Raw genomic sequence first — 144179 nt, 5'->3', positions numbered from 1 at the left:
TAGTATAGTTATGGAGTTATGCAGGGGCATAGCTAATGTCTCCTGGACCCTGGTGCAAGAGGTCAACTTGGCCACCCCCCTTTCACGACCAAGTAATGCTATTGGTATATATATATATACACTGTATATATAAATACATATACACACACACACACCAAGACAGATATTACCAATAACACCAGCATATAGGGAGACTATTACTGTTACTGACAAAATCCTGTACACTGAGACCAATATTACCAGTATATAGGAAGGAAATATTACCGCTACCTACAGAAAGGGGAAATGACCCAAGGAGTGTGTGTGTACTGTGTTGGTGCTTGGCGAGGAATGACAGAGTCTCTTTACCATAAATAAAATCTGTTTTACTCCAAGAATACTTATATGCAGCAGATCATACAGATTTGTATTGACATAAGACTTCATTTGATCAAACACGTGATAGCTTAGGATCCAGATCTGTAGTGAGAGTATAGAGAGTGGTACAGTTGTGCTGACTGAGTTGCGTGCTGGGAGGTATACAGAAGAAACAGAAGAGTAGAGTGGAGGCTGTCGTGAGAGTCCCAACCCAAGTAGCACTGTGCTCTGCAGGGATGTTGGAGGAAGAAATAGAAGAATACTTGAGAAGAGAGAGAGAATACTTGTGCCTGTGCTTTGACTCTTTGGTTTTCGCACTACCTATTGCCCTATCAGTGCCGGGGGACCCATCCTAGTGGGTGACACAAGCCCCAGACCTTGTTACCTGGGAAGAGCGGAATGCTGAGGGTTCACTGCTTACACCCACGCTGCGAGTTCATAGGCTTCTATGAACTTTGCTCTATCTGGATCAGTTCCTTTACTTTTCTTTATCGATATTGTCCTGCACTGTGTCTCTCCTTGTCCACTGCATGGGTTGAGATCATCTCTGACTTGTCCTTTCTAGTTAAAGGTTTAACACTGCATAGTGCTGAGTGGAGTTACTTAAGAAGAATCTGTGCCTGGGTCTGCTTCTAGACTGCACACTGAGACTGGGACCTGGCAGAGGGCCAGGGCCTGAATGGACCGCTGTAGAGAGCGTTCTGACTTGTGTCCTTCCTTTACAAAGTCTAATGACAAAAGACACTACACTTCCTCTACCCATGTGACTTCCTATCTACAGCCCCTGTAAGGTGTGCTGTGAATGGGTGAAGAGTGCATAAGTGAGAAGTAAAGAGAGAAATGATAGGATAGAAGAAGAAAGCACTCCCATTGGTCTACAGATCCATGTGACACGCAAACAAACAAGAACCCTTTCAATACTACAGCTGTGCAACAACTAAGTACATATACTTACAAAAGCGACACATTGTGGTGAAACTTTAACACTACTACATCACCACTTACACACAAAAAGTAAAGGCTTTTGCGAAGGGTGTAACTAATAGCAACATGTGGGACACCACATATGGGGTATATGGGGTTAGATATGTACACCCAGGTATATGGGATTAGACATGTACATTCAGGTATATGGGGGTTAGATATGGACACCCAGGTATATGGGATTAGATATGTACACCCAGGTATATAGGATTAGATATGTACACCCAGGTATATGGGGTTAGATATGGACACCCAGATATATGGGGTTAGATATGAACACCCAGGTATATGGGGTTAGATATGGACACCCAGGTATATGGGGTTAGATATGGACACCCAGGTATATAGGATTAGATATGTACACCCAGGTATATGGGGTTAGATATGTACACCCAGGTATATGGGGTTAGATATGGACACCCAGATATATGGGGTTAGATATGGACTCCCAGGTATATGAGGTTAGATATGGACACCCAGGTATATGTGATTAGATATGTACACCCAGGTATATAGGATTAGATATGTACACCCAGGTATATGGGGTTAAATATGGACACCCAGGTATATAGGATTAGATATGTACACCCAGGCATATGGGGTTAGATATGTACACCCAGGTATATAGGGTTAGATGTGGACACACAGGTATATGGGGTTATATATGTACACCCAGGTATGTAGGATTAGATATGTACACCCAGGTATATGGGGTTAGATATGTACACCCAGGTATATGGGGTTAGATATGGACACCCAGGTATATGGGGTTATATATGTACACCCAGGTATATAGGATTAGATATGTACACCCAGGCATATGGGGTTAGATATGGACACCCAGGTATATGGGGTTAGATATGGACACCCAGGTATATGGGGTTAGATATGGACACCCAGGTATATAGGATTAGATATGTACACCCAGGTATATAGGATTAGATATGTACACCCAGGTATATAGGATTAGATATGTACACCCAGGCATATGGGGTTAGATATGAACACCCAGGTATATGGGGTTAGATATGGACACCCAGATATATGGGGTTAGATATGAACACCCAGGTATATGGGGTTAGATATAGACACCCAGATATATGGGGTTAGATATGGACACCCAGGTATATGGGGTTAGATATGGACACCCAGGTATATGAGGTTAGATATGGACACCCAGGTATATGGGGTTAGATATGGACACCCAGGTATATAGGGTTAGATATGGACACACAGGTATATGGGGTTATATATGAATGACTGGGTATTTGAGATTAGGTATGGGGTTAGATATGGACAGCCATGTACAGTATATGAAATTAGATATGGGGTTAGATATGGACAGCCAGGTATATGGGATTAGATATGGGGTTAGATATGGACGACCAGGTATAGTATATGGCAATAGATATGGGTTTACACATGGACAGCCAGGTATATGGGATTGCATATGGGGTTAGATATGGACGGGCAGGTATATGGGGGTAGATATGGATGTCTGGGTATATGGGGTTAGGTATGGCCACCCAGGTATATATGGATGTCTGGGTATATTGGATTAGGTATAGGGTTAATAGTGAATGCATTTTCTTTCTAGTGAAATACATAATGAGAAGGAGATGGAACAATTCCTCCTTTGGGATCAGCATCTCCCCCGCCCCCCCGGGGCCGCTGAGCTCCATGTGTGGGTCGGGGTGCTGGCATTTCGCTGGGGGCTCACTCTCTCTTCCTTCCATCAATGGCCGGGCTTTGTTCTGGTGGCGATGGGAAGCGATGAGTATGTGCGCGGCGCTGTGGGAGAGGCTGGCAGGAGTCACCACCGAGGCTGCCAACTCACAGGCCTCAACTATTTCCTAAATGTACATTAATGGGGAACACACATTAACCCTTCAAATACTGGAGTCTGGGCTGGAGCTGGGCCAATCATAACCCTCATCATCTTCATTCACCAAGTGATAGCCCCAACTTACATGTATAATAGAGACAACAAAATCACAGGCTTATTGTATATCATGGATCCATGCTATCATTTATAATATATCTTATATACGCCATACTGGGGGGGTTATCACTCAGCATCTGTCACCCTGCAGGAAGCCCACTGAGTGGACTATGAGGCGCTGCAGTGTCTGATCCTGACATCAGCTGGTCCGGCTCTTTCTCCAGGAATATGGGAGGATGCGCTTATCTGGATGGATTCCTGTTGTCCTGCAGAGAGGTTCCTGAAAACTGGCGCTTATCTCTGGTAATAACACCCGGCTGGCGCCTCCATCCTGCTACTGGGTGATAAAGCGCAAATCTGTGTGTGTTCAGCAACGCCCGCACCAGAGACCCTGCACCAGGCACGGCCATACACCAGAGACCCTGCACCAGAGACGGCCATACACCAGAGACCCTGCACCAGAGACCCTGCACCAGACACGGCCATACACCAGAGACCCTGCACCAGAGACGGCCATACACCAGAGACCCTGCACCAGAGACCCTGCACCAGACACGGCCATACACCAGAGACCCTGCACCAGACACGGCCATACACCAGAGACCCTGCACCAGGCACAGCCATACACCAGAGACCCTGCACCAGACACGGCCACACACCAGAGACCCTGCACCAGGCACAGCCACACACCAGAGACCCTGCACCAGGCACGGCCACACACCAGAGACCCTGCACCAGACACGGCCATACACCAGAGACCCTGCACCAGACACGGCCATACACCAGAGACCCTGCACCAGGCACAGCCATATACCAGAGACCCTGCACCAGACACGGCCATACACCAGAGACCCTGCACCAGGCACGGCCATACACCAGAGACCCTGCACCAGGCACAGCCATACACCAGAGACCCTGCACCAGGCACAGCCATACACCAGAGACCCTGCACCAGACACGGCCATACACCAGAGACCCTGCACTAGGCACGGCCATACACCAGAGACCCCGCACCAGACACTGCCATACACCAGAGACCCCGCACCAGACACTGCCATACACCAGAGACCCTGCACCAGGCACGGCCATACACCAGAGACCCTGCACCAGGCACGGCCATACACCAGAGACCCTGCACCAGGCACAGTCATACACCAGAGACCCTGCACCAGGCACAGCCATACACCAGAGACCCTGCACCAGGCACAGCCATACACCTGAGACCCTGCACCAGAGACCCTGCACCAGGCACAGCCATATGCCAGAGACCCTGCACCAGGCACAGCCATACACCTGATACCCTGCACCAGACACTGCCATAACCCAGAGATCCTGCACCAGGCACAGCCATACACCAGAGACCCTGCACCTGGCACGGCCATACACCAGAGACCCTGCACCAGGCAAAGCCATACACCAGAGACCCTGCACCAGGCACAGCCATACACCAGAGACCCTGCACCAGACACTGCCATAACCCAGAGATCCTGCACCAGGCACAGCCATACACCAAAGACCCTGCACCAGGAAAGGCCATTCACCAGAGACCCTGCACCAGGCACAGCAATAACCCAGAGATCCTGCACCAGAGACCCTGCACCAGACACAGCCATACACCAGAGACCCCGCACCAGACACTGCCATACACCAGAGACCCCGCACCAGGAACGGCCATACACCAGAGACCCCGCACCAGACACTGTCATACACCAGAGAACCTGCACCTGCAGTTCTAGTGGTGATATCACATGCAGCCCTAGTGGTGACATCACATGCAGTCCTAGCGGTGCTATTATGGAGAATTGTGTGACTAGACATAATGGGCTCTGTATATTTGCCCACCTCTCGCTATTGTCCAGACTCATGCGTCGCTTCTGGTATTGCGTCCTCCATCCAAACATAACATTACAAGAAACGAGGTTTTCCTGTCTGGAAGAAGCAGCTTCCTGCGATAAGTCAGGGAAGGGGGGGGGGGGGGGGGTCGGTGATTTACTATCAGTACTATGACATCATGTGCTCCCTCCGAGGTCTTCATCTGCCAGCACTGAGCTCCAGCACCCAACTAAATTACTGTTATATCCTACCGTATACTGCACTCTGCTCCATAATGTCCTCCTGTATTTTAGTTGAGTCTGAGTTTAAGAATCAATGTTGAATTAAGCCAGAGTCATAGTAACATCTCATCTGCCCACAGAAGCCCACCTGGGGCCGCTTGGGATCATCTCGGTTCCTAAGGACCACTTGAGTCTTGAGTTCTTTAACATTTCCCTCCTTCAAGCTGGAGAACCAGGGTCAGAGTTAGTATGTGAGGGTAAGTTGTACAAGGACCTCACAGCTTTGGTGGTACCTGCACAAGCTTCAGGCCAGGCCTGGGCATTGTGGGTCACATGTCATGTTCTTCAAGAACTGCACACCGCGGTGTGAACTGCAGCATCAGTGAATGACGACCAGAGATGACTGTATACAATGTTTGTACCTCCATGTTATAAATGAAGTTTGATTGTTTAGTTTACATTCAACTCCTCGACTCCTGGTGTCTTTGCTTCTTCTGAACTCATATTATCAAGGCCACCCCCCTGTCATCAGTCATATACTGCACCAGGGTGGTCCTGGGGGAACCTCATCATCACTGTCCGTGCAGCCCCCTTTTATTGCCCTTTGTACCATTGGTTACCGCAACAAAGCTGTGCTACCCCACAAAGCTCATTGTGTAGCAGTCGCAGTCCCCCCAGCTCTTACCCACCAGCTTCCCATATATATAACCAGGTGTACTGCGCTTTTAGGAGTTTTATAGTGGCCATGTAGTGTTTTGTACCAAGGGTAACCTGTAACAACCAAGTGTATAGCGCCACCTACTGTGTAACCATGAAGTGTTATTTGCCGCTTTACATGACTGCAACCATCAAGATTCTGTACCAATGTTCATGAAAGACGATTGGGTAAAGTCGTCAGTTTAGTCATCTGGTCTTCAATTCATCCTCCGAGGAGATCCCGGCTACCACCTCTTAGGCGTGACATCTTGCTGTATACTCTGACACTGCTCTCTATGTATCTATCCACACGACAGCATCAAAGGAAATGAGTAAAAGGAGATTTATGATCTAATAAACAGCAAAATAAGTAATTCTGAACTGAGACGTATGAAATGATTGGATGGACTTCCAGCTGCACACAGGATTACTGCTCCGGGGGTATAATGGCAGCCATATTAGCTTTCCTGGGAACGGACAGAATGAAGAATAATAGTAACATATAAGAACCTGTCAGAAGACGACTCCAGCACTGAGGACATGTTCTATGTGTTATATGTGATGTCTCTATTAGCCTAGTCATGTGGAGCAGCGCTGCCTCCTGGTGGTCAGTCATAGATCATGTTGAATATTGTTGGGAAATCTACTTTATTCTGAGGATCAGTTCACTATAAACTTTGTTCACTGGCCACGGCCTGTGATTGGCCGAGCGGCCTGACAGTTCAGAGACCGCAACACAGAGGGCAACACAGAAGAGGTTTCTAATACTGTATACACTCCCCCCTCTGCAGGTAGCCCCCATACTGTATACACCCCCCCCCCCTGCAGGTACTCCTATACTGTATACACACCCTCCCTGCAGGTAGCCCCCATACTGTATACACCCCCCCCCCTGCAGGTACTCCTATACTGTATACACTCCCTCCCTGCAGGTAGCCCCCATACTGTATACCCCCCCCCCCCTGCAGGTACTCCTATACTGTATACACTCCCTCCCTGCAGGTAGCCCCCATACTGTATACACCCCCCCTGCAGGTACTACTATACTGTATACACTCCCCCCTCTGCAGGTAGCCCCCATACAGTATACACCCCCCCCTGCAGGTAGCCCCCATATTGTATACACTCCCCCCGCAGGTAGCCCCCATACTGTATACACTCCCTCCCTGCAGGTAGCCCCCATATTGTATACACTCCCCCCGCAGGTAGCCCCCATACTGTATACACCCCCACCCCTGCGGGTAGCCCCCATACTCTATACACTCCCCCCAATTGCAGGTAGCCCCCATACTCTATACACCCGCCACTTGCAGGTAGCCCCCATACTCTATACACCCCCCTGCAGGTAGTGCCTATACTGTATACACTACACCCCTGCAGGTAGCCCCCATACTCTATACACTCCCCCCCTTTTTGCAAGTTGCCCCCATACTGTATATACTCCACCCACACAGGTTGCCCCCATACTGTATACACTCCCCCCCTGCAGGTAGCCCCCATACAGTATACACTGCCCCCCTTCAGGTAGCCCCCATGCAGTACAGACTCCCCTCTGCATGTAGCCCCTATGCTGTATACACTTCACCCTTCAGGTAGCCCCCATGCCATGCTGTATAACCTGCCCCCCCAGGTAGCCCCATGCTGTATACATTCCCTAAAATCCCGTTACTGTATACATTCCCCAACACCGACCACCTGGCAGGTAAGCCCCTTACTGTATACACTGTATATACACTGTACACTGTTACTGTAGTTATTTCTGTGGATGGTTGTGAGGCAGCTGCCCTAGCAACCAGTCAGATTCCAGCTCCCTGTGAAAATGAAAGCAGTAATCCTGTTGGTTGCTAAGGCTTCCAACTGCCGTTTCTGCTGGGGAGTTGCAGCACTAATTATGTCACCTGTGTGTGCTGTGTGGAGATTATCCCATTCATTTCTATGGGGCGCTCTTCCCCCTCCCCTCCTGTACATCTGGCAGAGGACAGACGGACAGACAGAAAGACAGACAGACTTTGATTTTTATGATATATATATATATATATATATATATAGTGGGGTGGGACTTATGGGTGCAGTTCTAGTCTGCTGTTCAGTCTATACACAGCCTATGAGAGAGAGTATTGTCACAGAGTCTGCTGACCGTGTGCCTACAGGCCCTGGCCTTCTGCCAGGAGCCTTGTGCGGAACTTCAGAATTTTTTTCTGACTCCTCGATCTTAGTCATATCCGACTAGAGCACCGCTAGAGGATGGACTAACCTCTTCATGCTGTGGGACTATCTTCTCTACTTCTGCTACCTCTGAAGGAGTCTACAAGAGCAACTGAGGTACCAAGAGTCAGTAGTTTAGCAAAGTGCAAAGGCCAAGTCTCTTCTGCAACTTGCTAGCGTGTCCCTAGAGGGTCTCCCAGACAACTACCTCTTCCACTAAGTGGACCTGTAATCCCTATTAGCGTGTCACTTCATGCCCTCGTAGTAGCTCAGCGGATGTCCTTTCCCATGGATTTAGGACTTGTCTCTAACAGCCCTAGCTGAGCCACTGTGCCAATAGGCTCCCACTTCCAGTAATCCACAGTATCCTAACTTACCACTAGGCCTGACACCCCTTACACCTTGGTCACCAGGTCCTAGATAGAATCCATGCTAATATTCGTAGAGAAAAAATATGGTGAGATATTCTGTTATGACTGCAGATCAGGGTTGGGACAAATAATGAACCTTGAACTAGTCCCTGCCTACTGTCTCTGCCTACATGCCACAAACAGTCCTAAGTGACTGTGGGCAACCATAGAGATGGTCCCTCACCTGCGACAATGTGAAACATGGAACAAGACCAGACATGAGCAAACACAAGGATAGTCAAACAGGGCGAAGTCAAAACCAAATGGGTAGCAAGAACACAGGATCCAATAGAATAGTCAAATAACAGAGCCAGAGTCAGAAAACCAGAAATAGCCGTCAGAGAGCAGAACAATATACTGTAGCACGCTTTACAAAGAAAGACTAATATCTGGCAAGGGGTTAACAGACTAAGGCCATGTTCCCACTGAACGGAATGGCCGGCATCGGAAAAGATCATCCCGGCCAGTACTGGAGCACCGGCTGGATGATCGTTACCGCTGCTGAATTCGGATGCAGGTGTATCCGTGTGCGCCCGCATTCCGAATTCCCCACTGCACACAATGGAGCTTGCTTCCGGAGCCGCACCCTCCATTGTGTGAACTGACAGGGTTTTCTGCGGCCGCTATTCATTGAATAGCGGCCTTAGTTTGTCAGTTTCTTGCTGCCTGCTAGGGATACCGGCCGGAGTGTATACTTAGGGAGGGATTTACGAAGCATAGGCCAGAAGTACGCCAGGGAGAAGGTGCAGATTCACCCCTTCTCCTTGGCGTACGCCTCCTGTACGCACCACTCGCTCGATGGGCAGGCTGGCGGAGCTTGCAGGGGCGTGATAAGGCAGAGAGGAGGTGTGGCCTCCTCCCGCGCCTCAGTTATCATGATTTACGCCTGCTTGCAGGCGTAAGTCATGATCAAAATCTACAACTGCTGGAAGCAGGTGTAGATTTCGTACTCCGGGCGCAGATTTGGGCGCCCGGACGGCCGGATTCACTGAGAGGTATGTGCCTCTTAGTGTATCCTGCCGGGGAAAAGGGGCCGGGGCCTAATATAAGTACAAGTACGCCGGTCTTCGTAAATTCCCCCCTATATGTATAGACTCCGGCCAGGATTCCTTAGAAGGCAGCACTACGTAACTTCCGCAGTAATCACGGCCGTTGTTACAACAGCCGTGATTATTACGAAACTTACCAAGTGGAAACATGGCCTAAAGAAAGTATATATGTGGTCAGGGGTCCAGTCCAGCATGTGATTGGACTAGAGGTCCAAAACCCAGCAAGAGTAAAAGCACCATTACTTGGCCGATTACCGACTGTTCCGGCCAGCCATGAAAATTTTTGGCTCCCTAACCTCAGCCTTGGATGCAGTTCATTGGGGTCATCACACATCAGATATCTCCAGAGCGACATATCTCCCTGGCACCACACTACTCACCATTGGCCAACCTGATGGTGGACTCTCAACCTTTTCCCATCAACAAAATAATCCTGCCCATGTCTCTAATAAATAGGTCCAGGAACAGTGGTCTCATCTGGAGAAGATAACGTCCTCCAAACTCAAAGAGTCATCGGACTGCCACAGTTCCATCCTCATTGTCAGCATGTTCTAGTCCAGTGGGACAATGTGACCACTGTATTCTATGTAATCAAGCAGGCGGGTACCAGGAGCAGAGCCTGTAGGGAAGGATGTAACATTATCATGTGATGGTCAGAGACAAATCTGAAGAGCTTGTCCACAGTCAACATTATGGTTATCTTAGTATCTGCGTGGATTTCCCCATTTGCCTATCAATATTGGAAAAAAAACACCAAATGAATAAAGTTCTGCCCTCTCTGGAATGAAGATTACCCTCTGGCTGTAGATCTGTATGTGCGTTCTTTCCTTCCAGCACTTTCCATTGCAAAAACTATGGAGAATCTGAAACAGGGGAAGACCTAGGCTTCTGTAACCCTACTCTTCTGGCCCCACCTTGTCTCCTCTGACGCTAGCTCCTTCGAGGAACAGATTTTGGAAGACATTAGAATCTCTTGTTCCAGAAGGGAATGTGGCACCCGGACCTTCAAAGACGTCAGCTAACAGCATGGCAGATAAACTAACTCCCTAACTAATGCTCTCGATTTAGCCAGAAATATTCTAGACTTGTTCTAGAATTTGGTAAATCTTCAGGTCCTCTCCGCCATATTCTATGGGACCCTCCTTAGCATCTGTTTTGCGGTTTGGCCAGAAAAAACAAGTTCTTACTTCTCAGCACCAAACTTATTTTTGGATGGAAAGTTTTCCAGACATTCCAGATCAGAAGGTGTTTTAGAGTGGTGAGGAATAGAGATGAGCGAACCCGACCATTCGGCATAGCGGGGGCTGCTGAAGTTGGATAAAGCTCTTAAGCTGTCTGGAAAACATTAATACATGGATATGTTTTCTACATAGCCTTAGGGCTTTATCCAACTTCAGCAGCCCCCGCTATGCCGAATGCTCGGGTTCAGATAGACTCGAGCATGCTCGAGGTTCGCTCATCTCTAGTGAGGAACATCAGGCCTAACTATCAGCAACTGCTTCCATCTTGGGATGTGCAGATAGCCCTCACTTATCTGTCCAAACCAGTGTTGGAACCTCTGGGTGACCTGGATATTAAATATCTCTTGCTATTTCTAGTGGCCATTTACTCAGCTTGTAGTGACCTCCATACACTTTATGCTGGTAACATGCTTGGCCCTCAGTATAAGGTAGATGGTGGCCTCACTATTATATGTGTAAGGTCCCCATATATTTTATACTGATGTTGGCCAAACCTGTAAGACAGATGATGGAGATGGGATCAGACATGATGGATTTTAACTGCCCAATCTTTTTCCCAAGCCAGCGCCAGAGTTGACTGGTGGCGGTTTACCCTTCCCATTGGAAATACATATACAGCCAGCCGTACCAAATGGCCATGTTTATGGGGTCAGCAAGAGAGAATGATCTTTCGACCAACAATTATTGAAAGTGTATAGGTATCTCTAGGTAGCCTCCTCTATCAATGTAGAAGGTCTTCAAGCAAGCAAGGCTAGGTTCTCAAGGTGCCTTAAAGAAGCTATGTTGTTTACATATAAGCAAGTAGGTCCATACCACCTGCTCTATGGTGGCCTCATGGGTCCTGGATAATTCAGCAGTACGTCTACCTGCTCTACCTCTATTAAAAGTTGGACATGTGTGAGAGGGCAGGAATAAGCTGGAAATGTTAATTTCCTGGAGTCCATAGGCTGCACAAATATAATAATAAACAAAATATTTTTGCTGCAAACATCCCAGGGAGTCTTTCACATGTTCCTTCTATAAGGTCTTTTAATCAGTCTGTTAGATTATTGCTAATTACTGTCTCTTTAACGCGTGCTGCCTATGGCCTCCAGGAAATAAAGATTTTACAGTGTACTATAGTAGAAGATTCCTTAGCTCTCGCCTTTCACTTGACCACTGATAAATGTGATTTATGTGATATATAATTATTCTTATAACAGTAGAAGTTTATACTACTTATATAATAGTATCATTTTTGGTCATTGTGGCACGTAAAGTAGATAAGAGGCTTCAAAATTTTCTGTCACTTATCCCAGTGTCCTGTGGCTGATAACAGGGAGCAATAGAAGATGTTCAGCAGATATTGCAGAAAACAGCAAGATGCGTCCCTGGCAAAGTTGCCGTGTACGACCACCAGATGTCAGCAGACAACTGGAGCAAAACCAGCCAGTCAGCAGGAGGATCTATCTGTCTCTTATATAGCTCTGCTCAACCAACTCCGATACACCTTGTCCCGGGATATTATGTTATCATAAAACCTGAAGCCGCAGATACATAACACGCCAAATATTTTGTCCTGTCCCATAAACATTAATGTAGATATAATGTAGTTTGTAAGCCCCCCCTATGTGACTGTTATGACTGGTATTATTATGTGGACACTGATATAACTGGTATTATTATATGGACACTGATATGATTGGTATTATTATATGGACACTGATATGACTGGTAATATGATGTGGACACTGTTATGACTGGTATTATGATGTGGACACTGTTATGACTGGTATTATGATGTGGACACTGATATGACTGGTATTATTATGTGGACACTGATATGACTGGTATTATTATATGGACACTGATATGATTGGTATTATTATATTGACACTGATATGACTGGTATTATTATATGCACACTTATATGACTGGTATTATTATATGGACACTGATATGATTGGTATTATTATATGGACACTGATATGACTGGTAATATGATGTGGACACTGTTATGACTGGTATTATGATGTGGACACTGTTATGACTGGTATTATGATGTGGACACTGATATGACTGGTATTATTATGTGGACACTGATATGACTGGTATTATTATATGGGCACTGATATGACTGATATTATTATATGGACACTGATATGATTGGTATTATTATATTGACACTGATATGACTGGTATTATTATATGTACACATATATGACTGGTATTATTATATGGACACTGTTATGATTGGTATTATTATATGGACACTGATATGACTAATATTATTATATGGACACTGATATGACTGGTAATATGATGTGGACACTGTTATGACTGGCATTATGATGTGGACACTGTTATGACTGGTATTATGATGTGGACACTGATATGACTGGTATTATTATGTGGACACTGATATGACTGGTATTATTATATAGACACTGATATGATTGGTATTATTATGTGGACACTGATATAACTGGTATTATATGGACACTGATATGATTGGTATTATGATGTGGACACTGATATGACTGGTATTATTATATGGACACTGATATGACTGGTATTATTATATGGACACTGATATGACTGATATTATTATATGGACACTGATATGATTGGTATTATTATATTGAAACTGATATGACTGGTATTATTATATGCACACTTATATGACTGGTATTATTATATGGACACTGTTATGATTGGTATTATTATATGGACACTGATATGACTAGTATTATTATATGGACACTGATATGACTGGTAATATGATGTGGACACTGTTATGACTGGTATTATGATGTGGATACTGTTATGACTGGTATTATGATGTGGACACTGATATGACTGGTATTATTATGTGGACACTGATATGACTGGTATTATTATATGGACACTGATATGACTGGTATTATTATATGGACACTGATATGACTGGTATTATGATGTGGACACTGATATTACTGATATTATTATATTGACACTGATATGACTGGTATTATTATATGGACACTGATATGACTGGTTTTATTATGTGGACACTGATATGACTGGCATTATTATATGGACACTGATATGACTGGTATTATTATATGGACACTGATATGACTGGTATTATGATGTGGACACTGATATGACTGGTTTTATTATGTGGACACTGATATGACTGGTATTATATGGACACTGATATGACTGGTTTTATTATGTGGACACTGATATGACTGGTTTTATTATGTGGACACTGATATGACTGGTATTATTATATGGACACTGATATGACTGGTATTATTATATGGACACTGATATGACTGGTATTATTATATGGACACTGATATGACTGGTATTATTATATGGACACTGATATGACTGGCATTATTATATGGACACTGATATGACTGGTATTATTATATGGACACTGATATGACTGGTATTATGATGTGGACACTGATATGACTGGTTTTATTATGTGGACACTGATATGACTGGTATTATATGGACACTGATATGACTGGTTTTATTATGTGGACACTGATATGACTGGTTTTATTATGTGGACACTGATATGACTGGTATTATTATATGGACACTGATATGACTGGTATTATTATATGGACACTGATATGACTGGTTTTATTATGTGGACACTGATATGACTGGTATTATATGGACACTGATATGACTGGTTTTATTATGTGGACACTGATATGACTGGTATTATTATATGGACACTGATATGACTGGTATTATTATATGGACACTGGTTGATCGATCACTATTTTTTGTACTCTGAACCGTTCACATTTACTTAAGAAGCCACTTGATATCTCTTGCCCATGGACATCGGGGGGGGGGGGGGGGGGGGGGGGGGGGGGGGGGGGGGGGGGGGGGGGGTTGGTTGGGGGGGGGGTTGTGACATGGTTGTACCTTAACTTAATAACCTAGCTGTGGCACCTGAGTGAACCAGTTTTACGGGGGCTGATATGGATGATACTGTTATATGGACATTGATACAGATGATACTGTTATATAAGGACTGATATATATGAAACTGTTATATGGGGGCTAATATGAGTGACACTGTTATATGGGGCTGATATGGATGATACTGTTTTATGAGGGCTGATATGGATGATACTATTAAATGGACATTGATACGGATGATACTGTTATACCTGGGCTGATATGGATGACACTGTTATATGGGGGCTGATGTAGATTATACTGTTATATGAGGGCTGATATGGATGATACTGTTATATGGATGATATTTTACTGTTATATGAGGACTGATATGGATGATACTGTTATATGAGGGCTGATATGGATGATACTGTTGTATGGATGATATTTTACTGTTATATGAGGACTGATATGGATGATACTGTTATATGAGGACTGATATGGATGATGCTGTTGTATGAGGACTGATATGGATGATACTGTTATATGAGGACTGATATGGATGATGCTGTTATATGGGGGCTGATATAGATGACACTGTTATAGATACATTGACTGATATGGATGATACTGTTATATGGGGTCTGATATTGATGATACTGTTATACGGACATTAATATAATGAGTGCGGCTGTCTGTGAGAGTCATGATGGCGGCCATACTGTTTTTTCCCCAGCTCCCAGGCTGAGATGTAACTGAGTAATATCTGATACTATCTGGAGGGGGTAACTGTATCTGGCAGTGCCGGACCTCTTACGTGCCAGCTGCTTGTTTACTGTAGAGAGTGTTTGTGTGAGGTAATGGCACGGGCATCAGCAGATCACGTTCATGAGGGAGGAGGCCGCGGGGCTGATAGGAAGCTTCATGACGTGATCCCTGCAAAATGCAGCCACTTTACAAGTAGGATTAGTCAGAGAAAGGGAGAGAGTGCGGGGCCCGGGGCCAGGCCCCACTGCCAGGCAGAGGTCATGCTTATTGCCAGCATTCTGGGGGCCACAGGGGCTGAGACCCTGCAGGGCTTGGGATGGGGGGGGTCACATGTCCTATAGAGGTTAGCTGGATAATGGTCAGAGCTTAGAGGAGATGCTCATCATCATCATCACCGCACTTACCAGGCCCCCCCCCCCCAATCCCGAGCGATCACCCCCAACACCACAGACAAGGACCCCCAACAAAGATCATTCCACATCCGATCATCATCATCACCGTGCTTACCAGGGACCCCCCCCAATCCTTAGCGATCACCCCCAACACCACAGACACTGACCCCTAATAAAGATTATTCCACATCCGATCATCATCATCACTACGCTTACCAGGGGACCCCCCCCAATCCTGAGCGATCACCCCCAACACCACAGACAAGGACCCCTAATAAAGATTATTCCACATCCGATCATCATCATCACCACACTTACCAGGGACCCCCCCGAATCCTGAGCGATCACCCCAACACCACAGACACTGACCCCTAATAAAGATTATTCCACATCCGATCATCATCATCACTGCGCTTACCAGGAACCCCCCCAATCCTGAGCGATCACCCCCAACACCACAGACATGGACCCCCAACAAAGATCATTCCACATCCGATCATCATCATCACCACACTTACCAGGGACCCCCCCGTATCCTGAGCGATCACCCCAACACCACAGACAAGGACCGCTAATAAAGATTATTCCACATCCGATCATCATCATCACTGCGCTTACCAGGAACCCCCCCAATCCTGAGCAATCACCCCAACACCAACAACAAGGACCCCCAACAAAGATCATTGCAAATCCGATCATCATCATCATCACCACACTTACCAGGGACCCCCCCCAATCCCGAGTGATCACCCCCAACACCACAGACAAGGACCCCTAATAAAGATCATTCCACATCCGATCATCATCATCACCGCGCTTACCAGGGACCCCCCCAATCCTGAGCGATCACCCCAACACCAACGACAAGGACCCCCAACAAAGATTATTCCACATCCGATCATCATCATCGTGCTTACCAGGACCCCCCAATCCTGAGCGATCACCCCCAACACCAACGACAAGGACCCCCAACAAAGATTATTCCACATCCGATCATCATCATCACCGCGCTTACCAGGGACCCCCCCCCAATCCCGAGCGATCACCCCAACACCACAGACAAGGACCCCTAATAAAGATTATTCCACATCTGATCATCATCATCACCGCGCTTACCAGGGACCCCCCCCCAATCCCGAGCGATCACCCCCAACACCCCAGACAAGGACCCTCAATAAAGATCATCCCACATCCCATCATGAATTATTGTGGTGCATTAAAAATTAGGTGCAGGAGGAGGCCACGCCCCCTCTATACCACCTGACACAGGGGTGACAATTGTATATTGTATATTATTGTCTTGTGTATATGGGACGTATTGTGACGTGGTATGAACATTGTGTATATTATGTAATGTGTTGTGTATATTGTGTATTTTATGGTGTGTGTGTATATTGGGTGTATTGTGGTGTGTTGTGTATATTGGGTGTATTGTATAAATTGTGTATTTATGGTGTGTGTATATATGTATGTTGGTAGTATTGTGGTGTGTTGTGTATATTGTGTATTTTATGATGTGTTGTGTATATAGTGGTGTGTTGTTTCTATTTTCTGTTGTGTATATTGTGTGTATATTGTGTATTTTGGTGTGTTGTGTATATTGGGTGTATGTGTGTGTGTGTGTACTGGGTGTATTTATTGTGTGTTGTATATATTGAGCTGTATTTTGTGTATTTTATGGTGTGTGTGTGTGTATTGGGTGTATTTATGGTGTGTTGTGTATATTGTGTATATTATGGTGTGTGTGTGTATATTGTGTATTTTATGGTGTGTGTGTGTGTATATTGGGTGTATTATGGTGTGTGTGTGTATATTGTGTATTTTATGGTGTGTGTGTGTGTATATTGGGTGTATTATGGTGTGTGTGTGTATATTGTGTATTTTATGGTGTAAAAGAAAAGAAAATGGCTACAACCATATACATGCCTGTAATGTAGGTCTGAACCTTCTCCTAGATGTAAGCGCGGTGTAGGAGGCGTCGCTAGTGCCCTGGAACTCACAGGGCTGGTCAAAATGCAATGTCCAGAAAGTATTCCAGCAAGACAGCAATCCTTAATAAAATCCAGTGATTAAGACGTACCAACGTCGAAACGCGTCGCACTATCCATGTGTTGGATGTTTTATTTTATTTTTGTCCAAGCTAAATAAAAGTGGATTTTATTAAGGATTGCTGTCTCGCTGGAATACTTTCTGGACATTGCATTTTATGGTGTGTGTGTGTGTATTGTGTATCTTATGGTGTGTGTGTATATATATTGGGTGTATTTATGGTGTGTGTGTGTATTGTGTATCTTATGGTGTGTGTGTATATATATTGGGTGTATTTATGGTGTGTTGTGTGTATTGCGGTGTGTTGTGTGTATTGGGTGTATTGTGTGCCATCACTCGCTGAGTTCTTGTCCCTTCATCCGCACAAGACAAAAGGATTTGTATGTGAATGTGCTCCAGGATTTGTTTACTCACATTCTGTCCCCGATCAGCCGGCTGCTGCGTATCACTCAAGAGAGTCACACACTGCGCATAGTGGAAAATTACCAGCTCCAGCTGGCAGCAACCCAGAGCGAGCGGACTTCAGCCTCCACCCCCACTGCCAGCCCTGCAGCCCACAATGCCAGCTCTGCGCCTTCACCCCTCCTGCCATCCCTGTACCCCTACTGCCAGCTCTACACCCTCTGCTACCATCCCTACACCCCCTGCTACCATCCCTACACCCTCTGCTACCATCCCTACACCCCCTGCTACCATCCCTACACCCCCTGCTAGTGCTACCAACCCTACACCCTCTGCTACCATCCCTACACCCCCTGCTACCAACCCTACACCCTCTGCTACCATCCCTACACCCCCTGCTACCAACCCTACACCCCCTGCTACCATCCCTACACCCCCTGCTACCATCCCTACACCCCCTGCTACCAACCCTACACCCCCTGCTACCAACCCTACACCCCCTGCTACCATCCCTACACCCCCTCCTGCCATCCCTACACCCCCTGCTACCATCCCTACACCCCCTGCTACCAACCCTACACCCCCTGCTACCAACCCTACACCCCCTGCTACCATCCCTACACCCCCTCCTGCCATCCCTACACCCCCTGCTACCATCCCTACACCCCCTCCTGCCATCCCTACACCCCCTGCTACCAACCCTACACCCCCTGCTACCATCCCTACACCCCCTCCTGCCATCCCTACACCCCCTGCTACCAACCCTACACCCTCTGCTACCATCCCTACACCCCCTGCTACCAACCCTACACCCCCTGCTACCAACCCTACACCCCTGCTACCATCCCTACACCGCCTGCTACAATCCCTGCTATTCCTAGTGCCATCCCTGCACCTAACACTTCTATCCCTCTACTCCTGCTACCATCCCTGCACCACCTAGTGCTATCCTTGCACCATCTTGCCATCTCTATACCTCTGCTACTATCTCTGCAACCCCCAGTGCCATCCCTCCACCTTCTACCACTTACCCTCCAGCTCCTGATCCCCCTTGTGCCATCCACCCTATCCCTGTACCCTCACACCTCATTATCTCTGCAACTCTTCGACCATCCTTGCACTCCCTTTGCCATTCCTGTATCTCCATACCTTACCAGCCCTGCACCTCTTCTAGCATCCCTGCATTGCCTCTGTTATTCCTGGTGCTATCCCTGCACCTTCACACCCTACATTACTTCTGCTATCCCTGGTTCTATCCCTGCACCCTCACACCCTACATCCATGCACTTCCTACTGCTAACTCTGCCCCTCAGACCTTACATCCCTGCACTCTCTGCTGCTATCCCTATCCCCCTCACACCCTACATCCCTGAACTCCCTACTGCTATCTCTGCACCTTCACCCCTTACATCTCTGCACTCCCTGCTTCTATCCCTGCACCTTCACCCCTTACATCTCTGCACTACTGATGCTATCTCTGCACCTTCACCCCTTACATCTCTGCACTCCCTGCTACTATCCCTGCACCCTCACACCTTACATCTCTGCACTCCCCGCTTCTATCCCTGCACCCTCACACCCTACATCCCTGCACTCCCTGCTGCTATCCTTGCACCCTCACACCCTACATCCCTGCACTCCCTGCTACTATCCCTGCATCATTACACCCTACATCCCTGCACTCCCTGCTTCTATCCCTGCACCCTCACACCCTACATCCCTGCACTCCCTGCTGCTATCCCTGCACCCTCAGACCTTACATCCCTGCACTCTCTGCTGCTATCCCTATCCCCCTCACACCCTACATCCCTGAACTCCCTACTGCTATCTCTGCACCTTCACCCCTTACATCTCTGCACTCCCTGCTTCTATCCCTGCACCTTCACCCCTTACATCTCTGCACTACTGATGCTCTCTGCACCTTCACCCCTTACATCTCTGCACTCCCTGCTTCTATCCCTGCACCCTCACACCTTACATCTCTGCACTCCCCGCTTCTATCCCTGCACCCTCACACCCTACATCCCTGCACTCCCTGCTGCTATCCTTGCACCCTCACACCCTACATCCCTTCACTCCCTGCTACTATCCCTGCATCATTACACCCTACATCCCTGCACTCCCTGCTTCTATCCCTGCACCCTCACACCCTACATCCCTGCACTCCCTGCTACTATCCCTGCATCATTACACCCTACATCCCTGCACTCCCTGCTTCTATCCCTGCACCCTCACACCCTACATCCCTGCACTCCCTGCTGCTATCCCTGCACCCTCACACCCTACATCCCTGCACTCCCTGCTACTATCCCTGCATCATTACACCCTACATCCCTGCACTCCCTGCTTCTATCCCTGCACCCTCATACCCCACATCCCTGCACTTCCTGCTGCTATCCTTGCACCCTCACACCCTACATCCCTGTACTCCCTGCTGCTATCCCTGCCCCTCACACCCTACATACCTGCACTCCCTGGTGCTATCCCTGCACCCCCACATTCTTCATCCCTGTGCTCCCTGCTGCTATCCCTGCTTCCTTACACCCTACATCCCTGCTTCTATCCCTGCACTTTCACACCCTACATTACTTCTGCTATCCCTAGTTCTGTCCCAGCACCTCAAACCCTACATTACTTCTGCTATCCCTAGTTCTGTCCCTGCACCCCAAACCCTACATTACTTCTGCAATCCTTGGTTCTATCCCTGCACCCTCACACCCAACATCTCTGCTGCTATTTCTGCCCTCTCACACCTTACATCCCTTCACACCTTGCTGCTATCCCTGCATCCCTTACACCCTATATCCCTGCACTGCTGCTGTATGGGGACTGATACAGATGACACTGTTATATGTACATTGATGTACTGTAGGTGATACTGTTATATGGAGGCTGATATGAATGACACTGTTATATGTACATTGATATAGATCAGAGCTTCTCAAACTTTTCTACTGGAGCCTGAGCCTCACTATCTGGAGTGAAAGTCCATTTAAAAGCTGAGAATGATGCTAGGGCCTTTCACCCATCCCCCAAGCTCTATAGGCTAATAATTTAAATACAAAATAAATTATTAATGTTGTTAAAATGGAGATTTCTGCAAACAGCAAAAGGACTGTGCAGAACATAGTTACTTTGTGAAAACTGCCTCTCCAGCTGGGCCTCACCAACAGCTAGGGGGCGCCTCACTGTTTGAGAAGCACTGATATAGATGATATTGTTATATGGGGGCTGATATGGAAGATACTGGTATGTGTACATTGAAATTGATGACACTGTTATATGGGGGCTGATATGGATGATATATATACATTGTTAGATATACATTAATATATATACATTGATATGGATGATACTGTTATATAAAGACTGATATAGATTACACTATTAGGCCATACTATCCCTGCCCCTCACACCCTGCATCCCTGCACTCCCTGCTTCTATCCCTGCTCCCTCACACAGTACATCCCTGCACTCCCTGCTGCTATCCCTGCTCCCTCACACAGTACATCCCTGCACTCCCTGCTGCTATCCCTGCACCTCACACCCCACATCCCTGCACTCCCTGCTGCTATCCCTGCTCCCTCACACATTACATCCCTGCACTCCCTGCTGCTATCCCTGCTCCCTCACACAGTACATCCCTGCACTCCCTGCTTCTATCCCTGCTCCCTCACACAGTACATCCCTGCACTCCCTGCTGCTATCCCTGCTCCCTCACACAGTACATCCCTGCACTCCCTGCTGCTATCCCTGCTCCCTCACACAGTACATCCCTGCACTCCCTGCTGCTATCCCTGCACCTCACACCCCACATCCCTGCACTCCCTGCTGCTATCCCTGCTCCCTCACACAGTACACCCCTGCACTCCCTGCTGCTATCCCTGCACCCTCACCCCCTACATCCCTGCTGCTATCCCTGCTCCCTTACACCCTACATCCCTGCACTCCCTGCTGCTATCCCTGCTTCCTCACACAGTACACCCCTGCACTCCCTGCTGTTATCCCTGCTCCCTCACACAGTACATCCCTGCACTCCCTGCTGCTATCCCTGCACCTCACACCCCACATCCCTGCACTCCCTGCTGCTATCCCTGCTCCCTCACTCAGTACATCTCTGCACTCCCTGCTGCTATCCCTACTCCCTCACACAGTACATCCCTGCACTCCCTGCTGCTATCCCTGCACCCTCACCCCCTACATCCCTGCACTCCCTGCTGCTATCCCTGCTCCCTCACACAGTACAACCTGCACTCCCTGCTGCTATCCCTGCACCCTCACCCCCTACATCCCTGCACTCCCTGCTGCTATCCCTGCTCCCTCACACAGTACATTCCTGCACTTCCTGCTTCTATCCCTGCTCCCTCACACAGTACATCCCTGCACTCCCTGCTTCTATCCCTGCTCCCTCACACAGTACATTCCTGCACTCCCTGCTGCTATCCCGGCTCCCTCACACAGTACATCCCTGCACTCCCTGCTTCTATCCCTGCTCCCTCACACAGTACATCCCTGCACTCCCTGCTGCTATCCCGGCTCCCTCACACAGTACATCCCTGCACTCCCTGCTGCTATCCCTGCTCCCTCACACAGTACATCCCTGCACTTCCTGCTTCTATCCCGGCTCCCTCACACCCTACATCCCTGCACTCCCTGCTCCCTCACACAGTACATCCCTGCACTCCCTGCTGCTATCCCGGCTCCCTCACACAGTACATCCCTGCACTCCCTGCTGCTATCCCGGCTCCCTCACACCCTACATCCCTGCACTTCCTGTAATGTGAAGAATGTATATTCCAGCACATTCTGGAAGGTTTATTCTAGTGGGGCGGGGCTAGCTGGGAGGTGTGGCCAAGTCTATATAGGAACCTGCAGCTCAGGAGAGGAGGGAGTCACTGCAGACAGAGCTGAGCTCAGGAGGGTGGAGAGACGGTGATCGGCAGACAGGCCCTGGTGACGCACTTTCCTGTGAGGCTACAGACGTGGTGTACCATGTAAATAGAGCTGCTGTGAGCTAGACAGACCCCAGAGAGACAGAGTAAGAAAGAGACCGCACCCCAGAGAAAGAGACATCACCCCAGGGAGAAAGAGACAGCACCCCAGTGAGCTATCCGGCCTAAGTCTGCAGGTCACCAGCAAGACTGGTTAGTTTACACCTGTTGCCGTGGAAACCATCCACCACGGCTGACTGTTACTGCTGTGCAAGCCGTGTGCCTCCGGAGACAGACGTAACCATCAGGCATCTGTGCCAGTAAAGTTGTTAACCTCTTAACTCCCTGTCTCTTGGAATTTGTTTCACGTTGGGGCTACCTACATTCGTCACCTGCCAGGAGACAGTCCAGCCGGTGAGTCCCTTCTACATATGTCATGTGGTTTGTGGACAGTAACCACTGTAAAGAGCATCCCACCTGATCCCGAGCATGGCGCTTTACCATCCCCGTACCCCCTACTGCTATGCTGCACCCTCACACATTACCATCCCTGCCCCCCATTGCCATCCTGCACCCTCACACGTCACCAATCTCCACACCCCCTACTGCCATCCTGCACCCTCACACGTCACCAATCTCCACACCCCCTACTGCCATCCTGCACCCTCACACGTCACCAATCTCCACACCCCCTACTGCCATCCTGCACCCTCACACGTCACCAATCTCCACACCCCCTACTGCCATCCTGCACCCTCACACGTCACCAATCTCCACACCCCCTACTTCCATCCTGCACCCTCACACGTCACCAATCTCCACACCCCCTACTGCCATCCTGCACCCTCACACGTCACCAATCTCCACACCCCCTACTGCCATCCTGCACCCTCACACGTCACCAATCTCCACACCCCCTACTGCCATCCTGCACCCTCACACGTCACCAATCTCCACACCCCCTACTGCCATCCTGCACTCTCACATGTCACCATCCCTGCCCCTACTGCAATGCTGCACCCTCACACATTACCATCCCTGCCCCCACTGCTATCCTGCACCCTCACACATCACCATCCCTGCCCCCCACTGACATCCTACAACCTCACACGTCACCAATCTCCATACCCCCTACTGCCATCCTGCACCCTCACACATCACCATCCCTGCCCCCACTGCCATCTTGCACTCTTACATGTCACCATCCCTGCCCCTACTGCCATCCTGCACCCTCACACATCACCATCCCTGCCCCTACTGCCATCCTGCACCCTCACGTCACCATCCCTGCCCCTACTGCCATGCTGCACCCTCACACATTACCATCCCTGCCCCCAATGGCCATCCTGCACCCTCACACATCACCAATCTCCACACCCCCTACTGCCATCCTGCACCCTCACACATCACCACCCCTGCCCCCACTGACATCCTACAACCTCACACGTCACCATCTCCACACCTCCTACTGCCATCCTGCACCCTTACACATTACCATCCCTGCCCCTGCCGCCACTGCCATCCTGCACCCCCTAATCCCATCCCTGATGCCAGCTATAGACCCTCATCATCACCCATCCCTGATTCAATCCCTGGTATAACTTTATCATTACTCTTCTACAATCCCAACTATCTTCCCTTTCATCACCCAACTCTCAATTCCAACTTTAGGCCTTCATCATCATCCATCACCCCATCCCAGCTGTAGACCCCCATCATCATCAATTATCACCCCATCCCAGCTGTAGACCCCGATCATCCTCCATCACCCCATCCCAGCTGTAGACCCCCATCATCATCCATCACCCCATCCCAGCTATAGACCCCATCGTCATCCATCACCTCATCCCAGCTGTAGACCCCAATCATCATCCATCACCCTATCCCAGCTATAGACCCCCATCATTATCCATCACCCCATCCCAGCTATAGACCCCCATCATCATCCATCACACCCCCCACCTATAGACCCCCATCATCATCCATCACCCCATCCCAGCTAAAGTCCCCCATTATTATCCATCACCCCATCCCAGCTGTAGACCCCCATCATCATCCATCACCCCATCCCAGCCATAGACCCCCATTATCCTCCATCACCCCATCCCAGCTATAGACCCCATCATCATGTATCACCCCATCCCAGCTATAGACCCCATCATTATCCATCACCCCATCCCAGCTATAGACCCCATCATTATCCATCACCCCATCCCAGCTATTGACCCCCATCATCATCCATCACCCCATCCCAGCCATAGACCCCCATTATCCTCCATCACCTCATCCCAGCTATTGACAACCATCATTATTTATCATCCCATCCCAGCTGTAGACCCCCATTATCCTCCATCACCCCATCCCAGCTGTAGACCCCAATCATCATCCATTACCCAATCCCAGCTATAGACCCCATCATCATCCATCACCCCATCCCAGCTGTAGACCCCCATCATCATCCATCACCCCATCCCAGCTGTAGACCCCATCATCATCATTACCCAATCCCAGCTATAGACCCCATCATCATCCATCACCCCATCCCAGCTGTAGACCCCCATTATCCTCCATCACCCCATCCCAGCTGTAGACCCCAATCATCATCCATTACCCAATCCCAGCTATAGACCCCATCATCATCCATCACCCCATCCCAGCTGTAGACCCCCATCATCATCCATCACCCCATCCCAGCTGTAGACCCCATCATCATCCATCACCCCATCTCAGCTGTAGACCCCCATTATCCTCCATCACTCCATCCCAGCTGTAGACCCCCATTATCCTCCATCACCCCATCCCAGCTGTAGACCCCCATCATCATCCATCACCCCATCCCAGCTGTAGACCCCATCATCATCCATCACCCCATCCCAGCTGTAGACCCCATTATCATGTATCACCCCATCCCAGCTATAGACCCCATCATCATCCATCACCCCATCCCAGCTGTAGACCCCCATCATCATCCATCACCCCATCCCAGCTGTAGACCCCATCATCATCCATCACCCCATCTCAGCTGTAGACCCCCATTATCCTCCATCACTCCATCCCAGCTGTAGACCCCCATCATCATCCATCACCCCATCCCAGCTGTAGACCCCATCATCATCCATCACCCCATCCCAGCTGTAGACCCCAATCATTATCCATCACCCCATCCCACCTGTAGACCCCCATTATCCTCCATCACCCCATCTCAGCTGTAGACCCCCATTATCCTCCATCACCCCATCCCAGCTGTAGACCCCAATCATCATCCATTACCCAATCCCAGCTATAGACCCCATCGTCATCCATCACCCAATTAAAGACCTGCATGAACACCCAAATCCAGATATAAATTCCTCCTCATCATCCATCTTTCTATTGTCATCTATAGACCTTCATCATCCATCTGTCCTTTATCTTCTCCTCTCATCACACATGCCGGTCATACCATGGGCGATGTACATGGCAGGTTGTGTATAATAATCACTGAGCATTTCTAATGTGGCGTCCACTGCTGGGGGTCATGGACACTATAGTGGCGATTATTACGTAGGATCTTCTAGTCGGCTGATCCTCCTCATCATCATCACTCATCCCGCCGTTCCCTTCAGCCATTCATCATCTGCTGCCATCACCGGCCACATCTCACCTACATCTTATGGTGCAATAACCTAGTGAATGTGCAGCGCTTGGCACTTATCTGTGCGGAGTTCTGTCCCATGACCTCTGAAGATGAAGTGGAAAGTTATCCAGGTCATAACAAAAAGTAAGTGCCCCCCCCCCCCCGCTACAAACAAGAACCTATAATCAATAATTACACAATACTCACAGATCTGAAAGTTTGTGCCCCCTGGTGTGACCTCCTGTGGAATCAGGTGCTTCCTCCTATATGGGAATAGTTATGTGAGTTGTTTTTGGGATGCAGCGCTTGGCGTGATTTTCAGGACTGTGACAAACCTGAAACATTTCTATAAAGACCCCGGTAAGTTTGTGGCTATAAACCGTCGAATGATGTAATTTACGGTGAGTTTTTACGCAACGCTACTAAACGTACTACGGTTGGGTCATTTACGTAGGGCAGGAGCGGCAACTGTGCAGATGCCATGTGTAGTGAGTGGCGGCTTTAATATTAGCCAGGCTCCTGCTATAAAGGATGAGATCAGAGTTAGCTCAGATCCCGGCCATTCAAGAAGGAGAGGGTCAGCACTCACAACGGGTGGGGAGGATCAGCACACACAACAGAGGAAAAGATTGGTACACACAACAGGAAGAGAGGATCAGTACACACAACAGGAAGAGAGGATCAGTACACACAACAGGAAGAGAGGATCAGTACACACAACAGGAAGAGAGGATCAGCACACACAACTGAGGAGGAAGGGACCCATACACATAAGAGAGGAAGAGGGGATTGCACACAACAGAGGAGGAGAGGATCAGCACACACAACAGAGGAGGAGAAGATAGGTACACACAATGGGAACAGAGGAGGAGAGGATTAGCACTCACAACAGGAGGAGAGGATCAGCACACACAACAGAGGAGGAGGGGATAGGCACACATAATAAAGAAGGAAAGGGTCGCACACAACTGTGAAGGAGAGGATCAAGCACACAACAGAGGAGGAAATCAGCACACAACAGAGGAGGCGACAACAGAGGAGGCGAGGATCAGCACACAACGGGGGAGGAGAGGCACAAGAGAGAGAGAACAGAGGAAGAACAGAGCAGCACATCACAGAGGAATAGCAGATGGGCGCACAGCAGAACAGAGGCAGAGGGGCACAAAGATGAGGAGTAGCAGAGCGGCACATAAAGGGATGGGGGCAAAGCAGCACATAATGTAGAAACATGTGGGCACACAGCAGGAGAGTAACAGATCAGCTGAACAGTCAGGTAACAGAAGGAGCAGAGGGATACAACAGAGAGGGAGCTGAGGGACAGTATCTGAGGCACAGAACAACAGAAGAGAAGCAAAGCAGCACATAGAAGAGGAGCAGCATGTAATTGGAAGAGCAGAGCAGCACTCAACCAAGGAAGAGAGGGGTACACAGAAGGGGAGCAACATACAGCAGGGGAGGGGTACACAGCAGGAGAGGAGTACACAGCAGTAGAGGGGTACACAGCAGGAGAGGAGTACACAGAAGGGGAGCAGCATATAGCAGGGGAGGGGTACACAGCAGCAGATGGTAACAGCAGCAGAGGAGTACACAGCAGGAGAGGGGAACACAGGAGGAGTACACAGCAGCAGATGGTAACACAGCAAGAGAGAGATACACAGCAGGAGAAGAGTACACAGCAGCAAAGGGGTACACAACAGCAGAGGGGTACACAGCAGGAGAGGAGTACACAGAAGGGGAACAGCATACAGCAGAGGAGGAGTACACAGCAGCAGATGGTAACACAGCAAGAGAGAGATACACAGCAGGAGAGGAGTACACAGCAGCAAAGGGGTACACAAGAGCAGAGGGGTACACAGCAGGAGAGGAGTACACAGAAGGGGAACAGCATACAGCAAAGGAGGGGTACACAGCAGCAGGTGGTAACATAGCAGTAGTGGGGTACACATCAGGAGAGGAGTACACAGAAGGGGAGCAGCATACAGCAGGGGAGGAGTACACAGCAGCAGATGGTAACAGCAGCAGAGGGGTACACAGCAGCAGAGGAGTACACAGAAGCAAAGGGGTACACAACAGCAGAGGGGTACACAGCAGGAGAGGAGTACACAGAAGGGGAACAGCATACAGCAGAGGAGGGGTACACAGCAGCAGATGGTAACATAGCAGTAGTGGGGTACACATCAGGAGAGGAGTACACAGAAGGGGAGCAGCATACAGCAGGGGAGGGGTACACAGCAGCAGATGGTAACATAGCAGCAGAGGGGTACACAGCAGCAAAGGAGTACACAGCAGCAAAGGGGTACACAACAGCAGAGGGGTACACAGCAGGAGAGGAGTACACAGAAGGGGAGCAGCATACAGCAGGGGAGGGGTACACAGCAGCAGATGGTAACATAGCAGCAGAGGGGTACACAGCAGCAAAGGGGTACACAACAGCAGAGGGGTACACAGCAGGAGAGGAGTACACAGAAGGGGAACAGCATACAGCAGAGGAGGGGTACACAGCAGCAGATGGTAACATAGAAGTAGTAGGGTACACAGCAGTAGAGGAGTACACAGCAGGAGTGGAGTACACAGCAGCAGAGGGGTACACAACAGAGGAGTACCCAGCAGGAGAGGAGTACCCAGCAGGAGAGGAGTACCCAGCAGGAGAGGAGTACACAGCAGCACAAAAATAAGGACGAGCAGATCGGAACAAATAGCAAAGGAGAGGTAGAGTGACACATACAGATTAGCAGAACAGAGTACAAGAGTGTTGTCACACATCAGACAGAGCAGCACACAATAGAGAAGTACCACACAAGGAGGAGGAGCAGAAAGTAGTCCATAAAATAAAAGAAGCAGATCACAACATAAGAGGAGGAGAGAAACATGCACAAGAAAAGCAGAACAGCAATACCAGGGGATGAACAGAGTCGAGAGTCCTATAAGAGAAAGGGAGAGGAGCATCATGTAATAGAAGGAGAAGAGAAGCATATAGAGGAGGAAGAGAGGAACAGCTGCACATAGCAAAGGAGGAGTGGATCAGCACATAGCAGAGGAAGAAAGGAATACCACATGATAAAGAGAGGAACATTAGATAACAGAGGAGGAGAAGAGCAGCACATTACAGAGGAGGAGGAGAGGAAACTTGCATGACTGAGGAACATCACAGAACAAGAGAAGCTCATAACAGGAGGAGAGAAAGGTTACATAGCAGAGAGGAACAGCATATAAGAGAGGAGGATCAGAGGGACACAACAGGAGGAGGAGGAGGAGAACAGCAGCACATAGCAGAGGAGAAGAAGAGGAACATCACATAAAACAAGAGAAGCTCATAACAGGAGGAGAGAAAAGTTACATAGCAGAGAGGAGCCGCATATAAGAGAGGAGGAGCAGAGGGACACAACAGGAGGAAGAGGAGGAGGAGGAGAACAGCAGCACATAGCAGAGGAGGAGAAGAGGAACATCACATAAAACAAGAGAAGCTCATAACAGGAGGAGAGAAAGGTTACATAGCAGAGAGGAGCCGCATATAAGAGAGGAGGAGCAGAGGGACACAACAGGAGGAAGAGGAGGAGGAGAACACCACAAAGCAGGCAGGAAAGGAACAGCAGCACATAACAAAGGAGGAGCAGAGACACAAGAAGAAGAAAAGAAGCAACACAGCAAAGGAGGAGACGAACAATAGCACATAGCAGGGAGAAACAGGAGATAATAGAGGAGGAGCACAGCAGCACATTACAGAGGAGGAGGAGAGGAACAATAGCACATAGCAGGGAGAAACAGGAGATAATAGAGGAGGAGCACAGCAGCACATTACAGAGGAGGAGGAGAGGAACAATAGCACATAGCAGGGAGAAACAGGAGATAATAGAGGAGGAGCACAGCAGCACATTACAGAGAAGATAAACATTGCATAGCAAGGAGGAGCAGCAGCACATAGCAGGGGGGATCAGAGGATACAAAACAGAGGAGGAGGAGAAGAATGGCAGCACATAGCAGAGGAGGAGCAGAGAGGCACATAACAGGAGGAGGAGAAGAACAGCAGCACATAGCAGAGGAGGAGAGGAACAGCAGCAGAGAAACTGTGCATAACAAAAGGAGGGGCATCACATAGCAGGGAGGAGCAGAGGGACACAAAACAGAGGAGGAGAAGCTCAGCAGAACATAGCAGGGGAGGAGGAGAAGCTCAGCAGAACATAGCAGGGGAGGAGGAGAAGCTCAGCAGAACATATCAGAGGAAGAGAGCAAGAGCAGCACATAACAGAGAAGGAGAGGAACATCACATAGCAGGGAGGAGCCTCATATAACAGAGGAGGAGCAGAAACACATCACAGTAGGAGGAGAACAGCAGCACATAGCAGGGAGGAGAGGAACAGCAGCACATAAAAGAGGAGGAGAAGAATAGCAGCAGCACATACCAGAGGAGGAGAAGAATAGCAGCAGCATCACATACCAGAGGAGGAGAAGAATAGCAGCAGCATCACATACCAGAGGAGGAGAAGAATAGCAGCAGCAGCATCACATACCAGAGGAGGAGAAGAATAGCAGCAGCAGCACATACCAGAGGAGGAAAAAGATATTACACAATAAAGGGGAGAACAGGAGATAAAAGAGGAGGAGCAGTACAGCACATTACAGAGGAGAGAAACATTACATAACAGAAGGAGGGGCATCACATAGCAGGGGGGACACAAAACAGAAGAGGAGGAGAAGAACAGCAGCACCTTGCAGAGGAGGAGCAGAGAGGCACATAACAGAGGAGAGGAACATCACTTAACTGGACAGGGACATAACAGGAGCAGAGCAGCACATAGGAGAGGAGGAGTAAGAAGGCATATAGCAGCAGAGGGGCAGAACAGCACACAACTCAGACACCAGATCCATCAGCAGAGCCCAGGTAGGTGTCTGTACTCTGCAATATCTGCTATGGTCTGTATAGTAATTGTGTATATGGGGATATGTAAGAGAATGTTTATATGTAATTATATACATGGGATTATATAGGGGATTGTATCTATGACACGCTATATAGAATTATACTTATGGGATTATACTAATGACAGCCTATATGTCACTGGGGATTATAACTGTGATGGTGGATATGGGATTAAATAGGGGACTTTATCTATGAATATAGTGTATATGGGTTTATATATATGACAGGGTATACAGAGTTAGATATACAGGATTATTTCTATGACAGTTTATATGGGATTATATGGGGAATTGTATCTATGTAGAATTAGATATATGGCACTATAGCTATGAGACAGAGGATTTTATCTATGACAGTCTATATGGGATTCTATAGAAGGGTTAATAGAAGAACATCCATCTACATTCGCGGACCCCGGGGCAGCAATAGGCAGACACCTGAATGAGAATACTGGAATCAATAGGAATGTGAGAATACTTCCCCCTTTCTGCCAAGTGGAGGAACTGCATATAGTTTACTCCATAGACAATTCCTCCTACGCGGACAGCAATGCGAGATGTCGATGAGGAAGAGAAACACGTCGGGCAGGTGTATTATAAGACTAATGTGTATGCCAATCTTCCCCGGAGATAATTTACCCCGTTTTCTGTAGTCCCTGCCCTTCCTGCCTAGTCCTGGCCACTTTCTGGAAAAGCTACTACTGAGTGGTGAATAAATCCCCCCATAGTCTATCGGATTTCATCCCATAAGTGTGAAGTACCCTCCGCCATCTTGCATAGAGCGTCCTTCCTATAGGCGGCACCGTATGGGTTAACCATGTTTTACGTCTGCCAGAATCAGAGGACCGGGCGGCTGCTGATCTTGGTGGAATATGAGTCATCTCCGCCTGAGAATTCATTGTGAAACCCACAGAATAAGCTGAAAGTGGTAACAGAGATTAACACCCAAGAAGAGAATGACTTCCCCAGAACCTTCTAGAAACCTTCGTGTGTGGATGAGGAGCAGCGCCATGTGTGGCCATTGTATAGCTTTGTACAGCAGCTACCGTGATGTTTTCATATACCACATACAAAGAAGAAGGGCTCAACTGTACCTCTATAGCACACCCCCAGCAGCAGCAGCAGCAGCAGCAGCGTGGAGAACATTATAGAGCAGTACTAAGCAGTATAAGCTGCAAGTCCAGCAATAGGTGACATAATGCTTATTAGAATATTAAGCAGCTTCCCTGTCTATCCCTGTCTCTGTCTGCAGCTCCCTTATGCTCTCCTCTCTATAGATTTCTGTTGTCAGCATGAATGACATTATAGGACAGTATGGAGCAGTGTAAGCTGCAAATCCAGCATCGGGGTGACATATAACACTAGTGCTTTCAGCTTTTTTGTGGGATAGCGGGTGGTGTATACCCCTGCAGGATGGTGGTGGTGATGGAGTGTACCCCTGCAGGATAGTGGTGTATATATATTCCTATGGGATGGGAAGTGGTGTATACCTCTGCAGGATAGTGGTGTATATACCTGTGGGATTTGGACTTTTTACATAGTTAACCCGCCACCCTATTCTAGGCTGTGCCCCCTGAACTCCCCTCCACAGGTAATAGAAGAAGGTCGCAGGGTGGCGTCCCGGCCCCCAGGATCATGGGGCTGTAGATTCCGTCTTAGTTAAACATCGACAGAACAACCCATGACCTTCAGAGCAGGAATCATGTCACTGTCGTCTCCACTGATGTGGGAATGTCCCGGTCTTTGCTGTATCTGCTGCTGGGAAAGCTGGGTGACAACCATTGTGACCGCCATAATAGTCAGACTCCTATGTGATGCAGCATATTGCACCATTCCAGGGAGGACTCAGGAGTTGGGGAAAGTTGGGTGACCCAGATATGAGTGAGGTGTGGCTGAGCTTTAATCCCTTGGCGTCTACTATTTCCCAGGATATTAGGACCAGAGTGGGAGGCTTATATAATGTCCCAGGTTATTAGCCCTGGCTGCTCTGCCTGTATTATTAAAGGGACAGTACACTAATCCTGACCCATGCTCGGTGTCGCCTTTCCCTTTCAGCCCTTTGTGTGGTGGTGAGCGGCGCAGCAGTAACGTGAGACCCGGCGATATCCCCGCAGCGCTCACAATAAAGCTCATTTATAAAGAGATCAGGTGCTGAGGGGATGTGACATCACACGTGTCCTGAGCCCAGAGTGACATCATCCGACCGCGGGGGGCACAACGGGAATAAAGGGTGAGCTGGGGGGCACTGCGCTCTGCTATCAGCCAGGCTGGGGAGGGCTGACTGTACAAGACTGGAATCTATTGCTCCCTGGTATCAGCCAGGCTAGGGAGAGGTGACTGTACAAGACTGGAATCTATTGCTCCCTGGTATCAGCCAGGCTAGGGAGAGGTGACTGTACAAGACTGGAATCTATTGCTCCCTGGTATCAGCCAGGCTAGGGAGAGGTGACTGTACAAGACTGGAATCTATTGCTCCCTGGTATCAGCCAGGCTAGGGAGAGGTGACTGTACAAGACTGGAATCTATTGCTCCCTGGTATCAGCCAGGCTAGGGAGAGGTGACTGTACAAGACTGGAATCTATTGCTCCCTGGTATCAGCCAGGCTAGGGAGAGGTGACTGTACAAGACTGGAATCTATTGCTCCCTGGTATCAGCCAGGCTGTGGAGGGCTGACTGTACAAGACTGGAATCTATTGCTCCCTGGTATCAGCCAGGCTGGGGAGGGCTGACTGTACAAGACTGGAATCTATTGCTCCCTGGTATCAGCCAGGCTGAGGAGGGCTGACTGTAAAATACTGGAATCTATTGCTCTCTGCTATCAGCCAGGCTGGGGAAGGCTGACTGTACAAGACTGGAATCTATTGCACCCTGGTATCAGCCAGGCTGGGGAGGGCTGACTGTACAAGACTGGGATCTACTGCTCCCTGGTATCAGCCATTCCTACAGGAAGTTATAGCGGAGTTTCCTCTTGTGTTTCCAGGTCTAAAAACCCCAGAGAGACATTCCGGGTGACCTCAGGATGCTGATGCAAGTACCGCCATACGGTAAGTGCCCCCAACCATCCTGACCTATCATTGGACCTGCAGTCCTATGTAACACCACAGATAACACAGTAATATCTCTGAGTATAGATAATGTAGTAGATGTCACCTGCAGTCCTATGTAACACCACAGATAACACAGTGATATCTCTCTGAGTACAGATAATGTAGTAATGTCACCTGCAGTCCTATGTAACACCACAGATAACACAGTAATATCTCTGAGTACAGATAATGTAGTAGATGTCACCTGCAGTCCTATGTAACACCACAGATAACACAGTGATATCTGAGTACAGATAATGTAGTAGATGTCACCCAGCAGTCCTATGTAACAACACAGATAACACAGTGATATCTCTCAGAGTACAGATAATGTAGTAGATGTCACCCAGCAGTCCTATGTAACACCACAGATAACACAGTGATATCTCTCTGAGTACAGATAATGTAATAGATGTCACCTGCAGTCCTATGTAACACCACAGATAACACAGTGATATCTGAGTACAGATAATGTAGTAGTTGTCACCTGCAGTCCTATGTAACACCACAGATAATACAGTGATATCTCTCAGAGTACAGATAATGTAGTAGTCACCTGCAGTCCTATGTAACACCACAGATAACACAGTGATATCTCTCTGAGTACAGATAATGTAGTAGTCACCTGCAGTCCTATGTAACACCACAGATAATACAGTGATATCTCTCTGAGTAAAGATAATGTAGTAGATGTCACCTGCAGTCCTATGTAATCTGTCTTTGGTTGTGATGGGGGGGGGGGGGGGCTGATTGATCTCTATTGTGACGACACTGATTGTTCCCCTCATTGTTCTCCAGGATTTGGGGATCTCACCAGGAAGATTTTTCAGCGTGAATCTTCCTCTCACTATGAGACTATGGAGTTTGTTCGGAAGAATGCAGCGAATTTCCTCTCCCTGGCAAACTTAGTCATGGGTCTGTCGTCCGTCCTCTGCACCCTGAATGGGTAAGTGGGGAGAGGCTGCAGGGTGGGGGTGATGATGGGGGGATGGGGATGTGATAGAGATGATGAGAGTGATGATACAGATGATGGAGGGGAGGATGAGGCTGATCGTAGGAATGATTGCCATGGTGATGATGGGGATGGTTCTGTAGAGGAGATGATGATGATGATGATGATGATAGGAGAGGTGATGGTGGAAGTGATGACGGGGAGATGATGATGATGGTGACTGTGATGGTGGAAGTGATGATGATGATGACGACAGAGGAGTCTGAGGTGATAATGTTACAGAGGATTGCAGTGTTGATGATGATGACAGGAGAGGTGTTGATGAAGGTGATGGTGGAAGTGCTGACAATGAGTGGAGATGATGATGATGATGATGACAATGAAGGTGATGCTGGAAGTGATGACAGTGATGATGATGATGATGATGATGAAAGGAGATGATGGTGGTAACGATGACTGTGATGCTGGAAGTGATGACAGTGATGATGATGACCGAGGAGTCTGAGGTGATGATGTTGCAGAAGATGGTTGTGATGATGAAGGTGATGGTGGAAATGATGATTGTGATGAAAATAAGAGGAGATGAGGATTTGAGGATGATGAGGGCGATGGGAGGAGTGATGATGGTGATTATTGATGACAGTGGAGATGATGCTGGTGATGGTGGAAGTGATGACAGGCATGATGATGATGATGATGATGATAAAGATGGTGGTGGGGACTATATTGGACTGAGTGGTGATAGGGATGATGAGGGAGATTTATCAGGCCATGTGCAGGGGAGCACTGGAGCAGTTGCCATTAGCAACCAATCAGGTCCCAGTTAGCTGGAATCTTGTTGCTATGGGCAACTGCTCCGCTGCTCCTCTGCACATGGCCTGATAAATCTCCCTGATGTTGTAGAGGATGGTGGTGGTGATGAGGATGATAGGAGTCATGATGGTGGTGATGATAAGGAAGATAGAGATGATGGGAGTCATGATGGTGGTGATGATAAGGAAGATAGAGATGATGGGAGTCATGATGGTGGTGATGATAAGGAAGATAGAGATGATGGGAGTCATGATGGTGGTGATGATAAGGAAGATAGAGATGATGGGAGTCATGATGGTGGTGATGATGATGAGGATGATAGAGATGATGGGAGTCATGATGGTGGTGATGATAAGAAAGATAGAGATGATGGGAGTCATGATGGTGGTGATGATGAGGATGATAGAGATGATGGGAGTCATAATGGTGGTGATGATGAGGATGATAGAGATGATAGGAGTCATGATGGTGGTGGTGATGATGAGGATGATAGAGATGATGGGAGCCATGATGGTGGTGATGATGAGGATGATAGAGATGATGGGAGTCATGATGGTGGTGATGATGAGGATGATAGAGATGATGGGAGCCATGATGGTGGTGATGATGAGGATGATAGAGATGATGGGAGTCATGACGGTGGTGATGATGAGGATGATAGAGATGATGGGAGTCATGATGGTGGTGATGATGAGGATGATAGAGATGATGAGAGTCATAATGGTGGTGATGATGAGGATGATAGAGATGATGGGAGTCATGATGGTGGTGGTGGTGATAGAGATGATGGGAGTCACGATGGTGGTGGTGATGATGAGGATGATAGAGATAGTGGGAGTCATGATGGTGGTGATGATGAGGATGATAGAGATGATGGGAGTCATGATGGTGGTGATGATGAGGATGATAGAGATGATGGGAGTCATGATGGTGGTGATGATGAGGATGATAGAGATGATGGGAGTCATGATGATGAGGATGATAGAGATGATGGGAGTCATGATGGTGGTGATGATGAGGATGATAGAGATGATGGGAGTCATGATGGTGGTGGTGATGAGGATGATAGAGATGATGGGAGTCATGATGGTGGTGATGATGAGGATGATAGAGATGATGGGAGTCATGATGGTGGTGGTGATGAGGATGATAGAGATGATGGGAGTCATGATGGTGGTGATGATGATGATGATAGAGATGATGGGAGTCATGATGGTGGTGATGGCAGAGGAGGAGATAATAGTGATAGAAATAAGCGTGATGGTCGTGGTGAAGTTCATATTGGGATAATGGTGTTGCTGCTGATGATAGAGATGATGGTGGTGATGATGATACCGGGGATGATAATGAGGGGGATGGAGACAATGATAGAAGAGCAGTGTTTAGCCAACTTGCCGAAAGTTCCAGTTTGTAAACATTCGTCCAGACCTGAACACTCATCATTCGCCCTCTGGTGAAGGTGGATGCAGCCCTATGGAGACCTGGAAGACATGGAAAGAGCCTATGGCTTCATCCAAGGTTTCCTGACCATTCTAGGACAGCATCCAACTTCTTCAGACACCGGGAATCAAATGTTCAGGTTTGAACGAACGTTGCCGAACCTGAACTTTTGGCAAGTTTGCTGGGCACCATAAAAGAGATGATGGTGGTGATGACCCATGTTCTTCTGGTGTTGGGCCTCCTCCAAGTGTTGGGGACCTCTTACTGGTGGTCCTATTATACTTTGGCTAGCGTTTTTTCCTTAGAGGAGCAGCGATATGATTGTTCTGTCAGCTGTCTCTCAAACACAAAAGAAACCGTCATTCACGAAGATGAGATTCCACAGATTGTGACCGCAACAGGAATGCAATGGCGTAAGCCCACCTAAAATCGAACGCATTCCGTCGTCTCCAATAAGTGAGGGGCCTACACCTGAGTAATGAGCGGGTCCATCACATTAAGGGTATATTCACACATAACCTACCCGCTGCGGATCTGCTGTACAGTGTTTCTGCACCTTAACAAATCAATGTAATAATTATCAGTAGCAGTGTGTGAATATACTCTAAGTAGTGATAATGTTCGGTAGAGATATTAGGTGCGTCTTGCACTGCTATACAGCAGTAGTCTCTACCAGGAAGCCAGAGAGCCTGAGGAAGCCTGGGCTGTGCACCTACAACCTGAGCCTGCCTGCTGAAGATGATCCACACTGTTCCTGAAAGGTAAATCAAGGCTTCCCTCTCACTACCCATACAGGTTAGGGCAGCTGTCTCTTGAGTATATACTAGTGTATATACTGCTGTATGTCCTCAGTGCTGCAGTGTTACTTTACTTTGCTATCTTTATTGCGGCCCTCTGCTGCCCCCTTTGGTCACGTTTAGAATCACTACTGAGCTACGAGTTCAACGATCTTATGCTGCACAAAGTGATCTTGTCAGCAGGGGGTATGCGGTCTGCTGGACTTTGAAGGAGTGTACTGTGATAGCTGCCTGTATGCTCAGGGGGACGGAGTTCCGTCATCACATTGGGTGGTTGTGTCCTTCAGCCATGACAAAGTCCCCAAAAGTTCAACGGGCACCTGCTACAAAGAGCTATCCCCTACAGACAGGATCACTATGTGTGGGGATCGGTGATTGTAGCCCAGTAGTGTACTAGTCATTTCTGACATGGCCAGAGGGGGCAGCAGAGGGTAGAAAAATAGTCTAGAATTAACATTATTTGTGCAAATGTTTTATTTGTTATAAAACTTTGTAACAGCTTTTTATTTAACTCTATTCTTTTCCTCCAGAGTTCCACCCTCTTCTTGTGCTGCTGCTGTTTCTTTCCTTTTTGCTCACACAATACCTTTCAAAGCCAGTGCATCAGTAACCCTTTCTCCCCACGCATGCCATCTACTACTGTATTGTGTAAATCAAACTCCAGCACAGTTCCGGCCTGTTCAGTGCACTTTCACCAGCACTATGTCATGACATAGCAGAGAGGAGTATGTGCTGGACTGTGATTGGCCAGAGAAGTAATGGAGGAAGTTCCTGTGTGTTTACTACAGTCTGGCTCTGGTCCTGTCCCCTGAAATGGGGAGAATGAGAAAAAGCTTTGCACCATGAAGGGGGCTCTGAGGGGCTCGGTAACGCCAGTAAAAGCACTAAATCAGCATAGGGTAATCCTACAAACCTCGTGTATGCTAGAACCTATGAGACGCCAGCTTCTTTTTAACCCCTTTAAATCTCACATTTCTCTTTAGGTTAAAGGGCCCATTCATACTATGGAATCAGAACCGCTGACTTGGCATCGAATCCCGTCTGCTATGATTCCGTAGTGTGAACAGGCACAAAGTGTAACTATCATTGCAACAAATATCTGATGTCAGAAGTTTATATTGGTGGGGGTCCGGGTGCTGACAGGCTATGGGGCAGAAGCTCTTGGCATCATGCTCTTTGCCCCTTTATCTCCTCTCAGCATTATAACGTTATATATTATCGATCATTATAATATATATCGATTTCTGGTATATGAAGTTGCCGTAAGTCCCATTGACTGCCATTATAATTCCATAGACCACTCTAACAGTTTAGAGCAGAGATGAAGGTGCTGCGTGTGCTGCTGAGAGCTTCTGCCCCCTCAGTCTAGCGATCAGCACCCGGACCCCCACCAATACAAGACCTCTCACTATGACACTATGATAGTTACACTTTAAGGCAACACAATAACTCTGCACAAGAGGCAAATGCTGCGCCTTCCATACAACCGAACTTGGTTTGTACATTTTGGTGTGACAAACCGGACTACGGTCACGCTGAGGCACAAGTGATGGTGGAGTAGTCACATGATCTTGGTTCAGGATGCTGGTTATGTCATGTTGTCTCTCCGCAGGTCGCGGCAGTGCTCCGCCTGGCTGCTCCTGGTGGCTTCATGTTGGATCTTGCTGACGGAGCCATGGCCCGACAACTCAACGTGTGCCCGGCTCTAGGTGATGTAGTAGATGTTACCTGCAGTCCTATTTAACACACCATGTGATCCATGTGACGGTATAAGGTCTTTAGTGGAGACCCCCTATGCAGCATGTGTGGTCCTTCATAGTTGGGGTGCCCGTGGTGTTTAACGTGCAATCATATAACCAGACGCATGTTTAACACAATCAGTAAACCGTTTTATTACTGTAATAAACGTGGCGGTATAAATTCTTTACAAGCTTTGGCCTTGTGCTCACTTCAGAGGAACGGTGCATGTGAGGAGATACCCCTTGTAGCCATAATTCAGGCCAATGTGTGGGGGAAGTTAGGATGGTTCCCTCTTCTGACCATTGTACAGCTATAAGGGTAATTACAGTCACAAAACACTCCGCCAAGGGGCTCTTCACTGTTTGGCTCCCAGCGGGGGTATTTTATAAGAAAGTAGTACCCCTAAAGGTTGAGCTGTACCACAAAGTTCTGGTCCTGGCCTGAAGCCCTGCAGGTACCAGGGAAAGGCAAAGAGGACCTTGTGTAGCTTATCCTCTCTGGCTTGATAATCAATCCCTCTTGGAGGTGGTAGAATACAGTTGTGCTTTCTTGTCCTTTTTTACAGAAAATATTAATAACACAAAAACTTTTTTTCCCACTGGTTAGTGGCCGGTTGAAGCCATTTGTTGTCAGACTACTGTGTTTTCTCTTTTTGAATCATAATGACAACCAAAAACATCCAAATGACCCTGATCAAAAGATTACATACCCCCGACAGCTTTTGTGGTAGTTGTGGATAAGGCTCTTTACGTCCTCAGATGGTAAAGCTGCCCATTCTTCTTGGCAAAAACCCTCTGGTTCCTGTAAATTCCTGGGCTGTCCTGTATGAACTGTGTGCTGGAGATCTCCCCAGAGTGGCCTAATGATATAGAGGTCAGGAGACTGAGATGGCCACTCCAGAACCTTCACTTTGTTCTGCTGTAGCCAATGAGAGGTCGACTTGGCCTTGTGTATTTGATTGTTGTCATGTTGGAACATCCAAGTACATCCCATCCTCAGCTTCCGGACATCTCGCCCATGCAGACCATTTTTCTTCAAGTGCCTCCTTATTGTGCATCTTGAAACAGCCACACCGCTAGTTTTCATAGAGTCCTGTATTTTAGCTGATGTTATTTGTGGGTTTTTCTTTGCATCCCAATTTTCCTGGCGGTTGTGGCTGAAATTTTAGTTGGTCTACCTGACTATGGTTTGGGTTTTACAGAGTCACAGATTTTCCATTTGTTAATCACAGTTTGAACACTGCTGACTGGTATTATCAATTTCTTGGATATCAGAACAAAGTGAAGGTTTTGGAGCGGCCATCTCAGTCCCCTGACCTCAATATCATTGGGCCACTCTGAGGAGATCTCCAGCACACACTTCATGCAGGACAGACCAGGAATTTACAGGAACTGGAGGCTTTTTGCCAAGAAGAATGGGCGGCTTTACCATCTGAAGAAATAAAGCTCCTCATCCGCAACGACCACAGGAGACTTTGAGCTGTCACTGATGTTAGAGGGGGCATTAAATGTTATGAAGAACTGGGGTGTGTAAACTTTTGATCAGGATCATTTTGATGTTTTTGGTCGTCATTATGATTTAAAAAGAGAAAACACAGTAGTGTGACAATAAATGGCGTCACCTGACCACCAACCATGGGGGGGGGGGGGGAAACATTTTTGAGTTATCATTCATATTCTCTGGAAAAAAAAAAAATAGAAAGCAAAAATTCTGCCATGCTATGTAAACTTTTATAGACTATGTAAACTTTTGAGCACAGCTATGTATATCACTCCTTTTCAGAGGCAACAGAATAAATTGTAACTCTCTTAAAGAGGACTGGAAAGATCACCAGAAGTAGATACTATGTGGGAGTCCAGGATTTAACTCCATGCTCTCCTACGTTAAGTTTAGTTAGGGACTATGACTATAACGAAAATGATAAACTTGGCCTGAACTCTCGCGGTCTAAACCAGATCCTGCCCCGCTAGTTAGGAAGGAGGCGGGACTAGTAAGCTCCTCCCACACACTCTAGCAGCTTTCTCGTGAATGTGGCAAGGTTTTGTATAGGGTCCTTCTCACATGCACCTACATCTAGATGTCAGCAAAGTTTTCACAGCATAATCACCACTCACTCCAAGGAAGCTGTATTAAGACGCAACATTTCTGAAGGCAACGCCCCTTATTCAGCGCACATGAGTAAGAGGTGTTGGCACCCAAAACTTTGCACATCAGGAAGGCTTCCATGGAGTGAGTGGCGTGGAAACATCTCACCATACTCTGTGGTTATGCTGTGCAGGTGGAATAAACATTAGTACAGGAACATCGCAGTGAGGAACATTTCCTTCTGTCCAGCTTTGGTTCTATGTCACACAGCATGTGACCCCTGTGATGGCCTGAGGTCTTTGGTGACGAATCTGGGGGGCTGGGCTGTTTGATGTCTATTGTGACAACACTTATTGTTCCCCTCGGTGACTCCAGGATTTGGGGATCTCGCCAGGAAGATTTTTCAGCGTGAATCTTCCTCCCACTATGGAGTTTGCTCGCAAGAATGCGGCTAATTTCCTGTCCCTGGCAAACTTAGTCATGAGTCGTCCGTACTCTGCACCCTGAACGGGTAAGTGTGGAAATGCTACAGGGCGGGGGTGATGATGAGGGTGATGGAGGTGGTGGTGATCGTAATGGACATATAGGTAATAAGGATGGAGATGATGCTGAAGAGGATGGTGGTAGAGATGATGAGAGTGATGAAGATGATGATAGATGAGAAGGATATAAGGGTGGTGACGATAGAGATGATGAGAGGAGAGTGATGATGAGGATGATGATAGAGGAGAAGGAGAAAATGGTGGTGACAACAGAGATGATGAGAGTGATGATGAAGATGATGATAGAGGAGATGGAGATAATGGTGAGTGACAATAGAGATGATGAGAGAGATGAAGATGATGATAGAAGAGATGGAGATAATGGTGGTGACGATAGAAATGATGAAGATGATGATAGAGGAGATGGAGATAATGGTGGTGACGATAGAAATGATGAAGATGATGATAGAGGAGATGGAGATAATGGTGGTGACGATAGAGATGATGAGAGGAGAGTGATGATGAAGATGATGATAGAGGAGAAGGAGAAAATGGTGGTGACAACAGAGATGATGAGAGTGATGAAGATGATGACAGAGGATCTGGAGACAGTGGTGGTGACGATAGAGATGATGAGGATGATGAAAGAGGGGATGGAGATAATGGTGAATGACGATAGAGATGATGAGAGCGATGAAGATGATGATAGAAGAGATGGAGATTATGGTGGTGATGGTAGAGATGATGGTGCAGAGGTTGGTGGTGACAGGATTGTACAGATGATGAGCGTGATGATAGAGATGATGGTGGTAGGGATGGTGAGGTTGATGGAGTAAATGTTTATGATTGTGATGACGATGATGTTGCAAATGGTGATGATGTCCTAGAGGATGCTGCTGCAGAAGATAAGTGTCGATAAGAATGGTAGTGATGGTGGTGATGATGGGAGTGGTGATGGAGATGGTGTAGCATGGGATGGTGGCAATGATAGAGGAGATGATGATGGTTGTGGAGATTATGTTGGACACATTGGTGAGACATCTTGTTGCAGTGTATGGTGATCATGGAGATGATGTTGTGGTGTTGATGATAAAGGTGATAGAGATGGTGGTGATGATGATGAGAGTGATGACGATGAAGAAAGAAATGATGATGGCAATGATGATGATAAAGGTGATAGAGATATAGAGAGTGATGACGATGAGGGTCACAGATATAATGATGAAGAAAGAGATGATGATGGTGATGATAAAGGTGATAGAGATGATGATGGTGAGAGTGATGATGATAGCAGAGATGATAGTAATGATGATCCTTTGAGGAAGATGTATAACACCTCCCAGTGGAGCAGTTACTATAGTAACCAATCAGATTCCAGCTTTTAGAGGCCATTTAAAAAAAAAATGAAAGCTGGAATCTGATTGGTTACTATGGTAACTGCTCCTCTGCCTCAGGTCTGATCTCCTCCTCTGTCTCACATGACCCACGTTCCTCCGGTCTTTGGCCTCCTCTGTCTCTGGTGGCACCATGTATATCCTGGCAGGCAGCCGCCATGTTTTTTTGTCTTAGAGAAGCAGCGATGTGATTTTTCTCTCAGCCGCTTCTCTAACATAAAAATGTAACAAACTGAACGGAGGCGCAGGAGACGGCGCGGTCGTGAATGCCGCTGTGTCAGGTATTTACTTCTCTAAATCTCCAGTCTTCCTTTATATTCTGTACCCATCAGGTTGGGGCAAGACGACAAATCTACACGAGGCAACTCCTGCGCATATAGAACCTACATTCACCTCAGCAGTTTGTATATTTTGGCACAACAAACAGCACCATGGCCACACTGTGATAGAAGTGATGGTGTCACATGACCCCCCCCCCCCCCCCCCACCAGAGGCTACAGCCCGGCTGTGACCATGGCTCTGGCTGTTGTGCACTGATGCAGATGTCTTGGTTCAGACCGGTGGTCACGTCTTTATATGTTGTGTCTCCACAGGTCACGACAATGCGCCGCCTGGCTGCTTCTGGTTGGCTTCATGCTGGATCTGGCTGACGGAGCTGTGGCCCGACAACTCAACGCGTGCTCAGCTCTAGGTAAATGCTGCTGCCATTTCCATATTTATGAGTCCCGAAGCAGCTGGAGAAACATTCCAACTCTTCACATTTACGTGACTACAAGCAAAGCATCTACTCAGGGTCCGTGATGTGGAAAAGTCCAACATCTGACTCCTAGGACGTGGCCTTCAACTCACCGCTGTCTGCAGGGGTCAAAAGTAACAGGAAACTGTGGAGAACTGGAGGCCCAAACATCTGACAATGCTCATGACCCAGTGGGGGGTTGTGGGTTTCCAACTGGTGTAAAGCAGGGCATGCTGAGAGTTGTGGTTTCCTAAAAAAGATAAACATCCTTTAGATGCTTCTCACGTGTTCCAAGATTGGACTTGCTCCTTTGACGTTATACCGTTAAATGAATTTCAGCCTCCTCTATCTTATAGAACAGCAGGGTGACATAACCTATGGGCGGTGTAATGGCATCTCCTGTTGGAACATGCTGCGGCTAGGTTGCTCTTGTTGGGGTGATATGGCTAGGTTGCTCCTGTTGGGGTGCTGTGATTGGGTTGCTTTGGTTTGGATGAAGACATGGTAACCTTTCTCATTTTCTCTGTCCCCTGACCAGTAAATATCCACATTTCCTATTCTATTCTGTTTACCAATTACATTTCTGTGGATTCCAGGAGCCAAATTGGACGACTTTGCTGACTTTACATCATTTGGTCTGGCTACGTCATTACTACTGCACAGCAACAGTCTGCTGGACGCCATGCTGGTCATTGTCTATGTCCTAGCTGTCTTCACTCGCCTTTGTTTTTATTCCAGCGGTAAGAAGCCTCCGATACAGTCTTACCCATGTCTCGTGCTCCACTACCGTATGTCTCACCTGCCCCTCCTCTCTTCCACTATCGTATATGTCACCTGCCCCTCCTCTCTTCCACTACCGTATATCTCACCTGCCCCTCCTCTCTTCCACTACCGTACGTCTCACCTGCCCCTCCTCTCTTCCACTACCGTATATCTCACCTGCCCCTCCTCTCTTCCACTACCGTACGTCTCACCTGCCCCTCCACTACTGTATGTCTCACCTGCCCCTTCTCTCTTCCACTACCGTATGTCTCACCTGCCCTTCCTCTCTTCCACTACCGTACGTCTCACCTGCCCCTCCACTACCGTATATCTCACCTGCCCTTCCTCTCTTCCACTATCGTATATCTCACCTGCCCCTCCTCTCTTCCACTACCGTACGTCTCACCTGCCCCTCCTCTCTTCCACTACCGTACGTCTCACCTGCCCCTTCTCTCTTCCACTACCGTATGTCTCACCTGCCCTTCCTCTCTTCCACTACCGTACGTCTCACCTGCCCCTCCACTACTGTATGTCTCACCCCTGCTCCTGTCCTTCAATGTCTCACAACCCTTTCTGTCCTCCACAATGTCTCACCCACCACTTTGGTCCTCCAATATGTCCCACCCACTTCTCCTATCATCAGCTATTTCTCATCCACCCCTCCTGCCCTCATTGACCTACTTACCTCCTGTACTGAGGCCCAGTAAAGATATTTGCATGTTACATCTTCATGTGATGTGTAGTACTGCACTAGTATTAATGTTGTGATGTTTTTTATACAGGGATCCCCTTCATGTACAGAGGCCTCCCTTGCCCTTATGCATCCGCCATCTTGGCTTGTGCCTCATTATTGACAGGAAGCCATACGATTGTCCTGCGAGCGATTGCTGTCATTATGGTTCTCTTCATGATTGACCAAGGATTCTACCCGCACGACAAGGTCCTGGAGTCCCAGCTGTGGAAGAAGGTGGTCTTTGCAGGGGGTGAGTAAGGGTTCTGGCTGTTGTGTGCAGGTCCATGTCATATGCACAAAGGCTTATCAGGAACAGGTTGGCCCCTGGGCTACCTTCAATGCTAGCCTCATCCAGGTGGCCAGGTGATATTCCACCATTGAACCACATCATTGATCTGACCTTTTGGGGCCTCAGTGCCTGATGGGGAATAGGGAAGGGGGAGGGGGACATGTCCGTATAGTACACTCCTCAACATTGATATTGCATCACCAGCAAGGAAAAGTTGTGCAATTATGGAAACCCAGGATGGATAGACATGTTAATGATATGCAAATGATTGAAAAACAAAATATTCCTAACATCTTGATTTATTGAGTATCAAGTATTTTTGCCACACACAGAACTACACGCACTTCCACAGCTTGGCACGCTATCAATGAGGATATTAATGATTGCCTGAGGAATGTTCGGCCACGCTCCATGTACTTGGCCACATGACTCTTCAGGATCCATTCTTGGCAGCTCTCTTTGCTATTTCGGACTGACGACGTTCCTGATGTGGTCGATAGGAGACAGGTCCGGAGATGATGCAGCCGTAGTAGCTCATTTAGACCATTGCCGCTGCTCACAGTAATGCGAGGAACATGTAGCCTGGCGTTGTGGAAAAATGGCTCATGTGATACTTTGGAGAATGGTCTCCAAGTTTGTGACAATTGTCGATCAATGATCAGGAGGCACCAGACATCCTACTGTACTGCCCTGATCCCATCTCAAGGGGACTGAAAAAATGCTGCATTTATACCACTGAAGCCCCTCCACATGCCATATATTGGTGTCTGGGCCTTAACAATTCAATTATTTGCAGACACCGGCTACTTCGTTGATTTGAATAATCCTACAGCAATTTCAATGTTGAGGAGTATATATATAGTTATATGTGTATGTATATATATATATATATATATATATATATATATATATATATATATATACTGGTCCGTGGGCTGCATGCTTTACTCACCACAGGCTTTTAAGATGTTTAGGGGAGTGTATGAGGTGTCGGGATCCCTAGGATTATACATATATATATATATATATATATATATATATATATATATACACACACACATATGTGTGGATTTATTTAAGCAGGTGTAGATGTATTATATATTTTATGTTTTCAATTTATATACGGGGTATGTGGCAGCATAGTATGTATGGTATGTGGTGGCACAGTATGTATGGTATATGGTGGCACAGTATGTATGGTATGTGGTGGCACAGTATGTATGGTATATGGTGGCACAGTATGTATGGTATGTGGTGGCACAGTATGTATGGTATATGGTGGCACAGTATGTATGGTATGTGGTGGCACAGTATGTATGGTATGTGGTGGCACAGTATGTATGGTATATGGTGGCACAGTATGTATGGTATAAGGTGGCACAGTATGTATGGTATATGGTGGCACAGTATGTATGGTATAAGGTGGCACAGTATAAGTTGAATGAGAATCTTGGAGGTGGATCAGTATGTAGAGTATATAATAGTATACACAGTCAAGTTACCTGCAACAGATAGGTCAGTGACATGTGGTTAGTGACTTGGTGAGTATATAGGGGGTGCCATAGGCTATATGCCCACATATCACTTTGGGCAAAATTGGCAAAGTTGCAAGAAGGGTCTTTCGGGCCCCTGGGAATGGTACTCCGGCGTAGTGAGAACTGTTTGCTGCTGCTCTGGTGACAGTATATGGCACCATTGTGAAGAACAGATGAAAACTGTTACCATTGATGTCAGAGGTGAGCATCAGCTATGAAGGTGTGAAGACAGGCCAACAATCTCCAGTGCAGAGGCTCACCACCATTGTGACCCAGAGGGCTACCACACATGTATGACACAACAGATCAGTGATCCATACTGTTTATAGAGCTCTGTAGCAGAGGGATGGTCACACGGAGGGTCCTATTACACAGAGCGAATTTTAACTATTAACGACTAACGATAAACAATTGCAAACGAGATTGTTTATCGTTAACCTGAAGTCGTTCACCATATTACACAGAACGATAGTCGTTAGATACGATCGTTACTATGATCGTTACCATGATCGTTTACTCCTTCTGATCCCAGCAAAACAATGAACAATGTGCAATTACACTGAACGATTAGTGAAAAAATGCGGAACTTGAGGGAACGGATATGGAATTACAGCGAACGATTAACGATAATTTTAGGTTCAGATCTAAATCAACAATCAACGACATACGAACGATTTTTCAATCGTTGCCTGCAATTACACAGAGCGATTATCATTTAAATACGAACAATTTAACGATTTTTTGCACGATAATCGTCCTGTGTAATAGGGCCCTAACTAAGATTCATCAGCAGAAAAGGCTTTAGTATTCAGACCCCCCCACTACCCTGCCCCCTGATTTCCCATACCTTAACCCCATGGAGTGTCTGTGTACCCACCTCGATGGTGGCGTTGGTTGTGTGGGAGGGTCCATAAAGCTGTGGATACAGTCAGCATTGCTCCAGATACCTGTGACACCTACCAGGACTCCCGGCTCATCTAACCAATGGGCATACTGCTGGTCATAGTAATGAAACTCAACTGTGTATAACGTTTGTGAATTGTGGAGGGGGCACAGTACATGGGGTATGTGGTGGCACAGTATATGAGGTGATACAGTATATGGCTATGTTCACACTACGTATGAGTCTGGCCGTAGTTTGTACGCAGCCGTACATTTGCAGCTGAAACTACGGCCGTGGGAAAAATAGACATGTGGCCGGATTGCGAACATGCGGGCGAACCGCGAACATACGCCCGTAGTAGAGTTCTGCATCCCCAGCTTGTTTTGAAGCGATCTGAGGCAGGTCATTTACTTGGAAATCTTCGCCCAGCCCAATAAAACTCACAGAACCTTTTGGATCTAAAAATCAAGTTCAATTTGGCTGAAATAAGTACTTCGTACGGGACCGCATGGAAATCCACGGCCATGAGTTTCAACATTTCCGTCCTCAAACAATGGTCTTGTTCATTTTTCACAGCGCCGTATTCGATCCGGCCGTAAGCTCATACGTAGTGTGCATTGTGCGGCCGTATATCGTATACTTTCAAGCAAACGTATCAACCTCAAAACTGCATATATTCGCAGTTCGCACTACGGCCGGAAAGATACGTAGTGTGAACATAGCCTATGGGGTATGTGGTGGCACAGTATATGAGGTGATACAGTTTATGGAGTATGTGGTGGCACAGTATATAGAGTATGTGGTGGCACAGTATATGGGGTATGTGGTGGTACAGTATATGAGGTGATACAGTATATGGAGTATGTTGTGGCACAGTATATGGAGTATGTGGTGGTACAGTATATGGGGTATGTGGTGGTACAGTATATGAGGTATGTAGTGGCACAGTATATGGAGTATTTGGTGGCACAGTATATGGAGTATGTGGTGGTACAGTATATGGGGTATGTGGTGGTACAGTATATGAGGTATGTAGTGGTACAGTATATGGAGTATGTGGTGGCACAGTATATGGAGTATGTGGTGGCACAGTATATGGAGTATGTGGTGCCACAGTATATGGGGTATGTGGTGCCACAGTATATGGGGTATGTGGTGGTACAGTATATGAGGTGATACAGTATATGGAGTATGTGGTGGCACAGTATATGAGGTGATACAGTATATGGAGTATGTGGTGGCACAGTATATGGAGTATGTGGTGGCACAGTATATGAGGTATGTAGTGGCACAGTATATGGAGTATGTGGTGGTACAGTATATGGGGTATGTGGTGGTACAGTATATGAGGTATGTAGTGGCACAGTATATGGAGTATTTGGTGGCACAGTATATGGAGTATGTAGTGGCACAGTATATGGAGTATGTGGTGGCACAGTATATGGGGTATGTGGTGGCACAGTATATGGAGTATTTGGTGGCACAGTATATGGAGTATGTAGTGGCACAGTATATGGAGTATTTGGTGGCACAGTATATGGGGTATGCAGTGGCACAGTATATGGGGTTTGTGGTGGTACAGTATATGGAGTATGTGGTGGTACAGTATATGGGGTATGCAGTGGCACAGTATATGGGGTTTGTGGTGGTACAGTATATGGAGTATGTGGTGGCACAGTATATGGGGTATGCAGTGGCACAGTATATGGGGTTTGTGGTGGTACAGTATATGAGGTATGTAGTGGCACAGTATATGGAGTATTTGGTGGCACAGTATATGGAGTATGTGGTGGCACAGTATATGGGGTATGCAGTGGAACAATATGTTGTGTATGTAGTAGAACATGGGAGTTTTGGGCGTGGTACAGTATATGGGGCATGAAGGGGCACACAGTATGGAGTATGTGGTGTTCTGGACGGGGCGATATAAAGGTTGCGTATGTGTTATCTTCCCATAGTAAACATGTAATCACTGATCTCTCTTGCAGGAGTTGTCATGATGTTCTGCTCCTTCTCCCCCCTGGCCTGTCTATACCACTTGGTATGGTCCATGTCGTACATTCTCTTCCCGGAGGCGTTGTGGAGCTTTAAGCTGTGACCTCCTGGTGATGGCGGACTCTCTGAAGACCGCGTAGGTTGGAGTGAAGGCAGCGTTGTGGTGTGATGTGCAGTAATGATATCATGGAGGACGGCGTGTGCTGATGTCATCATAGGACGCGGGGTGGGTGATATTGTGTGATTTCCAGTCACCCCCTCAGAATAATGAGCGGCCTGCACCGTGGTCGCCATCTCTTCAATAACCAGATGTCTAGCGTATCACGTATCCTGTACGCCTGTGCTCGGCCGGGCAGTAAGTGGGTGACTCTTTGGTGTATATAGATTGTACAGAAGTTATAGGTTCTGGATGACTGAAATGTAATAAATCTGGTTTTATCTGTACCATGTGACACCGCCTGTCTCGCCCTCGTGTATCTTCGCCTTCTTCTACATTACTGAGCAGCTTTATTCTACAAGATAAATAGGTTTCTTTCCAGTAATCCGTTATATACATTGTATGTGAGCGGAAAGGGGCGGCAGCGGGCACAGGTAAATGGCGCCAATGTCCTCGCGGCTCAGGATATTCCCCTACCTCCACCTGAGGCGTCATGTAGGAATCCCGGCCACATGCAGGTACTCCCTCCAGCTAAGAGAGTCCCCAGGTGTCAGAGCGCTAAGTCCATCGGCCTGGTCAGCGGCGTTCTGCAGCTGCTTCACCACATCCGTAAAGCAAGGTCTCAGGGGCGCCTCCCACTGCCAGCAGCTGCTCATTAGCTCATACCTGAAAGAACAGAGAACATGGCCAGTATCAGAACATGGAGGGAGAGGGGGAGACAGGGACACTTCAAATACCCCCCTCCTCACTGTACACAGACCCCTCATCCCAAACACCCCCTCCCCATAATATACCATCCGCTACATCCCAAACACCCCCCTCCCCCTAATACACAAACCCCTCACCCCAAACACCCCCTCCCCATAATATACCATCCGCTACAACCCAAACACCCCCTCCCCATAATATACCATCCGCTACAACCCAAACACCCCCTCCCCATAATATACCATCCGCTACAACCCAAACACCCCCTCCCCATAATATACCATCCGCTACATCCCAAACACCCCCTCCCCCTAATACACAAACCCCTCACCCCAAACACCCCCTCCCCATAATATACCATCCGCTACAACCCAAACACCCCCTCCCCCTAATATACCATCTGCTACATCCCAAACACCCCCTCCCCATAATATACCATCCGCTACAACCCAAACACCCCCTCCCCATAATATACCATCCGCTACAACCCAAACACCCCCTCCCCATAATATACCATCCGCTACAACCCAAACACCCCCTCCCCATAATATACCATCCGCTACAACCCAAACACCCCCTCCCCCTAATATACCATCTGCTACATCCCAAACACCCCCTCCCCCTAATACACAAACCCCTCACCCCAAACACCCCCTCCCCATAATATACCATCCGCTACAACCCAAACACCCCCTCCCCATAATATACCATCCGCTACAACCCAAACACCCCCTCCCCATTGTATACAGACCCCTCATCCCAGACACCTCCTCCCCCTAATATACAAACCCCTCATCCTAAACACCCCTCCTCCTAATATACAAACCCTTTATCCCAGGCATGTCCAAAGTCCGGCCGGAGGGCCATTTGCGGCCCGCGTTCCGAACTTTTACGGCCCCCCAGGTATCCAGCTTGCTATTATCTGCCTGTGTTATAAAGCATATAGCATTTAGCATGTAAAATGGTCGGCCCTCGCACATGTTCACTTCATCAAATTTGGCACTCTTCGAAAAAAGTTTGGACATGCCTGCTTTATCCCAAACACCCCCTCCCCCAATATACAAACCCTTTATCTCAAACACCCCCTCCCCATAATATAAAATCCCCTACATACCAAACATCCCCTCCCCATTGTATACAGACCCCTCATCACAGACACCCCCTCCCCATAATATACAATTCACGACATCCCAGACACCCCCTCCCCCCAATATACAAACCCCTCATCCTAAACACCCCCTCCCCCTAATATACAAGCCTCTCATCCTGAACGCCCCTCCCCCCTACATGTCGAGAGGACAAAGAGACCACCAAGGAGAGTAGAAACCCCCCAGTCTGCTATAGTAATGTCCCTATGGCGAGGGCCACAGAGACTGGTGGACATGGCTGTGACGTGATAACATTATGGAGGCCTGCACCGGCAGGAGCCCTATACCCTGCAGAATAAGCCATGAAGGTCTCCATTCACTGACAGCGAGCAGAGATGCTGGGCTGGTAACACCTCAGATGCTGCTGACAGGGCTGATAAAGGTCTCCGTTAGCTTCAGCACCGCTGACCCTCAGGCTATGGTCACACCTTGGTTTTCGTCTGTTTTACATCTAATAAACCAATAAAAGGATTTTTTTTTCTCTACTGAATTCAGTGTAATAATGTCTCTCAGTCCCCACAGAGCTTGGCGTCACCTCCACAATTGTTACAGGTGCTGGGCCTCCTCCTCACCTGCCCAAACATCTCTGTAGTCTGTATTGTGGCTTATACTGGGGGAGGTAAATGTTACCAAACCTCCCCGGCTTTATGCTTGGTGGTTGCATCCGCACCTAGTGAGTTTTATTCTTCACATTTACACTTAATAAGCTCTGCTGCCCCCTCTGTCCATGTCAGGAACTGTCCAGAGCAGCAGCAAATCCCCATAGACAACCTCTCCTGCTCTGGACAATTCCTGACATGGACAGAGGTGGCAGCAGAGAGCACTGTGTCAGACTGGAGAGAATACACCACTTCCTGCAGGACATACAGCAGCTGATAAGTACAGGAAGACTGGAGATTTTTAAATAGAAGTAAATTACAAATCTGTATAACTTTCTGACACCAGTGGATTTGGAAAAACAAACAAACATTTTTCGCTGGAGTTCCCCTTTAAAGGGGCTGTACAGGAAAAAGGAATTGATAGCTCGTCCACAATAGTTGATCGTCAGGCTGCCCACACCAGGATTAAAGGATTAAAGGCCAAACCAGCCTACAGACACCCAGTGTGTGCAAAGGAACCAAACCAAGGTCCTTTGACCGACTCCAGCTCCACCAGCACGATGGCCTCCAGGAGTCCTGCCAAGAGATGTCTATAACCCACACCATACTGATACCCACCTGACACCCACGCTGGGGTGACCAGGGACATGGACATCTACTAATGATCCCCACATCCCCCATCACCCCAAGACTGAGGGAGAGGTAAGGATACATAGTACATGGTGGGTGAGAGGTAAGTGGGAGTAATATTTGGCCTGTAGACCACACATTAGTATAACTACCTCACGCCCCAGGCCACACCCGGGTATTCTGCCTATGTGATCTGCGGACGCCAGGAATATCAGTTAGTTTATCGGCCGCACTAAAGCCAAGACCAATGAGTATGGAGCAGGGAAGTGAGAAGAGAGACCAATTCTGCCATAATCACCATCATTTACTCTAAATCTCTGCTGCCACCTGGTGGAGACACACAGCTATACACTATAGATCATCTGTAATCCACCATCAGCAGGCGGCCACAGAGCTGACAATCAGTCCTGATAAATCCAGGAGACCACAGAGCTGACAATCAGTCCTGATTATTACATTAGACCACAGAGCTGACAATCAGTCCCAGTCCTGATTATTACATTAGACCACAGAGCTGGCAGTCAGTCCTGATTATTACATTAGACCACAGAGCTGACAATCAGTCCTGATAATTACATTAGACCACAGAACTGACAATCAGTCCTGATTATTACATTAGACCACAGAGCTGACAATCACCCCCAGTCCTGATTATTTCATTAGACCACAGAGCTGGCAATCAGTCCTGATTATTCCATTAGACCACAGAGCTGGCAGTCAGTCCTGATTATTACATTAGACCACAGAGCTGACAGTCAGTCCTGATTATTACATTAGACCACAGAGCTGACAATCACCCCCAGTCCTGATTATTCCATTAGACCACAGAGCTGACAATCAGTCCCAGTCCTGATTATTACATTAGACCACAGAGCTGACAATCAGTCCTGATTATTACATTAGACCACAGAGCTGACAATCACCCCCAGTCCTGATTATTACATTAGACCACAGAGCTGACAATCACCCCCAGTCCTGATTATTACATTAGACCACAGAGCTGACAATCAGTCCTGATAATTACATTAGACCACAGAGCTGACAGTCATTCCTGATTATTACATTAGACCACAGAGCTGACAATCACGCCCAGCCCTGACAGGCAGAAGCAGCCATGTTTTTCTGTGGTGAGGGTCTGGGGGTCTATGACATTTGCTACTGGTGGTCCCACATCACTGTCCCTGTATACTCACAGTCGGGCTCCGCACTGCGGAGGCCGCTCCATTCTGTAGTTCTTCTTTAGTCTGGATGGCAGCTGTGAGGGCTCCAGGTCGGGATATGGGGGAGAACCTGTGGGAACGAGAGGAGAAGGTGAAGCTGGGGGTGATGGCTGTATACAAGGGTCAGGGCCATGGGGTCAAAGTCTGTCTACACAATGTGGTCCTGCAATAGGACAAACAGATTCGGCTGTGGTCCCTCTCAGGAGCTGGGCCCTATAAAGGGGCCTGAGTTATAGAAGATGTCGGGGCTCCCTGGCTGTTTGCTCCACCATCAGGACTACTCCCGGGAGCCCAGCGCTCGGGGGCCACTTCTAGACATCTGAATGTTAACCTAATATACAGTACAGCTTATGACAAACTACAACTCTCAACATCCCCCAATAGCGCTATGTGCATGAAGGCCGATGGCAGAAGTTGTATCCCTCTATAGGGCTCAGGGGGAGCCCAGGACTGTACAGATTGTGGATCCCGGAGATCAGTGATCACGCCTCATACAATAATCAATGGTAAGAAGAGCATGGACCTTGTCCCCGGCACTGATGGCCCGGTGTAATCTACAGGACACATCAGGCTCAGGGCCACTGAACGGCCTGGGGTTTATGGCCGCATGGCTGATTGTGCAGAACTTATCAGCCATACACACCATAGGTCTTAAAGGGACACTCCAGCTGTAGAAAACGTTCTACATGCAGCTGCCCTATTAGAAAACATAAGATCTAATGCTTACCTCTCCGCACTCCCCCGCCAACTGCAGCCCCGCAATGTCCAAAACAGAGTCGTCTCGGCAGTGACAGCCTGCTCAGCCAATCACTGGCTGCTGCACTGCCCTGTCTCAGTCACTGATTGGCTGAGCTGGCTGTTATAGCAGAGACAAGTCCTTCTTGGAAGTGTCAGGGCTGCAGTTAGCAGGGGACCTGGAGACATTGCAGCAGGACACTGGGGGAGTGTGGAGAAGTAAGTATAAGATATTTGTTATGTTTTCTAATAGGGCAGCAACATATAAAAAAGTTTCCCTTTAAGTATCGATGGGAGTCCAGTTACCAAGACCCTCACCAGAATAGGAGGAGTCAGCCTGGTGTAGAGTTCCTGTAAGGGCTGATTTGGGGTTTGTACTATAGGGGTCACATACTTCTCTTATAGCTAAGTAGGTGTCATGGCCGCTTACCACTTACCTAGTGTCACCATCTCGTACATCAAGATCCCAAATGACCACCTGTGAAAGAGGAGGAGACGTGAGTCTGTGACATCACTCCGCTGACCCCGCCCACTATAAGCAGCCACTCACACGTCGCTCTTCTCCGTGATGTCTGCACCCTTGAGCCGTTCTGGTGACTGCCACTTCAGGGGAACCTGGTCAGCTCTCCGCGCCGGCACAGATCCGGTTCTGTACTGTATGGCGGCAAGACCCAGACCGCAGAGCTGGACGCTCAGATCCTCATGGACCAGGACGTTACAGGCAGCAACGTAGCCATGGATCAGATCGTGCGTCCCCGACAGATACTCCTGGGGAGGGGCAAGACGGTCCACCTGAGATATAAGCGTCATAGCACAGACCCCTCCACCCCCTGTCCAGACCCCTCGGTCTCCTGTAAATGGTTCACCCCCCTCCTCTTCAGACCCCCCTGTCTCCTGTAAATGGTTCACCCCCCTCCTCTCCAGACCCCCCTGTCTCCTGTAAATGGTTCACCCCCCTCCTCTTCAGACCCCCTGTCTCCTGTTAATGGTTCACCCCCCTGCTCTCCACACCCCCCTGTCTCCTGTAAATGGTTCACCCCCCCCCCCTTCCTCTTCAAACCCCTGTCTCCTGTAAATGGTTCACCCCCCTCCTCTCCAGACCCCCCTGTCTCCTGTAAATGGTTCACCCCCCTCCTCTCCAGACCCCCCTGTCTCCTGTAAATGGTTCACCCCCCTCCTCTCCAGACCCCCCTGTCTCCTGTAAATGGTTCACCCCCCTCCTCTTCAGACCCCCCTGTCTCCTGTAAATGGTTCACCCCCCTCCTCTCCAGACCCCCCTGTCTCCTGTAAATGGTTCACCCCCCTCTTCTCCAGACCCCCCTGTCTCCTGTAAATGGTTCACCCCCCTCCTCTTCAGACCCCCTGTCTCCTGTTAATGGTTCACCCCCCTGCTCTCCACACCCCCCTGTCTCCTGTAAATGGTTCACCCCCCCCTCCTCTTCAGACCCCCGTCTCCTGTAAATGGTTCACCCCCCTCCTCTTCAGACCCCCCTGTCTCCTGTAAATGGTTCACCCCCCTCCTCTACAGACCCCCTGTCTCCTGTAAATGGTTCACACCCCTCCTCTTCAGACCCCCTGTCTGCTGTTAATGGTTCACCCCCCTCCTCTCCAGACCCCCCTGTCTCCTGTAAATGGTTCACCCCCCTCCTCTCCAGACCCCCCTGTCTCCTGTAAATGGTTCACCCCCCTCCTCTTCAGACCCCCCGGTCTCTTGTAAATGGTTCACCCCCCTGCTCTCCAGACCCCCCTGTCTCCTGTTAATGGTCCCCCCCTCCTCTCCAGACCCCCCTGTCTCCTGTAAATGGTTCACCCCCCTCCTCTCCAGACCCCCCTGTCTCCTGTAAATGGTTCACCCCCCTCCTCTTCAGACCCCTCTGTCTCCTGTAAATGGTTCACCCCCCTCCTCTTCAGACCCCCTTGTCTCCTGTAAATGGTTCACCCCCCTCCTCTTCAGACCCCTCTGTCTCCTGTAAATGGTTCACCCCCCTCCTCTCCAGACCCCCTTGTCTCCTGTAAATGGTTCACCCCCCTGCTCTCCTGTAAATGGTTCACCCCCCTCCTCTCCAGACCCCCCTGTCTCCTGTAAATGGTCCCCCCTCCTCTCCAGACCCCCCTGTCTCCTGTAAATGGTTCACCCCCCTCTTCTCCAGACCCCCCTGTCTCCTGTAAATGGTTCACCCCCCTCCTCTCCAGACCCCCCTGTCTCCTGTAAATGGTCCCCCCTCCTCTCCAGACCCCCCTGTCTCCTGTAAATGGTTCACCCCCCTGCTCTCCAGACCCCCCTGTCTCCTGTAAATGGTTCACCCCCCTCCTCTCCAGACCCCCCTGTCTCCTGTAAATGGTCCCCCCTCCTCTTCAGACCCCCCTGTCTCCTGTAAATGGTTCACCCCCCTCCTCTTCAGACCCCCTTGTCTCCTGTAAATGGTTCACCCCCCTGCTCTTCAGACCCCTCTGTCTCCTGTAAATGGTTCACCCCCCTCCTCTTCAGACCCCTCTGTCTCCTGTAAATGGTTCACCCCCCTCCTCTTCAGACCCCCTTGTCTCCTGTAAATGGTTCACCCCCCTGCTCTCCAGACCCCCCTGTCTCCTGTAAATGGTTCACCCCCCTGCTCTTCAGACCCCTTGGTCTCCTGTAAATGGTTCACCCCCCTCCTCTTCAGACCCCTCTGTCTCCTGTAAATGGTTCACCCCCCCCCTCCTCTTCAGACCCCTCTGTCTCCTGTAAATGGTTCACCCCCCTCCTCTTCAGACCCCTCTGTCTCCTGTAAATGGTTCACCCCTCTCCTCTTCAGACCCCTCTGTCTCCTGTAAATGGTTCACCCCCCTGCTCTCCAGACCCCCCTGTCTCCTGTAAATGGTTCACCCCCCTCCTCTTCAGACCCCTTGGTCTCCTGTAAATGGTTCACCCCCCTCCTCTCCAGACCCCCCTGTCTCCTGTAAATGGTTCACCCCCCTCCTCTCCAGACCCCCCTGTCTCCTGTTAATGGTCCCCCCCCCTCCTCTCCAGAACCCCCTGTCTCCTGTAAATGGTTCACCCCCCTCCTCTTCAGACCCCCCTGTCTCCTGTAAATGGTTCACCCCCCTGCTCTTCAGACCCCCTTGTCTCCTGTAAATGGTTCACCCCCCTGCTCTCCAGACCCCCTTGTCTCCTGTAAATGGTTCACCCCCCTGCTCTCCAGACCCCCCTGTCTCCTGTAAATGGTTCACCCCCCTCCTCTTCAGACCCCCCTGTCTCCTGTAAATGGTTCACCCCCCTCCTCTCCAGACCCCCCTGTCTCCTGTTAATGGTCCCCCCCCCCTCCTCTCCAGACCCCCCTGTCTCCTGTAAATGGTTCACCCCCCTCCTCTTCAGACCCCCCTGTCTCCTGTAAATGGTTCACCCCCCTCCTCTTCAGACCCCCCGGTCTCCTGTAAATGGTTCACCCCCCTCCTCTTCAGACCCCCCTGTCTCCTGTAAATGGTTCACCCCCCTCCTCTTCAGACCCCCCGGTCTCCTGTAAATGGTTCACCCCCCTCCTCTCCAGACCCCCCTGTCTCCTGTAAATGGTTCACCATGCGCAGTAGTTCCTATGTGTCACCTCTCATCTGACCCTGTGGTACTCCTCAGTCTATAGGATGGAGGAGTCATCTGCCCGGGCATTAGTCGTCTGCTGTAACGTGTCACCTACCAGCCCGCCGGCCACTTGTGAAGACATGGAGTAGATGTCCCTCTCGGTGATCCTGGGGAAGGCGGCATCGGTGGCCTGTACACCCTAAATATGGGGGAAGTAGATATTACTGGGGGGAGGAGGAGGCAGATGTCACCCGATCAGAGACCACATTATATCAGGGAATGAAGCAGTTCCTTAATTTTATCATCATCAGAGATGAGGCAACAGGAACACGCTCCAGTCCAGTCGCTCAGCATTTGATTACCGGTGGCTGAAGAAGCAGCACGTCGCCCAATGGCTGTATCCACCAGGACTCCCTAAGACAGCATCTAAATTCTTCAGCCACCGGTAATCAAATGCTGAACAATTGGACTCAAGTTGCGCATTCTTATCATTGCCACAATTATCATTACCAATATCATCACCACCTACCCTCATCATCATCATCATCCCTCCCCCATCATCATCATTCCTCCCCCATCATCACCACCACCCTCCTACCCTCATCATCATCATCCCTCCCCCGTCATCATCTCTCCCTACCCCTATCATCATCTTCCCTCCCTCCTCTCATCATCATTATCCCTCCCTACCCCATCATCATCATCCATCCTTACCCCCATCATAATCATTACTCTCTACCCCCACCATCATCATCCCTCCCTACCCCCATCATCATTACTCCCTACCCCCATCATCATCATCATCCCTTCCTACCCCCATCACCACCACCCCTCCCTATCCCATCATCACTCCCGACTTCTATCATCATTCCTGCCTACCCCCATCATCCCTCCCTACCCCATCATCATCACTCCCTACTTCTATCATCATCTCTCCTTACCTTAATCATTATCGTCCCTCCATACCCCATCATCATCATTACTACCTATCATCACCACCCCCCACCCCATCTTTACCCCTCCCTACATCATTATTACTCCCTGACCCGTCATCATCATTACTACCTACCCCCTTGATCATCATCCCCCCTACCCCATCATCATCTTCATCATCATCCCTCCCTACCCCCATTATCATTACTCGCTACCCCCATCATCATAATCCCTCCCTACCCCCATCATCATCATTCCCCCCTTACCCCATCATCATTCCTCCCTACCCCATCATCATCTTCATCATCATCCCTCCTTAAACTCATCATCATCCCTCCCTACTCCAATTATCATCATTACTCCCTAGCCTCACAATCATCATTGAGGCCTACCCCCATCATCATCCCTCCTTACCCCCATCATCATCCCTCCTTACCCCCATCATCATCCCTCCTTACCCCCATCATCATCCCTCCCATACCCCCATCATCATCCCTCCTTACCCCCATCATCATCCCTCCCATACCCTCATCATCATCCCTCCTTACCCTCATCATCATCATTACTCCCTACTCCTTTTCCAATCCTGGATAACCCCTATAATAGATCAGTAATACTCTGAGCGCTGCAGCAATACAACCACTTATCATGGAAACAAGGTTACATAACATGGCCTGCTATCATCCGATCCCTCCACCCGCTGAGCCATGTGACCGCCAACATCTGATAACTGCTTCATGTAAACACCGGTCACACGCCTCCGCCACATCCAGATTGTGGAGAGATCAGTCTCCCTCTGGGCACAGGGGAGGGAGAGATGTACGGACTGTAGGTATATACTATATCTGCCTGTTCACGCACAGTACCTGGTGTGAGTTCCTGAGGAAGGCCAGCAGATTTCCATAGGACATGGCCTTCATGATGAGACTCGGGGGTCTCCTCTCAGTCTGACACCACAGCATCTTTACCAGACTGTCGTGGTTACAGACCTGCGCATGAAACTTCATGAGGTCGATGAAATCCTGCACCTCTCCGGGGCTGCAATGCTCTGCAGAGGACACACAAGAAGACATGTCAGCCGAAGAGCCTCTCCTTATTGTGGGTCATTCCCCAGCCGCGCTCAACTTACCAGACAGCTCCTTCAGGACCACATGCTGGACTTCCTCAGTGCCCGAACGGCACAGAACTGCCCGACTAATGGGGCCAAAGTGGCCATTACACACAACCTCCCGGTGCTCCACTGTCCACTCTATGGGCAGCTGCCTCTTCTCCACGATGGGATCAAGGATCTCCAGTGAATTCTCATAGATCCCAGCAGCATTCACTGCCCAATCCAGATGTGGGTCTAGTAAAGGAAAGACAATACTGTAGAAACCAATAACTTAACCCATCACTTCCTTCAGCTGTGCAATAGAATACATATAATGTATTCTGCAGAGAATTCTCCCACTGTACAAGAAGAGTTCTCTCTCTGCAGCCCTATAGTTGCTGCGGTCGTGGATTTATAGAGTTAACTGTCAGCACCAGAGTGTGGCTCCAGTGCTGATGCAGTGTCCCAGAACAGAGTATTTCTCCATAGCTTTGTGTCTACACCTTTATTATAGTCAGTTCTGTTCTGGAAACATAGTCCCACTGCAAACTGTTAAATTATGTCACCCTTCTCAGTATTCAGGTCTGCTATTCCATGTATTTCTCATGCATATTCATTTCTCAGTGCCTAATGGTGTGATGATGCAATGGCTTGGTGAGTCACGTGACTGCCCCTGCTGCCATGGTAACCCCAATAGCCATCGAGCTTTGGCTGGGGATACCATGTGACTTCCTGTCCTACCTCAGTACTGTTTTCTACCTTCAAGGGGACAGGTTGTGTGTGTGAGTCCTGTCTTCTACCTTCTAGAGGACAGGGTGTGTGTGTGTCCTCTCTCCACTGCCAGGAGAGAGGCATGTGTACTCTGCTGCTCCAGCGTTACCAGAGGTGTTCTGATCCAGTCGGGACCTGGTTTCCTATCCTCAAGTCCTTCAAGATCCTCATCTCCACCAAAGATCTGGGTGCTGTCTTCATTCACTACTCTCATCATCTCTCTCATCATCAATAGCAAGTATTCGTCTCAACTCCATTCCGCCCAGTATCATAACTCCAGTACTACTACTCTTATCATTCAGTTTCCTTATTCCAAGTAACGCTACTCTCACAGCCTATTGCAGCATCACCCATTACTCTGCCTTATCCAAGTCTGCCTTATTCCCGGTTGCATCAGGAGAGACTGTTGCTACTAGTTACCACCGTTTTAATAAATATACAACTACCGTTGTTTCTGAACCTTGGCATTGGTTTAATTATTGGTGCCTTGACTAAGGACAACGAAGAATTGCTCGGCCTCCGCATGGTCAGGTCCCCGCTGGTTAGCTGCTATCCCTTGTGCCAAAACCATGACATGCAGTAGACAGAAGAAAAAAGTATCTGGGTAGGTATCCTGGCGCTGCCAAAAAATCCTTCACAACGAGTAGAGTATAAAACATAAAATGGTTGATTTATTGGATAAAATCAGTAAAAATGTACATAAAATAAGCAATTAGGCGTTTCGGGAGTTGCATCTCCCTTCATCAGATTGCATGTATGCCATGTGCCAAACAGCTTGTTTATATGAGCTGAAAAAAGGCGCCAATCCCGCCTAGGGGCGTTTGGCACATGGCATACATGCAATCTGATGAAGGGAGATGCAACTCCCGAAACGCCTAATTGCTTATTTTATGTACATTTTTACTGATTTTATCCAATAAATCAGCCATTTTATGTTTTATACTCTACTCGTTGTGAAGGATTTTTTGGCAGCGCCAGGATACCTACCCAGGTACTTTTTTCTTCTGTCTACTGCATGAAACCACGGGTCCTGACACTGGGAGAGTCCCGTTTCCTGGATCCTTCGGCCGGCAGCCATCATCCGACGCTACAAGATACCCCATAGTGGGGTGATACGCACAAAGCCCAAGGGGCTAAAAGGTGAGAGTCCACCTATACTTTTAATTCATTCATTTTCATGTAACAGGATTACACGAGGCGCCATCCTCCCGGCTCCTTTTTTTCCCTCTTGTCTTAAAACCGTGACATAACATCAGGCAAGTGGCTACCCGGGTTCCTACCCAGTACTACCACCTACTACAACCCTCAGCGGAGTGGCCCGGTGCACTGATAGTTGTGGCGGGCCCCGACTATCACTGAAAGCCAGGACCCACAACGGATGACACAGGCACAGCTTCTCTGTGCCTTTGCATCTAGAGGAAGCTAATTACCAGGGAAGAATGGGGGGGCATACTCGGGGGGGGGGGGGGGGGGAAGGGGCATACTCAGGGGGGTCCCAGTGGCTGGTGGAGATGCTTCCCGCAAGACTCCACTATGGGTGCTGTTCCTGGTTGCTATCTATGGCTATCCTTCTTCCTTCTCCCAGCTCAGCCATGCCTCCTCCTTTCACCTTCCACCATTTCTCATACTGCTCGAGCGCTCCCTCCTCCTGCATCATGGCCCTGTCAGCGCTGTCAGGTAGCAATTTTAAAGTTTAAGTCCTGCTTCTGGTCTTTTTATGGGGGTCTTCAGCTACAAAATTTGCATAAAAAAGTGGTCTGTGGTCGGATCGGTGGAGAAGAGGGTCTTCTTAAAGAGAGGCATTGTCCATACGAAATAATGGTTAGAAAAATTGGTCGCAAAAAAAAAAGGTCTGAAAGGGGGTGGTCTTCTCAAAGAAGTGGTCCACTTGGGAGGTTTCACTATATATAAACTCTAGTGTGCGCAGTAAAGTATATATCCACTCTAGGGCGCTTAGTACAGTATATGTGGTGTCCAACTGCCAGTGTTTCTCTTATGCACCTGGCCAAGTTCTCAGGTTAACCCCTCGCCTCTTCAGCCTGTTTTGGGCTTAATGCCCAGGGCCTATTTTTCAAATCTGACCTGTCTCTCTTTATGTAGTGATAACTCTGTGATGCTTTTAACTATCGCGGTTATTCTGAGATTGTTTTTTCGTGACATATTCCTCTTTATGTTTGTGGTATACTTTGGTTGATACACTCAGTAGTTTTTTGTAAAAAAACACAACATTTGCCAAAAATGTGAAAAATGTATGTTTCTTTCTCTTCAAAACTCTTTTCCTAAGAAAGATAGTCATGCCACATGAACAAATTATTACTGCAACATCTACAACATGTCTATTTTATAGTGATGTCATTTGGTGAACGTCCTTTTACAATGTTAGGATGTTAGAGGGCTTCGAAATTTTGCAGAGATTTTTTTCAAATTTTCAGGAAAATTTCAAATTTTCAGGAAAATTTCAAATTCAGATTTTATTAGGGACCAGTTCAGTTCTGAAGTGGATTTGGATTACCCCTATAAATCTCTTCACTGTAAAAACTACACCCCTTAAAGTATTCAAAGTAGCATTTCATAAGTGTATTAACCCTTTAGGTTTTTTTTACAGAAATTTAAGCAAGTTGGAAATTTAACATTTTAAATTTTTTGGTAGATATTCTTTTTTAATCCATTTTTTCCTCTAACACAGCAAATACTAACTGAGAAATGGAACTTAATATTTATTCCCCTTATTCCAATGTTTCTAGAAATCCCCCATATGTGGCCGCAGTGCATCACCTGACTCAACGACAGGCCGCAGACATGACAGAAGCCTTGTGTATTTTTGGGGTCTTTTTTTATTTCAGGTTTTTTATAGTCATTATACCATGTCACAGAGGCCTTGCGGTGCCAAAATATTTGTGTAAGACAAGTTGACGTTTCCATCGGTACCATTCTGGGGGACATGTGACACCCTGATCATTTTTTTATAAATTTTTTATAAGGTGGTACGAATAAAAAACACAATTTAGCAGCTGTTTTTTTTTTTTACCATTTTTTTGTACTCCTACACTATACTTTACATATGACATGTTATTGTTATTCGTCAGGTCGGTACAATTACAGTGATATCCATTCTATATAGCTTTTTTTTTTTTTTTTTTTTTTTTTTTTTTTTAAACCTTGCTTTTATTGAAATTTTTCAGCAGCATCAAAAGGGATAGTAATATAGGAGTACGATCCAATGAGCATATTGTCAACGAATAACAAAACAAAAATATGATAGCACGTTACTTTTTTTTCTCATAAAGATAAAGAATATTATAAAGGATCATTTAACATGACAACTTAGGGTACCAACATCACACCTGTGTTGGACTAGCACTGGCGTCACAACAACTAACATCTCTGGCCGAGTACCACATATATATCCCCCCTTGAGCTCTTATTACATTATATATTCACCCTAGGGTTCAAAGTTTAGGATATATTTACTCTAGAGCACGCAACAAACCATAAATCCACTCTAGACCATTCAGAACAGCAAACATCCACTCTAGAAAGCACAGAACTGTATATATATCTATAGCTCCCCAGAGCACTCAGTACCGTATATATCCACTCTAGATTGCCCAGTGCAGTATATACTCACTCTAGAATGCTCAGTACAGTATATATACTCTAAAGTGCATATATATATCCACTGTTGAGCACTCAGTAAAGTATACATCCACTCCAAAGCATTTAGACAAGTAAACTACACTTTTGATAGCTTAGCATAAGGGCCATTCCATCCAAACTGGACCTTTTTCGTAACACCCGTAACACCTAGTTAAACTTTTTTTTTTAACAGCTAATTAAAAAAATGCAATTTAACCACAAAAGTTATAAATATACATTAAGACTCTTAATGTATATTTATAACTTTGGTGTTTGAATTGCAGTTTTACTAGGTTTAACTAGGTGTTACGGGTGTTACGAAAAGGTTCAGTTTGGATGGAATGGCCCATAATATACATACACTCTAGAGCAGTGCTTCTCAGTTCCAGTCCTCAGGTCCCACCGGATCATATTTTGAGGATTTCCTTAGTATTTTACAGGTGATATAATTATACTCAGTGCATCAGGTATTATCACAGGTTATATAATTATACTCAGTGCATCAGGTATTATTACAGGTGATATAATTATACTCAATGCATCAGGTATTATCACAGGTGATATAATTATACTCAGTGCATCAGGTATTATCACAGGTGATATAATTATACCCAGTGCATCAGGTATTATCACAGGTGATATAATTATACTCAATGCATCAGGTATTATCACAGGTGATATAATTATACTCAGTGCATCAGGTATTATCACAGGTGATATAATTATACTCAGTGCATCAGGTATTATCACAGATTATATAATTATACTCAGTGCATCAGGTGTTATCACAGGTGATATAAATATACTCAGTGCATCAGGTATTATCACAGGTGATATAAATATACTCAGTGCATCAGGTATTATCACAGATTATATAATTATACTCAGTGCATCAGGTGTTATCACAGGTGATATAAATATACTCAGTGCATCAGGTATTATCACAGGTGATATAATTATACTCAGTGCATCAGGTGTTATCACAGGTGATATAAATATACTCAGTGCATCAGGTATTATCACAGGTGATATATGTTAGGAATGTGACTTTGCGCTCCTCAGTCCATGTCGGGCGGCCAAGGAAGCGCTGAGTTTATGTCTGCTGTTGCACTGGTTTTGTGTCTGAATTGTGTTTCACTTCTCAGCCACACCTGCCTGGTCTGTCAGACTTCTGGCAGTGTAGGGGTTACTGCACTGCTAGGTCTGTTCAGCTGAACTTGATGCTGGGATCTGGGCTGCTCCAATCAGCTGCTGGACCTGGTCTTTTTTCCTGGATAAAAAGCAGTCAGATCCTCTGTTCCCTGCTGGTTATTAGTTGTTACTAGTCCCAGCTCCCCTGCTCCTTTCCCAGCGTTCCCTGTCCTAATCCCCTTGCTATTGCTCTGCCCGTGTTCTGACCTCTTGCTTGACTTTTGACTATCCGCTCTCCTTCTGATTTTGTACTGCGTTGTCTGTTTGGTTTTGACCCTGCTAGTTGACTATCCTCCATTGTGTTTTGTTTGTCTGTCTACGTTTTGTGTATCCACCTACGCAGTGTAGGGACCGACTCCGTGGTTGTCCGCGACCGTTTAGGGTCGACTGAGGCAAGTAGGCAGGTGACAGTGGGTGGGTTCAGATCTAGGGCCCACTGTCTTTTGTCTTGTCTACGCCTGCCAGTCCTGACAGAATAACCAGCCATACCATTTGGGATTTTTTTTTCCCATGGATCCAATGAATGCAACTACGACATAGGCAACCGGGAGCTCCTTGCCATAAAATGGGCATTTGATGAATGGAGACATTTTCTAGAGGGGGCTAAGCACAAAATCAAGGTCCTAACTGATCACAAAAATCTGGTGTATCTAGACAAGGCTAAGCGTCTTACTCCTCGCCAGGCTAGATGGGCTCTCTTCTTCACACGTTTTGATTTTGAAATAACTTTCAGACCTGGTTCCAAAAACGTAAGAGCTGACGCCTTGTCCCGTAGCTTTGAGACCAGCAATGTCCCTAGTGGGGAATCAGGGACTATTTTAGCTCCCGGGGTTGTGGTAGCCATTCTACAGCCCGATCTTGCTGCCCAAGTGGTAGAGTCTCAGTCCCTGGCCCCTAAGAACACCCCTGAGAATAAGCTCTTTGTTCCTCCTAACCTTCGTTTAAGAGTACTGGAGGAGACACATTGCTCAGTGTTGGCAGGTCATCCGGGCATAGCTGGCACTCAGTATCTGTTATCACGACATTATTGGTGGCCCTCGTGGGCTCGTGATACTAAGTTGTTTGTAGAAGCCTGTGAGACCTGTGCCAGGTCCAAGGTACCTCGCAGACTCCCCGAGGGTCTGCTTCAACCCTTACCACTGCCTGCGAGACCTTGGACTCATGTCTCTATGGATTTCATCACCGATTTGCCCCCTTCCAGGGGGAAAACGGTGATTTGGGTCGTCATTGACAGATTTTCCAAGATGTGTCACCTCATTCCTCTTAGTAAACTCCCTAACGCTCGTACCCTAGCTTCCCTGTTTATTAACCATATCTTGCGTCTGCATGGGGTCCCTGAAAATATTGTATCCGATAGGGGCGTACAATTCGTATCGAAATTCTGGAAGGAATTCTGTGGTCGCTTAGGTATAACTTTGTCTTTTTCCTCCGCCTTTCATCCGCAATCCAATGGTCAAACCGAGAGGGTCAACCAATCACTGGAACAATTTTTAAGATGTTTTGTTGCAGGGTCACAAGACAAGTGGAAAGAGTACTTGCCTCTAGCTGAGTTTGCACTTAATAACCGAGAAAGTCAATCCCTCAAGATGTCGCCATTCTTTTGTAATTTTGGGTTTAATCCTAGATGTTCTTCAGTACATGCTGCCGAATCTGTTAACCCTTCTGCTGAAAAAATCTACAATAAACTGTGCACAGTTTGGGCCCAGGCTCTTCAGAACCTGGTTAAAGCCCAAGAAAGTTTTAAAAAACAATCTGATAAAAAACGTATATCTGGCCCAGAATATATGGTGGGGGATAAGGTATGGCTCTCCACTAGAAACTTAAGGTTAAAAGCCCCGTCTGGTAAACTTTCTCCAAAATACATTGGTCCTTATGTAATTATGAAAATCATTAACCCTGTGTCTTATCAGTTACAATTACCTAAGAGTTGGAAAATACATGATGTCTTTCATAAATCACTGTTAAAGAAATATGTTAACCCTGTGTTGCCGTCTACTTCCCCTGCTCCCTTGGTCGTCCAAGGTGAACTGGAATACGAGGTGGAGAGAATTCTGGATTCTCGTTGGGTCCAGAGTTCTCTACAATATCTTGTACACTGGAAGGGATTTGGTCCGGAAGAACGGACTTGGGTGGCGAGCAAAGACATGCATGCACCTCGTCTGGTTAGACAATACCACATGCGTAACCCTTCCAGGCCGGGTCCTTTGGGTGAGGGTCCTGAGGCCCCTCATAAGAGGGGGGGTACTGTTAGGAATGTGACTTTGCGCTCCTCAGTCCATGTCGGGCGGCCAAGGAAGCGCTGAGTTTATGTCTGCTGTTGCACTGGTTTTGTGTCTGAATTGTGTTTCACTTCTCAGCCACACCTGCCTGGTCTGTCAGACTTCTGGCAGTGTAGGGGTTACTGCACTGCTAGGTCTGTTCAGCTGAACTTGATGCTGGGATCTGGGCTGCTCCAATCAGCTGCTGGACCTGGTCTTTTTTCCTGGATAAAAAGCAGTCAGATCCTCTGTTCCCTGCTGGTTATTAGTTGTTACTAGTCCCAGCTCCCCTGCTCCTTTCCCAGCGTTCCCTGTCCTAATCCCCTTGCTATTGCTCTGCCCGTGTTCTGACCTCTTGCTTGACTTTTGACTATCCGCTCTCCTTCTGATTTTGTACTGCGTTGTCTGTTTGGTTTTGACCCTGCTAGTTGACTATCCTCCATTGTGTTTTGTTTGTCTGTCTACGTTTTGTGTATCCACCTACGCAGTGTAGGGACCGACTCCGTGGTTGTCCGCGACCGTTTAGGGTCGACTGAGGCAAGTAGGCAGGTGACAGTGGGTGGGTTCAGATCTAGGGCCCACTGTCTTTTGTCTTGTCTACGCCTGCCAGTCCTGACAATATAATTATACTCAGTGCATCAGGTATTATCACAGGTGTTCTTTGTATGGGATATCCTCAAGACATGACCTGTTGGTGAGGCCTGAGGACTAGAATTGAGAAGCACTAATCTAGAGGACTCATTATAGTATAAAGACCTTTAGATTGCTCCATTTAGTACATATCCATTCAAAATCACATACAATTGTATATACCCACTATGTTCCCACGGTGTACATCCACTCTAGAGCTCCTAGCCCAGTAAAAATCCATTTTAGGGCTCTCAGTACAGTAAATATAACTATAGAAAGCTCAGTACAGTATACAGTGGTGTCTTGGATTACGAGTATAATTCGTTCCGGGACCATGCTTGTAATCCAAATCACTCTTTAACCAAAGCAAATTTTCCCATAAGAAATCACTGATATGCCGACAATTGGTTCCACACCCCCAAAATAATGATTTTTAAAATTCTGAATAACATGTGAAACAGATGAAACAAACATTCAGAAACAGCAGAATATGTGATATTATAAGTTACTGTACAGTATAGCAATCAGCATGTGGAGTATAATGTATAGTAACTGTATAACCCTGATAACACAGCAGCTGGATATGTGATATATAAGTTACTGTACAGTGTAGCAGCATGTGGTGTATAATGTATAGTAACTGTATAACCCTGATAACACAGCAGCAGCTGGATATGTGATATATAAGTTACTGTACAGTATAGCAGCATGTGGTATATAATGTATAGTAACTGTATAACCCTGATAACACAGCAGCTGGATATGTGATATATAAGTTACTGTACAGTATAGCAGCATGTGGTATATAATGTATAGTAACTGTGTAACCCTGATAACACAGCAGCTGGATATGTGATATATAAGTTACTATACAGTATAGCAATCAGCATGTGGTGTATAATGTATAGTAACTGTATAACCCTGATAACACAGCAGCAGCTGGATATGTGATATATAAGTTACTGTACAGTATAGCAGCATGTGGTGTATAATGTTTAGTAACTGTATAACCCTGATAACACAGCAGCAGCTAGATATGTGATATATAAGTTACTGTACAGTATAGCAATCAGCATGTGGTGTATAATGTATAGTAACTGTATAACCCTGATAACACAGCAGCTGGATATGTGATATATAAGTTACTGTACAGTATAACAATCAGCATGTGGTATATAATGTATAGTAACTGTATAACCCTGATAACACTGCAGAAGCTGGATATGTGATATATAAGTTACTGTACAGTATAGCAATCAGCATGTGGTATATAATGTATAGTAACTGTATAACCCTGATAACACAGCAGCTGGATATGTGATATATAAGTTACTGTACAGTATAGCAATCAGCATGTGGTATATAATGTATAGTAACTGTATAACCCTGATAACACAGCAGCAGTTTGTAGATACAGGATGGAACTGCAGATCCCCATAATGCAATAGTGTAGTACAACAGGCTAGAATAGAGAAGCAAGGCTGCTGCCAGAGGTCTGTGTAGTCACATGACAGCAATGGGGAAGGGGTGTGTGTTCAGCCTGGACCAATCAGGAAGTGAAAATCACAGAGCTGTGCAGGAGGACAGTGACAGCAACTTCATATACAGTAGTTTGAATGGCTGAGTGTAAGTGCAGGCATATTATAGCAGCAGTGTGTATAGCTGAGTGTAGGGGCAAGCACATTATAGCAGCAGTGTGTATAGCTGAGTGTAAGTGCAGGCACATTATAGCAGCAGTGTGTATAGCTGAGTGTAAGTGCAGGCAGATTTTAGCGGCAGTGTATAGCTGAAAGTAAGTGCAGGCAGATTATAGCAGCCCTCTGTCTGGGGAGAGAGGGGTTACAGCTATAAAGATATTACCTCCACAGTCCTGTCTCCTGATGTAAACCCCAGCCTGAAGTGGATCTGCTATGATTTGGAAGGTGAGGGAGACTTCCTGGGTCAGAGTACAGGCCATAGCCTTCCCCCACTCCTACCCAGTACAGAGAGCTCTTAAACTAAAGCAATGCTCTTAAACCAAGCTACAATTTTGAAAAACTGTGATTTCTTTTTGCAAAACGCTCTTAATTCAAGTTACTCTTAAACCAAGGCACCACTGTGTATAACTATAGAGTGTTCAGTACAGTATATATAGCTATAGGGTGCTCAGTACTGTATACATCCACTCTAGAGTTCTCAGTACAGTATATATAACTATAGAGTTCTCAGTACAGTATAACTAGAGTTCTCAGTACAGTATATATAACTATAGAGTTCTCAGTACAGTATAACTAGAGTTCTCAGTACAGTATATATAACTATAGAGTTCTCAGTACAGTACATATAACTGTAGAGTTCTCAGTACATTATATATAACTATAGAGTGCTCAGTACAGTATATATAACTATAGAGTGCTCAGTACAGTATATATAACTATTGAGTGCTCAGTACAGTATATATAATATATAACTATACAGTACTCAGTACAGTTTATATAACTATAGAGTTCTCAGTACAGTTTATATAACTATACAGTGCTCAGTACAGTATACTGTATATAACTATTGAGTGCTCAGTACAGTATATATAATATATAACTATAGAGTGCTCAGTACAGTATATATAACTATAGAGTTCTCAGTACAGTATAACTAGAGTTCTCAGTACAGTATATATAACTATAGAGTTCTCAGTACAGTACATATAACTGTAGAGTTCTCAGTACATTATATATAACTATACAGTGCTCAGTACAGTATATATAATATATAACTATACAGTACTCAGTACAGTATATATAACTATAGAGTTCTCAGTACAGTTTATATAACTATACAGTGCTCAGTACAGTATACTGTATATAACTATTGAGTGCTCAGTACAGTATATATAACTATAGAGTGCTCAGTACAGTATATATAACTATTGAGTGCTCAGTACAGTATATATAATATATAACTATACAGTACTCAGTACAGTATATATAACTATAGAGTTCTCAGTACAGTTTATATAACTATACAGTGCTCAGTACAGTATACTGTATATAACTATTGAGTGCTCAGTACAGTATATATAATATATAACTATAGAGTGCTCAGTACAGTATATATAACTATAGAGTTCTCAGTACAGTATAACTAGAGTTCTCAGTACAGTATATATAACTATAGAGTTCTCAGTACAGTACATATAACTGTAGAGTTCTCAGTACATTATATATAACTATACAGTGCTCAGTACAGTATATATAACTATAGAGTGCTCAGTACAGTATATATAACTATTGAGTGCTCAGTACAGTATATATAATATATAACTATACAGTACTCAGTACAGTATATATAACTATAGAGTTCTCAGTACAGTTTATATAACTATACAGTGCTCAGTACAGTATACTGTATATAACTATTGAGTGCTCAGTACAGTATATATAATATATAACTATAGAGTGCTCAGTACAGTATATATAACTATAGAGTGCTCAGTACAGTATATATAACTATTGAGTGCTCAGTACAGTATATATAATATATAACTATACAGTACTCAGTACAGTATATATAACTATAGAGTTCTCAGTACAGTTTATATAACTATACAGTGCTCAGTACAGTATATATAATATATAACTATACAGTACTCAGTACAGTATATATAACTATAGAGTGCTCAGTACAGTATATATAACTATAGAGTGCTCAGTCCAGTATATATAACTATAGTGCTCAGTACAGTATACATCTTGGTATTACACTGAAGGTTTTTACCTGTTGTTTTGTCTTTGTCTTTCTTTCCTTTGTCCCTCTTCCTGCGGACTGACCTCCATAAGATGATGGAGACCACTATGAGCGTGGTGCCTGACAGCAGTGCCGGGATGATGATGACCGAGTTCTGCCAGCCGTTCTCATCTGGAGATAAGATCACACAGTGTGTCACTATAGCTCAGTCAGATAGTGGGGTACACACTCCAGTATCTCCCCCATAAAGAAACCACACCTCCAATCCACTTGATCCAAACACAGGTGAGTAGGCGCAGGTCGTCCACCACAAGGGCCAGATGATGTGGAATATAAAATGTAATTAGCAAAACAATAAAATAAATAAAAGGTTAAAAGCACACCGCGTTTCCAAGCCAAAGCTGCCTCTTCTTCAGGTGCATCCCCACTATTTCTTCACCTGAGGAAGAGGCCGGTCCAGCCTGTGCTTTTACCCTTTTATGAATTTTATTGTTTTGCTAATTACATTTTATATTCCACATCATCTGGTCCTTGTGGTGGATGACCTCCGTCTACTCACCTGTGTTCAGATCAAGAGGATTGGAGGGTGGTGGCTATTTCTCTTCATCGTGGGTTCACAGGAGGGCTGCGGGATGCACTTACTACGGTGGAAATCCTCAGATGAATTCATCGTCATCTGCTGGGGCTCGTCCATGTGTCAGCGATGTCCGTCAGTCACTGCGAGGGAAGAAGGACAGACTGATTAGTATTGGAAACTCCTGGTAATAGAGTTATAGAATGGTCTGAATAATACAATCCACTATGAGCACTCTGCAGTCATGTGACTCCCCATGCAGAGCTCCTCCCCTGAGGAGCAGCTTTACCCTCAAGCCCCGCCCCCATAAATACTGCACTTTTCTGTACAGCAGAAGTAATGCTTAGACATAGAAGCAGGAAATGTATGAGGCTTAACATGGTGACACTGTACATTCTGTTTGATCAAATTGTTTGCTAAGATTCTCCTTTTTTAATCTCTATAGAGCAGGTTTTGGGTACGCCGGGGGGAGTATGTACGGTGGCTGCTGTATGAGGCTTACTAGTTGTGACTCCATAAACCCCAATATAGATTTAGAACACAGCAGGGAGCACTACGGAGCTCTACTGTGAACTGCAAGTATGACCTATAAAGGGCCAGTGACCTTCACAGACAAGAAATGGACGATAACAGGGACCAATCCATCCACAGAGAGACGGCAGGCTGCAGGTTCACTGTTCCTTTAAGCAGAGCTGGGTGTGTTTCACGCTCAAGTTATTACAGATAAGAAGATAAAAAGAAGGATCAGATAAGGAGACGTGTTTGGTCAGGATGATGCAGAAGTCTGGAGATCTCCGAGTCTCTGCTCCCAAATCTGCAAATCCTCAATGTACATAAAATGGCAGATTATGATGAGGGTGGTGCTCATGGCTCCTCAGTGGGATGCTATTGATTGTAATGGTGGCTCCTCAGGGTGATGCTATTGATTGTAATGGTGGCTGCTCAGGTGGATGCTATTGATATTAATGGTGGCTCCTCAGGGTGATGCTATTGATTGTAATGGTGGCTGCTCAGGGGGATGCTTTTGATTGTAATGGTGGCTGCTCAGGGGGATGCTGATGATGGTTCTGCAGGATGGCAATGCACATGATGGTGGAGATTGCCCCTCAGGGTGGTGATAGGTTCCTTATATTTGTAATGGTGTTGGTGATTGTTCTACAGGGTTGTGATGATAATGGTGGCATAGCTATTTAAGATGATGGTAGTAGTGATCTCTCCTCAGGGTGGTGAAGATGATTGTGGTGATAGTTGCTCAGGGTGAGGATGACAACAGTGGCGCTGATGGCTCCTTGGGGTGGTAATGATGGTTGTGATAGCTCCTCAGGATGGTGATAATGGTTGTGATGGCTCCTCAGGGTGGTGATGATGGTTGTGATAGCTCCTCGTGGTAGTGATGATGGTTGTGATGGCTCCTCGGGGTGGTAATGATGGTTGTGATGGCTCCTCGGGGAAGTGATGATGGTTGTGATTGCTTTTCAGAGTGGTGATGATGGTTGTGATGGCTCCTCGGTTGTTAATGATGGTTGTGATGGCTTCTCGGGGAAGTGATGATGGTTGTGATTGCTCCTCAGAGTGGTGATGATGGTTGTGATGGCTCCTTGGGGTGATGATGATGGTTGTGATGGCTCCGCAGAGTGGTGATGATGGTTGTGATGGCTCCTCGGGGTGGTGATGATGGTTGTGATGGCTCCTCAGGATGGTGATGATGGCATCTCAGGGTGGTGATGATGGTTGTGATGGCTGCTCAGAGTGGTGATGAGGGTTGTGATGGCTCCTCAGGGTGGTGATGATGGCTGTGATGGCTCCTCATGGTAGTGTTGATGGTTGTGATGGCTCCTCAGGATGGTGATGATGGTTGTGATGGCTCCTCAGGATGGTGATGATGGTTGTGATGGCTCCTCAGGATGGTGATGATGATTGTGATGGCTCCTCGTGGTAGTGATGATGGTTGTGATGGCTACTCGGGCTGGTGATCATGGTTGTGATGGCTCCTCGGGGTGGTGATGATGGTTGTGATGGCTCCTCGGGGTGGTGATGATGGTTGTGATTGCTCCTCGGGGTGATAATGATGGTTGTGATGGCTCCTCGGGGGGGTTATAATGGTTGTGATGGCTCCTTGGGGTAGTGATGATGGTTGTGATGGCTCCTCAGGGTGGTGATGATGGTTGTGATGGCTCCTCGCGGTAGTGTTGATGGTTGTGATGGCTCCTCAGAGTGGTGATGATGGTTGTGATGGCTACTAAGAGTGGTTATGATGGTTGTGATGGCTCCTCGGGGTGGTGATGGCTCCGCAGAGTGACAATAGTTATGGTGATGGCTTCTCTGGGTGATATGGAAGTCGATGGTGGGGAGGGCTCCTCTGATATTAATATATTGTCACAGTTTAGGCTCCACAGTCATATTGTTCATCTTGCCTCCCCCATTACACACCGCAGTTAGTCTAGTGATAGGTGACACGTAGGAGCATTGTCTCTTGTTCACACAGCCAGAATGGCGATGGCAGGATCTTTTATCAGACTGTTATCTGCACAGAGTTTTCCTTTATGAAAGAGCTCAAAGTACAAGACTTGAGCAGGTGACACTGCGAGTCCTGACACAGGCGGAAAGTATCTGCCCCCCCCCAATAACAGAACAGCAGTGACATGATAATCACCTGACAGGCGTAACATGTGAGAGTATACAGTTATAGTCCGACTGTATAAGGTGGGGCCCTGTGTGCACAGTGGGGGCTTTGGGCTGAATAAAAAGCTATTTTACATATACAGCGCCTCTTCTGTCCATGGCCACATCTGGTACTACAGTTCCCCCCTCCCCCTACAAACATTGAACCTCAGAGGTGATGACACAAGGGTATGGGAAAGTGCAATGATTCCTGGAATCCCTGGGGTGCGGATACTTATATGTTACAGTGCACCAGGGGAGTAACAAGGCCCCCAGGGGCCCGGCTCATATTGACTTTACAGCTACAGATGAGCAGCGCCTTACACCGCCATATGTTTAACTTACAGTAACAGGAGGTGAACTGAATTCCACAATCTTACATGATAAGACTAATGGACAGATATAAACACTTATAGCATTACATTTACCCTGTATATAAGAAGCATATAAACCTATGTAAAAGGTCACATACGATTCACTTATACGCTTAACGTATAGACAGAGCTCCTACAGCTGTGGTTACCTGGAGCCCCCGCTGTCCTGGGGTCACTAGTGCGGGGGGCAGCTATCGAGAGGTCTGCCCCAGTCCTGGGGTGTGGGCACCCTGTGGTCGTCCCTGTGTTATGTGACTGTCTTTCCTCGTTGTGTAAATGTACACAGTGCTGTACGTCACGCTGTAGTGCGGGGTGCCAGCTCTCACACTGCTGCATTTAACTCCTCTCCCTCTGGATAATTCTGTGGGTATTAGAGATGTCTGGAAATTTCTACAATAAATTGTAAGCTCCTGAGGTCAGAGAGGGTTAGCGGACCTTCTCCAAGGTGTTTGATGCATCTATATTAGCCACATTATAACATTCCCCTGAAATACCCCAATAATGTGACAACAGCTGTATATACCTCCACATAACACTGTCCATACCAGTCCTGTACATAATCACAGTATATACTGTATCCTCCACACCCCTATAGACTGGTATACATACAGAGGTTCCCCCACACTTACTGTCCAGGCCAGTCCTCTATATAATCACAGTATATACTGTATCCTCCACACCTCATAACACCCCTATAGACTGCTATACATACAGAGGTTCCCCCACATTTACTGTCCAGGCCAGTCCTCTATATAATCACAGTATATACTGTATCCTCTATAACCCCTATAGACTGCTATACATACAGAGGTTCCCCCACACTTACTGTCCAGGCCAGTCCTGTATATAATCACAGTATATACTATATCCTCTATAACCCCGATAGACTGCTATACATACAGAGGTTCCCCCACACTTACTGTCCATAGTGTCCTCTATATAATCACAGTATATACTATATCCTCTATAACCCCTATAGACTGCTCTACATACAGAGGTTCCCCCACACTTACTGTCCAGGCCAGTCCTGTATATAATCACAGTATATACTGTATCCTCTATAACCCCTATAGACTGCTATACATACAGAGGTTCCCCCACACTTACTGTCCAGGCCAGTCCTGTATATAATCACAGTATATACTATATCCTCTATAACCCCGATAGACTGCTATACATACAGAGGTTCCCCCACACTTACTGTCCATAGTGTCCTCTATATAATCACAGTATATACTGTATCCTCTATAACCCCTATAGACTGCTCTACATAAAGAGGTTCCCCCACTCTTACTGTCCAGGCCAGTCCTCTATATAATCACAGTATATACTGTATCCTCTTTAACCCCTATAGACGGTTATACATAGAGGTTCCCCCACACTTACTGTCCAGGCCAGTCCTCTATATAATCACAGTATATATATACTATATCCTCTATAACCCCTATAGACTGCTCTACATAAAGAGGTTCCCCCACTCTTACTGTCCAGGCCAGTCCTCTATATAATCACAGTATATACTGTATCCTCTTTAACCCCTATAGACGGTTATACATAGAGGTTCCCCCACACTTACTGTCCAGGCCAGTCCTCTATATAATCACAGTATATATATACTATATCCTCTATAACCCCTATAGACGGTTATACATACAGAGGTTCCCCCACACTTACTGTCCATAGTGTCCTCTATATAATCACAGTATATACTGTATCCTCTATAACCCCTATAGACTGCTCTACATACAGAGGTTCCCCCACACTTACTGTCCAGGCCAGTCCTCTATATAATCACAGTATATACTATATCCTCTATAACCCCTATAGACGGTTATACATACAGAGGTTCCCCCACACTTACTGTCCATAGTGTCCTCTATATAATCACAGTATATACTGTAGCCTCTATAACCCCTATAGACTGCTATACATACAGAGGTTCCCCCACACTTACTGTCCACACCAGTCCTGTATATAATCACAGTATATACTGTATCCTCCACACCTCATAACACCCCTATAAACGGCTTTACATAGAGGTTCCCCCACTCTTACTGTCCAGGCCAGTCCTGTATATAATCACAGTATATACTGTATCCTCTATAACCCCCATAGGCGGCTATACATAGAGGTTCGGCCACACTTACTGTCCATCCCTTCATCCTGCACCTCATCACACAGCGGGCGAGAGGACGGAATATAAGACACTTCGGCTCCTTCCCTCCGGCCAGAGGATAATGGCAGCTCTCCCGGAGGTATACAGCTCACAGCACAGAGAGAAGCAAAACCAAGCGGCCGTCTCACAACTTCCTCCTGACTACAAGAACTTCACCCTGTGTCACCTGCTTCTACCCCAACACCTGTCCTGCCTCAGGGGCGTGTGCGAGACATCTACACGCTTACTAGTGATAAATGTGTATTCATCCATGATACACCTGTCCTGTATATATACACACTATCACTGTATCCTCTACACCTTCCTGTATATACACACGCTACTACTGTATCCTCTACACTAGAGATGAGCGAATACCATTCGATCAAGATGGTATTCGATCGAATATTGCGGTATTCGAATTCAATCGAGTAGTGCGGCGAATACATGGGAAACATTGGAAAGCCCTCTCATGATAACAGCAGCAGCTGTATTTATTTCAGTACCCTGTGTGTACAAGTGACTTATAGTGTCCCTGGTTTAGCCCACTAAGGGCACCTGATATATACTGTTCCAGTAGCCCAGAAAAAGGCACGTTATACATACTGTTCCAGTAACGTTCGTACAGCATGACGCGTGATACGAGTGAATAACATGATGCTCTACGGACGCACATTGGAATCATGTATGTAACGCTGCGCAAGAAATACGAAGGAAATGTGTGAACATTGCCGTAAACGTTCGCAAAGCATTGTGGCATTATACTGTGATTTTGGGGTGTTGGGTGCACCCAGGCATGCTCCCCCTAATGTCCCAGTGTCATTCCGGAGGTGTTGGCATCATTTAGGAAGGTTTCATGGGGGACTTGGTGACCTCCAAGTGGTCGAATTTGGATTTCCAAGTGCCGCAAATTTTTTTCCCATAGACTATAAACGGATTGAATATTCGTTCGAATAGTCGAATCTCGGTGACTACTCGATTCAAATTCTCGAAAGTCGAATATTTCACTTCTCGCTTATCTCTACTCTACACCTGTCCTGTATATATACACACTATGGCTGGGTTCACACTATGTATATTTCAGTCAGTATTGTGGTCCTCATATTGCAACCAAAACCAGGAGTGGATTAAAAACACAGAAAGGATCTGTTCACACAATGATGAAATTGAGTGGATGGCCGCCATATAACGGCAAATATTTGCTGTTATTTTAAAACAACGGCTGTTGTATTGAAATAATGGCCGTTATTTACTGTTATATGGCGGCCATCCACTCAATTTCATCATTGTGTGAACAGAGCCTTTCTGTGTTTTTCATCCACTCCTGGTTTTGGTTGCTATGAGGACCACAATACTGACTGAAATATACATAGTGTCAACCCAGTATTACTGTATCCTCACCACCTGTCCTGTATATATACACACTATTACTGTATCCTCTACACCTGTCCTGTATATATACATACTATTACTGCATCCACTACACCTGTGCTGTGTATAATCACTATACACTGTATCCACAACACCAATCCTGTATATAATCTCACTATACACTGTATTCTCTACACCCATCCTGTATATAATCACTACAGACTGTATACTCTACACCAGGGTTTCTCAACCTGCAGTATGCGTACCACAGGGGGTACGCAGGAGACATCGGGGGATAAAAAAGGAGAGATGTTACTTTGAAAAATCAAGTTGGGCAGTTGTAGTGCGGTCTCCTCTCATATGGAGCCGACAGAGCAATGCGATTAAGTAATCGGCTCTGTGAGATAAAGCTGCAGCTGCCTGGCACACGGCCTTCTAAACTTTCTGATGAACTTGTGCTGTGTGCTCGTCATAAATCAGTCCACTGGCGGCATTATCTGTTACACCACTGCAAGGCCTGTGCACGTCCTCCCTGCTCCTCATCCTCTGGCTCCCTCTATTCCTATCTATGCCCCTGCAGGTTCTTAAGTAAGCCCGTCTAAGTCCCCTCTCTTTTCTGTCTATATCTATCTATCTTGACACACTCCATAAAGGAGGGGTTTGCAGGTGGGGACCACAGACCATTTCTCAGTACCTAGGCTTTCTGTCTGATGTTTTGGTCACTTTTAAATGTTGGTGGTGTTTTCACACTCATGGTAGCATGAGACGGACTCTGCAGCCCACACAAGTGGCTCAGGTAGTGCAGCTCATCCAGGATGGCACATCAATGCGAGCTGTGGCAAGAAGGTTTTTTGTGTCTGTCAGCGTAGTGTCCAGAGGCTGGAGGTACTACCAGCAGACAGGCCAGTACACCGGGAGTCGTGGAGGAGGCCGTAGGAGGCAACATCCCAGCAGCAGGACCGCGACCTCCGCCTTTGTGCAAGGAGGAACAGGAGGAGCACTGCCAGAGCCCTGCAAAATTACCTCCAGCAGCCACAAATGTGCCTGTGTCTGCACAAACGATAAGAAACGGACTCCATGAGGATGGTATGAGGGCCCGACGTCCACAGATGGGGGTTGTGCTCCCAGCCCAACACTGTGCAGGACACGTGGCATTTACCAGGGAACACCAGGATTGGCAGACTCACCACTGGCGCCCCTTGTGCTCCACACAGATGAGAGCAGGTTCACACTGAGCACATGTGACAGACGTGACAGAGTCTGGAGACACCATAGAGAGCGATCAGCTGCCTGCAACATCCTTCAGCATGAGCGGTCTGGCAGTGGGTCAGTAATGGTGTGTGTGTGTTTGGGGGGGGGGCATTTCTTTGGGGGTCACACAGCCCTCCATGTGCTGCCAGAGGTAGCCTGACTGCCATTAGGTACCGAGATGAGACCATATGCTGGTGCGGTTGGGGTTCCTCCTAATGCAGGACAATGCTAGACCTCATGTGGCTGGAGACTGTCAGCAGTTCCTGCAGGATTGAGGCAGTGAAGCTATGGACTGGCCGGACGTTCCCCAGACCCGAATCCCATTGAGCACATCTGGGACATCACAAAAGTCCGGGTCAGATTAATGCAATGTTTTTCCCCGCCTTCTAAGAGCCTTAGCGCTTTTATTTTTCCACCTACAGGGCTGGCTGGGGAGTCATTTTTTGCGCCATGATCTTTAGTTTTTAACAGAAAAATTTGGATTGCTTTTTATTTTTTTTTTATATATATAGTTTAATAAAGGCAATCCTGGTGCGTTTTTCTTTCTTCCTCCGTTTACGCCGTTCACCGTGCTATAAGGGGCATATCTGGCTACAAGGGGCATAGCTTGCTGCAGTAGGTGTACCAGGCTACATGGGGCACATTTGTATGCAGGTAGGCATACCTGACTATAAGTATCATATCTGGCTGCAGGGGGCATAAGTTACTACATAAGACATACGTTGCTACAGGAGCCACTGTATCTGACTACAGGGGCATACTTGGCTGCATAGGGCATTTCTGTTTAAAGGGGGCATATCTGGCCACAAAAGGCATCGCCTCTAGGTACAGGGGGCATATCTGGTTACAAGGGGCATTATTATTATAGAAGGGGCATTATTAATGACTACAGGGGGTATTGTTTAAGACTATAGAGGGTACTATATCTGGTTACACGGGACATTATTACTGACTACAAGGGGCATTGTTACTGAGAAAGGGGACATTATTATTTAAAGGGGTAGTGCGGCAGTAAGCAATTATTCACTGAATAACACACATTACAAAGTTATACAACTTAGTAATGTATGTTATGTATGTGAATGGCCCCCTTCCCCGTGTTTCCCCCCCACCCACGCTAGACCCGGAAAAGTAGTGCTCTATACTCACCTGATTTGTGTCGACCCCCGTCCGCCATCTTGTGACAATGATGTCATCTTCGGGCGGCCGGCCGAACGAACGGCTCCGACCGTCCCTCGTGAGTCCCTGTGCTCAGCCAATCGCGGCTGATGACGCAGCAGAGGGGGGCCAACACGAGGGGCGGTCGGAGCGGTTCAGCCGGCCTCCCGAAGATGACATCATTGTCACAAGATGGCGGACGGGGGTCGACACGAATCAGGTGAGTATAGAGCACTACACTTTCGGGTCTAGCGTGGGTGGGGGGAAACACGGGGAAGGGAGCCATTCACTAACATAACATACATTACAAAGTTGTATAACTTTGTAATGTGTGTTATTTAGTGAATAATTGCTTACCGCCGCACTACCCCTTTAACATTACTTGAGCATTATTACTGGGACTTACAGATCAGTCACATTTATATGGGGGGATTCTGGGAATCAACTGCTGACAGAGACTTATACAGAGCCTTTGGCTGCAGTATGATCTTGGGGTACTTGGCTTGAAAAGGTTGAGAAACACTGCTCTCCACCCATCCTGTATATACGGTAATCACACTATACCCTCTACACCTGTTCTGTATATAATCACACTATACACTATACCCTCTACACATGTTCTGTATATAATCACACTATACACTATACCCTCTACACCTGTTCTGTATATAATCACACTATACACTATACCCTCTACACCTGTTCTGTATATAATCACACTATACACTGTATCCTCTACACCTGTCCTGTATATAATCACACTATACACTGTATCCTCTAAACCTGTCCTGTATATAATCCCACTATATAGTATATTGACTACACCTGTCCTGTATATAATCACTATACACTATATCCTCTAAACCTGTCCTGTATATAATCACACTATATAGTATATTGACAACACCTGTTCTGTATATAATCACACTATACACTATATCCTCTAAACCTGTCCTGTATATAATCACACAATAGATGTGACAGTGTGAGTCTGTTTATGTGACGCTTCATTTTTACCTGTCCGCCTGTAGCTCTGGTGTGAGGCCCTTCGTACCTTGCAGTGACATCAGATTACATTGCTGTTGGTTGATCTTTAACCCGAGTAACTCGTAGGGACAATGAAGACATGCGGGAGGCGCTTACATGACTCACCTCTGCTCATCCACTGCTCCTCTTATCACTTGTCAGGCTTTTGGATCAAGATCAAGTGTAGTATCTATTCCTAGTACATCACAGTATGGTTTTATATATATATATATATATATATATACACACCATATTTTCCGGCGTATAATTCGACCCTTAACTTTTCCAGTTAAAATATAGAGTTCTGGATATACTTGCCATATAAGACTCTTCCAACGCACACCAAATAAAAATTAATAAAAAACATCAGACAGCGGCAAGATCTAAGAGGCAGAGAAGAAGGTAAAGTAATACCGGTAGGATGCAAGGACGGGCCAGACAGGTGAAAGAGGTGTGTTTTTGTGGGTACATCACCACTCTACCGTATCACTTTTTTCCATACCCCGGACACGTGCAGCTTGCTCTGCTCTTCATACGATCGCTGCATGCGGCGGGGATGCGGCTGTCTATTGAGCCCTCGCCACCGTTTGCGGCGACCGCAGATTCTCCAATCCGGTTCCGAAGTTTTTCAGCACCCACCCTATAAGAGGACATTCGATGTATAAGACGCACACACACAGAACTGAAGCATTGGGTAACAGGCTGGCCTAACTGCCTTCCCCACCCTTTGGATCTGGGCACTAGGTGTGGGTAGGGGGAGAGCCATGTGTAGGGAGTGGAGATGCCAGCACGCCAGAAGTCACTTGGGATGAGATCACAAAGAGTACACACTCCACTTTCACGACCATGTTACTAGGTCTAGATTCTGAAGGTAGGTACACTAAACTACATATAATAAATGCGAGACCATTATTTCCTTTTACCTGATGTGAGAATCAGTGGAAACAATGGGAATTTTGCCCTTTATGACACCCTCATGAACTGCATCCATGTACAACTTCTAAATCATATACCGTATATCTAATATGCCATAGCATAAGACACTCATTTTCTAAGGTCCATATCAATTACCTCAGGTTCCTTGCCAACCTCCCTCCCACCCCCGGTCTGTGCTCATTGGTGGATTCTGGCAGCCGGGTGCAGGTATGGTTGTCCCTAGGCTTCAGCAAATGTTGATCCTGCATAGTATGCAGTGAGTGTAGGAATTGAAGGTAGACTTTAGAAGTATAAATAGCACAGGTATCAGGTGAAAATTGTACTTATTTAATAAAATTAAGCAGGCTAAAAATTAGGTGAAAAACGCAGTTACATAAATAAATTACTGTAGGGCCCTTCTGGTATTAAAAAAAATAATAATCACACAGCTCTATGGGACTACAAGTCCTAGCCAGCCTTTTCCACTGATGGAGACCTGCAATCAAGTATAAAAGATGTCAAAATTCTGTGGCACTAAAGGTCTCAGCCGACCTACACTGGTCCAGATCTACAATATAGACCTTTGGTCCAGCCTAATGGGTAACCACGTTTGGCACTAGAGGTCTGTGTACTGCGCACACTTCTCTGTATTACTTGTGAGGGGTAGCAAGTGACATGGAAAAGACGCTCATGGTGCCGACAGTCACCTCTCACCCGTCCAGATGGAGATGGTTCCAATCGACACCATTTGTCAGAATGCACTCCTGCTTCTAGGCGCTAAGGGTCCCAGGCCTTGGTCGCTGTCACAGGGATGCTTTCCTGATGACAGTGCATCTTCATGGTGGAACTGGCAACACGTGATCCCCGTGGCCTCGTTCTGGTACGTAATGGTGCAGCTCTTGGTGCTGGATAGCTGCTTCATCAAGAACTCCTGGCCTCAGCTGAGAACAGGCAGTGTGAATACCAGGACCCCGGCTATTCTTAGATGTATCTCTTAATGGGAGTTTTCTGATACAGTGTGTAATTCATATCAATGCCTGGGACCCGTAGTGCCTAGCAGCAGAGTGCATTCTGACAGATTGTACCAATTGGAACCATCTATATCTGGACGGGGTTAGAGGTGCTTGTTGGCACCATATGCGTCTGTTCCATTCCACTTAGGCTGCATTCACACATTCCGTGAAGTCGTCCGGATCCGTGCACACAAATTTATAGTCGTTGATTTGTATTAGGCTAATCACATGTTTTCACAGATCTCCAATGTGTTATGTTTTAAAATAGGATACTAATAGGATAGGTCATAACTCGGAACAACGGAACCGATTCCCCCATAGAAATCAATGAGATCTGTGATGTCATCAGGGTAATTTAAGATGCTTTCAACATATTCGTGAAAACCACGGACACGGATGCAAAACAGATGTAAACACGGAGGGTTTTGCGCGGATCACGGAGCTACATTCACAGACCAGGATAAACACTGAACGTGTGAATGCAACCTTAAACCACGAGCAATACGGGGAACTTGGTTATCTATTAGCCTGGACCAAAGGTGTATATCGGAGATGTGGACCACTGTAGGTCGGCTGAGACCTTTAGTGCCACCGAACTTTGACATCTTTTATACTTGATTGCAGGTCTCCAGCGATGGAAAAGACTGGCTGGGACCTTCAATCCCTACACGCACTGCTTTGAGCACCAAGCACATTTTTGTTATTTCTTCACCTATTGGCCATTTGGCGACTTGGGGGAAGTCGCAGCTTGGTTAACCACGGCCCACTAAGGGAATAGTCGAGCTACACCACATTTTTGTGGGTATCTTTTGAAGCATAGGATGCCCCAGTAATCGTGATACCCTTTTCTAGATAATCCACCAAGAATACTCTGCTGGTCCCAAAAGACTGTGAGCATGACCTTGCCTGCTGAGATTGGGTACATGTCTCCCTTGAATGCAGTGAGTCATGATGCTTCCATTGGATCGACTGGACTTTAGTCTCTGGATCATAGTAATGGATCCAGCATAAATCCTGTGTGATCACTGTTTAAAAAGTCCCTGGCACCTTGCCAATACAGCCTGGGAGCAGTCGACTCGTTCCTGCTTCTGGAAAGGTGTGAGCAGCTAGAGAACCCAGTGAGTGGATACCTTACATTACATCATATAATGGGGGAATTGTCACCATAAACCTCTTTCATCTCATGGAGCATCTCCTTTGGTCTGGGGCCTTTCTAGTAACGGAACTTGATGACTGCTCTGTATTCCATTGGGTCCATTATCACACCACTTCCACACCTGTAAAAGAAAGAGGTGTAACAAGACACAAACTATAGAGACTTGTATTATTACTCATGTGCAGTTTCTACATCCTGCAGTAAACAGAAGTGGGTCAGGAGAAATCATAATGAACACCCCTTGTACTCTGCAATTTATAAATTACTGACTGGGAACAACCATCATCTTCTGTTGCCCTCAATGTTGGGTTGCACCGTCTATCCCACTGACACACTTGTTGAGTCTAATGTTGGAGCCTTATTATCTATTTTCTCGGTATATTCTCTTTACAGTGGGCCCTGTAATGTACACACAGCTAAGTGGGGACAACAATCAACTCCTGCTGCACAACAGGTTGAATTTCTATCCTGAAGCAGATTTATCATTCTTGAGGTTGGGGCCATGTTTCCTATAGATGAGCCAGGGCCACAGCTTGGTGAGGTATTGGGGCAACGTTTTCTATAGATGAGCCAGGGCCACAGCTCAGTCGAGTTTGGGGGCTATGTTTCCTATATGATCCGGATTCCTTATAAAATGTAGATTACAGGTGACGCAATACAAATTGCTGGGAGATAAAGTTCATCTCTAGTTGCAGAGTAAGCGTGACATGAGGTACACAATGCCTTTCTGACCTTGGTGTGACCATAACTATAATGGGGAGGAATATGGTTGCCGCACTGTGGCGAGTGATACTGGAGTACTATGGTATAATAATTACTCAGGAGTATGAGGTACAGGCAGCTATGGTGTATGTCATTCATGTCAAACTCTGGCCCGTGGTGCCATTATTTTTGGCCCACAAGGCAATTCAGAGTTTGAATTACATCTGGCCCGCCATGGCTACTATATAAGAGACTATGGGGGAGGACTGGCTACTCTGGCTACTATATAAGAGACTATGGGGAAGGGCTGGCTACTATATAAGAGACTATGGGGGAGGACTGGCTACTCTGGCTACTATATAAGAGACTATGGGGAAGGGCTGGCTACTATATAAGAGACTATGGGGGAGGGCTGGCTACTATATAAGAGGCTATTGGGGAGGGCTGGCTACTATATAAGAGGCTATTGGGGAGGGCTGGCTACTATATAAGAGGCTATGGCGGAGGGCTGGCTACTATATAAGAGACTATGGGGATTGCTGGCTACTATACAAGAGAGTATGGGGGAGGGCTGGCTACTATATAAGAGACTATGGGGAAGGGCTGGCTACTATATAAGAGACTATGGGGGAGGGCTGGCTACTATATAAGAGGCTATTGGGAGGGCTGGCTACTATATAAGAGACTATGGCGGAGGGCTGGCTACTATATAAGAGACTATGGGGATTGCTGGCTACTATACAAGAGACTATGGGGGAGGGCTGGCTACTATATAAGAGGCTATTGGGGAGGGCTGGCTACTATATGAGAGACTATGGGGGAGGGCTGGCTACTATATGAGAAAATGGGGGAGGACTGGCTACTATATAAGAGGCTATTGGGGAGGGCTGGCTACTATATAAGAGACTATGGCGGAGGGCTGGCTACTATATAAGAGACTATGGGGATTGCTGGCTACTATACAAGAGACTATGGGGGAGGGCTGGCTACTATATGAGACTAGGGGGGGGGCTGGCCACTATACGAGAGACTATTGGGGAGGACTGGCTACTATATGAGAATATGGGGGAGGACTGGCTACTATATAAGAGACTATGGGGAGGACTGGCTACTAAATGAGACTACAAGGTAGGGCTGGCTACTATAAAAGAGACTATTAGGGGGGGTTGACTACTATTTGGGCACTATTGGGAGGGCTGGCTACTATATGGGTCACTTGAGGGTCTGACTACTATTTGGGCACTATTGGGAGGGCTGGCTACTATATGGGTCACTTGAGGGTCTGACTACTATTTGGGCACTATTGGGAGGGCTGGCTAATATGTGGGGCAGTTTGGGTTGTGTTGGCTACTACATAGGGCAATACTGGGGGGATTGGCTATTGCATGGGTTTGGGTTTAATCATATCATAGCAATTTATCATGTCATTTATCATAGTGCATAGTGCTGGGAGACGCACACCACTGACAGGAACAACACACGCTGCTCTGACAGTGCCAGCACCACAGCATTCGCACTTCAATAATTATCAAGGTTGGCCCCCGACTTTGTCCAATTTTTTAATTTTGGCCCAATGTGTATTTGAGTTTGACACCGCTGGTGTACGTGGTGCCTCTCTCTATATTTGGGGACTGATGAAACTGCTTCAATAAAATGGTATGAGGGTGCAATGCCACTTTCTGGCTGCAGGGGGTGCTGTGGGATTACTGTTCTATATTGTAAGGGAGATATGAGGTACTTATACCTCTCTGTGGTGACTGATGTGTGATGGATCAGTACTGTAGGGTGGTATGAGGTACTCGGTGTCTCTGTGTGATGGGTCAGTACTGTAGGGAGGTATGAGGTACTCGGTGTCAGGGGGTTTGAGGTACTCGTGTCTCTGTGTGATGGGTCAGTATGACAGGATTACTGAAGGGAGGTATGAGGTACTCTGTGTCTCTGTGTGATGGGTCAGTACTGTAGGGAGGTATGAGGTACTCAGTGTCAGGTGTATGAGGTACTCAGTGTCGGGAGATATGAGGTACTCGGTGTCTCTGTGGTGGGTCACTACTGTAGGGAGGTACTCGTGTCTCTGTGTAATGGGTCAGTACTGTAGGGAGGTATGAGGTACTCAGAGTCGGGGTGTATGAGGTACTCAGTGTAAGGAGATATGAGGTACTCAGTGTCTCTGTGTGATTGGTCAGTACTGTAGGGAGGTATGAGGTACTCAGTGTAGGGAGATATGAGGTACTCGGTGTCTCTGTAATGGGTCAGTACTGTAGGGAGGTACTCGTGTCTCTGTGTAATGGGTCAGTACTGTAGGGAGGTATGAGGTACTCAGTGTCAGGGTATATGAGGTACTAAGTGTCAGGTGTATGAGGTACTCAGTGTCTCTTTGTGATGGGTCAGTACTGTAGGGAGGTATGAGGTACTCAGTGTCAGGTGTATGAGGTACACAGTGTAGGGAGATATGAGGTACTCTTCGTCTCTATGTGTGATGGGTCAGTACTGTAGGGTGGTATGAGGTACTCAGTGTCGGGGTGTATGAGGTGCTCAGTGTCGGGAGATATGAGGTACTCGGTGCCGGGGTGTATAAGGTGCACAGTGTCGGGAGATATGAGGTACTCGGTGCCTCTCTCCCGCTGTCCCCGCCTCCCCTCTCCGCGCAGGCGCACTGGCTCTCGGGCAGTCGATCAGCTCTGGTAGTCGCCGTTATGGAGCCCGCGGGCCGGAGGGACAAATCCAAACCGAGAGATCCCGCCAGCCGCCAGGAGAGAGCGCGGCAGAAGACCGCACAGAATGAGCTGAAACAACGGCAGAGAGCGGAGGTACCGGACTCATCCCCGCCCCTTCCCCCGACCACTACCTTGTAATCCCCGCCCCTATCCCGGAACGCTACCGACCAACCTTACCCCTATACCGGTACAACTCCGCCCCCTCCCGGAGCACCACCGGACAAACCCCGCCCCTATCCGGTAATACTCCGGGTTAGTTATTTTACGCCTCAATTCATCTTTTTCAGCCAATCACATCCTTCCCCGCTATCACGTGACCTCGTGATCATGTGGTCCTCCATGTGACTCCACATAACCCGGAAGTGCTTTCTCTTCAGCCCCATGTATGGCAGTTATGGTCTCTATGGTAACCGTGACCTCCGAGTTTCATCCATTATGGCTGCTCATCCCCTGCCAGTCTTATCATTGCCCTGTCATGTGACTCTGACAGCTCAGCATTGATGGATGTGATTGGTTTGAGTTCAGGGAGCTCCCCCTAGTGTTATTACTGAGCAGGGCATCTGGTGCTTTGTGTCATCTCAATTGTGGGAATTGTAGTTTTGCAGCAGCTAGAGGGCTGGATGGAATGGAAAATCTCCAGTCTTCCAGTACTTCTCAGCTGCTGTATGTCCTGCAGGAAGTGGTCTATTCTCTCCAGTCTGACACAGTGCTCTCTGCTGCCACCTCTGTCCATGTCAGGAACTGTCCAGAGCAGGAGAGGTTTTCTATGGGGATTTGCTGCTGCTCTGGACAGTTCCTGACATGGACAGAGGTAGCAGCAGAGAGCACTGTGTCAGACTGGAAAGAATACACCACTTCCTGCAGGACATACAACAGCTGATAAGTCCTGGAAGACTGGAGATTTTTAATAGAAGTAAATTACAAATCTCTGGCACCAGTTGATTTGAAAGAAAAAAAATGCTGGTGACCAACCCCTTAAAAAGGAACATGAGCAGCTGATACACATGGATTGTAAGGCAGCTTTCACGCCTCCGCTATTTTGCTGACCTTACAGATGGTGGATGGATTCGTTCCCCACCCGGCAGGATGTATCGATGTGGCGGCAGCGGGGAAACTGAATCACTGCAGCACTGTAATGACCGTACTTGCCTTCCCCGTCCGTAAGGTCCGCAAAATAGCAGACGCATGAAAGCAGCCTAAGAAGCCTGTACATGTAAGGGCCAGTTCACACGGTGTAAGACTGACGGAACTCTCCCCCACCGAATCCCGCCAGACTCAGTGTCCCACAGGCTGTCTATGGGAGGGCTCGCGCGCCTCCGCTCTCTGCACCTCTCGGCTTGTAGAAATGACATGTCAATTCTTACCAGCAAAGAGGCGCGGAGAGCGGAGGCGTACAAGCCCTCCCATAGACAGCCTGTGGGACACGGAGTCTGGCGGGATTCGGCGGGGGAGAGTTCCGTCAGTTTTACACTGTGTGAACTGGCCTTTACAGCTAGGGTGGTTTGAAGAGGGACGGAATGAAACCACTAGAGATCGCTGTCTCTTCTGTTCCTTCATTTTCATTGGTTCAGAGTCTTTTATTATACTATTATAGTACAGGAAGTCCTGTATAGTTTATTATACCCTTCTGAGCCTCTAGCCTCTATAGGATGGTATAGAGTATCTCTGTGCGCTCTATGGCAGCACTCTATGGCAGCACTCTATGGCAGCGCTCTATGGCAGCGCTCTATGGCAGCACTCTATGGCAGCACTCTATGGCAGCGCTCTATGGCAGCGCTATATGGCAGCACTCTATGGCAGCACTCTTTCTGTGCACCCTATGGGGAGTTTAGCCCAGATTTATTGAAGGGTGTAAAATATAGACTGGTGTAAATCGCCCACAGCAACCAATCACAGCTCCTCTATCATGTTACCTGAGCTGTGACTGGTTGCTGAGCTTGTCTCTGTGCGGTCTATGACGGGGTTGTCTCTGCACTGTTTGGGTATGTTTACACGTACTACTATGTATATGCTGCAGATTTTCTGCTAGGAAGTCAGTGATAAAATTCATTATCTCTGTGCACTGCATGGCAGTATTATCTCTGTGCAGTGTATGGTGGTGTTTCTGCGTGCACTGTATGGTGACCTGTCTGTGCAGTGTATGGCAGTATTATCTCTGTGCACTGCATGGCAGTATTATCTCTGTGCACTGTATGGTGACCTGTCTGTGTGCAGTGTATGGCAGTATTATCTCTGTGCAGTGTATGGTGACCTGTCTGTGCAGTGTATGGCAGTATTATCTCTGTGCACTGCATGGCAGTATTATCTCTGTGCAGTGTATGGTGACCTGTCTGTGTGCAGTGTATGGCAGTATTATCTCTGTGCACTGCATGGCAGTATTATCTCTGTGCAGTGTATGGTGACCTGTCTGTGTGCAGTGTATGGCAGTATTATCTCTGTGCACTGCATGGCAGTATTATCACTGTGCACTGTATGGTGACCTGTCTGTGTGCAGTGTATGGCAGTATTATCTCTGGGCACTGTATGGTGACCTGTCTGTGTGCAGTGTATGGCAGTATTATCACTGTGCACTGTATGGTGACCTGTCTGTGTGCAGTGTATGGCAGTATTATCACTGTGCACTGTATGGTGACCTGTCTGTGTGCATTATTGTATGGTGACCTGTCTGTGTGCACCATATGGCAGTATTATCTCTGTGCACTGCATGGTGACCTGTCTGTGTGCATTATTGTATGGTGACGAGTCTGTGTGCACCATATGGCAGTATTATCTCTGTGCACTGTATGGTGACCTGTCTGTGTGCACTGTGTGGCAGCACTATGTCGGTGCATTGTATGGTGACCTGTCTGTGTGCACCATATGGCAGTATTATCTCTGTGCACTGCATGGTGACCTGTCTGTGTGCATTATTGTATGGTGACGAGTCTGTGTGCACCATATGGCAGTATTATCTCTGTGCACTGTATGGTGACCTGGCTGTGTGCAGTGTATGGCAGTATTATCTCTGTGCACTGTATGGTGACCTGTCTGTGTGCACTGTATGGTGACCTGTCTGTGTGCAGTGTATGGCAGTATTATCTCTGTGCACTGTATGGTGACTTGTCTCTGTGCACTGCATGGTGACCTCTGTGCACTGCATGGTGACCTCTGTGCATTGTGTGGCAGCACTATCACTGTGCAGTGTATGGTGATGTGTCTGTGTGCAGTGTATGGCAGTATTATATCTGTGCACTGTATGGTGACCTGTCTGTGTGCAGTGTATGGCAGTATTATCACTGTGTACTGTATGGTGACCTGTCTGTGTGCAGTGTATGGCAGTATTATCACTGTGCACTGTATGGTGACGTGTCTGTGTGCAGTGTATGGCAGTATTATCTCTGTGCAGTTTATGGTGACCTGTCTGTGTGCAGTGTATGGCAATATTATCTCTGTGCAGTGTATGGTGACCTGTCTGTGTGCAGTGTATGGCAGTATTATATCTGTGCACTGTATGGTGACGTGTCTGTGTGCAGTGTATGGCAGTATTATCTCTGTGCACTGTATGGTGACCTTTCTGTGTGCAGTGTATGGCAGTATTATCTCTGTGCACTGTATGGTGACCTGTCTGTGTGCAGTGTATGGCAGTATTATATCTGTGCACTGTATGGTGACCTGTCTGTGTGCAGTGTATGGCAGTATTATCTCTGTGCACTGTATGGTGACCTGTCTGTGTGCAGTGTATGGCAGTATTATATCTGTGCACTGTATGGTGACGTGTCTGTGTGCAGTGTATGGCAGTATTATCTCTGTGCACTGTATGGTGACCTGTCTGTGTGCAGTGTATGGCAGTATTATCTCTGTGCACTATATGGTGACCTGTCTGTGTGCAGTGTATGGCAGTATTATCTCTGTGCACTGTATGGTGACCTGTCTGTGTGCAGTGTATGGCAGTATTATCTCTGTGCACTGTATGGTGACCTGTCTGTGTGCAGTGTGTGGCAGCACTAACTCTGTGCACTATATGGTGAGATTATTCACTTTATAATGCTGGCACAGATTATGTATGCAGATTTATTTGTATAGTGCAGACTGCGTGTATACTGGTAACCTTCATCCACCCCTGTATACGCCCCTGTATCTCACCAACGCCTGCTCTGTAATTACTGTATAATGAACAGATCTGCAACACATCAGATTTGGGTAAGAAATGAAGTCTAATCCAGGATAGAACTGTGTATTATACAAGGACTGGGCCTCATCTACTGGACCGGACTGATACCAGACACCATCTCCTCACCCCCCCCCCCAGTCGGTCACTGCTTCGACCATCACTTGCTGGAAGCCATTTATTATTCACGTCTGGGGTCTTCACTGCTGACACAGGGATTGGGGGTGGTGGACGTGACCCGACCTGGGAGGTTGTACAGTGCAGCGCCCTCACAGGTAGCCATGAACATGACCACTGACACAATAGAGCCCTATACCCCCTCATGCCCTGCAGCCTCAGGGCCATCCTTAGGGCGGTGTCCTGCAGCTCTCATCCCAGCTCATCACTTCACATGAACTGCAGAAAATCGTCAGGACTGAGGCGCCGGGTACCTCACCCCTCCCTGATGTCATACAATCATAACCATCTGTGCAGTGTTTGACACTCATCGATGCGTGTGAGACAGATGTGACGGGCGGCGCCCCAAAAGATTAGGTGCTTACATGGAGCAGACCCCCAGGGGTGTCATTCACTTATATGGCGGTATGGCCCCCCCACCCCCCTCCTTTCCTGGCACTACCACATACTTTCAATATTCGTCACATTTTATGCCTTGGGCAGGATGGGGTTACTGACTGACTCACGCATTAACTATTGCATCAATCTATAGATCAATCGCAGCAGTGCACTACAGCATGCAGAACCCCCCACCATCTCCAAACGTAATAACATTATAATCACCAATGTCCGGGCTTATCTTTACATTGCACATTTATTGCCAGTATTGATATCTATATGAGAAGGGGTCAGGATGTCGCCTCACCCATGACAGGGTAATGCCAGGCAGCCGGGGGGTCAGGGTTACACTGCGGCCTAGGAGTAGATGGTCAGCTTCAGCCAATCCGGGAGTCTGCACTGGACCTCGCCGTTCCCCTCTCGGTCCAGGGCCTTAAAGGCGCGGAACATACAGTCCATCCGGACCAGGCTGCTGATGAAACTGTCAAAGTTCACGTTGCCATTGTTGTCGGCGTAACGCCGGATCAGCAGCTGGTGCAGTTGCTCGTTGAGCTGGAAGCCGGCAGCTTGTACGGCGGCGGGCATGGAGGCAGCAGGGATGTAGCCTGTGCCCTCGGTATCATACTGCTTGTAGATGCATTGCCACTTCTTGATGTTATTCCACAGGTATTTGAACTCTTCGAAGCCCAGCTTTCCCGTCCCGTCACTATCCATGACGGCGACCATACTGCGGCACGTGTCGATACTGAAACCTTCAGTCTTTAGATCCTTATGCTTGGCCACAACCTTGTTCAGGACATTCTGGAGCTCCACCGGAGAGACCTCCATGTCTTCTCCCGCCAGCTGCTTGAAGAGGCGTCGGAACTGCCGCTGCTCATCGTTCTCGTAGGCCTCCTGCTGATAGGTGTTGGCACAGGGTGCTGGAGGGGGCTCTGGTTTATAATTTGCTATGGCATTTCCAATGATACCCAGGATACCACCAAGAATGTTCATTCCAGCACCACCTCCTCCTCCCCCGGCACCTGCTGGCCCAGCGAAAAGTTTCCCAGCTCCGCCGGCCTGCCCTCCTCCTCCTCCTCCGCTTAAGCTGCTCAGAGCCCCTTGTAGAATGTTGCCTGCACCTCCTCCTCCTCCACCGCCACCTTGGCCAGCCCCAGCCAGACCACTTAGAGCTCCTTGTAGGAACTTGCCTGCACCTCCTCCTCCACCGCCACCCTGGCCGGATCCAGACAGGCCGCTCAGAGCCCCTTGCAATATGTTGCCAACTCCTCCACCCTGGCCACCAGGTCCTGCAACGCTGCCAATGGCTCCTTTCAAGACATCGCCCAGTCCTCCGCCACCACCACCACCGCCACCTCGCTGGCCAGAGCCTCCTCCTCCTCCGGTGGCTTCCTTCAGGAAATTACTGACCATGAACATTTTGCCTGAAGTGCAGGGGGGATCAGACGGAGAGAAGCTGCACAGGAGGAGCAGGCTGTGGGATCTCGTGCAGAGCGAGCCCCGTCCTGTTCTTCACACTGAAGAGGAAAACAGAAATGTTGAGTCAGAAGCGGCTCCACCCAGAGCCTGAGCAGCCAATGGCCGATCTTATCCCAAAACATTCCTTCCAAACTGCATTGTGAGCCGCCCAACCCCGAGAGAAGACGAGAGGGAGGGAGACCCTGCAGATCTGGATGCATTGCCAGCAGCTCTGAGCCATCACCTCTATCTGTCACCATCCACAGCTCCTCCTCTCCGGGCAGGGCAGGAGGGCTCTGTGTGGGCACTGAGGAAGATGAGACAGGGCTAATCTACAGAGAATAGGGGGGTAGCAGACTGCAGGCACCTAAGATCCCCCTGTACATTACTGGGCATCACACGTTATGCGGTGTCCACTGATAACATTAAGGCAGTGTTCACATGTTCAGGTTCTTTATTGTAATGATCGAATAGAAAGCCAGGAACGGATCATAGAGAACACGTATGAGGCCTCCTTCACGTTGTGTTTTTGTGAGCTTTAGGATCCTGCAAAAGTGGAGAAAAGCGTATAGCTGTGCAACGTATGTTATTATACATTAGCATACTCAATATAAGGCTAGGTTCACACTGCGTTTTTGACTTCCGTCATGTTATGGAAAAAAAATAGATGCAATTGTGTGTAATAAATTTGGAACCGCAGTCAGTGGCTACATTAATTTACACGTCTTCTTTACTCTTTAGGCGCAGTGTGAACGGAGCCTAATGGAAAGTTCTCCTCTTCTCTAATCCGTTCCTGGCTTTTTATAATTGCAAGTATTAAATACAACCTGAACATGTGAACACACCCTAAAACCACCAACAGGTGGAGTGAATAATCAGGATTTTCAAGACAATGGCGCCTGTCAAGGGATGAGATATATTAGAAGCAGGTGACCAGTCAGGTCTGGGGAAGTGGTAAAAATGGAGTGGTGGTGACCAGGGACGAATAGTGATGTGTGGACACCAGGGTTAGAGCATTTCTAGATCTGCCTGATTTGTGGGGCGCACAGGTCGGACAGACAGATAGGAATAAATGCTGAGATGGACATAAATATCCAGTGGTTTGGTTTGGCCCAATACAGCAGAGCAGTATGAGGTATTGGCAGAAAACCTGCACGCTCCTGTCCTGTTCTTGTGTATGGGTGCTAAAGCATGGAGAATGTGGGGTGGGGGGCCTGCAGGAAGCATGGAGGGGCTGGAGTGATAGATCTGCAGGAGGATCTATGGGAATTACAGAGGTGCTGTGGTAGGAGATCTATAGGAGTCACAAAGGGGTGGGGGTACAGCGGGATGTATGGAGGGGCAGCGGTGGGGGTACAGCGGGAGGTATGGAGGGGCAGCGGTGGGGGTACAGCGGGAGGTATGGAGGGGCAGCGGTGGGGGTACAGCGGGAGGTATGGAGGGGCAGTGGTCGGGGTACAGCGGGAGGTATGGAGGGGCAGCGGTGGGGGTACAGCGGGAGGTATGGAGGGGCAGCGGTGGGGGTACAGCGGGAGGTATGGAGGGGCAGCGGTGGGGGTACAGCGGGAGGTATGGAGGGGCAGCGGTCGGGGTACAGCGGGAGGTATGGAGGGGCAGCGGTGGGGGTACAGCGGGAGGTATGGAGGGGCAGCGGTGGGGGTACAGCGGGAGGTATGGAGGGGCAGCGGTGGGGGTACAGCGGGAGGTATGGAGGGGCAGTGGTGGGGGTACAGCGGGAGGTATGGAGGGGCAGCGGTGGGGGTACAGCGGGAGGTATGGAGGGGCAGCGGTGGGGGTACAGCGGGAGGCACAGAGGAGCAGCGGTGGGGGTACAGCGGGAGGTATGGAGGGGCAGCGGTGGGGGTACTGCGGGAGGCACAGAGGAGAAGAGGTGGGGTACTGCTGGAGGCACAGAGGAGAAGAGGTGGGGGTACTGCAGGAGATATGGAGGGGAAGCGGTGGTGGTACTGCAGGAGGTGCAGAGGTGGGAGTACAGCAGGAGGCATGGAGGAGCAGAGGTGGGGTACTGCGGGAGGCAAAGAAGGGCAGAGGTGGGGGTACAGCGGGAGGCATGGAAGGGCAAACGTGGGGGTAGTGCAGGAGGAGCAGAGGTGGGGCTACTGCAGGAGGTATGGAGTGGCAGAGGTGGGGGTACTGCAGGAGATATGGAGGGGCAGGGGTGGTGGTACTGCAGGAGGTTTGGAGGAGCAGAGGTGGGGTACTGCAGGAGGTTTGGAGGAGCAGAGGTGGGGGTACTGCAGGAGGTTTGGAGGAGCAGAAGTGGGGGTACTGCAGGAGGTATGGAGGGACAGAGGTGGGGGTACTGCAGGAGGTATGGAGGGACAGAGGTGGGGGTACTGCAGGAGGTATGGAGGAGAAGAGGTGGGGGTACTGCAGGAGGTTTGGAGGAGCAGAAGTGGGGGTACTGCAGGAGGTATGGAGGAGCAGAGGTGGGGGTACTGCAGGAGGTATGGAGGGACAGAGGTGGGGGTACTGCAGGAGGTATGGAGGGGCAGAGGTGGGGGTACTGCAGGAGGTATGGAGGGACAGAGGTGGGGGTACTGCAGGAGGTTTGGAGGGGCAGAGGTGGGGGTACTGCAGGAGGTTTGGAGGGGCAGAAGTGGGGGTACTGCAGGAGGTTTGGAGGGGCAGAGGTGGGGGTAGTGCAGGAGGTTTGGAGGGGCAGAGGTGGGGGTACTGCAGGAGGTATGGCGGAGCAGAGTGGGGGGGGGGGTAGTGCAGGAGGTTTGGAGGAGCAGAAGTGGGGGTACTGCAGGAGGTTTGGAGGGGCAGAGGTGGGGGTAGTGCAGGAGGTTTGGAGGGGCAGAGGTGGGGGTAGTGCAGGAGGTATGGAGGGGCAGAGGTGGGGGTAGTGCAGGAGGTATGGAGGAGCAGAGGTGGGGGTACTGGAGGAGGCACAGAGGAGAAGAGGTGGGGGTACTGCGGGAGGTATGGAGGGGCAGAGGTGGGGGTACAGCAGGAGGCATGGAGGAGCAGAGGTGGGGTACTGCAGGAGGTATGGAGGAGCAGAGATAGGGGTACTGCAGGAGGTATGGAGGGGGAGAAGTGGGGGTACTGCAGGAAGTTTGGAGGGGCAGAGGTGGGGGGTACTGCAGGAGGTTTGGAGGAGCAGAGGTGGGGGTACTGCAGGAGGTATGGAGGGACAGAGGTGGGGGTAGTGCAGGAGGTTTGGAGGGACAGAGGTGGGGGTACTGCAGGAGGTTTGGAGGGGCAGAAGTGGGGGTACTGCAGGAGGTTTGGAGGGGCAGAGGTGGGGGTACTGCAGGAGGTTTGGAGGGGCAGAGGTGGGGGTACTGCAGGAGTAATGGTGGGGCTGTGGTGTGCACTCTGCAGGGATTTTCCTTGCCCCCTGCATTGTTGCTGCCCCCCTCCCTGCACATACTGATCTGCTGACTGTACCCACAGGAACGCCCTGCTCTGGGTGTGGGGAATCTTCTCAGCTCTCTGCCCCGGGGCACAGAATTCTCCCACTGGCGGCTCTTCTCATAGCTCTGTGCTCCTCCGTCCTGTTCTTCTGCTTGTCTTCTGCTCCTCCTGTAATCTCACCACCACTCCCAGCAGCCATTGTATCGCTGACACTACACTGGTGTATTTGTGGGTGCACTTTCTTGGGTGGGGTTCTTCTTCTGTGGTTGCAGCTCTGAGCTCCTGGCACGGGGCCACCGGTGTGTGCTCTGCAGGATGCGGCTGAGGAAATGGCTGCTAGACCTCGGCTCATATTGTCCTCTTCCTCCACAATAGGGAACTCCACAGTGAGACTGCAGGATATTGGGGTCCCCGCTCCTGAGACCACCACAATTACCTGTCATTAGCCCACATAAAGTACAGATTGTCGCGATGCTGGGTGACTACTTTCTCATCATCCTTTCCATTTATAGTTTTTTTCGCCTTTTTTCAGATTTACGCCCTGAACAAGGTGATGACGGAGCTGGAGCAGCAGCAGTTTGAGGCTTTCTGTAAGCAGATGCAGGCGTCCAACAAGTGACGGGAAGACGGGGCCCACCATTACACGAGCCCCTCCCGACTGCAGCGGAGATGACCCGGCTCAAGTCGTCTGTCACTGTCCACTACTTACCGGTGACTTCATTTTGCTTTCGATCGTGTGCTGGATCGCATATTGCTGGGAACGTATTGGGGCAGGTTTGACAGAGCGGATGGCAGGAGACGCTGGTGATAGTGACCGGATGCTCACGCTCATCTGTAAGCTGCAACAGGGCTGGTTTAGTCTCCTGTCTCTGAAGTGTCACAGGTGTACAATAAAAACTTCTCAACAGACTGTGTTAAATTTTCTTGTTGTTTTCAGGATATGTGATTGCTGTCAGTGAATGGTAGCAACCCTGTTCTTGCCCTGATTTACTTCTTAAAGTTTTTTTGCAGGATTAGTAAAAACATTGCTGCTTTCTTCCTGAGACAGTGCCAAGTCCTCAGTATGGGAGCGTTACTGCAGCTTATTTCTGTTAAAGTGAATAGAGCTGAGTTGTAATACCAGACCCAACCTGAGGACAGGGGTGGCGCTGTGTGTTAATCCTAGACCACCCATTTAGGCTACTTGTAATACCAGACCCAACCTGAGGACAGGGGTGGCGCTGTGTGTTAATCCTAGACCACCCATTTAGGCTACTTGTAATACCAGACCCAACCTGAGGACAGGGGTGGCGCTGTGTGTTAATCCTAGACCACCCATTTAGGCTACTTGTGCACAATGTCAAACTCCAGCCCTCCAGCTGTTACAAAACTACGATTTCCATCATGCCTGGGCAGCCAAAGCTTTAGCATGATGGGAATTGTAGTCTTGTAATCATCGGAATGTTCATCCTGCCAGTGGTTATCCCTCCCCCCTTTCCCATACACATTAACGTTCTCCACGGCCAGACGTTCCCACTCTCTATGGAGAGCAGTAAGCTACGGCCAGGCTGCTCTAGTACTGGCTTATCCCTCCAAGAACAAAATGGTCAGGAGGCAAAAATTCAGCCAGAGGCAGTGGGTTCGGATGATGTTAGTATAAGGTGTATGGTGACTTTTAGTGTTTATTACAATATTTACAATCTTCCGTGAGCGAAAACCGATAGCGGTACCAATCTCCGAGCTGATGGCTCTTACCTGAATCAATGCCGTCCTCCCTGGAGTGTGTACGCTGCCTGTGACAAGCTGCCTGCTGCTGTATGTGGGCGGAGTCCTTGAGAAAATGTAAAGGGTACTCCCATCCCATAAAGTAGTGTTCCCCAACCGGCGGCTCTCCAGCTGTTGCACAACTATTATTCCCATCATTCAGAAGCTGTCAGGACAGGTTGCAGGTTTCATAGACCATCTCAGGCAATGAAATGAATATGGAACCATGGGGGAAGATCGGTAGAATTCCTGGAGACGAAGGTGTAAATAGAAAACGATGACATAACTAGAGATGAGTGAATTTGGATCCAGTCCTGGGAAACTAGGAGAAAATTTCCAAAATTTCCCAGCACCTGGGGAAGAGCGGCACGGAGACTGACAAGCCGACAGCTGAGCCTAGGGAAGCACTTCTCTTTTCTTATACATATAAAAAAAACAAGCAAAAGAACCAAAAGTAAGACTCCTAGATAGAGGATACCCAGAAAAATTTATAGGTGCAGCACAAGAACTAGTAGAATCTAAAGAAAGTAACAAAGAAGAGAAAAATCGGACAGGTTTAGTTCCTTTAGACATAGTACTATGGATAACAACGTTCGCACCGCAATCATGCGGCCATTGGTATTTGGTAGCGGCAGATCCTGATCTCTCCGATATCACACAGGAAAAAACAGTCATAGCTTACCGCAGGAGTCAGACATTCGGAGAATCACCTTTCCTCCCATAACTGGTTACGTAGAATGGCCCCAGGCGGCAGCCACAAGGGTGGACAGTCCGCTACAAGTTACATCCTAAGTACATAAAGTTGGGAGGGTATGAACACTGTATTAAACAATCTGTGACGTGTAAGTAAATATACTGTGTACGTGATTGTATGCCCTTGCAGTTGTTTATAAGCGGAAAAACCAGGAATTGGATCCTCAAAGCTAATTGAACATGTAAACAGCATCTATAATAGTGACCTGAACGTCTTACGATTCACAGGACTCAAAATGTAGCAAAAAGAGGTGGAAACCATCAATGGCCAATATTGCAAAGAGAGTGGACCGAAAAGACTGCTAGATTAGCGCTTGTTTACTGTGCCCATTACACGGCCCGATAATCATTTAGCAAGGGCTGCACGGACATTGTTAGCGATTAGAGATGAGCGAAGCGGGTTCGGGGTTCGAGTCCATCCTAACCCGAACTTTCGGCATTTGATTAGCGGGGGCTGCTGAACTTGGATAAAGCTCTACCCTCACACGCTGCAATTTCAGAGCGGCCTGTCAGCTCAGACAGGCTGCTCTGAAGCTGCAGCGTGCAAGATCGGGGAGGAAACAAAACGTAGGAGGAGACCAGGAATGTGGACAGGTGATGTAGTTTGTTAATCATCAGCCGTGCATGGCTATTACATGTATCGACGCACGGTTGGCGGCTGATGATGTTGGGTAAGTGCCTAAAAAAAACGATCAGAAGATCGTTTCTTCAGCTGATCATTCTATTACACAGCACGATAATTGGCCAAATCGGGACAATTCAGACAATTATCGCTCCGGGCCCTTAGGGGGAATTTTTGTGATTTTTTTCTTGTAAATAGTTATTTTGGTGTACTGTCACTTAAGGAGTTATCCAGCGCTACAAAAACATGGGCACCACTTTTGTCTTTAGTTTGGGTGCAGGTTTTGCAACTTAGTTCCTTAGTAAATGAAACTTGATTGCAAACCGCACCTGAACTGGAGACAAGAGTGGTACCGTCTCTGGAAGAAAGTGGCCGTGTTTTTGTAGCACTGGATAACCCCTTTAATTTACTGCACTATGTTTGAAGTTCCGTTACACTGACACCTGGAGCACCAAGGTTTTTAACCTGAGTGCCCTGAAGTCATTGCATACTATGAGGCTGGAAGAAGCGGGCATGCGCAAAACAACTGTTGTCTCTTTTGAAGGCACTCGCACCACAAATGAGGCGAGTGCTGTCTGGCTTATCCTTTTTTTGATTGATGGCCACTATAGGAATTTTACAACAAATGTAGAGCTACAGGTTGGGAAACAATGCCATATAGTGAAGGCTAAGATACCCGCGGACTGCAGGTGGTTTGGACTTGGAAAAATGTTCAGTATGTGAGCATGTTGTTATACCATGTACCAAAGAAATAAAAGACGTTCCTAATGCTGTGAGTGTTACTGTTTCTGCCATAGGAGACTATACATAAGAAAGTGCAAGGCGGCAAGATTAAGGTACTGGTGGTATATTTGCATTATTCCTTACCACCCCTTATTGAACTGTACGTGTCTTTGCTTGGATTTAATGGAGATTCAAGTGTTGGGGGAATTTTCCATAGAGAAAGTGCGGCCCTAAGTCTGTTGTTGAAGGCTAAGATATGCCATCACCTTAGGACCAGCTCTAGGACCCCGACCGATCCTGATAATAAAGGAGATGCAGTACTGACAAAGTGTATTCCCTGCACAGCTAGGTGGCGCTGTAGCTGGCCTCTTCACTTGCATTGGGGTTCCCTGCTCAGTGGGGTAGCTAGTTATGTGGCCCCTCCATTCTTATAATCAGTGGGGGTCCCAGAGATTGCATCCCAGCAATGTATGATCACTTTATAAGATGAGAACAACTCCTGAACCAGAACAAAGGCGTCAATCACATGACTACCCCCGGGAGCAGCAGGTACATCCGTATTGACCCCGATTGTCTGCCTGTCTTCTCTCTGCAGATTTCTCTTACCTCTATGTGCAGGTGGAGTGTTACTTAGTGACGCCACCCTCCTGCTATAATGCAGTGGGGGTAACATAATAGCCCCTTGGGTCTCAGTGACCCATATAACAGAACCCACACACAAAGGACTCGGTAAACAAATCATTTTATTACGGACACGGCCGTCGCTTTACATTCATCTCTCCCTCCTCAGTCAGGTGACAGGCGTCCTGATGCCCGGGGCAGCGCTGCTCTGAACCACCCCTGCCCACATCTATCTGCTGCTTATATAATGTCAGGGAGGGGCCCGGCTGTACTGCTGCCTATACAATCCCCACTTAAAGGGCCAGGCCAGACTTCTGTACATGACGTTTCATTGTATTATTATTGAAAATTCTACAACTCGGTAATAGACGGCGGTTGCAGCTTTACACCGTTTTCACGATCTTTGATTGCTGTCGGTGAATAGTTACTTTACAGTCAGAGGCCAAAACCTGGCCAGTTACCAGCAGAATATGGCCAAGCCTTTTTTATTTTTAACGGAACCACCGCTGGGCTAGGGGTCAGGACAGGTTTCCATTCGCCGACAGCACACAGAGATCTTGTAAACAATTAAAACCTATTAGAAAGTTGCAGAATTTCTTGCTCCCAGGTGATGATGCGGCATGTACAGAGATGGCCCTGTGATGGTGCAATGTGGACACCTCGCTGCTGCACAATATACACCAAGTATACAGCCGTCTACCTCTTGTACAAGTATACAGCAAGGTGTGTAATGTACAGCCGACCAGACTGGATTTGTTAATCCCCCTCTATTCATTCTGTACAATGATCCCAGTCATGGATACTTTCCAGATCACCGCACATTGATGGAGTCGCCACCAGTCTTGTCTTCCGGTCATCAGTGTCACATTTTATGATCTTAGGTAAGGCAGCTGCTAGAACTATGGATCCCTCCCCTCACAGGTCTTAGGGGTCATCAGTCAGCAATGGAGGGAGAAGAGGTCAGGCCGGTCTCGTCAGGACATGGACATTCATCTAGTGGTCAACCAACATCCAGCTCCAGTTTGGGACACCTGAAGGAAGCAGCTGACAGGGGGGCGGCTGTCACAGTCACAGAGGCCGCAGATTATTGTGGCGGATGCTTCTCTCCATTTAGCTGTTGATTGAAGAATCATGTGATGGTCCTCTACCCACCCCATCATGAGCTCTAAGCCCCCCTTTCCCATTGGGCACCACTATATTCGCACGGTGTTAATGCGCAGCGGTTGTACATTCTTGCCATTGGCGTGACTCTGCCCCGGACTAAAATAAGAGCACAGTTTTCCAGGAAACTTTTCACGGAAGGTATAAAGCCAGGACATGTCATCTGCATTGTAGAAGATGAGCAGCCCCTTGTCATAGTCCAGGTAGACCCCGACTTTCTCAAGTTTGCTCTTGACGTTGAGCCGCGTCCAGGGTTCTGTGCAGGCGCTGTAGCGGTTCCCGTCATGCATTACTATGCAGTAGAAGCCTTTTCCGGGCTGGATTTGGATACTACCTTTGCGGCTCACTGCTTCATGGGCCAGTCCTATCATCCATTGAGTTTTATCAGAGACCACCACCTCCCAGTAATGCACCCCTCCATCAAAGACCTGGGTGCCCAGCACCGAAACCTCCACATCAAACCTCTTTGGGGAGTCCTGGAGCGGCTGGGGGTGCAGGTTACCATAGGCCACAATAGTGCAGTCATCGGAGAGGATCAGGCGCTGATGGGCCGTTACTGGATCGAGGGTCAGAGCTGCGGGAACTAAGAGAATAGAACATTAGAAGATACCAACGTTGGGGGATATTGTGACGTGAAAGAGACCTGGTCTCTACGTAAGGCAGTAAAGCCTCAAAACAAAGATGGTGTCTGTTCACCAGGTAAAAGGAAAGGCTCTGAGTGGCAGTGATCTATAATGGAGGTTCATGAACTTATTTTTACTCAGGTATCCCAGGAACAGACTGTAGACATGGAGGACCCATGGCGGTGGTGACGTGATACACCATAAACTGACTTACCAGGGTGAATGTCTTGGAAGAGAGATTTCCAGATGGTGTACTGCAGGGGTCCCATGTACTTGGAGGTGGGGAAGTCTTCATAGGTCAGGTTAGTTTCATGAATCTTTCCTTTTAACCTGGAGACAGAGGAGAAGATTGTACACAATCAGACAGATGGCGTGACAGTGTGAAACCACAGAACCTGCTTAGAAGGAGATGGGAGCCGGCACTGCTCTTATAAACATACAGAATGGGAGAGGATGGTCAGATTGTCTCCACTGACCTGGGTGTACAGTGATGGGGGTTATGACTGCCAGCTGTATACTCTACCCGTGCCTACCTCTCTGAGAGCGAGGAGATGCCGGCCAGGAAGTTGTGCTTGTCGCTCTCTGCCAGCCGCTCCTGTAGGATCTGCACGCCCTCCTGCACCTTGCGCAGCTGCAGGCTGTAGCGCTGTACCTTGTGCTCAATGTCTGTCAGTGTCCGGGCTGTATCGGACTCCAGCTCCTCTAACATGGCCTTCTGACGCTCCCTCAGCAGGCGGTGCAGACGCTCAAAGGCCTCACTGATGGTGGCGCGAAGACTCTTGGCCGAAGACTGAGGATGAGACGCACCATCAGTGCAAATATGAATCACTGAAGACATGGTCACCATGCATCTAGGTATTCCCACAATATGAAGGATTCTCCCGATGGAGAAATATCTGCGGTGCGGATGATCCCTACATAATTTGGAGGATTTACCACATAAATGCGGGATATGGGTATGGATGCTGTATGCGGGATATGGGTATGGATGCTGTATGCGGGATATGAGTATGGATGCTGTATGCAGGATATGGGTATGGATGCTGTATGCAGGATATGGGTATGGATGCCGTATGTATCCCCTCCCTGCACTCATATCTATAATCAGAGCAGGTAGGGAATAGGAAGATGAGCAGTGTTCAGTTTGCTTCTATCGACTAAAGCAGTCTGTGAGAGATGAGGGGGCATCAGGAGCAGTCTGTGTGGGGTGGGCATAAACAGCTGTCTGTGGGGGGTATAGGGAGCAGCTTTTAAGAAATAGGGGCATAAAAAGCAGTCTAAAAGCTGGGGCATAAGGAACAGACTGTAAGACATGATAAGAAGCAGTATGCATAGGGAGCAGTCTGTGACAGGGAAGGAAGCAAAGAGATGGGGGCATGAGAAGCAGTCTTTAAGACATGATAAGAAGCAGTCTGTGAGACCTGGGGGTGTTAGAAGTAGTCTGTGAGAGAGGGCTTAAGAAGCAGAATGTGAGAGTAGGTGGGGATATGACGCAGTCTGTGAGAAGGGAATATATAATGAGCAGTGTGTGGAAGAGGAGTATATCATGAGCAGTCTGTGAATGGGGGGCATAAAGAGCAGTCTTTAAAGGGTACCTATGATTTGGAGAGGGCGGCAGGATATCAGTGTCATCTGTTTCATCCCAGCTCAGCTGCATCCATACATTTCTTTACTGCAGATTTCATCCTGGTTCTTTACTAGCTATCCCATAATGCATTAGCACACATCACATATACCCTGTACCATCTCTGCCGGCTCGGAGGACAGTGTAATAATCTGCTTTTCTATAGTCTCCTAAATTATGTAAGGTACCATAAGTTTACAGTCAGGGAGGCTGAACTGTCATCTCCTCCATCATCACCGTGTGACCGCAGCTGTATAATCATCAGTATCAGTGACAGGAGTCTTTGTCTCCCCCCTGTGTAGATATTGTGTAGTACAGTCCATGCTGTTTCATTACATACAAGAAATGAGATGGTGACCCCACAGAGAGCACATGTCATTTCCTAAGGGTCACCATGAGATCACATGACCCAGCCAAAGGATTATAAGAGTTTTCAGATAGAAACAACAACGATACAAGGTACTACTAGCTAAATTATATAACTGTGACTAGCGGCATAATACATGTAAAAATATATATATTATCAGGGTTCTTCCTTAGGAAATGGAGGTGTAGGATGCAGAGATGGTGGCATAAGAAGCAATCTGCAAGGAGTGGGGGGCACCACCTGCAGTTCTCCTGCTGTGCATGCGGCTGCCTCTAGGGGCGCCACTCACTCAGTGACTCACTCACACTCAGCGCCTCCTATGGATGGGGAAGGGGGTTCTAACCTTGGTCTCAGCCAGCTGGCGTTTCAGCAGCTGCAGCGCCTCCGTGTGGCCCTGTGCGCTCTCCTGCAGCGCATGTAGCTGCTCCTTCAGTTCTCTCTGAGAAGATAAAGAACACGACAATGAATCCGCAGGATGGGTCAGAGACAGCCCTGTCACCGGGGACACTCACAGCCTGAATATATATATCATGACTTCATGAAAAGAATACCAGAACTGCAGTGAGGACTGACACCGCGGCGCCCTCTCATGTTCTGCTGTGGCAGTGACACTGACAACCCTTCTGGAATGGCGGCCATTATACCTACCTCTATTATACATATCTGATTCATGCAGCAGATGATGGGAGTTGTATCCTGCATAGAGATTATTTAGCAGATGATGGGAGTTGTATCCTGCATGCAGAGATTATATAGCAGATGATGGGAGTTGTATACTGCTTAAAGATTATTTAGCAGATGATGGGAGTTGTATCCCGCATACACATGATATAGCAGATGATGGGAGTTGTATCCTGCATGCAGAGATTATATAGCAGATTATGGGAGTTGTATCCTGCATAGAGATTATATAGCAGGTGATGGGAGTTGTATGTTGCATAGAGATTATATAGCAGATGATGGGAGTTGTATACTGCATAGAGATTATATAGCAGATGATGGGAGTTGTATACTGCATAGAGATTATATAGGAGTTGTGTCTTTTATACTAAGGTCATGAAGCAGACAACAGGAGTTGAATCCTGTATAGAGATCATGCAACAGAAGATGGGAGTTACATTCTGTATACAGAAGTCATGTAGTAAATAATAGGAGTTGTATATATAAATAGCATGCAACAGATGATGGGAGTAGTGTCCTGTATTCAGTGAGCATGCAGCAGATGATGGGAGTAGTGTCGTGTATACAGTGAGCATGCAGCAGATGATGGGAGTAGTGTTCTGTATACAGTGAGCATGCAGCAGATGATGGGAGTAGTGTCGTGTATACAGTGAGCATGCAGCAGATGATGGGAGTAGTGTTCTGTATACAGTGAGCATGCAGCAGATGATGGGAGTAGTGTCCTGTATACAGTGAGCATGCAGCAGATGATGGGAGTAGTGTTCTGTATACAGTGAGCATGCAGCAGATGATGGGAGTAGTGTCCTGTACATAGTGAGCATGCAGCAGATGATGGGAGTAGTGTCCTGTATACAGTGATCACGCAGTGTCAGTTCAGGTTATGGGGTTCACACTGTGAGGCGCTGGGGCCAGGTGCTCCACACTAATAACTGTGAGAATAGGGACTGACGGGCACCTACCACATCAGGGCACACAGCTGAGTGGGCATGGAGACCCCGTACATGGCACACGGCCAGGACTCTATAGAGGTAAAGGGTGAAGTCAACTATACTAACCAAGAAGAAAAAGGCTTCAACCAGACCTGAAACCTGCTATTATCACCCTTGTACTGCTGGGCAGAGCCCCCCCCCCCTCACCTGCAGCTCCTCGAAGGCCTCGTCCACATTGGTCACCTGATGCTGCTCGTGCAGTGAGGGTTCATCACAGAAGAAGCAGACCACAGCGCGGTCAGTCAGGCAGAAGAGCTTCACCTTGTCGTGGTCCTTGCAGGGAAAGGAGCTTCTCTGAGCGCTGAGTATGGCGTCCAGGGGGAAGGCAGAGTATCGCTCTACAATATTGGAGAGCTTGAGGCTGGGGGACAGGGTGGGCTCCAAGAAGGTTCTCCGACACTCAGGACAGTCCAGGGTGCCCCCGTGCTTCTGCCGGCTCCAGTGCTCCGTGATGCATTTACGACAGAAGTAATGCTCACAGCCGAAGCTGACCGGGTCCTGGTAGATACTCAGACAGATGGAGCAGAGCAGCTCGTCCTTCAGACAGCACGCCATCCTGGGGGGAGGCAAGACATCAGAGCATGCCCACACTGTAACTGCTCACCCCCCCCAGAAATAATGACCCCCTGAACTACCCCCCAGGAATAATGACCCCAGGAACTACCCCCCAAGAATAATGTCTCCCTGAACTACCCCTAAAGGAATAATGACCCCAGGAATAATGTCCCCCTGAACTAACCCCCAGGATTAATGACCCCCTGAACTACCCCCCAGGAATAATGATGCTCCGCTCCTAATCTACCCCCCCCAGGAATAACGACCCCCTAAACTACTCCCAGGAATAATGACCCCCTGAACTACTCCCAGGAATAATGACCCCCTGAACTACCCCCCAGGAATAATGACCCCCTGAACTACCCCCCCGGAATAATGATGCTCCACTCCTGATTTACCCCCCCCCCCTTTCAGGAATAACCCCTAAACTACTCCCAGGAATAATGACCCCCTGAACTACTCCCAGGAATAATGACCCCCTGAACTACCCCCCAGGAATAATGACCCCCTGAACTACCCCCCCGGAATAATGATGCTCCACTCCTGATTTACCCCCCCCCCTTCAGGAATAACCCCTAAACTACCCCCCAGGAATAATGACCCCCTGAACTACCCCCCAGGAATAATGATGCTCCACTCCTGATTTACCCCCCCCCCCTTCAGGAATAACCCCTAAACTACCCCCAGGAATAATGACCCCCTGAAGTAATCATGCTCCACTCCTGATCTACCCCCGAGCGTCAAGCGCTGCCTCGTTCACACTTAAATACCACTTGGAGGGGTTTTTCTCATCTAAGAGCAACACGTTTTGGATCTGGCTCCTTCTTTAGTATTGAATGTATAATACTACAACGATTCTCTGTCTAGCAAAGTCCTAGACATGCTAGGCATGGATTCAGGGATTGCCTCTAAAGTCACTAGATTCAGTAGATCTGGGTCTTTTTCATGAGAACATAAACAATGCCACCATAGCCACTTTTAATGTTAAAGAGGAAGTCCCATGAAACTAGAAAAAAAGCCAAAAAGCGGGGAGGGGGGTGCGGGAAAATAATAAACAAGTAAACTCACCCGTCCTCGTGCCTCTGTAGCTCCTCTCCCGGGTCCCACAGAAGGATGACATTTTCTGCTGGAAATCGAGTATGTCACATACCCGGCTGCAACGTCCTGGCCCGGCTGATCGATTATCCCGCCCCAGTCACTGATTGGCTGAGCAGGCAATCACTTTGCGGGGTATGTGATGTTGCAGCCAGAAGAGCTGTAGGACAGACGGCCATCAACAGGACCCGGGAGCGTCGCTACTTTATTAGTTTCCCGCACCCCTTTGCCTGCCTTTTTTTGCCTTCTCCTTTAAACCTGTGTTTGTTCACACAGGCCCGGACTGTTTGCACTGTCTGACCGCCATATTGGATTCCACAACTACAGGTTAAAAGGTAAATAAAAAAATGCCAAGGAGCAGACAAACATACCATCTATTCCCAATACTTCTCCTGTTACACTAGACCTCTTCAGTTCTCCCCTCTAAATCATCCTATAGCATCGATCCACCACCGTACGTTCCCTAACAAGAGGGCGAGATCCTGTGATCTACTTCCTCACTCTTCCCTTCTGTAACCCGGCAGCCATCACACAAACAGCTGGGAGCCATGTGAGTTATGGGCCCTCTGATATATATATAACCCCGGGGGATAGAAGGTCGTGTAGCAGGATCGGCCAGTGTTTCACGATCCAGTATCTGAAGAGCCACACCTGTGACCCCTAATATAATTATATTTATTATTCCCGTTTTTGTTGTCATTCCCTTTTTCCTTTGTGTTTCCTTACTAACCTGCTAGATCGGTGCTTGTTTACTGAGCCTATTACATGGCCTGGCCTTTGCCCAAACAGTTTACATTCTCCTCTTGCGCTCTGCTTCCTCCCCGATCCTGCGCGCTGCAGCTTCGGAGCTGACAGGCCACTCAGTCAATCATTGGCTGGGACCACCGCGGCCTGTGATTGGTTGAGTGACCTGTCAGCTCAGACAGGCCGCTCTGAAGCAGCAGCACACAGGATCGGGGAGGAAGCAGAACGCAGGAGAACGTGGACAGGTGATGTAGGTGATTGTCCAGATTACACTGCCAGCAATCTGCTGTCTGTGCCCGTATGGACCAATGCAGGCGCCACGCTGCATGATGGGAACTGTAGTCTCGTTTTCCAGTCGGCACCATCTTAGCTGTAAGCAGGCATTTAGAAAAAAAATCTAAATCAAGAAAGTTGGCAGAGAGAGAAGCGTGAGATGGCTCAAAATACTCACAGGGGCTAGGTGAGTATGAGCTGTACGGTTTGGAGCATTTCATTTTTTCCATCATGAGTGGAATACCCCTTTAAGTATATTAGTCTGGCCGTCTTTTAATACGTCCATCAAGTTGGCTTTAGAATATCTTACTGAAGGTTCATAAATGTTCCAATAACCCACCGGGACACCCCATAATATCAGGGAACGGGTCTACAGATGAACGCAACTCACGTCTGATTATTTGGTGGCTGAAAAAGTTGGATGCAGCGGTAGGCCTATGTCTGTATCTATTTTTGTGTGAGTGCGGGGGGGGGGGATAGGGGTTAGCGAGTAGACTATATATCGGATGTTTTTGTTGTATTATTGAACTCAAAGAAGGAGCCTTTTTCTAATGATCTCCCTGAACTACCCCCTCATATAACTAAGAATACTGCCCCCCTATATAACAATTCCCCTAAACTACTGCCCCCCTATATAACAATCCCCCTGAACTACTGTCCCCTGAACCTCCTCCTGGTGTAATGATCTCCCTGATCTATTGCCCCACAAATGATTTCCCTAAACTACTTCCTATAACTAAAGACTGTGACCTACAGCTGCCTAAAAAATGGTCATCCTGAACTACCCCCCCCTGTGTATGTGTAATGATACCCCTGAACTACCCCCCCCGTGTATGTGTATTGATACCCCTGAACTAACCCCCCCGTGTATGTGTAATGATACCCCTGAACTACCCCCCTGCGTATGTGTAATTATACCCCTGAACTACCCCCCTGTGTATGTGTAATGATACCCCTGAACTACCCCCTGCGTATATGTAATGATACCCCTGAACTACCCCCCTGCGTATGTGTAATAATACCCCTAAACTACCCCCCGTGTATGTGTAATGATACCCCTGAACTACCCCCCTGTGTATGTGTAATGATACCCCTAAACTACCCCCCCCCCCCGGTAATGTGTAATGATACCCCTGAACTACCCCTCTTATCCATCGCAGCTCAGCATACCAATATTTATATACAGTTAGGGCCACCAGAAATATTTGGACAGTGACACAATTTTGGCGAGTTGGGCTCTGCATGCCACCGCATTGGATTTGAAATGAAACCTCTACAACAGAATTCAAGTGCAGATTGTAACGTTTAATTTGAAGGGTTGAACAAAAATATCTGATAGAAAATGTAGGAATTGTGCACATTTCTTTACAAACAATCCACATTTTAGGAGCTCAAAAGTAATTGGACAAATAAACATAACCCAAACAAAATATATATTTTTTTTTCAATATTTTGTTGCGAATCCTTTGGAGGCAATCACTGCCTTAAGTCTGGAACCCATGGACATCACCAAACGCTGGGTTTCCTCCTTCTTAATGCTTTGCCAGGCCCTTACAGCCGCAGCCTTCAGATCTTGCTTGTTTGTGGGTCTTTCCGTCTTAAGTCTGGATTTGAGCAAGTGAAATGCATGCTCAATTGGGTTAAGATCTGGTGATTGACTTGGCCATTGCAGAATGTTCCAATTTTTGCACTCATGAACTCCTGGGTAGCTTTGGCTGTATGCTTGGGGTCATTGTCCATCTGTACTATGAAGTGCCGTCCGATCAACTTTGCAGCATTTGGCTGAATCTGGGCTGAAAGTATATCCCGGTACACTTCAGAATTCATCCGGCTACTCTTGTCTGCTGTTATGTCATCAATAAACACAAGTGACCCAGCGCCATTGAAAGCCATGCATGCCCATGCCATCACGTTGCCTCCACCATGTTTTACAGAGGATGTGGTGTGCCTATGATTATGTGCCCTTCCCTTTCTTCTCCAAACTTTTTTCTTCCCATCATTCTGGTACAGGTTGATCTTTGTCTCATCTGTCCATAGAATACTCTTCCAGAACTAAGCTGGCTTCTTGAGGTGTTTTTCGGCAAATGTAACTCTGGCCTGTCTATTTTTGGAATTGATGAATGGTTTGCATCTAGATGTGAACCCTCTGTATTTGCTTTCATGGAGTCTTCTCTTTACTGTTGACTTAGAGACAGATACTTCCCTGAGAGTCTTCTGGACTTCCTTTGATGTTGTGAACGGGTTCTTCTTCACCAAAGAAAGTATGCGGCGATCATCCACCACTGTTGTCTTCCGTGGACGCCCAGGCCTTTTTGAGTTCCCAAGCTCACCAGTCAATTCCTTTTTTCTCAGAATGTACCCGACTGTTGATTTTGCTACTCCAAGCTTGTCCGCTATCTCTCTTGTCTGCTATCTCTCATGTCTGCTATCTCTCTGATGGATTTTTTCTTTTTTTTCAGCCTCAGGATGTTCTGCTTCACCTCAATTGAGAGTTCCTTTGACCACATGTTATCTGGTCACAGCAACAGCTTCCAAATGCAAAACCACACACCTGGAATCAACCCCAGACCTTTTACCTACTTCATTGATTACAGGTTAACGAGGAAGACGCCTTCAGAGTTAATTGCAGCCCTTAGAGTCCATTGTCCAATTACTTTTGGTCCCTTGAAAAAGAGGAGGCTATGCATTACAGAGCTATGATTCCTAAACCCTTTCTCCGATTTGGATGTGGAAACTCTCATATTGCAGCTGGGAGTGTGCACTTTCAGCCCATATTATATATATAATTGTATTTCTGAACATGTTTATGTAAACAGCTAAAATAACAAAACTTGTGTCACTGTCCAAATATTTCTGGCCCTAACTATATATATATACAAACACACACACATACACACACGGTGGTACCTTGGTTTAAGGGTAACTTGCATTGAGAGCGTTTTTCAAGAAGAGCTCACAATTTTTCAAACTTGTAACTTTGTGTAACAGCTCCCTGTACTGGGAGGGAGGGGGGGAGGGGCATTGTCTGCATAGCGGGGTCTACAGCCCTGTACTCCGACCCAGGAAGTCTCCCTCACCTTCCAAATTATAGCAGATCCCCTTCAGGCTGGGGCTTGCATCAGGGGACAGGACTGTGGAGGTAATCTCTCCATAGCTGTAACCCCTCTCTCCCCCGACAGAGAGTGCTGCATGTACTGTGCCCACATCTGCCCTGCTCATTCCTTCCTGCTCCCTGCAGTCTCTGTCAGCCCTTGTGTTTCCCATTCTCTCCATTCCTGCTATAATGTGCCTGCACTCACACTCAGCTATACACACTGCTGCTATAATGTGCTTACACTCGCACTCAGCTATACACACTGCTGCTATAATGTGACTGAGTGCACTTGCACTCAGCCATTAACACTGCTGTATAGAGAAGTCTCTGTCACTGTCCTGCACAGCTCTGTGATTCTCACTTCCTGATTGGTCCATGCTGAACACACCCCTTCCCCACTGCTATCATGTGACCACACAGATCTCTGGCAGCAGCCCTGCTTCTCTATTCTTGCTTGTTGTGCTACCCTACTGCATTATGGGGATCTGCAGCTCCATCCTGTATCTACAAGCTGCTGCTGTGTTATCAGGGTTATGCAGTTACTATAGATTATACACCACATGCTGCTATACTGTACAGTAACTTATATATCACATATCCAGCTGCTGTGTTATCAGGGTTATACAGTTACTATACATTATACACCACATGCTGCTATACTGTGCAGTAACTTATATATCACATATCCAGCTGCAGTGTTATCAGGGTTATACAGTTACTATACATTATATACCACAGGCTGATTGCTATACTGTACAGTAACTTATATATCACATATCCAGCTGCTGTGTTATCAGGGTTATACAGTTACTATACATTATATACCACATGCTGATTGCTATACTGTACAGTAACTTATATATCACATATCCAGCCGCTGTGTTATCAGGGTTATACAGTTACTACACATTATACACCACATGCTGCTATACTGTACAGTAACTTATATATCACATATACAGCTGCTGTGTTATCAGGGTTATACAGTTACTATACATTATATACCACATGCTGCTATACTGTACAGTAACTTATATATCACATATCCAGCTGCTGTGTTATCAGGGTTATACAGTTATTATACATTATACACCACATGCTGCTATACTGTACAGTAACTTATATATCACAGATTCTGCTGTTTATAAATGTTTGTTTTATCTGTTTTACATATTATCTATATCATAAAAATCAAAGTCTGTCTGTCTGTCTGTCCTTATGTCTGTCTGTCTGTCTGTCTGTCCTCTATAGACTTCCCAACGCCTGAACCGTTTGACCCCAAAGTTGGCACACAGATACATTGGGTGCCCGGGAAGGTTATTGCGAAGGTCCCGTCCTTGCCAGATGTACAGGAGGGGAGGGGGAGGGGGAAGAGAGGCGCCTCATAGAGATGAATGGGAAAATCTCCTCACTGCAAACACAGGTGATATAAATAGCTGCAGCAGACACGGCAGTTGGAGCCTTAGCAACCAATAGGATTACTGCTTTCATTTTCACAGGGAGCAATGGTTGCTAGGGAAGCTGCCTCACAACATCCACAGTAATAACTGGTAGACTCCCTACTCCATCTATACAGTACATGTATATACAGGACCCCTACTCCATCTATACAGTACATGTATACAGGACCCCCTACTCCATCTATACAGTACATGTATATACAGGACCCCCTACTCCATCTATACAGTACATGTATATACAGGACCCCCTACTCCATCTATACAGTACATGTATATACAGGACCCCCTACTCCATCTATACAGTACATGTATATACAGGACCCCCTACTCCATCTATACAGTACATGTATATACAGGGCCCCCTACTCCATCTATACAGTACATGTATACAGGACCCCCTACTCCATCTATACAGTACATGTATATACAGGACCCCCTACTCCATCTATACAGTACATGTATATACAGGACCCCCTACTCCATCTATACAGTACATGTATATACAGGACCCCCTACTCCATCTATACAGTACATGTATATACAGGGCCCCCTACTCCATCTATACAGTACATGTATATACAGGACCCCCTACTCCATCTATACAGTACATGTATATACAGGACCCCCTACTCCATCTATACAGTACATGTATATACAGGACCCCCTACTCCATCCATACAGTACATGTATATACAGGGCACAACAGGTATACCAAACTGTGACTGGGTAACACTGCTACACCAGACCTGACCAATACCGCCATACTGTGCTGGATAACACTGTCATACCAGACCTGACCAATACCGCCATACTGTGACTGGATAACACTGCCAGACCTGACCAATACCGCCATACTGTGACTGGATAACACCGCCACACCAGACCTGACCAATACCGCCATACTGTGACTGGATAACACTGCCACACCAGACCTGACCAATACCGCCATACTGTGACTGGATAACACTGCCACACCAGACCTGACCAATACCGCCATACTGTGACTGGATAACACTGCCACACCAGACCTGACCAATACCGCCATACTGTGACTGGATAACACTGTCATACCAGACCTGACCAATACCGCCATACTGTGACTGGATAACACTGTCATATAAGACCTGACCAATACCGCCATACTGTGACTGGATAACACTGCCATACCAGACCTGACCAATACCGCCATACTGTGCTGGATAACACTGTCATACCAGACCTGACCAATACCGCCATACTGTGACTGGATAACACTGCCATACCAGACCTGACTAATACCGGCAAACTGTGACTGGGTAACACCGCCACACCAGTCCTGACCAATACCACCATACTGTGACTGGATAACACCATCATATCAGACCTGACCGATACTGCCATACTGTGACTGGATAACACTGCTATACCAGACCTGACCAATACCACCATACCGTGACTGGATAACACCGCCACACCAGACCTGACCAATACCGCCATACTGTGACTGGATAACACCCCCATACCAGACATGACCAATACCGACACTCTGTGACTGAATAACACTGCCATACGGGTAAATACAACCCTGCAGGTATACAGGACACTACAGGTATATAGGACCCCAAAACTATACACTACAAGTGCACAGGACCTCCACAAAACTATATACTACAGGTATACAGGACCCCAAACTTTACACTACAGGTATACAGGACCCCAAAACTATATACTACAGGTATACAGGACCTCCACCAACTATATACTTCAGGTATACAGGACCTCCACCAACTATATACTACAGGTATACAGGACCCCAAACTATACACTACAGGCATACAGGACCCCAAAACTATACACTACAGCTATACAGGAACTCCACCAACTATATACTACAGGTATATAGGACCCCAAACTATACACTACAGGTATACAGGACCTCAAAACCATACACTACAGGTATACAGGACCTACACCAACTCTATAATACAGGTATACAGCACCTTCACCAACTCTATACTACAAGTATACAGGACCCCAAATATACTATAGGTATACAGGAACTCCACCAGCTATATACTACAGGTATATCGGACCCCAAACTATACACTACAGGTATACAGGACCTCCACCAACTCTATACTATAGTTATACAGGACCCTCAAACCATTTACTACAGGTATACAGGACCCCCGAACTATATACTACAGGTATACAAGACCTCCACCAATTATACACTACAGGTATCCAGGACCCTCAAACTATAAACTACAGGTATACAAGACCTCCACCAACTATACATTACAGGTATACAGCACCAACTATATACTACAGGTATACAGGACCCCCGAACTATACAGTATAGGTATACAGGACCTTCACCAACTGTACACTGCAGGTATACAGGACCTCCCTCAACTATACACTATAGGTATACAGCCCCCCCAACTATGCACTACAGATATGCGAGACCCCTAAAAACTATACATTGTGGGTATACAGAACCCCTCCAACTATGCACTACAGGTATACACTAATTTCACTGATTAACTCAGATGAAACAATACCTTTAGCTTGGCCTCCTGGGCACCTTAGAACAAATCTAATTAACACACTGACACTTTATACCCGGGCAGCGCCGGGTACATTTTCTAGTTCAAAATATAAATCATTATTTTTGGGGTGTGGAATCAATTGTCTGCATTTCAAAGATTCCTTATGGGAAAATTTGCCTTGGTATAAGAGTGATTTGGATTACAAGCACGGTCCTGGAACAAATTATGCTCCTAATCCAAGGCACCACTGTGTATATATATTTTTTAAGTCACTGAAGTGCTGCCCCAGGCACAGGACCATGAGTGCCTAATAGCAATTACATCTCTGTCTGTACCCCCATGTCTGATACCCCCATCCCCGGTTGGATGACACACTGTATCCCTCATGTCGGATACCTCCACCCTGGTGTGATGATGCTGTACCCTTCATGTCTAATACCCCTATTCCTGGTGACACACTGTACCCCTCATGTCTAATACCCCCATCCCCAGTGTGATGACACACTGTACCCCCAATCCCAATGTGATGATGCTGTATCCTTCATGTTTGATACCCCCATCCCCGATGTGATGACACACTGCATCCCCCCCAATCTCAATGTGATGATGCTGTATCCTTCATGTCTGATACCCCCATCCCCGGTGTGATGACACGCTGTACGCCCCATGTCTGATACTCCAGTCACTGATGGCATGCTGTATCTCCCATGTCTGATACCCCCATCCCCGGAGTGATGAGTCAGGGGCGGATTAACTTTACCATAGGCCCCGGGCTGTTCACCAAGCCTGGGCCCCCCCACCCCACTGTAACTATGGCGGCACTAGCCTGGCGTTCATAGTACAGGATAGATAATGTCATGATGTCCTGATTTGTGCTAAATTGCCATAAAAAAACAGTGATTTTTTTGCAAATCATGGCGGAAGTGTAGCCAGGAGACAGTGCACCACTGAAAGTATGTCTTTTTGGGTGGTCATGGGCCCCCCAGGAACTCAGGGCCTCGGGCTGCCGCCCGGAACGCCCCTATTGTGATCCACTACTGCACTGTATCCCCAATGTCTGATACCCCCATCCATGGTGACACGCTGTACTCCTGATACTCCTGTCACCGGTGACATGCTGTACCCCCCATGTCTGATGCCCCCATCCCTGGTGACACGCTGTATCCCCACCCCATGCCTAATACCCATCACCGGTGACACGCTGTACCCCCCATGCCTAATATCCATCACCGGTGACACACTGTACCCCCCATGTCTAATACCCATCACCGGTGACACTCTGTACCCCCCATGTCTAATACCCATCACCGGTGACACGCTGTACCTCCCATGTCTAATACCCATCACCGGTGACACGCTGTACCCCCCATGTCTAATACCCATCATCAGTGACATGCTGTACCCCCCATGTCTAATACCCCTCACCGGTGAAACGCTGTACCCCCCATGCCTAATACCCATCACCAGTGACACGCTATACCCCGCATGTCTAATACCCATCACCAGTGACACACTGTACCCCCCATGTCTAATACCCATCACCGGTGACATGCTGTACCCCCCATGCCTAATACCAATCACTGGTGACACACTGTACCCCCCATGTCTAATACCCATCATCAGTGACACACTGTACCCCCAGTGCCTAATACCCATCACCGGTGACACGCTGTACCACCCATGTCTAATACCCATCACCAGTGACACACTGTACCTCCCATGTCTAATACCTATCACCGGTGACATGCTGTACCCCCCATGCCTAATACCCATCATCGGTGACACACTGTACCCCCCATGCCTAATACCCATCACCAGTGACACGCTGTACCCCCCCATGCCTAATACCCATCACCAGTGACACACTGTACCCCCCATGCCTAATACCCATCACCGGTGACACGCTCTACCCCCCATGCCTAATACCAATCACCGGTGACACACTGTACCTCTCGCTCGCTCTCTGACGTAGGGGCAGCGGCTTCCAGAACAGCAGGTTGTGGTTGCTCCTCAGAGAGGGATAATGTGTCTCCAGTGACGTCCGGCTCCTTCGCCCGCAGATCTCCTGCACATCACAGAGCACTGTAATAGGAATCACATCCTGGTATTACTAGAGGACAGGTGTGGGGGAGGGGTCCTGACCCTCTACCTGCCTCCCCTCCACCTGTCACTAATAATCCATAGCTGACCATGGAGTGTGAACCTACCTGAGCATCGTCGCTGGGTGCCCGCTGTGTGCCGCTCTGCGCCCCGCTGCCCCCTCCCTCCCTGCACAGGTTCAGCTGCTTCTCTCCTCATCCAGGTCAGAAAGCAAATGCAATCCCAACCCTGTGACCATGGAAGAGTCCACCTCCACACCTGCAGCCTGCCCTCACCCCTCACTGTGCCCACCGGCCCTGCCCCCTCCAAACCCTCAGGGAGACCCCCACCATGGGGCCACAGCACGTCACCCTCCCCCCAGTCATATCTGCCTCCTCCAGAGGGGGAGCGCCTCTAACAACCTCCTCCCCCCATATTCAGGGAATGGTTCAGTCCATGGCTCCCTCATTGTTCTGCTTGTACTGGAGGACACAGTCAGGAGGGAGGAGGAGATTAAAGGGACAGCGTCCACATTCAGCCCACACAGCCGCCGATGGGAGAGCAAAGCTGGGGCCCTACACAGGAGCCTCAGCCCGGGGCCACAAGGCTATGACACTGCCGGGTGGTACCTGCGCTCTGTATGACCCTAATGTACGGGAGAACCATTCATATATAACCAGCAGACTGTATCACATAGGATAGGATTAGATACAGCCGCTCAGCAGGCACTATCATATGCAATAGGATTAGATACTTGGTTTAGCAGACAGTATCAAACATGACAGGATTAGATACTTGGCTTAGCAGACAATATCACACATGATAGGATTAGATACATAGATCAGCAGACAGTATCACACATGATAGGATTAGATACATAGGTCAGCAGACAGTATCGCACATGACAGGATTAGATACTTGGCTTAGCAGACAATATCACACATGATAGGATTAGATACATAGATCAGCAGACAGTATCACACATGACAGGATTAGATCTCTAACCAGATACAGGAGCCCACTAATCATATACAGGAGCTCACTAATCATATACAGGAGCCCACTAATCATATACAGGAGCTCACTAATCATATACAGGAGCCCACTAATCAGATACAGGAGCCCACTAATCACATACAAAAGCCCACTAATCATATACAGGAGCCCACTAATCATATACAGGAACCCACTAATCACATACAGGAGCCCACTAATCACATACAGGAGCTCACTAATCACATACAGGAGCCCACTAATCATATACAGGAACCCACTAATCACATACAGGAGCCCACTAATCACATACAGGAGCTCACTAATCACATACAGGAGCCCACTAATCATATACAGGAGCCCACTAATCACATACAGAAGCCCACTAATCAGATACAGGAGCCCACTAATCACATACAGGAGCCCACTAATCATATACAGGAGCTCACTAATCACATACAGGAGCCCACTAATCATATACAGGAGCTCACTAATCATATACAGGAGCTCACTAATCACATACAGAAGCCCACTAATCACATACAGGAGCCCACTAATTACATACAGGAGCCCACTAATCACATACAGAAGCCCACTAATCAGATACAGGAGCCCACTAATCACATAGAGGAGCTCACTAATCACATACAGGAGCTCACTAATCACATACAGGAGCCCACTAATTACATACAGGAGCCCACTAATCACATACAGAAGCCCACTAATCAGATACAGGAGCTCACTAATCACATACAGGAGCCCACTAATCACATACAGGAGCCCACTAGTCACATACAGGAGCTCACTAATCACATACAGGAGCCCACTAATCACATACAGGAGCCCACTAGTCACATACAGGAGCCCACTAATCACATACAGAAGCCCACTAATCAGATACAGGAGCCCACTAATCACATACAGAAGCCCACTAATCAGATACAGGAGCCCACTAATCACAAACAGAAGCCCACTAATCACATACAGGAGCCCACTAATCACATACAGGAGCCCACTAATCACATACAGGAGCTCACTAATCACATACAGGAGCCCACCAATCACATACAGGAGCCCACTAATCACATACAGGAGCCCACTAATCACATACAGGAGCTCACTAATCACATACAGGAGCTAAGTAATCAGATACAAGAGCTCACTAATCACATACAGGAGCTCACTAATCAGATACAAGAGCCCAGTAATCACAAACAGGAGCCCGCTAATCATATATAGGAGCTCACTAATCACATACAGGAGCTCACTAATCACATACAGGAGCCAAGTAATCAGATACAAGAGCTCACTAATCACATACAGGAGCCCACTAATCACATACAGGAGCCCACTAATTACATACAAGAGCAAACTAATCACATACAGGAGCCCACTAGTTAAATACAAGAGCCCACTAACCACATACAGAAGCCCACTAACCACAAACAGAAGCCCACTAACCACATACAGGAGCCCACTAGTCAGAAACAAGAGCCCACTAATCACATACAGGAGCCAACTAACCAGACACAAGAGCCCAAAAATCACATACAGGAGCCCACTAATAAGATACAAGAGCCCACTAGTCAGATACAAGAGCCCACCAATCACATACAGGAGCCCACTAATAAGATACAAGAGCCCACTAGTCAGATACAAGAGCCCACCAATCACATACAGGAGCCCACTAATCACATACAGGAGCCCACTAATCAGATACAGGAGCCCACTAATCAGATACAGAAGCCCACTAATCACATACAGGAGCCCACTAATAAGATACAAGAGCCCACTAGTCAGATACAAGAGCCCACCAATCACATACAGGAGCCCACTAATAAGATACAAGAGCCCACTAGTCAGATACAAGAGCCCACCAATCACATACAGGAGCCCACTAATCAGATACAGGAGCCCACTAATCACATACAGGAACCCACCAATCACATACAGGAGCCCACTAATCACATACAGGAGCCAACTAATCACATACAGGAGCCCACTAATCAGATACAGAAGCCCACTAATCAGATACAGGAACCCACCAATCACATACAGGAGCCCACTAATCAGATACAGGAGCCCACTAATCAGATACAGGAGCCCAGTAATCACATAAAGGAGCTCACTAATCAGATACAGGAGCCCACTAATTATATACAGGAGCCCACTAACCACATACAGAAGCCAACTAATCACATACAGGAGCCCACTAATCACATACAGGAGCCAACTATTCAGATACAGAAGCCCACTGATCAGATACAGGGGCCCACTAATCAGATACAGGAGCCCACTAATCACATACAGGAGCTCACTATTCAGATAAAGGAGCCCACTAATCACATACAGGAGCCAACTATTCAGATACAGAAGCCCACTGATCAGATACAGGAGCCCACTAATCACGTACAGGAGCCCACTAACCAGATACAGGAGCCCACTAATTATATACAGGAGCCCACTAACCACATACAAAAGCCCACTAATCACATACAGGAGCCAACTATTCAGATACAGAAGCTCACTGATCAGATACAGGAGCCCACTAATCAGATACAGGAGCCCACTAATCACATACAGGAGCCCAATCATTAGATACAGGAGCACACTACCCAGAGTTTTTGCACCTGCTTTTTTCCCCCTCTTCTAGTATCTCTAGAGTGAGCACAGTGACTCCTGATGCCCCAACTGTCCACAATGGAATCTGCAACATGATCAATAAATGTCAGAAAACCAGTGTCACCGACATGTTTCATACACACGCATATTATGACTAAAGGTGGTTGCATGCACTCAAAATGCATAATATATATATATATATATATATATATACACACTCACCGGCCACTTTATTAGGTACACCATGCTAGTAACGGGTTGGACCCCCTTTTGCCTTCAGAACTGCCTCAATTCTTGGTGGCATAGATACAACAAGGTGCTGGAAGCTTCCTCAGAGATTTTGGTCCATATTGACATGATGGCATCACACAGTTGCCGCAGATTTGTCGGCTGCACATCCATGATGCGAATCTCCCGTTCCACCACATCCCAAAGATGCTCTATTGGATTGAGATCTGGTGACTGTGGAGGCCATTGGAGTACAGTGACCTCATTGTCATGTTCAAGAAACCAGTCTGAGATGATTCTAGCTGTATGACATGGCGCATTATCCTGCTGAAAGTAGCCATCAGATGTTGGGTACATTGTGGTCATAAAGGGATGGACATGGTCAGCAACAATACTCAGGTAGGCTGTGGCGTTGCAACCATGCTCAATTGGTACCAAGGGGCCCAAAGAGTGGCAAGAAAATATTCCCCACACCATGACACCACCACCAGCAGCCTGAACCGTTGATACAAGGCAGGATGGATCCATGCTTTGATGTTGTTGACGCCAAATTCTGACCCTACCATCCGAATGTCGCAGCAGAAATCGAGACTCATCAGACCAGGCAACGTTTTTCCAATCTTCTACTGTCCAATTTCGATGAGCTTGTGCAAATTGTAGCCTCAGTTTCCTGTTCTTAGCTGAGCGGAGTGGCACCCGGTGTGGTCTTCTGCTGCTGTAGCCCATCTGCCTCAAAGTTGGCCGTACTGTGCGTTCAGAGATGCTCTTCTGCCTACCTTGGTTGTAACGGTTGGCTATTTGAGTCACTGTTGCCTTTCTATCAGCTGGAACCAGTCTGCCCATTCACTCTGACCTCTGGCATCAACAAGGCATTTCCGCCCACAGAACTGCCGCTCACTGGATGTTTTTTCTTTTTCGGACCATTCTCTGTAAACCCTAGAGATGGTTGTGCGTGAAAATCCCAGTAGATCAGCAGTTTCTGAAATACTCAGACCAGCCCTTCTGGCACCAACAACCAGGGCACGTTCAAAGGCCTCAAATCACCTTTCTTCCCCATACTGATGCTCGGTTTGAACTGCAGGAGATTGTCTTAACCATGTCTACATGCCTAAATGCACTGAGTTGCCGCCACGTGATTGGCTGATTAGAAATTAAGTGGTAACGTGCAGTTGGACAGGTGTACCTAATAAAGTGGCCGGTGAGTATATATATATATATATATATATATATATATATATATATATATATACACACACACATATAATATTTTTAATATTTTTTTTTTCCAGTAGCTGGATGTTGTCTTTTCTGTACATTGCTTTCTCCCATTGGGACGTGCTCCCCTAATCCTTGATGTGGGTTGCATACAGGAGTCGGTAAGCTGTGCTGACTCAAGAGTTTCTGCTGACCTGGATAGGATACCAGGAATCTATTCTGTCCCAGAAATGTTATGGAGAAAAACTGTTGTACAGAATTTCCCATTGTATTATTTTTTTAAATTATAATAATTTTCCCTAAGGATCCAGGCTCAGTGCTGCCATCTGCAGGGCCGTCCATCAAAGCACACAAGCTGGGAGGAATTTAGCAATTTAGCATTTCTCAGCACGTTCCAATTTTGTAAAGAGTCACAAAGAAGCTGGTGAGGTTTGCAAAGAGGCGGCAAAGTCACCAGCTCTCCAGCAGATTTATTACTCCCAAAGCTAGAAAAATGGCACCAAGCAGGCATAGGTTTCATTTTCTTACCTTAAAGCAGGTCAAATACACTAAAGAATCTTATAGGTGGGGTCAATATTAGAAGCTTATACCAGGTTATAGCCCAGGTCCTCTATCTAGAGCAGCACTTGTACTAGGCAGTGTCATCTCTGAGTTACAGCTCCTGTAGCAGGCTGTCTCCTCTCTGTATAGAAGCTCCTGTACCAGGCTGTCTCCTCTCTGTATAGAAGCTCCTGTAGCGGGCTGTCTCCTCTCTGTAGAGCAGCTCCTGTAGCAGGCTGTCTCCTCTCTGTATAGAAGCTCCTGTAGCGGGCTGTCTCCTCTCTGTATAGAAGCTCCTGTAGCGGGCTGTCTCCTCTCTGTATAGAAGCTCCTGTAGTAGACTGTCCCCTCTCTGTACAGCAGCTCCTGTAGTAGACTGTCCCCTCTCTGTAGAGCAGCTCCTGTAGCAGGCTGTCTCCTCTCTGTAGAGCAGCTCCTGTAGCAGGCTGTCTCCTCTCTGTATAGAAGCTCCTGTAGTAGACTGTCCCCTCTCTGTAGAGCAGCTCCTGTAGCACGCTGTCTCCTCTCTGTAGAGCAGCTCTTGTAGCAGGCTGTCTCCTCTCTGTAGAGCAGCTCTTGTAGCAGGCTGTCTCCTCTCGGTAGAGCAGCTCCTGTAGCAGGCTGTCTCCTCTCTGTAGAGCAGCTCCTGTAGCAGGCTGTCTCCTCTCTGTAGAGCAGCTCCTGTAGCAGGCTGTCTCCTCTCTGTAGAGCAGCTCCTGTAGCAGGCTGTCTCCTCTCTGTAGAGCAGCTCCTGTAGCAGGCTGTCTCCTCTCTGTAGAGCAGCTTCTGTAGCAGGCTGTCTCCTCTCTGTATAGAAGCTCCTGTAGCAGGCTGTCTCCTCTCTGTAGAGCAGCTCCTGTAGCAGGCTGTCTCCTCTCTGTATAGAAGCTCCTGTAGCGGGCTGTCTCCTCTCTGTATAGAAGCTCCTGTAGCAGGCTGTCTCCTCTCTGTAGAGCAGCTCCTGTAGTAGACTGGCCCCTCTCTGTAGAGCAGCTCCTGTAGCAGGCTGTCTCCTCTCTGTAGAGCAGCTCCTGTAGCAGGCTGTCTCCTCTCTGTAGAGCAGCTCCAGTAGCAGGCTGTCTCATCTCTGTAGAGCTCCTGTAGCAGGCTGTGTCCTCTCTGTAGAGCAGCTCCTGTAGCAGGCTGTCTCATCTCTGTAGAGGAGCTCCTGTAGCAGGCAGTCTCCTCTCAGTAGAGCAGCTCCTGTACTAGGCAGTGTCATCTCTGAGTTACAGCTCCTGTAGCAGGCTGTCTCCTCTCTGTATAGAAGCTCCTGTAGCGGGCTTTCTCCTCTCTGTATAGAAGCTCCTGTAGCAGGCTGTCTCCTCTCTTGTAGAGCAGCTCCTGTAGTAGACTGGCCCCTCTCTGTAGAGCAGCTCCTGTAGCAGCCTGTCTCCTCTCTGTAGAGCAGCTCCTGTAGCAGCCTGTCTCCTCTCTGTAGAGCAGCTCCTGTAGCGGGCTGTCTCCTCTCTGTAGAGCAGCTCCTGTAGCAGGCTGTCTCCTCTCTGTAGAGCAGCTCTTGTAGCAGGCTGTCTCCTCTCTGTAGAGCAGCTCCTGTAGCAGCCTGTCTCCTCTCTGTAGAGCAGCTCCTGTAGCAGGCTGTCTCCTCTCTGTAGAGCAGCTCTTGTAGCAGGCTGTCTCCTCTCTGTATAGAAGCTCCTGTAGCAGGATGTCTCCTCTCTGTAGAGCAGCTCCTGTAGCAGGCTGTCTCCTCTCTGTAGAGCAGCTCCTGTAGCAGGCTGTCTCCTCTCTGTAGAGCAGCTCTTGTAGCAGGCTGTCTCCTCTCTGTAGAGCAGCTCCTGTAGCAGCCTGTCTCCTCTCTGTAGAGCAGCTCCTGTAGCAGGCTGTCTCCTCTCTGTAAAGCAGCTCTTGTAGCAGGCTGTCTCCTCTCTGTATAGAAGCTCCTGTAGCAGGCTGTCTCCTCTCTGTAGAGCAGCTCCTGTAGCAGGCTGTCTCCTCTCTGTAGAGCAGCTCCTGTAGCAGCCTGTCTCCTCTCTGTAGAGGGTTTTCTGTAGCAGGCTGTCTCCTCTCTGTAGAGCAGCTTTTGAAGTCTCTTTCTCCTTTGCCAGGTAAACTCTTGCAGATTATCTCTCTTCCTGTGGAGCAGCTCTTATAGCAATTTCTCTATGTCTTTTTCTCTCTCTTCAGCTGGGTTCTTCTATCCGATTACCTCCCTCTTCATGGAGCAGCTCTTGTTGCAGATGATCTCCCTCCTTGTGGAGCAGTTTTTGTAGCAAGCTAGGTCTCCTCTCTAAGCAGGCGGTCTCCCTCTCTGCATAGCAGCTATTGGAGCAAGCTATTTCACACATTGCAGAACACCTCTTCTTTTTTCAAACCCTATCCAGCTCCCACAACTTCTGCCTGTAACTTCAGTTCCTAAAAACAGATGCAGGTGTACAAGAACCTACCTGTAGCACCATCTAATGGAGAAGGACATCATATGCACATAAAATGGGTAGTGTAATTAAAAAGCAGGGCATACAACAGAACCCCTGCTTTGTGCAGTCAGATGGCAACTCATCTATTCGGTGTAACACTCAGAGAATTCATACAACACAAATCAATATAGATATTAGTATACATATTGCAGTATCTCCAGACAAGCACTAGAGGCCGCCAGTGAATCAGAATCCAAAAGATTAATCCCTCTGCATTAGGTTTGAGCTACACTGCAACTTTTTGTTGCAAAAAATTAATTGGAGGGAGCTACAAATTGTAATATTATACAGGATATGAAAAACATGAATACTTTGTTCCAGAAACAGCACCTCTCCTGTCCTCAGGTTGGGTGCAGTCTTGCAGCTCAGTTCCATAAAGTGAATAGAGCCAAACTGCAACCTGGGGACAGGGGTGGTGCTGTTTTTTCTAATCCTGGACGACCCCTTTAAGTCTATGATGAAGCCCATTAGAACCACCAAAACGATGCAACAGGTAGTAATTCTTGTGTGTTTTTTTTTTTTCTGTTTAGTTCTCGTAGTCTAGCATGAACTGTGGTGTTAACCCTATATGTGAACACAGCCTAAGTCTCGGGTCATCCAAAGCATTAATGTCCATGCAGTCAAGGTTCCTGCTTCACAGTAAAAAAATGCCGCACAACTGCCCCATGTGTATATGCAGGCGCTCCGTGATATCTGTGGAACAAGCACAGACCTGACCACAACCAGCAGATCCACATTCTTCACACTCCCCAGGATCAGGAGCGGCCTGATCAGTCACTTGAAGACCAGAGCTGCCGTCAGAACCTGATCAGCTCTGCTTCTCCATCATAGTGAACTGGTAACATTGGGGGAAATGCTCAAAGGTCAGAAGGAATAAAAATCTCTGCAGAAATTCTGACCAAAATCTGCGAATAAATCTGCAGGAAGTCATGTGGCTTTTGGTGATTTGACTAAAAAGAAAAAAAAACACGAAATGAATTACAAATTCACCAAAAATTCACCATTGTAAGTAATGTGCAACCATAGTCCATAGACCTTTATCCATGTTTTCCCAGACTCCCTAGGGCTGCATCCAACTTCTTCAGTCACTATTATTCAAATGCAGAATGATCGGACATGCTCGAGTTGCGCTCTAGTTGTACACGTCAGCTGCACTCTAGTTGCATGCTCCAGTTGCACACTCTTTGCATTCTCCAGTTGTGCTCTAGCTGCATGCTACAGTTGCACACTCATTGTGTGCTCCAGTTGCACACTCCAGTTATGCTTTAGCTGCATGCTCGTTGCATTCTAGTTGCATACTCTTGTTGTGCTCTAGCTGCATGCTCCAGTTGCGCTCTAGTTGCAGACCCCTTTTGCACACTGGTTAAATACTCCTGTTGCACACTAGTTGCATAATCCTGTTGCGCTGTAGTTCAATACTTCTGTAGCACACTAGTTCAATACTCCTGTTGCACACTAGTTGCATACTCCTGTTGTGCTCTAACTGCATGCTTCAGTTGCGCTCTAGTTGCATGCTCCAGTTGCGCACATCTCTAGGTTTTATACATCTGCACCTTTCAGAATAGAGGATACTCACCTGTGTGTCCATTATCCAGAGAGGAGCCTGAACACCAGATGTTGTACATCAAAGTCAGGGAGACTCGGGCCCCCAGCATCATTCCAGCTCCTCACTCATGTGAAATGAGGGGAAAAGGAAAACAGTCCATGGTAAGAACGGCAGAAATAGACAGAACGGGGTCTCTGGTCCCCAGTACAGCAGCAAATCTGGTGCATAGGAAGCGTTACAATCTGGAGGAGACATATCTGGGGTTCCTGTTTTTCAATGGCAGTGTGTGTAAGGGGTGGTGTGACACCAAATTTCCTTCTGCTAAACTCCTAGAAATGGTCTGGGCAGAGACAGGGGGTGTAATGAAAGAGCCGCATATGTCTGGATGGTGTACAAGGAAAAGGGGGGGTAGCCTGTGCTTGTTAGTAGATGTAACAATCCTCTCAACTGGTGGTCTGTCTGGGCAGCTTGGTCAGAACTATCTAGATGATGGGCAATCTGTCAAAGAAACCATCCAGCTTTTCTCAGTCTAATGATGTGCTTCTTCTCAAAGTCTGTAAACTGGGCAACATTAAGGGTACTATTACACCAAGCAATTTTCCGACGACTAACGATTAACAATCTTAAACGACCGCTAAGGCAAACGACCCGAAATCGTTCGCCCAAGTACACGAAACGATGATCGTTATTTATGATCATTCTTGCGGTCGTTTAGTCATCGCTATTGCGTACGTTTCATGAATTTTTATTTTCTACCGAACGATGTGCGAACGATCAAACGATAAAAATAGGTCCGGATCCTATTAAACGATCAACGATTTCTCGTTGGTCGTTTAAACGTTGCCTGCTATTACACGAAATGATTATCGTTCAAATCCGAACGATTTAACGATTTTTCGAACGATAATCGTTCCGTGTAATACCACCCTTAGTGTGTCTCCAAACGATCTCTTACTAAGAGGTATCATTGGTATCTCAAGCACAACCTGACTTTTCATTAACCTCACAACGTCCAACATCTTGTGTTTTGCTATCTCACAACCTAGAATTAAAATGGAGTTTTTTAAGGGTTTTATCATTTCACGCCGACAACTTTAAACATTATATTTTTTTTTTTGTTGTGAAGCAAACGACAAATAGGACATAAAAACTGAAAACTTCAGGGTGCGGACGGATACAATGCTTCCGCAATACAATGTGGTGTATAGAACAGAACATTAGTGGTAGGGATCCATTGATTTTGATTGATATCACATCTTACTGCTAACCTCATCCCCTCCCCCAGATGCTACTCCTCTCTTTCCCCTCCAGGTGCCTGGAAACCCCTGACCCCCCACTTGTCGTGCTAAATGATCCATTATAATTTATTTTATCTTTATGGACAAAACCATATGTTATCATATTTTTGTTAGGATAATTGATGACGTTAACCGCACAGGATCGCAATCTTATATTACTTTTGACCTCCCCCCTTCCTTTTTAATGGTGTTGAAAAAATTTCAATAAAAAGGTTTAAAAAAAAAAAAAATCAGATAAAAAAACAAAACATTTAAAACACAGGTTATGATATAACAAAATAGGTAAAAGGCCAAAAAAGGGGGTGAATACTTTTGCAACCACTGTATATGACCGGGGAGAACAGCAAAACAGACAGATCACACAGATATGATTCCTTTGAATGAATAACAGTAATAAAACAATCATGTGAGCAAAGCACCTTTAAAAAAAACGCCTTCCTCAGGCGTAACACGGTATCTTCACGGGTAAAATTGTCCAAGCATTAAAAAAAGTTATTGATCCCACACTAAAATAAAATTTCACATCTACATTGTAGACAGAAAAATGAAATGAAAAAAAGTTCTAGGGGTTAGAATAAGGCTATTTTCATCATATTTATGTAAGCTTTTAGGGTAGCTTTACACGTACGGGATACCGGATTCGCAGCGGATTTCACGCTGCAAGTTTGCAGAGAAATCCACAGCGAATCCTGATACTGTGAAGTTCAATTGGGTTACATACCCGCAGCGGAATTTCCATTCCGCTGCGAGCATGTAACCCGGACCCTTTAATCCCCGCTGCATACATTACCTGCTCGGCATCGCGGCTGCATGTGGTGCTCCCGGGTCCCGTCCCCATCAGCCAATCAGTGCACGGCAGCACTGATTGGCTAAGCGGGACCGATGGGAGCTGGGAGTCTCACATGCAGCTGTGGCGCCTAGCAGGTAATGTATGCTCCGGGCGGTGGGGGGGTTAAAGGGGCTGGGTTACTTGCCTCTGCCCTGGCTCTGCTACCAGTCATAGGATTGCTGCTGTCCTGCCTCTGCTACCAGTCATAGGATTTCTGCTGTCCTGCCTCTGCTACCGGTCATGGGATTTCTGCTGACCTGCTTCTACTACCAGTCATAGGATTTCTGCTGTACTGCCTCTGCTACCAGTCATGGGATTTCTGCTGTCCTGCATTTACTACCAGTCATAGGATTTCTGCTGTCCTGCCTCTGCTACCAGTCATAGGATTTCTGCTGTCCTGCCTCTACTACCAGTCATAGGATTTCTGCTGTCCTGCCTCTGCTACCAGTCATAGGATTTCTGCTGTCCTGCCTCTGCTACTAGTCATAGGATTTCTGCTGTCCTGCCTCTGCTACTAGTCATAGGATTGCTGCTGTCCTGCCTCTGCTATTAGCCAAAGGCTTGCTGTTCTGCTGCTTCTCCTTTCAGCAGGTTTCTCAACACTTCTTAAAGGGTTTTCTCATTTAGTATTACTATAAAACCACTTCTAAGACACATTAGTCTACAAAATGCAGAAAACGTGATACCCAGTAAAGAATGGTCGAGTAGTCAGCTGAGGGTAGTATTCGCTCAAAGTCTAATAGGATGTCCCATTTGGGTTTGTTGGTAGCAGACCGTGTAGATTCCTCTGTGGTACATCATAGCTTTTGTGAATGGGGGGTTTGCACAAGATGGAAAGTCTTTGACCCTGGCATACTCTTATTTCAGGTCTCTGGGGGTGTCTCTGTGGTATTATGTGTGCAATTGGACAGTCTAGACACGCATGTAACTTGCAAACAGGAGTAAACTTTACTGAAAGTCTCCGTGCAGAAATCCAGACAATGAATTCTCTTAAAGCCCAGGGTTGCGAAGTTACAGTACTGAGGATGGATTAATGGAATCTGGTCACAGTTCGCTTAGCAGTTACTTTGTAAGCAGCAATACTGACTAAGAGTCTCAGAATAGGCTTTGAAAGCACTTTAGTCTTGCTAGTGAAGATTTATGCAGTCCAATTAGATATAACTCTGCCGTAGAGGACCCCCACAGTTTGGCTGACTGCAGTGGAGACATTTAGGAATTCTTTAACACGGTTAAGCAGGGCACATGCAAAAGTGCAAGGTGTACACTAAAGACAATCGTGACATAGAAGCGTGCTAGCTGCTAATTTTGTCTGGAAGCCCTCTGTCAGGAATGTGCAGTAACCTGGTGTGAACTGGGCCTGTTTTTACTTTTATGTGCCACACCCGCTTGCTTCTCAGCTTCCTGGCAATGCGGGAGTTAAACTGATCACTGGGAGACTTGTTTTATGCAGCTGAGTAGGTCTTTAGACTGACTGGTTTCTCTGCCTGTCTGGAACCTGGAAGATCAGAGTGCCTGGTCCTACGGGGATCCGGACCGGGCTCTTGGTCAGCATGAAAGAAAGCTAAGGCAGTCTCCCAGCGCTGGCTATTAGGTTTCATACCCTGGTCCCAGCTCCCTGTCTACCCCATCTTGACATCCTCAAAGTGTTAATGTTTGCAGAAGAGTCCTTGCAAAACAATTTCCTCTGTTGTTTGCCAATTTTCTCACTGTTTTAGTTACTTTGAGAGTTATTCCTCAGCCACACAACAACTTTTAATACCAGGGATTGAGGTACTGGGACACTGCAGAAGGTTACTGATAGAGATGAGCGAAGCAGTCAGAAATTCGTTTTGGGAGCTTTGCAAATTGTGGGTCAAACTTGTTAAAATTCTATTTGCGAATCTTGATTAAAACAGCCAAAACTATAGTAGCTACAATACTGGGACTATTACAGAAGGACAAATTTGTTAAAGCATGTTATTGTAAAAGTGTCAAAAATCTAAAAATCACAATTTAAAAAAAATGTCATCCAGTTAATCATCCAATTTCCGCCATTCCTCTCCTCTCTATCCCTATATTGCTGTTAGTCTCTCCCTGCTCTGCTCTAACTGCCTGCTGCCATTCTGCTCTCTCCTCCACACACAGCCCACTGGCCACATGTCACGATCGGCAGGTGAAGACAAGACACTCGACAGTGGGCCCTAAATCTGACCCCACCCACTGTCACCTGCCTACTTGCCTCAGTCGACCCTAGGCGGTCGCGGACAACCACGAAGACAATCCCTATACTGTATACGTGCAGAACATAAAACGCAGACAGACAGACAAACAAAATGCGGAGAGTCAACTAGCCGAGTCAGGAACCAAACGAGCAACGCAGTACAAAGTCAGAACCGAGCGGAGAGTCAGGGGACAGGCAAAAGGTCAGAATCCAGGCAAGACAAAATGGAAAAGGATAGGACAGAATACAAGGGACTGGGGAGCTGGGATCAGAACAAACTAATAGCCAGCGATTAGAGGCTGACACTGCAAACACTTTATACTGGATCAGGAGCCCGGACCAAAGACTGATTGGTCCGGCCTCCTGAATCCAGACACATAGCAGCTGGTGCGCTGCAGGCTGAGTGGCAGAGAGATCCGTCACTCAGCCTGAGCTCAACAGCACTCAGCTGCTTGGCCGGGCGACGTACACTAACGCGAGACCCGCGGCTTCCCTGGTTACTAGGGACGCCGTCGGGTCTCCGTGACGTCACCCGGCTCGGCCGAGGAGGACGTCGCTGCGCTCCAGCCGGACCAGACGACGCTGGAGCGCGGTCAGGTAAGTTACTGACATTACCCCCCCCTTCAGGAGGGGCCTCCGGACCTCTACCTAAGGGACCAGGCTTAGATGGATTTTGCAGATGAAACTGTCTAACTAGACGTGATGCATGCAAATCTCTACTAGCTACCCAAGTGCGCTCCTCTGGTCCAAATCCTTTCCAATGAACTAAATATTGTAAAGAACTCTGAACCCGACGAGAATCCAGAATTCTCTCCACCTCATATTCCAGTTCACCTTGAATGACCAACGGAGCGGGAGGAGCAGACGGAATCACTGGATTAACAAATTTTTTCAATAGAGATTTATGAAAAACATCGTGAATTCTAAGACTCCTAGGCAACAGCAGCTTAAATGAAACTGGATTTATGATTTCTACTATAGGATAAGGACCAATGTATTTTGGAGACAATTTACCAGATGGTGTCTTTAATTTCAAATTTCTAGTGGAGAGCCACACCTTGTCACCTACCCTGTACTCAGGGCCAGATATGCGTCTTTTATTAGATTGTTTTTTACAATTCTCTTGAGCTTTAACCAGGTTCTGCAGAGCCTGGGCCCAAACTGTGCACAGTTTTCTGTAAATTCCTTCGGCGGATGGATTAGTGGATTCGGACGCATGTACAGAAGAACAACGAGGATTAAACCCAAAATTACAAAAGAACGGCGACATTTTGAGAGACTGACTTTCACGATTGTTCAGGGCAAATTCAGCCAATGGTAAGTATTCTCTCCATTTCTCCTGTGAGCCTGCAACGAAACACCTTAAGAATTGCTCCAGTGACTGATTTACCCTCTCAGTTTGTCCATTGGATTGTGGATGAAAGGCTGAAGAAAATGACAAAGATATACCTAGGCGACCACAAAACTCTTTCCAGAATCTAGATATAAACTGTACCCCCCGGTCAGACACGATATTCTCTGGTACCCCATGCAACCGTAAGACATGACTAATAAAAAGAGAGGCCAAAGTACGAGCATTGGGCAGTTTGTTGAGAGGAATTAAATGACACATCTTCGAGAACCTGTCAACAACCACCCAAATCACCGTTTTACCCTTAGAGGGTGGTAAATCAGTTATAAAATCCATGGAGATGTGGGTCCAAGGTCTAGCAGGCAGAGGCAGGGGTTGAAGAAGTCCCTCCGGTAACCTGCGAGGAACCTTGGACCTGGCGCAAATCTCACAAGCTTCTACAAACAGTTTAGTATCCGTAGCCCAGGATGGCCACCAATAATGACGAGACAGTAGATACTTGGTACCAGCAATACCTGGATGACCTGCCAGTACTGAACAATGTGTTTCTTCCAACACTTTCAACCGAAGATTAGGGGGAACAAATAGTTTATTTTCCGGGGTGTTTCTAGGTGCCATGGACTGAGACTGAACCACCTGAGCAGCCAGATCGGGCTGCAGAATTGCCACCACCACCCCAGGAGATAAGATGGTTTCGGATTCTCTTACAGGGACCTCTTTAACACTGAAACTACGAGATAACGCATCTGCCTTTACATTCTTGGAACCTGGTCTGAAGGTGATTTCAAAATCAAACCGTGCAAAAAACAATGCCCATCTGGCTTGCCGTGGAGTAAGGCGCTTAGCTTTATCTAAATAAACGAGGTTTTTATGATCGGTAAGAACTTTAATTTTGTGTTTAGCCCCCTCTAAAAAATGTCTCCACTCATCAAATGCCCACTTAATGGCAAGGAGCTCTCTATTGCCAATGTCATAGTTGCATTCGGTCTTGGAGAACTTTCTAGAGAAGTAGGCAACGGGTCGGAGGTTAGTGAGTGTTACGGGACCTTGTGAGAGGACAGCCCCTACACCCACCTCTGATGCGTCTACCTCGACAATGAAAGGTAATTCAAAGTTAGGTTGAATCAACACTGGAGCGACAGAAAAACATGTTTTGAGTTTGTCGAAGGCCAGAATGGCTTCAGGAGTCCAGTTATCCATATCGGAACCCCTTCTAGTGAGATCGGTTAAGGGTTTAGCAATTACTGAGAAGCCTTTAATAAATTTTCTGTAGTAGTTGGCGAAACCCAGAAATCTTTGAAGAGCTTTAAGATTCCTGGGGCGTTCCCACTTTTCAATGGCTGCCACCTTAAGGGGATCCATACCAAAAGAACTAGGGGTGATTTTATATCCCAGAAAAGAGACCTCCTGAACACCAAACTGGCACTTCGACAACTTCGCAAATAACTGATTGTGTCTTAACAGTTTCATAACTCTGCGAACATGATTGACATGTGAAGACCAATCTGGAGAAAAAACCAAGATATCGTCCAAGTACACCACTACAAAACGACCCAGGTACTCACGAAACACATCATTGACAAAGCGTTGGAAAACTGCAGGCGCATTACACAACCCGAAGGGCATGACTAGGTATTCAAAGTGTCCCTCGGGGGTATTGAATGCAGTCTTCCACTCGTCACCCTCCCTTATTCGAATCAAATTATAGGCCCCCCGGAGGTCGATCTTAGAAAACCACCGGGCCCCCCCAATCTGATCAAACAAATCTGGAATCAAAGGGAGCGGGTGTTGATTCTTAATGGTGATTTTATTTAGCTCCCGATAATCAATGCAGGGACGTAATCCACCATCTTTTTTGCCTACGAAGAAAAATCCGGCCCCAAGGGGAGAACAGGAGGGACGGATGTGACCCTTATGTAAGCTTTCCTTAATATAATCCCGCATAGCTTCCCTTTCGGGTCTAGACAAATTAAAGATACGCCCTTTCGGGTATTTAGATTCAGGAACCAAATCGATAGCACAATCGTATGGACGATGAGGGGGTAGTTCATCCACCGATTTTTCATCAAAAACATCACAAAAATCAGACAGAAACTCGGGGATCTCCCCTTCTAATGAAGAACATCCTGTTAAATTTAAAGAAAGACAGTGAGCAGCACACCCGGGCCCCCATTGGACGAGCTCTCTGCTTGCCCAATCGAAAACAGGGTTATGCTGGGTCAACCAGGGCAAACCTAAAATAACATTGGAAGACAAATTGTCCATCACCAGAAAATCAAGACACTCCGAATGGATCGACCCCACTTTTACTTCTAGAGGAGGAGTGATATATTTCACTCTACCTTGAGCCAGTGGTGTAAAGTCCGCCCCAGTAATACTCAGCGGGCATTTAAGCTGAAGTGGACATACCTCCAGACTGGACCAAAACCCGGAATTAATAAAATTAGCGGATGCCCCTGAATCAACATGGGCCATTCCCGAAATACACTTCTCACCCAAACATAGTGAGATGGGGACCATTAATTTATTCTTATCGAGTGGTACCTGTGCGCCTGAGTGACCCCCTCGATAGTCACTCAGGCGCTGGAGTTTTCCGGCGATGATCCAGGCTTGGAAGTACATTCCCGAACACGATGTCCAGCTTTGCCACAGTACAGACACAGATTATGTTGCATACGATGGGCCCGTCTAGTTTTCGCATCGGTAGCCCCGATCTGCATGGGTTCCTCCGGAGGTGGTAACGGGGAAGGAGGAGGTTTAGAAGGAGACAGAAAAGAGGTAGGGGTTTTACAGAGTTCAACGATTCCTTTCTCCCTACGTCTGTCCCGCGTACGACGATCCACCCTGATGGCTAACGTCATGGTCTCTTCTAACGTTTCAGGGGGAGGATAAGCTACCAACCAGTCCTTTAGCTGCTCAGATAGGCCCACCCGAAACTGATAGCGCAGAGCAGAGTCGTTCCAACCGGATGGGATACACCACTGGCGGAACTCTGCGCAATAGTCCTCAACTGGCCTTTTACCTTGTTTTAAAGATGTCAATTGTCGCTCGGCTACAGCAGTCCTGTCAGGGTCGTCATACAATAAACCCAAAGCTGAAAAGAAATAATCAACCGAGGTTAACTCTATGGCGTTGGGAGGAAGAGAAAATGCCCACTCCTGTGGTGGCCCCTGCAACAGTGACATGATAATCCCCACTCTTTGGGACTCGTCCCCTGAGGAGCGGGGACGTAGTCGAAAGAACAGTCTGCACCCCTCTCTGAAGGTCCGGAAATTCCTTCTATCACCCTTAAATTTTTCTGGGAGTTGTACCGGTGGTTCAGGGGGGGAAGGGGTGGTCATAGTAACTTGTCGGGGAGCAGCCTCCTGCTCCTGAACCCGTTCAGCAAGGCTCTGTACCATAGAGTTTAGGTTCTGCATTTGCTCCAACAATGCTTTCATAGGATCCATAATAGAAATCCTGGTGCACGTCACGAAACTGTACAGGCTGGCTATTCTGTCACGATCGGCAGGTGAAGACAAGACACTCGACAGTGGGCCCTAAATCTGACCCCACCCACTGTCACCTGCCTACTTGCCTCAGTCGACCCTAGGCGGTCGCGGACAACCACGAAGACAATCCCTATACTGTATACGTGCAGAACATAAAACGCAGACAGACAGACAAACAAAATGCGGAGAGTCAACTAGCCGAGTCAGGAACCAAACGAGCAACGCAGTACAAAATCAGAACCGAGCGGAGAGTCAGGGGACAGGCAAAAGGTCAGAATCCAGGCAAGACAAAATGGAAAAGGATAGGACAGAATACAAGGGACTGGGGAGCTGGGATCAGAACAAACTAATAGCCAGCGATTAGAGGCTGACACTGCAAACACTTTATACTGGATCAGGAGCCCGGACCAAAGACTGATTGGTCCGGCCTCCTGAATCCAGACACATAGCAGCTGGTGCGCTGCAGGCTGAGTGGCAGAGAGATCCGTCACTCAGCCTGAGCTCAACAGCACTCAGCTGCTTGGCCGGGCGACGTACACTAACGCGAGACCCGCGGCTTCCCTGGTTACTAGGGACGCCGTCGGGTCTCCGTGACGTCACCCGGTTCGGCCGAGGAGGACGTCGCTGCGCTCCAGCCGGACCAGACGACGCTGGAGCGCGGTCAGGTAAGTTACTGACACCACATCTGTTAACGAACCGCCTTATATAGAGGGGGAGGTTCTGACATCACAGAGTGACCTGCAGCTGATTGGTTAATCTTTTATGCATAATCCCTTTCTCCCGCCCAGTGACACTCCAGGCAGCATGTGCGGCCACCATTTAGGTTTTTTTTGACGAATTTCCTTAATAAATGGGCAGGAATTCGCTTTGCAGAACAAAGCGAATTAAAACCTTGGTTCGTAGTGAATCTTAATTTGCCAGATTTGCTTCACTCATCTCTAGTTACTGGCCTAGAGTATAAATGTTAGTGGCTTGTATACATATAAAAACATAGTATGTGTAAGCATGTACAGTATACTGGTCTTTAGTACTGTCAGTCTCCAGATAAGGTTCAGACTCCTGATCTAGAGAGACACAAATAGTTGAGCAGAAAATTAGGGGGAGTACATGAACAACATTAATGCACAATGGTCTAACCAGTATCCAGTACTTAGAGAACACTAATGAAGACTTTGCTACCCTTCAAGGGGTTAATATAACAACAATATAACAACCATGTGTCCTGGGCTACAGAAATATTTGGCCCAGGACACGTAGTCCACAGAACTCAATACACAACGTTACACGTAGAGCAATGAAACGTCCCTGTCGTCTTTTTAGTCTTGCGTTGTGCTGGGAATCTGCAATCTGTGTGGTTATTGTTATTATCTAAAAACAGGTTTTTGCAGTTCCATTTGAGGGATAGGTTCCTTTTTGTGTCCCAGAGGGCAGTGAACTCCTTATCATAATATTTTTAGGATTCGGGGGTTGTCTGTAACACAGCAGGGGATGGTCTGGAAATATTATTTTCAGACGATCATTCTTGTGCAGCATATGATGTAGTTTCCTTGCAGTTTCCCTTAGTACCTCTAGCCGAGGGCTGTAGGGCACCACCAGTGGTATACCATTGTTTCATTCTTTATCCTTGTGTTGGAATAGTTGGCTTCTGGGTAGCGCTGAGGATCTGGACATCAGTTGAAGTTGAGTGGTAGAGCCCTGATTCAAAAATATCCTTTTGAGATTATGTAAATCTTCATCTTTATCTGTAGAGCTGGAACACATACCTGGTGGTATCTGTTGGTTTTGCTGTAGACAACGGAATTTGGGCGGAAACTTTCCCATCTGAGGTATGTGGGTCGAATAATTGGTTTCTAGAAAATTGACTTCTCTGTATGAATAGTCCAGTGTTAAGCTTATAGTGGGATGAAATATATTGAATCAAGTTCTTGAATGGATCTGAAAAACAAGAGAAATCTCAGTCTTTCCTTTATGACCTGTTCTCTATATATAGTCTGTTCCTGGTTTTGGCTTCAAAATTCTGTCAGCCTGCCGATCAGTCCATCTTTATGTGGGATGTTGGATACAAATATTCCATTTCTATGGTAGCAAGGGTGGCACCATTGGGAAGGGAACGTATGGTTAATTATGATCACCTTATTCTAGTCTTTCTTCTCTACATGCTGTCGCTATCACATTGTTGACTGCACCATGGGGGTAATTTTCAAATGGTGTGGAGTTTTTATTAGCATCAATTTGGCACAATTTTTTTATGCAACTCACAAACTGTGCTAAAATTTGATAAAGGTATACCACCTATGTCTACTAGTCTCTACACTAGACAGCTACATTGATTTTTCAATTATGCTAATTTACAAGTAGACTTTATCAATTGTCACCCTCAGCGATCAGTAATGGTGCTGTACATGTGACAATGGATCAGTAATGGTGCTGCACATGGATGTAAGTTGATGGAATTTTATTAAAAA

The 144179-nt window shown here is 47.4% G+C and overlaps 4 protein-coding genes, 1 long non-coding RNA gene and 1 pseudogene across 12 annotated transcripts; 2 read left to right on the top strand and 4 right to left on the bottom strand.

Annotated features, from left to right (window-relative positions):
* Window positions 1-23324: 23324 nt before the first annotated feature.
* Window positions 23325-52095, top strand: TMEM269 (transmembrane protein 269). Of its 5 annotated transcripts, XM_069946925.1 has the most exons (8): window positions 31478-31866; window positions 33960-34134; window positions 34885-34948; window positions 35789-35936; window positions 45287-45384; window positions 46026-46169; window positions 46974-47174; window positions 51620-52095. In XM_069946925.1, the coding sequence occupies exons 3-8, from the start codon at window positions 34924-34926 to the stop codon at window positions 51727-51729; spliced, it is 726 nt and encodes a 241-aa protein (XP_069803026.1). In that variant the 5' UTR covers window positions 31478-31866; window positions 33960-34134; window positions 34885-34923; the 3' UTR covers window positions 51730-52095. The 5 variants fall into 5 exon arrangements, with proteins under 5 accessions (XP_069803027.1, XP_069803026.1, XP_069803025.1 ...); XM_069946926.1 differs by lacking the exons at window positions 31478-31866; window positions 33960-34134 and adding an exon at window positions 23325-23785; XM_069946924.1 differs by lacking the exon at window positions 33960-34134.
* Window positions 52096-52110: 15 nt separating this feature from the next.
* Window positions 52111-80558, bottom strand: LOC138768897 (tyrosine-protein kinase STYK1-like). Its single transcript, XM_069946931.1, has 10 exons — window positions 80365-80558; window positions 75251-75325; window positions 74639-74779; window positions 62439-62654; window positions 62176-62357; window positions 60492-60575; window positions 57374-57591; window positions 57261-57301; window positions 56062-56158; window positions 52111-52449 (listed from the first exon to the last, which is right to left on the bottom strand). Exons 2-10 carry the CDS (start codon window positions 75300-75302, stop codon window positions 52275-52277), a joined length of 1206 nt encoding a protein of 401 aa, XP_069803032.1. The 5' UTR covers window positions 75303-75325; window positions 80365-80558; the 3' UTR covers window positions 52111-52274.
* Window positions 80559-85509: 4951 nt separating this feature from the next.
* Window positions 85510-91923, bottom strand: LOC138768900 (uncharacterized). 2 transcript variants are annotated; one of them, XR_011359179.1, is made up of 3 exons: window positions 91856-91923; window positions 88271-88383; window positions 85510-85818 (listed from the first exon to the last, which is right to left on the bottom strand). It is a non-coding gene; the product is annotated as an uncharacterized lncRNA (long non-coding RNA). The 2 variants fall into 2 exon arrangements; XR_011359180.1 differs by lacking the exon at window positions 85510-85818 and adding an exon at window positions 86158-86356.
* SVBP (small vasohibin binding protein) lies at window positions 91599-102134 on the top strand. The gene is made up of 2 exons (XM_069946930.1): window positions 91599-91771; window positions 101758-102134. The coding sequence occupies exons 1-2, from the start codon at window positions 91658-91660 to the stop codon at window positions 101842-101844; spliced, it is 201 nt and encodes a 66-aa protein (XP_069803031.1). The 5' UTR covers window positions 91599-91657; the 3' UTR covers window positions 101845-102134.
* On the bottom strand, window positions 96618-102977 carry LOC138768890 (calpain small subunit 1 pseudogene; annotated as a pseudogene).
* A 2814-nt stretch (window positions 102978-105791) lies between these two features.
* On the bottom strand, window positions 105792-123203 carry TRIM62 (tripartite motif containing 62). Of its 3 annotated transcripts, none has more exons than XM_069948246.1 (7): window positions 123092-123203; window positions 122834-122966; window positions 111280-111688; window positions 109806-109901; window positions 108005-108261; window positions 107686-107801; window positions 105792-107431 (listed from the first exon to the last, which is right to left on the bottom strand). In XM_069948246.1, the coding sequence occupies exons 1-7, from the start codon at window positions 123180-123182 to the stop codon at window positions 106881-106883; spliced, it is 1653 nt and encodes a 550-aa protein (XP_069804347.1). In that variant the 5' UTR covers window positions 123183-123203; the 3' UTR covers window positions 105792-106880. The 3 variants fall into 3 exon arrangements, with proteins under 3 accessions (XP_069804347.1, XP_069804348.1, XP_069804349.1); XM_069948247.1 differs by having other exon boundaries at window positions 122834-122949; window positions 123092-123168; XM_069948248.1 differs by lacking the exons at window positions 122834-122966; window positions 123092-123203 and adding an exon at window positions 111103-111163 and having other exon boundaries at window positions 111280-111395.
* Between the last annotated feature and the right edge of the window lie 20976 nt (window positions 123204-144179).

Source organism: Dendropsophus ebraccatus, chromosome 12 (genome assembly GCF_027789765.1).
Source record: "Dendropsophus ebraccatus isolate aDenEbr1 chromosome 12, aDenEbr1.pat, whole genome shotgun sequence".
In the NCBI taxonomy this organism is placed as follows: domain Eukaryota; kingdom Metazoa; phylum Chordata; class Amphibia; order Anura; family Hylidae; genus Dendropsophus; species Dendropsophus ebraccatus.
This window is presented reverse-complemented; position numbering and strand designations above follow the sequence as displayed.

Coding starts and splice junctions, on each gene's coding strand:
- TMEM269 (XM_069946926.1), top strand. CDS start 34,924: ATGCTGATGCAAGTACCGCCATACG. Junction 34,949..35,788: donor GATGCAAGTACCGCCATACG/GTAAGTGCCCCC, acceptor ATTGTTCTCCAG/GATTTGGGGATCTCACCAGG. Junction 47,175..51,619: donor GAAGGTGGTCTTTGCAGGGG/GTGAGTAAGGGT, acceptor TCTCTCTTGCAG/GAGTTGTCATGATGTTCTGC.
- LOC138768897 (XM_069946931.1), bottom strand. CDS start 75,302: ATGGACGAGCCCCAGCAGATGACGATGAATTCATCTGAGGATTTCCAC. Junction 57,302..57,373: donor ATCACGGAGAAGAGCGACGT/GTGAGTGGCTGC, acceptor CCTCTTTCACAG/GTGGTCATTTGGGATCTTGA. Junction 52,450..56,061: donor CCGCAGTGCGGAGCCCGACT/GTGAGTATACAG, acceptor CTGTTCTTTCAG/GTATGAGCTAATGAGCAGCT.
- SVBP (XM_069946930.1), top strand. CDS start 91,658: ATGGAGCCCGCGGGCCGGAGGGACAAATCCAAACCGAGAGATCCCGCC. Junction 91,772..101,757: donor AACAACGGCAGAGAGCGGAG/GTACCGGACTCA, acceptor GCCTTTTTTCAG/ATTTACGCCCTGAACAAGGT.
- TRIM62 (XM_069948246.1), bottom strand. CDS start 123,182: ATGAGGAGAGAAGCAGCTGAACCTGTGCAGGGAGGGAGGGGGCAGCGG. Junction 122,967..123,091: donor CACCCAGCGACGATGCTCAG/GTAGGTTCACAC, acceptor TTCCTATTACAG/TGCTCTGTGATGTGCAGGAG. Junction 107,802..108,004: donor ATCTCCTCGCTCTCAGAGAG/GTAGGCACGGGT, acceptor CTCTGTCTCCAG/GTTAAAAGGAAAGATTCATG.